The sequence below is a fragment of the Diospyros lotus genome, chromosome 2 (genome assembly GCF_014633365.1).
Source record: "Diospyros lotus cultivar Yz01 chromosome 2, ASM1463336v1, whole genome shotgun sequence".
Classification (NCBI taxonomy): domain Eukaryota; kingdom Viridiplantae; phylum Streptophyta; class Magnoliopsida; order Ericales; family Ebenaceae; genus Diospyros; species Diospyros lotus.
The window spans coordinates 18243633-18387811 of NC_068339.1; the positions used below are offsets into that span (position 1 = coordinate 18243633).

Sequence of the window (144179 nt, forward strand, 5' to 3'; positions counted from 1 at the left end):
AAACTCCTCATGCTATCGCCAAGCCTTGCCCAGCTCATGGCTTACTCCCCACCCCCTTTGCCCCAAGGAGGCTCCCAACATTTGTCACATGGCCTATTCATTTTGTGCAGCACCCTAGTGCACTTGGCTCGCCCTTGATCCTCCTTGACCTCTCCAAGGCTCGTTTGTCCTATCAAGTTTCTCCAGTTGATCTTCACCTTGCCTAACACAGAGGCTTCCTCCTTGGGCTTGATCCCTCCTTCACAATTTGGCCTAACACATAAAGAAACTCCTAGCTTGGCTCGATTATCCTCTCGCAGACTTGGCTTAGTACACAGGCTAATTCCCATGTCATCTTGGCTGGCTACCATCTTTGCCCAATCAAACATAGTCAAAGGCATAAAAAATGTCAACGATGACACCATAGTCTCATGTTTGAGTCGTGTGGACCTCGTATAATTCTCCTTAGGTCCTACATGGTATCTGCTATGTGTTTATCTGCATTTAAAGGATGAAAGGGCTAATTATAATGAAGTTATCTAGCCTAGCCAGGGTTCTAATTAATCTCTTAGATGGTCTCTACATAGTAGATTGAGCCAGCGGCATTACTAGTGTGTAAATTAAGACTTATTTTAATAAATGTTTAAATAGATTTTATTATCTATGACTTAAAATATGATTTTTTTTCATAATTATTTTAACTTTAAATAAGACAGACTCATTTTCATAATTATTTTAGACCCAATTAATCTGTAATTTTAGTTTGAACTTTCTATATTTTATTAATTTAACAACAAAAAGTTAAAAATGCATTTAGTAGCTTGCTTTCCCTTCCAAAAGGAATACAAATTAGTCACTTCCATATTTTCATTCCATTTCTTTCCTAATTAAGGATTTAATATTACCAAAAAGTAGCTAGTTTATTTATTAGTGATAATATGATCATTTATTTATTTACTTATTTGTGACTCCCATCAAAATCTCCTAAATCATCTTTTTTTAGTCCTCTCAACACCTTAGAAGGTGTTATGGTCATAAAAACTGCAATGAAGCTGACTCCCTACAACAAAACAAAGAATAAAATTAAAATGATTGAAATGATCAGTGGCAAATCTAAAATCTATTGTTAGTAGAGCTAAATTAAAATTTTGAACCAAACATTATATTATTTAGGTTGCACGAAAACGAAAATGGAAAATGTTTTTGATATAAAATAGAGATGAGGAAATGTCATTTTTTTTAAAAAGTAGGAAGCAGAAATGTGGTGTAAAGTGTAAATTAAAAAAAAATAATTTTTTTTAATAAATATAATTTTTAATATAAAAAATAGTTCAAACATAATGCAAATAAGAAGCGATCGGGGATGAGTACAAGAGAAAATGATGGTGAAAGGGAACGACCAAGAGAGGAATGACAACGACTAATTGAGAGAGAAAACGACCGAGTAGCAAGAAGCAATTGACAATAAGTGTGAGAAGGAATGATCAACTGAGAGAGGAAACGATCACAAGAAGGAACAACAATTGCGAGACCGAGGCTCGTTCGACAGCGACACATGCACTAAGCAAACAAGAAGCAACCGGTGAGGGGACGACGATGACGATCTTTGGGATTCAAAAATGGAAATTAGATTTAGGGTTAAATGACAAGCGGCCTGAAAAAGATTGAAGAAGAGAAATTAATATATATAGTTGGTGGTTAGAGATGGAACCAAAATCAATAGCTGGAAATGAGTTTTCAATTTTTTTTATAATTTGCAAAATGCCCATAAAATGTTTCACAAATTATAAAAATGGCCCAAAAAACATTTTGAGCTGTCTTTTATGTTTCCAAAATAGAAAATGTCTCGGAAACGTCGGAACAACGTTTTCAAGTCATTTCTATGCATCAAAGCATACTACTACATGTGTAATTCTGGAAAACTTGAGTAGGCAATTGAACCCACAGAGAGAATTAGAAAAGGAAAAGAACTTGGTTCCAAGACTCATTAAAATGACGAAAACGAATGTCATTGGGGGCTATTATATATTGAGTTGGTACTATTCGTTCAAGCGATTGGAAGCTTGCTCGGCGAGGATGAGAATGAAGTATTTTGTCGATCCAACTTTCATGACAGTAGATACTAAATTTTATTATAAATGATAATAGATACTAAATTGATTTGGTTTAATGGTAAACCAATTAGCACGTTAAAAAATGTGTTAACAATTAAAATGACTTGCAGCTAGAACAGAAAGATATAACATGATATGTTCATATAATGTTATTACAAGATGGGTGGTGTGAGAGAGGTGATAATTTGTACATTTGAGGCAGTTTTCTTTTTAAACTTGGGCAAGTATATGATCACTTTTTTTTTTTTTTAAGAAAGAAAGAATAAGCATATGGTCACATTAGGCCTCCATATAATTTGCAATTGTTACTAGAAATAGTACTATCATGAATGTGGCCACTCTTTTCCGGGGCCCCGGCACTGCTTTGTACTAAAAAGATATCACTATTAATTTTCATTTGAAAAGGGAAAAATTATTTGGGGGTAGGGATGGGAGTGGTTCGGGTGACAGCCCAGCCCTGCCCTGCAACAGGGTACTCTTTCCCCATGAATCTTGTGCAAAGAGAATAATTGGCCGGCTGCTTTATGTCCATGATTTATATGAGTTGCTACTTGCTACTGTTACAGCTATCATAAAGACTGGGGTGGGTGGGAGAGAGCCTACCCTTCACATGTTTGTTTGGATTGGAGAGAGAGGCTTCATTGTAAGTTGAAATTTTCATTAATGAGCACCATTTAAGCTTCACTCACCGCCCCATTCCAAGTCTCTAGCAATGCACCAATCAACTCATTTATGCATACAACTGTACACTTATTGCGTAACCTATACGGAAACACCCCCCTCCCTTCCTTTTTATGTCAAATCACTCATTTATGTCTTAATATACCGACTTTTTTAAGATTATCATTTTTGTACGATCTTTTATGACTCGTACCTTCAATTTTAATATAAAAATTAAATCACAAATTGAGACTTTATCTCATTATATATATGATAAACAATCGAACTCATAACTTATTAATACAAATTCTAATTAATTGTGATCCAATTAATTGATCCGTATGTTAAGAAGATAAAATGACTTTTTTTTATATTTGTGTGTGTGAGAGAGAGATGTAAATCAACAAAAGCCCTTAATGATGGTTGAAAGGGGGACCTTAATAGGGTCGATGAGAGGAAATTAACTTAAATGAATGTTTTTACTTTTTTATTTTTTTATGTTTTAACATCTGTGATTTGATTTTTTTTTATTAAAAATAAGTCTAGCTATGGTAAAGTGACCCCATAAGAAGAAAAATAATAAAAAATAAAATGTTTAAGAAAGTGATTAGCATTCCTCACTCACTTCACTTGGGAAACGAAACCCAGAAACCGTTTTGCAAGACAAGCTTTTGGGCCCTCTACTTTGGGTCAATAAGAGCCTGGTTGTAGTTTGGTTAAGCAGATTGGGCTTTTGATGATCTGAGGGAGCCCATTAACCTTCATTCGGCCAGCCTTAATTGATTTTGGATACGCCTCCTGTTTTATTTATTTATTTATTTTCATTCACGGACGTATCTTTCAATTAGTCTTAGGAAAACAAAAGTCATTCTCACTTGCGTATAGTCCAGACAATTTGGACACGAGCCGATTACACGACACGATATGATATGGAGTTAAGTGAGTTAGAGTTGGGATTAATTGGGTTCGGAATCTGTTTATGACACGATTATTTTCATGTCTTAGGCGGGTCAACCCGTCTAACCCGTTTAGACACGAAATGATACGTTTAATTAAACGTGTTAATGGGTTGACCCGAATACGTTAATACGATTATATACGAAATGACATGTTTAATCAAAAGGGTTAGTGGGTTGATTTGAACACATTAACACGATTATATACGAAATAACACGTTTAAAACTAAATAACACGTTTAACAGATGACACAGTACGATCCGTTTAAATCAAACGGGTTAAATAGGTTAACATGTGACACGACACGTTTAGTTAAACGGGTCGGGTCGTGTTACACGTTTAATAAATGTGTCGTGTTCGGGTTTAAGGAATTTGACACGATTATTAAACGGGTCGTGTTCGGCTTAGCCTGACACGTGTTATACGTGTGTCTCAACACGACACGATTACGATCCGCCAACACGAATTGTCACCCCTACTTATATATATTTAATTCTTTTACAAATAAAATATATGAGTAAAATATTCTTCCTCACCTTTGTGTATTTCATATTTTGCAAGTTGATTTTATCATATTAATTATATGGTATAATTCAGGCATGTTACAATGCCACCAACATTAATTTAGTTAGGATAAATTACAATTGAATCATCCTTGAAGAGGTGATCTATCTAAATAAAAAAGAATACCACTTGAATCATTTTTAAAAGACATTTTTTTTTTTGATCACTTAATGGGTGGTTCAGTTTTAAATACCCCATGATTAAACCTTGAAAATGTCTATTCAGATGGCCACTTGGATCATACCTTTCAATCTGATGTGTATTCAATGAGATTTCGTTTATTCACATTGCGAAGAAATTTCAAAGTGCGGGGAACTTATACTTGGTTGATTAGGGTCTAATACTGAGTACGGTATGGATAATGGAGATTACGTGGCTCTAATTTTTCTGTTTTTTTTTTTGCCTTTTTCAAATATTATATCAGAATCATTCAAACGTGGAAATGAACAGTTTCCGTCTTCGATTAAACTAAGGATGACGTGTTCCAATCACGGTCGGCCGCCATGAGTTCAATATCACCAAACGTTAAAAATAAAAAAATAAAAAAATGGGTAATGACGTTTTCCCACTTTTGATATGCATGAAATGGAGAGTTTCCTAGCACATGTTTTACCTGTTCAACAACTTACAATCATTAAAACGTGTTTCTTCTGACCCTATCAAAACGTGTCGAGCTAAATATATGTACAAATGATCCCAAGTGTACAAATCTACAAATAGCTCAAGAGTTGAATATGGTCTTCAACCCACTCCTGAGTTGAAGACCATGTCAAGACTACAAATCTAATCTTCCATTTGAATGCAAGTGTGGAATTTTCATAAGTACTATTGACAAAAACTAATTGTTCTCTGGATTGTACGAATGAAAGAAAAACTGTGTCCTAAATCTTTTTGTAAGCGATTCACAATCAGAAATAGGTATCTGCTTACCTAATATGTGCTATTTGTGAATTAACTATTAGAGTACTTAGTGAGTTTACCTAGAAATTTTGTGTATATACCTTGTTATGTATTTCAGAGAGGGTGGGTAAAAATAACTTTCGTCGCTTGCTTGAATCAGGCAACGCAGAAGGTGTTACGTACAAGATTTATCCATGTAAAACACAAGACAAATTCTCCGTGGGTTGAAGGGGTTCGATCTGGTCAGCAAATTAAACGTTTGGCTGAGAAGAAATTAAACAGCTTGCAAGTTGCCAAACAAGTGAAGTATATTGTATTGTATATCATACTTGGGAGCTTGAATTGATAACATGATACGGCAGTCATGGCGGCCAAAGATTATTAATTACTTTGAACGAATATTATATCAGCTCAACGCTATCCTCACCACCCGCTCAGTATAAAAACCATGCAACCCCCATGAAGGCAAATGCATTCAGATTTCAAACAAACACCAATCCATATATATCCATTTTCTCTGGAAGCAAACTAGACAGAAGCGATGGCGGACTATAGCAGCGTTGCCAAAAGATGGAGGCTTCTCAACGGGGAAGACAACTGGAGCGGCCTATTGGACGAGATGGACATCGAACTCCGGCAATACATAATTCACTACGGGCAGATGGCGCAAGCAACTTACGACAATTTCATCTCCATGAAAGAGTCGAGATTTGCAGGGCGCAACCGGTTTGCGAAGAAGAACCTCTTTGCTAGGGTTGGCCTAGAGCACGGCAATCCGTTCAGGTACACTGCTACCAAATATTTCTATACGACGGCGTCAACTGCCGTTGCGGGAGCATTCAAATTTTTGTCGCGAGAAGGGGAGAGTAAGGAGTCAAATTGGATGGGGTATGTGGCGGTGGCTACAGACGAAGGGAAGGCTGCTTTGGGGAGGAGGGATATTGTGATTGCTTGGAGAGGAACCATCCAGGCTCTGGAATGGGTTAATGATATTGAATTTATTCAAGTGTCGGGTGAGGACATACTTGGAGAGGAGCACGATCCTAAGGTGCATCGAGGATGGCACTCTATCTACACTTCAAGCGATCCAGATTCAATCATTAAGACTAGTGCCAGAGATCAAGTGAGTATTTTTAAACCACTTGGCTAGATATGAACTTTCATCTTCTTTCCCCAAATCCAATATTTGTTTGGTTGTCACTGTTGGGCTAATCATAGTTTTGGTGTCTTATCAAATATTTCAGGTTCTTAGTGAAGTTAGAAGACTAGTGGAAGAATACAAGGACGAAGAGATAAGCATAACCGTAGTCGGCCACAGCTTGGGAGCAGCAGTCGCAACTCTGAACGCTGTCGACATAGCTGCCAACGGATTGAACAAGGGCTGTCCAGTGACAGCCTTCGTGTTTGCAAGTCCTCGAGTTGGTGATTCAGGCTTCAAAGAGTTGGTCTCTGGGTTGAAGGATCTTCGAATTCTTCGTATCCATAATGCCCTAGATATCGTTCCCAAGTATCCATTGATAGCTTACTCAGAGGTGGGGGAAGAACTGATGATTGATACTTGCAGGTCCCAATACTTGAAGAGTCCTGGAAATCTACAGACTTGGCATAACTTGGAGGCTTACTTGCATGGCGTCGCAGGGACACAAGGATCAAAAGGAGGGTTCAAGTTGGAGATTGATCGCGATATTGCATTGGTTAACAAATCAATGGATGCTTTGAAAGAAGAGTATCTTGTGCCTGGTTCATGGTGGTGTGTGATGAACAACGGTATGGTTCAGCAGAGGGATGGCACTTGGAAGTTGTTGGACCATGAGCCGGAGGAGGACTTCTGAATGTTTTCGTATGGTTAAAAAAAGTTTAAAACTCTATCAATGATTTGCTGTACTTTAATTAAATTCGTGTTCCCCTGAAGATTTGTTTGATTCATCCAATAAGTTAGCAGTGAATTTGTGAAATCTGTATTTTTCGTTAATTCAATTGATTATTATTGTAAAGTGTCCCATTCAACGTGGCTCTTGGAATCATTAAGTACTCCGATATAATTGTTATTCTCGATGGGAGAAGCCATTTATTTATTCTTTTATAGAAAATGAAGGTTCATTATAGTAACAATAACAATATATTTGTTGGGAGTGCTTCCCGAGACCGTCCCCTCCCCGTAGCCAAACAGGAGCCATATGCCGGATAAGCCGTCGTTGTCGCCTTAACCTCGACGCCCGTGTCAAACATGTCGTCATCTACAGCAGGAACCTCCATAACAAAGTCTTTAGAGGCATTAAAATTGTTTTCCTCCAATGTACCTTTGTTACGCGCCTCTACAATATATCCATTAATTAGAGACACTTTACTTTTTGGCCTCTGTAAAAAATTAGTTGGAGGCATTAAAATCCCAGCAATCATGCTTTGAAGCAGCCTGATCACCATCATTGTAGGAGGTGAAACAAATCCAATTAAACAGTAGAGGGGTTTTAACTTAAGTGACAGAGCAGTTATTAAGAGTAATAGATGAAAATGCCACTTGATTGAAGGCATAATGGAAGGGAGGGTCTAAATCTTTAATCCAAGTGGCCGCCTTGACCTTGAAATTACATTACTAAATAGATCAAGCTCATTAAGATTCACATTATCAAAAATAATTTTGTTCCTTTCTCTCCATATTGCCCATAAGTTCTCCAATTCCTTTTCGTCAATTTTGTTAAAGACAATAAGTTCCATTGCTCAAAATATAGGTTGTTAATATTTTTGCCTCATCTAAATCATTTTTTTTCTTTTTATTCTCCAACTACACTTGAAATTAATATACTTACACTGATAATGTCTAAGAAAATAAGAAAATCCATCGAAGACAAGTGCCCACATCATTTGGGCTACATACGTTGAAAGTTATGGTAGCAAACAATATGTAAGTTGATCTCGAATGACTCAAAGAACTCAAGAATTTAGATCTCAATCGAATTATACTTTTATAGTTCTCATAGATAAATGAGTTAAATGAATTAGTCCAAATGCTAGAAAAATAACATTTATTGAGACATTCGAAGATAAGCATCTTGAAAAAAAACTTCAGATAAATAGAAGATGGCCTCAAAAAGTAATCTCCAAGTTGAGATAGGAATAATCTTAACAAAAGAACAATTCAAATAAAAAGTCTTAAAACACCTATTGAATAAGCCCCATTTATAGGCAATTATCATAGGATAAATCCTCGCCATGAGGCAAATCCCTACACTTTCAGAACTAGATAAATCCACGTCTAGCTAGGAGAATTGTAGGATAGAAATTGTAGGATAGACATTTGAAGTTTTTTTAGCAGAATTGTAGGATAGACATTCTAAGTTTTTTTTGGTGTACCGTGTCCTAACTTCCATGAACTTGGGACATGATATTCTACCTTTATCCATTGATCTCAATCTAAATCATTATCAGCAAAATCAAGAAGAATCAACTAATCCTTTGTGATATGGGTGAAGCCGACTAATTCTCCTTTTGAGATATTTAACATGACATTCAACCCAAAAGATATAAAGACTTTGAGAGATGAGTCAAATATACAACATTATATACTATTCTAAAACTTTTCTAAGTTATCTCTAGTATCCTTATTGACTTAAACATCGAAGCGACATCTTCTTAATTGGAACAATCATTATTGTTTCATGTGTGCAAAAAAACATGAACTTAAATTTGTCTAGGACAGGTTCTAAGTCTCGCAAAAGTGCTACAAATTGAATTGGTGACTGCTTCCAAAATCATCAAATATATTTACTTTTTATATATTCATAATTATATATTAGTTTAAATGCATAACATTTTATAGAAATATTAAAATGCTTACCTTTGAATATATTTAATGACAAAAGATATACATAAAAAATAATACTCATTACACGTGACTTTTAATTTTATGACGCTAATGAAGCCACATCCGTTGTGTTATTTCGGGCACGTCATCCCAATAAAGTCAAGTATCAGTGTATCATCTCTTTCAAAATTTTGATTGTACACTTGGTGGACCAACCTCAAGGAAAAAACTGTAAAATTGATATTTATCAAGTAAAAATATGCATTTCTGTATATAACAATTGCAAACAATCACTTTAAAATAATATATAAGATACTCACTGATTATAGTTCTTATTGTAGGATAACTCTACTCGATAATCAACTCGGCCGTTATCTGTTGGTTCAGATGGAGTCGGCTCAACATTTTTCTAGGAGAAGAGGACGAAGGATGTGCATGGGGTGTCGATATAAATAAGTATGGGTAGGATCCTCCTAGGTGATGAAAAGTTGACCTAGGAAAGGGGCAGATTGTTGTGCAGTCTTGAGTGGGTGAGATAAGGATAAAACTACAGTATAGGATATTGCATCACGCCAAAAGGTTGTTGGAATGAGTCATGAGAACAAAAGCTTGTAGGTGTGATGATTGAGGATATAAAGGAGTAGAAGTGATAACATGTGTGGAGATAGACAAAGAAGACTGCGAACCAACATTATTGGATCTGGAGAAGGTGTATCCTTATAGGATCGACTTTTACCTCTAATCCTACTACTTTATTCCCTTTGTCGTTCGGGAGATGTCTGTTTCGAGAATTATATAAAAAATAAAAAAATGATAAAACGTAAATAAAAGTTTTTATATAAAACTCTATACATACATAAAAAATAATACTCATTCCATGTGACTTTTAATTTTATGACGTTTTTATACTAATAATAATAATAATTATATTTATTTAAAAAGGATAAATATTATATTAAATTGACGGAGTGTATAAATAGTTCCATACAAAAGTTAGCCACATTACATAGCAGCCAATACCCACTCAACAACTTGCCAATTTCTATTTATTTTATTATTATATTTATAAAGACATGCTAAGAGAGGGGATTTGAGTTGTTATGTGATGTAGTTAATTCTTGACATTATAAGAATGACATTGCAGTCTCCTAGCAGCCACACCAAGCAATTATAAGAATGAGAATTTTGTAAAAAGACTGTTTATATAACCTATTTTTACTTTTATGAATTTTTTAATTTTTTGAAATTGTTGGCTATGAGGCACCAAACGGCGTCTTTGGTTTAAGCTGGTTGGAGGGTCACGTATAGCAACCGCAACCTATCATTTGGTAGTTGCTGGATGACAGCACGTGGCAACCATCAGCTGCTCCCTGATGGCGTCCGATTACCTTTCCTGCCTGATCTTATTCCTTGCCCGTTTGCCATTTCTGTTGGAATAATCATCGTGCTTGCACGTCTGGATCTGACATTCATTACAAAAAAATCAGCATTTAGCGGCGGTTTTCAGTCAGCCGTCGCGAAGCGTTTAGCGGCGATTTTTTCCAACCGCTGGAATAACCGCCGCTAATTTTAAATTTTGCGGCCGTTTTAAAAACCGTCACTAAATAAGTGATTTAACGGCGATTTCTATAATATTTAGCGGCGGTTTTGAAACCGCCACTAAAATTAAATTTTATTTTTTTAATTTTTTTAAAATTTTATTTTTAAAAATTAAAAAAAAATATTTAATTTTAGCGGCGGTTTCAAAACCGCCGAGAAAATTAATAAAAAAATTAAATTTTTTAATTTTAGCGGCGGTTTCAAAACTGCCGCTAAAATTAATAAAAAAATTAATTTTTTAATTTTAGCGGCGGTTTCAAAACCACTGCAAAAATTAATAAAAAAATTAATTTTTTAATTTTAGTGGCGGTTTCAAAACCGCCACTAAAATAAAAAATTTAATTTTTTAATTACCTGCGCGAGCCAGCCTAGCACGCGCCCGGCCGCTCAACCAATGCCCGCGAGCCCTGCACTCGCCCAACCCTTGCACGCCACGTGGCGATGCTGGAAATTAAATCCCAGTACGTACCTTCCCCCTCCCCAAGTTTCGAACCCAGAACCCTCACTGTGCACACGCGCGCGCGAACCACTTGATCTGCGAAACACTCCTTGACATGTGTGGACATATATATATTATATACATTAGCAAAATTATATTTTATATATTTTAAAAACAAATATATAAAAGAATAATAGAATAAATTAAAAATAGATTTTTAATAAATTAAAAATCTATATTAAAATTTCATAATTCTGAAAATAAGTTTCTAACAACTAATTTTATATTTATTAAAATAAGTTTATTTAAATTTTAGAATTATATTTATAAATAGATTTTTAACATTTAATAAGTTTATTTATAAATAAATTTCAGAATTATATTTATTAAAATTTCAGAATTATATTTTATATTTTTTAATATATATTAAAAACATTTATTAATTGATTATTTTTTAAAAGAATAACAGAATAAATTAAAAATAAATTAATTGAGTTAAATTAAATAAATTATCAAAAAATATTAAACTAGATTTCTTTAAATTAGATTTTTAATTAATTTTGCTATTAATTTAAATGATATTTTAAATTTATTTTTAAGATTTTATATTTAATTTTATTAATTTAATTTTTAATTATTTTCTTAAGCTAAATTTAATTTTTTTAATGAAAATAATGAATTTTAATATTTAAGATTTTTATTTAATTTTAATTATATGATCATTATAAATATAAATTAAAACTCTTAAATATGAGTAAGAATAATTTTTTTCAATAATAACAAAATTTAAAAAAAAAATAATTTTGATTTCTTCCATAGTCTTAAAAATGTGATATCTTAAATATTAATTAGCATTGAAAAATCGTAGCATTTGACAACCTTAAGTAATTTTTTATGAATTTATTAAGACATCACATTTTCAAAACTATAATATAATTATTAAAGTAATTAATAATTAATTAATCACTACCTTTGATTTAATGCAAGTTTTTGAGAAAAAAAATTCATCATTGATTGACACTTGGCAAAATACTTTATTTGACTATCATATTTTAATATTATATAAATATACATAGAATAAAGATATAAAAATAATATTTTAAATAAATGAATAATTTTCTATGATTTAATTAATAGTTTAAGTTGTCTATTAATATTTCTCATAAAACTCATGCAAATTTAATACAAAACAATTAGCATTGAAAAACTCGTATATTTAAAATTTATTATTAATTTTACAATAATTAGTACATATAATTTCAAAACAATTGAAAGATTTAAATTATTAATGCAAATTACAAAATATAAATTATTAAGGCGATAAGTAGTAAAAGCAAATCATTAATGCAAGTTTTGGGGGAAAATTTTATTACTACTTATTATTTCAAAATAATTGAAAATTTTAAATTATTAATGCAAATTACAAAATATAAATTATTAATACAATAAGTATTAATTGCAAATCATTGATTAATGCAAGTTTTGAGAGGAAATTTATTTTTTCAAGACTATCCTACTTTTATATATATAAAGATGCAAATTACAAAATATAAATTATTAATGCAATAAGTATTAAATGCAAATCATTAATGCAAGATTTGGGAGAAAATTTTATTACTACTTATTACTTCAAAGTAATTGAAAATTTTAAATTATTAATGCAAATTACAAAATATAAATTATTAATATAATAAGTATTAATTGCAAATCAATAATTAATGCAAGTTTTAGGAGGAAATTTATTTTTTCAAGACTATCCTACTTTTATATATATAAAGATGCAAATTACAAAATATAAATTATTAATGCAATAAGTACTAAATGCAAATCATTAATGCAAGTTTTGGGAGAAAATTTTATTACTACTTATTACTTCAAAACAATTGAAAATTTTAAATTATTAATGCAAATTACAAAATGTAAATTATTAATACAATAAGTATTAATTGCAAATCATTAATTAATGCAAGTTTTAGGAGGAAATTTCTTTTTTCAAGACTATCCTACTTTTATATATATAAAGATTTTGTAATTAATTTAAATTAAAATTTTAATTTCTTTTTAAGATTTTATATTTCTTTTTATTAATTTAATTCAATTTAATTTTAATTTTGAATTATTTAATTATTTTTAAATTTAGCGGCGGTTAAAAACCGCCGCTAAATTAAAATTTTTAATGAATTTTGCTGCGATTTTTAAAAATCACCGTTAAATTAAATTATTTAATGAATTTATAATTTAATTTTAATTTTAAATTATTTAATTATTTTTAAATTTAGCGGCAGTTTTGAAAAACCGCCGCTAAATTAAATTATTTAATGAATTTATAATTTAATTTTAATTTTAAATTATTTAATTATTTTTGAATTGAGCGGCGGTTTTTCAAAACCGCCACTAAATTAAAATTTTTAATGAATTTTGCGGCGGTTTTCAAAACCGCCGTAAATATTAATTTAATTTTAATTATAAATTATTTAATTATTTTTGAATTTAGCGGCGGTTTCTCAAAAACCACCGCTAAATTAAATTTTTTAATGAATTTTGTAGCGGTTTCGAAAACTGCCGCAAATATTAATTTAATTTTAAATTTTAAATTATTTAATTATTTTTAATTTAGCGACGGTTTCTCAAAAATTGCTGCTAAATTTAATTTAATTTTTTAATTATTTAATTATTTTCTAAATTTAGCTGCGGTTTTTTAAAAACCGCCGCAAAATTGAATGTTTTAATGAATTTTGCGACGATTTTTCAAAACCGTCGTGAAATGTTAAAAAAACCGCCGCAAAATTGAATGCTTTAAGAGGTTTGCTCCCAGTCATCCATCATCGCTTTTAATCCTGCCCATCGGGATGTGAATCGGTCAGACGAAAGAATCGATAAGAAACAAAGAAATGGAGAAAGAAAGATCGGGCAGAAGGGAGAACCTTCATCTTTGGGCTAGGGTTTCTGGTTTGCTTTCATTCTTTGTAAATGGTTTGTAAAGTTTTGCTAGTTATATGGTTCAATAGGTTTTCCTTTAATCTGTATTGTGTGATTATTGGGCATTTTTGAGTTCTCGAACCATTGTTGTACAGAGAGTTTGCGAGGGTTTTGTGAGGGTGTAATCTTTGATTCATTACTTAGTGCAGTGAACTCTTTTCACCAGAGCTCAACGTGGACGTAGCCTCTTTTGAGGCGAACCACGGTAAAATCCTCGTCTCCTTATACTGTCTTTCGTTTCTGTTTTTCGTTTCAGTTTGTGTATTTTTTGATTTCGAATCTTCTGTTGTTGCTATCTTTAATCTTCGATTGAATGGTATTAGGTAAATCCCCTTAGGTGTTTTCATCTAATCTCAACAGTGGTATCAGAGCCGTGTTAAGATTGGCTTTTAGGGTTTTGTAAGTTCAATCAGTTTTCTTTCAAATCTAGGGTTGTCGTTAGTTTGTGGGTGGTCTGCTTTTACTAAGAGTCCTTGTTGGTGAGGTGTTTGCTGTGCTAGTCTCAGTCAGTGTCTAGAGCCCCCTAGGTTACCTTCGTGTAAGGCAAAGATGACGTCTACCCGATTTGAAATCAATATATTTGATGGCAAAGGAGATTTCGGAAACTGAAAATAGAAAATGAGAGTTCTACTCTCTCATCACAAGATTTTGATAGCACTAGAAGCAAATGACCGAAAATGGTCACCTGATCAGCTTGCACGAACAGAGGAGGTAAGAGAAGAGGCATTCAACCTCATTTTTCTTCACCTTGGTGACACTGTCATACGCAAGGTAGATGGTATGTCTACTCCTATTGATTTATGGAATAAATTAGACTCATTATACTCTGTAATGACTACACCTAATTTAGTTTATTTAAAAGACATGCTGTTTAATTTTAAGATGAACTCTTCTAAGTCTATGGATGAAAACATAGATGAATTTACTAGGCTTGCTTTACTTTTAAGAGGAACTAATCAAGTATTAGGTGATGCTAGTGAAGCCATGATTCTTTTAAATTCATTACCTGATGACTATGATGTTGTTAATCATGCTTTTCGATACATTGGTATTCTACCTAGTCTAGACCTTGTAATATCACTACAAAAAAATGGGTTTTTTGTGATAGTTTTGAAAACTGCTGCAAAATCATGGTATTTTGCGGTGGTTGAAAAACTACCTCAAAATATGTTTTTTACGGTGATTTATTCAATATTTTGCGGTGACTTCCAAAAATTGTCGCAAAATTAATTAATTAAAATTATAAAATTAAATTTAGGGGCGGTTTTGTCAAAATTGTCGCAAAATTCAATAATAAAAAAATAAAAAATTAAATTAAATCAAAAATAAAAAAAATTAAATTAAGCTACCGTTTTTTAAAAACCTTCACAAAATTCAATAATAAAAAGAATAAAAAAAATTAAATTTAAAGGAGGTTTTATCGAAATCGCCGCAAAATTCAATAATAAATAAATTAAAAATTAAATTTAGCGGCATTTTGTCAAAATTGTCGCAAAATTCAATAATAAAAAAATAAAAATAAATAAATTTAGCGACGATTTTGTCAAAACAACCACAAAATTCAGTAATAAAAAAAATAAAAAAAAAATAAATTTAAAAAAAATTAACAATTTAAAAATAAAATAAAATAAAATTTTACTAAATAATCTAATTTTTTAATCAATTAATTTATTTATATCAATTAATTTATTTAATTTCATTCAATTAAATTAAATAATTTATTTATTTTAAATTTATCAATTAATTTCTTTATTTTAAATTAATTAATTTAATTTAATTAATTGGTTTAAAAGATTTTATGTTCAATTAATTAAGTTAATATGTTAACTCGTTTTTAGGTGTTTTGAGAGTTCAATTAATTAATTTAATTTAATTCAATTCAAATAAAAATAAAACTATTTTATTTAATTTGGGGCTAAATGAAATTTTGAAAACTTGAGTTTATGGGTGCAAAGTGAATTTTAAAAAATAGTAGTTCGATTACTTTGTAATTAATATGCGCGAGTATATTACAAGGTGGCTTTGCAGATCAGCTGGCTTCGTGCGCATACGCGCATATGGGTGGTCACGGGATCGAAACTTGGAGATTACATTTGCTAGAATTTATTCCAGCGGGCGCGCCCATGGCGTGGTAGGCGGGCGGGTGTGTGCAGGGGCGGGGCTTGACACTTGCTTGCTTTTAGCTTGCATGCGGTAAATAGCAACGATTTCAAAACTGCCGCAAAAAATTAAAAAAATAGCCGTTAAATTATTTTTGATAATTAAATTTAATATTAAATTACTAGCGGTTATACCAGCGGTTGATAAAAACCGCCGCTAAATGCTGCGGGACGGTTGTATCAGCGGTTAAAAATCGCCGCTAAATGCCAAAAAAATCGCCGCTAAAAATCAATTTTTTTATAGTGTATCTGATATAAAGGCTAGGGAATTAGAACTCAGTATATCTAAGAAATCTAGACATAACCTGTTTATAAAAGGAAAAAATGAGAAAAGGCACACTATAGGTAATACAGATCAATCTGGAGGATTATGGCACAAGGGTAAAAATAAAGATAAAAAGGGTAAACAAAAATGGAAGTGTTATCACTGTGGAAAAGAGGGTCATATTAAAAAGTATTGCTATGATTTTATTAGAAAACAAAAATAGGAGGGAAATACAAATGTAAATGCAGGTAACTCTAATTGTTTAGTTGAAGTTCTTACTATTTCTTATTATTCTGCTGAAAATGAATGGGTAATGGATTCTAGTTGTTCTTTTCATATGTGCCCTAATAGAGAATGGTTTCAAAATTTTAACTAACAGGAAACTGATATTGTTTACATGGGTAATAACCAATCATGTAGTGTCCAAGGAATTAACAACATATCTTTAAAACTGCATGACAACACAATCAGAATTCTAACTGATGTAAGGTATGTACCAGGCTTGATGTAACGGCCCGCCTCCCGGAGCCCCTACCGTGGATAGAGGATCTGTGAGAGGGTCATTATAAAAATGATATCGAACAATGACGCACCTACAACACACACATAACCCTTTTTGAAATCATAATTTTTCTTTATTATAACATCTCATCATAATCTTTACAAACCATTCATCACTTGGGCCCACCTGGGCTTACATAACTTGCGACAAACTCTGAAAACATAAACATTAACCTTATTAAGACACGATGACACCCAGGATCTAGTTTTGGGAGAGCTCTGCACTGGCTACCATGACTTGACGGTCTGGACCCAAACCCCGATGAACACACCTGCGATCTCAGGATATGCTGACCTGGAATGATGTAAAACAACATGAGTCGCGAGACTCAGCAAGCTCTAGAAAGAAAGGTTACGGGTTTAGGATATGACTCTTCCCATGACACCCCATGCAATTCATGTCAATGAAATCACGCCATGTCATGAGCTATACGTACCTTACTTCTACATGCATAACATAAAATAAACTGCACATAAGGAACCAGGGGCCCACATAAGTCAAACATTGGCACCCGGGTCCCACATACAAACCTGTTGTAGCCTAACATAGGCTACCATATCATCATTCTCTTAGACCAGCCTTTTCCTGACATGGTCGGCTTTTCCTGACATTCAACTTTTGTCTTTTCCTGATACCTGTTACATACTTTTCCTGATTCCCATCATATTCTCATGTGTTCATCATGTCATACATCGCATAATCATATACTTCCGCGATCTTGGTCTTCCCTCGGGCCAACCCCGAGCTAATATCTAAGCCGAGCCGAAGCTCACATAAGTCGGTACTCCCGACACCTGGCACGGTACTCCCGTCCAGAATAACAGTAACATTAGAACCATGCGATGCAACACATAAGAAATGCAAGGGCTTCTGTAGCATAAACGTGATGACAAGGCCCCCATAAACCAAACATCAGGCCCTGCTACACCCACACATAAGAATTCACACATGCGACATGCTCTAAATGCATATGCTCATCTAGGGTACCCAAATTGGCTCTTAGACCAACCGGGTCATGCAAATGTTCACACATCCCGTCACACACAAAGCATGCCCCCACGTGAATGCAACCCAGCCCTTTGTAGCACACACATCATGAAATGCACAAACCAAGGCGGGAATCTGGAGTACCAGCTCTTCTGGCCGTCTAGCGCTTATCGTAACAATCGATGACTGGCGCCCATACATCCAGCCATCAACTGCCACGACCCACGGTCAACAGTCAGTGGCTTTGTACCCATACCCTTAGACACACTTACTGACATTATTGACTTTATATCTTCCCAGCTTAACTTTACATAACATTTCTCCATAACTCATAACTCTTCATGTACATAACCACATAACATCGTAATACCATTCTTATTACTTTTCATTCACATAAAGTCATCTCAACATACATAATAAACTCTTTAACACATTTTCCTAATTCTAACCATAACCAATTTCTCTAAGAACCTAACCCCAACGGGTTCGGCATCATTCCCAAGGAAAGCAGAGCGATACGAAGCTCCGTGACGGTTGAAATAAAAGACGCCATGACATCCTTACTTAGCTTATCCCATTAACAATAAACTTATTAATAAAATAAAAGTCGTGAAATGGTTACTACGCAGATTATTATTATTTGTGCGTAGAACCGAGTCATGGTGAGGGAGGGTTTAGAGTATAAGAAACCTCGAAGACTTTTGCGGGAAATAAATAATGCGAGAAGAGGGTTAGGAACTTGCCTGGAAACGGTTGATTTCAGCCTCTCTTGTACTCCCGATGCGAAGTAAAACGTTTCCTATCAAATAATACAACCGTGACTTAAATCGGTTAATTCTAACGCGTAAATTGTATAATCTAACCGTACAAAATTCATGATTTAAACATATAACACTTATATAAATTTTACCCACTTACCTGATTACCTTTAACATCAAATAATCCCAAAATCTCCTAATTTTTCTTCAACTTCCCCCATTTTTCTCTCATCCTTCCTTCACTGCTCGCGGCCCTTGCTTCCTCCCATTTTTTCTTCATCTTCTGTTCCCAAATTTCACGTCCACAGAAGCTACCACCCTTTTATAGGTAAATTCTTTTTAATTTAATTGTTATAATTCATAATTAATCTCCTCCACAGATTGTTGATTTCATTCCCAAGGTTCATCATAACATATTGACTTAATTGCAAAGTAATTGAAATTTAAAGGAAATTAAATGAAAGTTGAAGTCCATCTTGCGTCCCACGCTGATGCTCCCAATTTTTAAAACATATTGATATAATATTAAATAAAATTATTTCTTTTCTATTATATAATATATGTTTTTACTACCATAACTTATATGTGTATATATATATATATATTAATTATATGCCTATATCCATGCATTCACGTGTGAGTAGTTTCTTTATCTCCATATTACTAATTTTCTATTATTATTATTTTTTTTAATATAATATTAAATCCAAATTTTCCAATTTCTTTTTATTCATAAATATGATTACTTTAATACCCTTAAATATATTCCTTAAACCTTGAATCCTTGATAAATCATTTCTCCAAAATTTTCAAATACCTCAAAATATCCTCAAATACTAAAATTAATTATTACTACCTATTTCCAAATTTTTGAGATATTACACTTGAAAAGAAATCTAATATCTCTTGGCAAACTTGATGAGTTAGGTTTTTCATATAAAACATAAAACGATTTTATGCATGTTCTTAAAGATGATAATCTTATCTTGTCTGGTACTAAGAAAAATGGAATGTATATTTTGAATGGTTGTTATTCTCTATCTGTTAACATGCATTCTGCCTGCATAGCTAATACTGATATGACAGAACTATAGCACCTAAGGCTTGGTCATATGAGCCTGAAAGGTCTTCAGGCATTGTCAAACCAAGGTTACCTTAGATCAGTGCTTGTTGGGTCCCTCGACTTTTGTGAACCATGTGTTCTGGGCAAGCAACATAGGCTGAGTTTCCATAAGGGAACTCACCTGGCGAAGGCATGCCTAGAATATCTTCATGCTGACCTGTGGGGGCCTTCTCAGGTCCCCACTTTTGGTGGTAACAGGTATTTTTTGTCTATTGTGGATGATTTCACTCAAAAGGTCTGGGTGTTTCTTTTAAAATCAAAAGATCAGACTCTAGAGAACTTTAAAATCTGGAAAATAATGGTAGAGAACCAAATATATAGGGAAATCAAAACTCTAAGAAATGACAATGGTCTTGAGTTCTGTAGTAGAGCCTTTGATGTCTTTTGTAATGATCAAAGTATACTTAGACACAAAACAGTTAGGAACACACCCCAACAAAATGGGGTAGCTGAATGAATGAACAAAAGCCTACTTGAAAAAGTTAGGTGCTTATTATTTACTTCTAACATGTCTAAGTCATTTTGGGGGGAGGCACTCTCAACTGCAGCACATTTAGTAAATAGAAGCCCTTCAACTGCCTTAAATTTTAAATGCCTTGAGGAAAATTGAACTGGTAGGAAGTTAAATTTAAAATACCTAAGAATATTTGGTTGTGAAGCTTATGCTCATCAGTCTGCAGGTAAGCTTGAACCTAGGTCCATCAAATGTGTGTTTGTTAGTTACCAAGATGGGACCAAGGGATATAGGTTATGGGACAAGGAATCTGGTGGAGTCAAAATCATAATCAGTAGAGATGTTATCTTTAATGAAAATGTTTTCCCTTGTAAGACCTTAAACCTAAAAGAAACAAACACTCAGCAAAATCTCGATGATTTTATTGTGTTAGGAGGACCTCAGATTGGGGTGGAGCAACTAGCAGGAAGTAATGACCTGCCAGCTGCTCCAACCTCATCTGAACCTAATCAACCGAATGTTACCTTGCCTATGTCTCATGAAGAAAACACCTCTGATCATGATGATGATCAAGAGGAACAAGAAGATGAACCTAAGATTGAGGTGGAGCATCATAGCTCACCCCAAGATCTCAATGACTATCAGCTAGCCCATGATATGAGCATGAGGGTTTCTAGATCCCCTGCAAGGTATGCCTATTCAGACCTAATGTATTGTGCCCTAGTAGCAGGGTTAAAGTTAAGGAGCAGTAAGCCTTCTACTTATGAGGAGGTTGTCAGCTCCAAGGAGTATGTAAAATGGCAGCAGGCCATGGATGAGGAAATGTCCTTTCTTAAAGTTAATGGTACTTGGGAATTGGTCCCTAGACCACAGAAACAGAAATTGATCCAGTGCAAATGACTGTTCAAATCAAAAGAAGATATGTCTCCCACTGACCCACTTAGATACAATGCTAGATTAGTTACTAAGGGTTTTACTCAAAGGGAGGGTATAGACTACAATGAAATTTTCTAATTAGTAGTCAAATTTAAGACCATTCGCATGATGCTTGCTGTTGTTGTTCAGTTTGATTTAGAATTAGAACAATTAGATGTTAAAACAATTTTCTTGTATGGTGACCTTGATGAATGTATTTATATGGTTTAGCCAACTAGATATATTGATAAAACTCATCTTGAACATGTATGTTTATTGAAAAAAATCTTTGTATGGCTTAAAATAGTCCCTAAGACAATGGTATAAGAAATTGATAGTTTTGTTCTAGGGATTAGTTTTGTAAGAAGTCAATATAATAACTGTTTTTACTTCATTCTCTCTGATATTCTTGTTTATCTACTATTGTATGTAGATGATATCCTGATAATTAGTAAGTCCAAAGGAAAAATTAGTAAATTAAAGTCAATATTAAATACTAATTTTGATATATATGAAGGCCCTAAGACCTGCTAGGAAAATTTTAGGAATGACAATAGAGAGAGAGAGAGAGAGAGAGAGAGAGAGAGAGAGAGAGAGAGAGAGAGAGAGAGAGAAAGAGAAGAGAATCAACCTTGAAAATTCATCAACATGACTATCTCATTAAAGCTGTTCAAAGATTTGGTATGCATAATTGCAAAACCGTAGGAGTTCCTTTAGCTGGTTACTTTGCTCTATCTAAATCTTAATGCCCCACATCTAATTCAGAATTAGTTAAAATGGAAAATATCCCCTACGCAAATGCAATCAGAACTGTTATGTATTCAATGATTAGTACTAGGCCTGATCTTGCATATTCAATATCTCTGCTCAGTAGATATATGTCAAATCCTGGGAAACCACATTGGGATGTATTAAAATACATGTTAAGATATATTAATGGATTTGTAGACATTGGCTTGTGTTATAAAAGGAGATTTGATACTCTTGATCTTGTGGGATATGTAGATTCTGACTTTGCAGGTGATAGGGACTGAAGGAAGTCAACAACTGCATACTTTTTTACCTCGGGTGGAAATTGTATCAATTGGAAATCCCAACTTTAGCCTCTGGTGGCTTTGTCTACCACCGAGGTTGAATACGTTGCTGTGACTGATGCCTTCAAAGAGGTCATATGGCTTCAAGGCCTAATCAAGGAGATCCACTTGCTCAAAAGCAAGTGGTGGTGTTCTCAGACAGTCAAAGTGCTACTCACTTATCCAAGAACCCAGTATATCATGAATGAACTAAGCATGTGGAGGTAAAGTATCACTATGTTAGAGATTTAATAGCTAATGGCACTGTGAGTATTTTGAAGATGCCAACAGAAGATAACCCAGTTGACATGGGGATAAAAGTTCTAACTGTAACCAAGTTCAACACTACTTGGACTTGCTACATGTGAGAATTGGTTAATCAAATCAGCCAGAGCTATGAAGGTGAGGATTGTAGCATGCTGCACTTTGTGATAATTTTGGGTTCACCTACTGTTTGTTGCTTCAAGGTGGAGATTGTTGGCTATGAAGCACCAAACGACGTCATTGGTTTAAGCTGGTTGGAGCGCCACGTGCAGCAACCGTAGCCTGCCATTTGGCAGTTGCTGGATGGCAACACGTGGCAACCATCAGTTGCTCCCTGATGGCCCCCAATTGCCTTTCTTGCCCGATCTTATTCCTTGCCCGTCTGCCATTTCTGTTGGAATAATCATCGTGCTTGCACGATTGGATCTCGGCTTTTCATCCATGCTTTATGAGGCTTGATCCTAGCCATCCATCATCGCTTTTTATCCCGCCCCTCGGGATGTGAACCGGTTAGACGAAAGAATCGATAAGAAACAAAGAAAGTGAGAAAGAAAGATCGGGCAGAGGGGAGAACCTTCGTCTTCGGGCTAGGATTTCTGGTTTGCTTCTGTTTCATTCTCTGTAAATGGTTTGTAAAGTTTTGCTAGTTATATGGTTCGATAGGTTTGCCTTTAATCTGTATTGTGTGATTATTGAGCATTTTTGAGTTCTCGAACCATTGTTGTACAGAGAGTTTGCGAGGGTTTTGTGAGGGTGTAATCTTTAATTCATTACTTAGTGCAGTGATCTCTTTTCATCAGAGCTCAATATGGACGTAACCTCTTTTGAGATGAACCACGGTAAAATTATTGTCTACTTATATTGTCTTTTGTTTCTATTCTTCGTTTTAGTTTGTATATGTTTTGATTTCAAATCTTCTGTTGTTGGTATCTTTAATCCTCAATTGAATCGTATTAGGTAAATACCCTTAGATATTTTCATCTAATCTCAACAAATTGTTTACAGTCCAAGTTGCGGAAGCTATAACAAAAAGGCTTAAAAATAAATAGACAAGAAGGTCAAATGTGATGTGTTGAAGACCACGTCAAGCCTATTTCATTTGAAGGACTCAAAATAAAAGTAATGGAAGACTGGAAGTTGACCTGAGGAAAATGTCAAACCTACCATTCTATCCATCCACTGGAAAGATTGAATGTAGAAGAAATTCAGTGGACAATGTCAACACTGCACAACACTGCACAAGAACCATGCAACCCACCCAACCCACCATGTACATTCAAGTTCGTTCAAATTTCTACTTTCATTTTCTCAGAAAGCAAACAATATAGTATAAAAAGAAAGATGAATGGCGTTAGCAGCAGCAGCGGTATTGCCAAAAGATGGAGGCTTCTTAGCGGTGAAGATAACTGGAACGGCCTCTTAGATGATCTAGACAATGATCTCCGACGATACATAATCCACTACGGAGAGATGGCACAAGCTACTTACGACAATTTCATCTCCTCGGACGACTCCAAATTCCAAGGAAGCTACCGATACGCAAGAAAGAACCTCTTTGCCAGAGTCGGCCTAGAGCAAGGGAATCCCTTCAAGTACATTGTGACCAAATATTTTTATGCAATGGCAAAAACTCCAGTTTTTGGTGCATTGAAAGATTCCAACTGGATGGGGTATGTTGCAGTGGCCACAGATGCAGGGAAAGCTGCTTTGGGGAGGAGAGATATTGTGATTGCTTGGAGAGGAACAATTGAGATTCTGGAATGGGTTAATGATTTTGAATTTCTTCCAGTCTCGGCTTCAGAAATTCTTGGAAAGGAACATGACCCTAAGGTGCATCAAGGATGGCACTCTATCTACACTTCAAGTGACCCAAATGGGGTTATAAAAGGGTAATGGGTGTTTTAGTTTTTTTCTTTATTAAAAATATTCCCAAATTCGTGGGAAACTTGGATTTTGAACCCCCCATGAAAATCTTTTTGTGGAAAAGTTGCTTAAAAATCATTCTCGGGAATCCTATTTTCTAGAATTTATTTTATAAAAAAGTTGTACCAAACATAGGAATATAGATTCTCAACCTAATATTCTTAGAAATCTTAAAATTTTTCCCGTACTAAATGCCCCCTAAATGACAAAGCACTTATTAAGAGTAATAGATGAAAATGCCACTTGATTGAAGGCATAATGGAAGGAAGGTTCTAAATCTTTAATCCAAGTGGCCACCTTGACCTTGTAAATTACATTACTAAATAGATCAAGCTCATTAAGATTCACATTATCAAAAATAATTTTGTTCCTTTTCGTCAATTTTGTTAAAGACAATAAGTTCTATTGCTCAAAATATAGGTTGTTAATATTTTTGCCTCATCTAAATCATTTTTTTTTTCTTTTTATTCTCCAACTACACATGAAATTAATATACTTACATTGATAATGTCTAAGAAAATAAGAAAATCCACCTAAGATAAGTGCCCACATCATTTGGGCTACATACGTTGAAAGTTATGGTAGCAAACAATATATAAGTTGATCTCGAATGACTAAGAGAACTCAAGAATTTAGATTCCAATCGAATTATACTTTTACAGTTCTCATAAATAAATGAGTTAAATGAATTAGTCTGAATGCTAGACAAATAACATTTATTGAGACATTCGAAGATAAGCAACTCGAAAAAAGCTTTAGATAAATAGAAGATGGCCTCAAAAAGTAATCTCCAAGTTGAGATAGGAATAATCTTAACAAAACAACAATTCAAATAAAAAGTCTTAAAACACCTATTGAATAAGCCCCATTTATAGGCAATTATCATAGGATAAATCCTCACCATGAGGCAAATCCCTACAATTTCAGAAGTAGATAAATTCACGTCTAGCTAGGAGAATTGTAGGATAGACATTCTAACTTTTTTTTTTTGGTGTCATGTGTCCTAACTTCCATGAACTTGGGACATGATATTCCGCCTTTATCCATTAATCTCAATCCAAATCAACAAATCTTTTGTGATATAGGTGGAGCCGACTAATTCTCCTTTTGAGATATTTAACATGAGATTCAACCCAAAAGGTATAAAAAGACTTTTAGAGATGAGTCAAATATACGATATTCTAATATATGATGTAGTTAATTCTTGACATTCTAGTTTATGAGCTCAACCTATATGCATGGTTTATCCAAGTTTTATATATATATATATATATATATATATTTTGTCACTAGGCTTACCCCAATTATAAGAATGAGAATTGCAGTTTCCTAGCAGCCACACCAAGCAATTATAAGAATGAGAATTTTGTAAAAAGACTGTTTATATAACCTATTTTTATTTTTATGAATTTTTTAATTTTTTGAAATTGTTTACAGTCCAAGTTGCGGAAGCTTTAACAAAAAAGGCTTAAAAATAAATAGACAAGAAGGTCAATTGTGATGTGTTGAAGACCACGTCAAGCCTATTTCATTTGAAGGACTCAAAATAAAAGTAGTGGAAGACTGGAAGTTGACCTGCGGAAAATGTCAAACCTACCATTCTATCCATCCACTGGAAAGATTGAATGTAGAAGAAATTCAGTGGACAATGTCAACACTGCACAACTCCAGTTCAGTATAAGAACCATGCAACCCACCCAACCCACCATGTACATTCAAGTTCGTTCAAATTTCTACATTCATTTTCACAGAAAGCAAACAATATATATAGTATAAAAAGAAAGATGAATGGCGTTAGCAGCAGCAGCGGTATTGCCAAAAGATGGAGGCTTCTTAGCGGCGAAGATAACTGGAACGGCCTCTTAGATGATCTAGACAATGATCTCCGACGATACATAATCCACTACGGAGAGATGGCACAAGCTACTTACGACAATTTCATCTCCTCAGACGACTCCAAATTCCAAGGAAGCTACCGATACGCAAGAAAGAACCTCTTTGCCAGAGTCGGCCTAGAGCAAGGGAATCCCTTCAAGTACACTGTGACCAAATATTTTTATGCAATGGCAAAAACTCCAGTTTTTGGTGCATGGAAAGATTCCAACTGTATGGGGTATGTTGCAGTGGCCACAGATGCAGGGAAGGCTGCTTTGGGGAGGAGAGATATTGTGATTGCTTGGAGAGGAACAATTGAGATTCTGGAATGGGTTAATGATTTTGAATTTCTTCCAGTCTCGGCTTCAGAAATTCTTGGAAAGGAACATGACCCTAAGGTGCATCAAGGATGGCACTCTATCTACACTTCAAGTGACCCAAATTCAAAGTTTAACAAGACTAGTGCCAGAGATCAGGTAATTGCTTTCGAGCCTATTTACATATGAATTTATAGTCATGCTTGTCCGGTGCACCGATTTTAAGTTGAGGGAATATCAGAAATTAACATATTTAAATATAATTTTTAAGGAATATGAACTTAAAGTTATTATACCCACATTCTTATATACGTACACATAAAAGCATAAATTAACGTAGCATAATAGAAGATAATTTGTCTAGCAGCCACAATTGGGCTAATAGTTTGGTTTCTCGTAAAATATTGTTTCAGGTCCTTGGTGAAGTTAGACGACTAGTGGAAGAATACAAGAATGAAGAGATAAGCATAACCGTAGTGGGCCACAGCTTGGGAGCAGCAGTTGCAACCCTAAATGCAGTTGACATAGTTGCTAACGGATTGAACAAGGATTTTCCCGTAACCGCCTTCGTGTTTGCAAGTCCTCGAGTTGGGGATTCAGGCTTCAAAGAGCTTTTCTCTGGGTTGAAGGATCTTCGAGTTCTGCGTATCAGTAATGCGTTAGATATTGTTCCAAAGTATCCGTCGATTGGTTACTCAAAGGTGGGGCAAGAACTAAAGATTGATACTACCAAGTCAAAATATTTGAAGAGGCCAGGAAATCTAGTGACTTGGCACAACTTGGAGGCTTATATGCATGGCGTTGCAGGTACAAAAGGATCAAAAGGAGGGTTCAACTCGGAGATTAATCGCGATTATGCCCTGGTTAACAAATCACTAGATGCTTTGAAGGACAAATATCATGTGCCTAGCTCATGGTGGCACGTGAAAAACGATGGCATGGTTCAGCAAATGGATGGCTCTTGGAAGTTTATAGACCATGAGCCAGATGATGATTTCTAAACACTGTCATACGGTTAAAAAGATTCTATAGCTTTGTTTCCATTTAATTCACTTTTAAGTATATATATGTTTTGTGAATTGTGATAGGTTTAATTCATCCATTAAGTTGGGGTAAATTAGTAAATTCTTTAATTTAATTAATTCATTTGTTTAATGACCTTTGATCTTTATTTCTTTTTGTGAAATTAATAAAACATCCCTTCTTATGAAACGTGGATATTTTAGGCAATGTTTAGTCTCCTTAAACTGGAATTAGCAAGCACATTCAACTAGCAATGTTTAGTACTAATTGTTGTCAATTTTGACTTCTTGAGCTTCTTGTGTTATTTTTTTTTTTTTATTGAATTTTGTAACTAGAAATGGACCTAACCAAAATAATTAAAATTTTGTCCTTTTTTTTTTTTTTTTTTTTCTCTTTTGGCCTAGCAAAATAACTAGAAATGGACCTAGCCAAAGGCATTACAAAATAATTAAGAATCTAAGGGGCTGCGAACCATAATACTTGAATACAAAAAGTCAATCACAATTAAAGGCAAATAAGAATATACTTTAGACAAAAGCCATTATAGAAACAACAAAGCAATTCAACTATTCCATTCACTAACCTTAGTGGCCAAATGGACTAACTAATCCAAATACACATGCGCGGATCAAAATTCATGAGAAGGGGCTATTCAAGCTAGCTTTAAAGACCCAAAGTGTGGCTATAAATGACCATGAGAGGTCATTGCACTCTTTGATATGAATAGGCTAATGCTTCGTAGGTAGCCATAAAAGTTCTTTGGGCCAAATGAAAGGGGTAGTAAAGCAACAAACATATGCTACATACTAGTGCAAAAAACCTTCTTAAAATGTCCAATTCTCCCATTAAAACTTTGAATCTCGTAGATACAAATTTTAGATAGTTGACAGTTGAATTTCAATTGGAGAAGCACAATGATTTCACTGTTAAATCCAAGGTACTAAGTCGATTAACTCAGCGGGAAAATGAAAACTGGCTTGTTGGAGGCCACCAGAATAGCTGAAGAACACAACCCTAAGGGGAAGAGGAGCCGTCAATTCTGCTAGCTTTGGTCACCCAAAGTTCACTATGGTATAGCCAATTCCGAGATACTCACCAGCAAAAAAAATTATTTGGGCCAAATGAAAAGGGTTGTAAAGACACAAACATATGCTACCTAGCTACTAGTGCAAAAAACTTTCTAGAAAAATCCAATTCTCCCATAAAGCTCTGAATCTGGTAGATACAAATTTTAGATAGTGGATAGTTGAACTTCAATGAGAGGAACACCATGATTTAAGACGAACCCTAGGATTCGAAGGCCTATTAAGATTAGAAAAAATGAGGTAGTTCATCTCTCTCTTCGAATCTTCATCATTCTTATGGTTGTATGTAGAGATCATATTCATGGTCACGAGAAAACATAATTAAGCAGAGTTGATATATAGTCATTCATGCAGTCAACAAAAATGAGGAGTAAAAACATGGCAAATAGAGATTTGGCCTTTTCAAATTAGACAATGTTGAAGGTTAAAGCTATGGTCTTGGATTGTTGTAGGAAAGGGATTAAGAAAGAGAATTGAGTGAAATGTCCAACTTTGATATGGGTTTCAAATCCATCACTACAAAAAAAATACATTTTAGTGACGGAATTTTTTTATCGCTAATTTTTTAATCTTTTTCTAAATTTAACGACATAATAATTTCATCTCTAAATAATTAAAAAAATTAATTAAATTAAAATTATTTAGCCACGAAATAATTTCGTCGCTATTAATAAAAATAGTAAAAATAAAAATAAAATTATTTAGCTCGCTAAATAATTAAAAAAATTAACTAAATTAAATATTTAGCTAAATAATTAAAAAAATTAAAATTATTTAGCAATGGAATAATTCCCTCTCTAAATAATGAAAAAAATATTTTTATTATAATTATTCATACTAAAAGGTATGATGCTAGAAGTAAAACTAAATAATTAAAAATTAAAGAATTAAAGAGTTAAATTAAAATTAAAATTAAAATAATTTAGTGCTAAATAATTAAAAAATAATTTTGAGTAATATATTGTTCTTTAGAGGATACTCTTCTTTTTAATTGAATAATATGCAGATAGAATTTTTAATATCCACGATGTTGAGGTGATACGTTTCACTTATTTTAATGTTACGCTATATAATTTAGGAGTTTACACAGAAACTTAGTAATGTTGCTGAAAATAACCTTTAACAAAACATTTATAAAAAAATAATGTGAGATTTGTAAAATATTTATATTAAATTTAAAATCTGATTTGATAATGAAATTTTTCATAGTTAAATGTAGAATTTATAAAAATTTTAATTAAATTCAAAATTAGTGACAAAATATTCCCTTGTTAAGTTGAAAATTAATAAAACATGAATCTACAAATTAAATTCAAAATGGGTGATGAAATATTTTGAAAATTTTGGGGGTGCAAGTGTAATCCTGAAAAGTTTAAACAAAAATACTATAAAAATATTTTATGCGCTTGATAAACCAATGAGTCTTTTAGATCAGCTGGTCACGCCTGCATGGGTAAGGTTTGGAGGTCCAAGGTTCAATCCCTGGGAAATGCATGAAAAAGCTCTCGTTGGAAAATAATTCCAGCGTCACCACGTGAAAAAACTTTCGTCACTAAATTGCTCCATTGCTAAAATTTAGCGTCACCAATTTTAGCAATGGATTTTTGTCCGTCACTAAATTATTTAGCGACTGAATTTGAAGCTTTAGCGACAAATATTTCTATCACTAAATGCTTGATTTTTTTTAGTGCATGATGTTAGGTCCAATTATATAATATATTTATATTATATAACCATGAACTCTCATTAATGTATAAAAATATATATGTATAGTATTTAAACTAGTGGCAGAGGGATGTCTTTTTAAAAACTGAGAGATCGCAACTGACAATCTCCCACACTTGAGAACATCTTGATCTCCAGCACCTGAGATTGTCGTGCTTGAGACTACCGACACAAGACTATCGCGCCTGAGATTGCTGACACAAGATTGTCACGCTAGAGGCCACCAAACCATTTCCCAACAAATGAGGGGCCCCATGTAATGCACAAACCATGATAACTTCGACATTCGAAAATTCCTCCAAGAGTATAAAAATCATCTATAAGAAATGAACATTATTTATAGGAGTCCTAATCTTGATGGAGTTAAGATTACTCCATACTCTACTATAAATAAGCAGACTTTCATTCTAGAAAAAACATATCTTGGATACTAGTATGGATACTGTTTTCAAGTTTTCAGTATTCTTAGTGTTTGACTTAAGCAAGGGAGTCATTGCACGGGGACTTCTCCATGCCCTCTGACTGTTTTCTTCCTTGCAAATTAAGAGAACACTATGATCATGAACAAAGGGCTACATACTAGTAGACCTCTTGGTCACGTACATAACCCCATATCAAAGTTGAGCTTATAATCACCAAACAAAGGTGGTTGCCAATGATTGAGAAAAAGGAACCCAAACATGCTGGTTACACATATATATATGATTGTGATGCAATTTGTCTTTTCAAAATCCCTTAGATAACTTTTAGCAAACTCAACAAGAGATGACACATTCGCGACCATACCATCAAGTAGATAACCGATTTTGCATGGACCATAAGTGCCAACAAGTAAAAAATAACACCAAACTAATTTACGTTCTATTCTCGTTAAACTTCCTAACCAATTCTAGAACCAAAGTTCATAAGGCTAAACCCAATTACATGCCAAACCTCTTAAATCAACGAGCACCATACAAAAACAAATGCTCAACCATTTCTACTATCTCACCACATAATGAGCAATTTGAATAGATATATAACTGAAATTTTGGTGATTTAAATTGGTCCTTGTGGGAAGAAAATTGGTTGTCATCCACTAAACAAAAATTCTAAGTTTTTGTGGAAGAAGGAAAGTCTTGATACGCTTCTAATTTTTGTTGACCAATCCAAGGAGCTAGTTGAATCAAAACCTTCATTGTCCACCAAATTTTATGTATTTATGAAAGATCTTTGATCACATAATTTTTAGTTTTAACTTTGGGCGAGGATTTTAACATAGATTTTTTTATGTTAACACACCAATTTATTTTAAGCAACAAAATTACCTTTTTAACAAACAACCAATTTCAAAGATGCTTGTTTAACTCCTTATTACCATAACTTATTGCTTCTCCTCATCGCCAAGTTGTCAATATCGTTACAAATTTGTAAAGTATCTTTGCCACAACAACTTGCTTATGTACTCTAAACCACATTTGGTCAAAATCATTAGATTTAGTTAAAAAAGACTCCATGTCTGGTAGTCTCCAGCTATAATGTCTTTGGCAAGCTCATCTAAAGTTGCCCGGCTCTACTGAAGCATTGTGGTACGAGGGTGGTATGTCATGGCGGGTTATGGGCGGATGGCAAGATCAAGTGTTGGATGGCATAGGGCTGTCGTGCTAAGGTGGCAACAAGTATGTGAGGAAATGCAGTAGTGTGCGAGGGAATGGGCCTCGATGGCTTAGGCGCTCACATGCAAGGAAACGGTTGGCATGACTGGGGGCACGGATTGGGCTAGACCTGATTGTTTGGGGCAGATGCCAAGGGGCAGCAACACAGGCCGAGAGATGCGGGCATGCTAGCGGGTTGAGCTGGCCGAGATGTGAGGGACACGGGGGCAATCCGCGTGCCTTGGTAGGAGGCAAGGCCAACAGGCGGGAGTGGTTGCAGCAACAAGTGAGTGTGGCTAGTGCATTCCCGTAGCCTGCAATATGTAGAGCACGTCCACTCAAGACGCGCCCACGAGGGCCATGCGTAGCCATGCATGCATAGGGGGCCGAGGCAGTTGCGATAGGTGTCATCCAGACAAGCCGTGCGACCCATAGACGGTTACTACACATGATGCATGGGGCCTTATGGTTTAATAGTGACGATTATGAGGCATAATCGCTTGTATTTGTGTGGCAGCATAAGGCGCAAGGACCAATAATCGGGTAGCTGATGCTTTGAGTAGGAAGCATGTGCAAGTGGTTGTGGTAGCAATCAGTAACTTTAATACTCTATTCTTAGACTGGGTTCAGGATCAGGCAAAGGCTGACAGTCAGTATCAAAAGTTGGTGCAGCAGGTGGTTGAGGGCACGGTGCGACATTATTAGCTTAGCAATGACCTGTTGCATGTGAAAGGGGGTCGATTGTATGTGCCTTGTGGCACAGGCTTGCAACAGTTGGTGATTAGTGAGACCCATGACATGACATGGCGGGCCACTCGAGAATAGCAAGGATGAAGGCTTTGCTTGCATGCAACTATTATTGCCCCCAGATGGATGATGACATAGAGGCCTATGTCAGGACCTAGTTGGTGCGCCAACAGGATAAAGTTGAGAGAAGAAGAGAAGCAGGCTTGTTGTAACCTCTTCCAGTCCCTGAACGACCGTGGGTGTTGGTTTCGATGGACTTCATAACAGGTTTTCCTAGGTGGATGGGAAGGATATGTTATGGTGGTGGTTTATTGATTTTCTAAGTATGCAGTGTTTGTGGCTACACAAAAAGCATGCAAGACCGAGATCATTGTTGGGCCTTTCTTCAAGCATGTGGTCAAGTATTTTGCGTTGCCAGAAGATGTGGTCAGTGACCGAGATGCAAGACTTACAGGCAGGTTTTGGACTTTGTTGTTCAACATGATGGGCTCGAAGTTGAAATTCTGGACAACAAACCATCCTCAAACTGATGGATAGACAGAGAGGGTGAACGCGTTGTTGGAAGAGTATTTCAGACATTATGTGACAACAAGTCAGAGAAATTGGGTGAGTCTTCTATGTTAGTGTAGGTGCTCTAGACCCAATCAGATTGGGCATATTGTACACTGACAATTGAAATCATGTTTATTATTTGAATAAAGAGTTGTTCAAATTCACAAGAAGTCATTCTATTAGTTTCTTGTTATTATTGTAATAACCAAATGAAACTAGATAGAAGTCTATATGATGTATACTGTGAATAATCTATGAAGATGTGAGATGATGCATCACAGTTTCTAGACATCATTAAACGTCCCAAGTCGTAGTAATGTCAAGAATGGACATTGACAATTGCGGTAAGACTTGTATGTGCTATGTTTTTGCTATATGATAGCAATGGGGTCTCACACCCATAGGCATGGGGATGCCTAGACAAGTACATAGGTGACCAATGTTGGAGAACGTGTCACTGGACATGACTTGCCATGAGAATCCATTTTGGTTATATGTTGATGGTATTCTCAAACGAGATGGGTGTAACTAATCCTTGGACCTGAGGTTGTCATGGTCATCTCATAAGAAGACCGGTATGTTTTGACATCGTTTCGATGGGCCTAGATAAAGGTTGCACGTGGGCGATCGTTGGGTATATCATGAGGCTTATGGAGATAAGTGTATAACCAAGATGAGACTCGTCTATCCCTTGATAGAGGATGATGTATCTAAGGCGCCTTTGGTGGATATTCACTTTAAATCCATGGCCATGGTAAAAGAGATCAATAAGGAGTTATTGATTTACTTTCTATTAAGTGAAGATATCCAGAAGACCGAAGAAAAATCATGTGATCATTATCAAGCAACACATCACCATACTTGAGATCACATAAGATACATTGACGAGAGGATCGAATTACACGATAACCATGCTCGTGAAAGGTTATTTGCGGATTATGAATCCTTCTGAATAATTGGGTAGGCATGATGCCTTGCTAGAGGCCAATCTTGTCTTATGTGTTCGTACCGACACATTGCCAACATATTCGAAAGCCTAATGAGTCATACGCAATAGGCACAGTCCCTGGCTTAAACCAGGAGAGTGGACGTATGGTTAAGTGGGACACTTCGGTAAGAAGTTATGTTGTCGTAGGTTCTCACGGAAAAAGAACAAATAGACGTAATAATGTTGATATGACGAGGAGTCATCATAATGGAAAGAGTTTCCTAAAATGACAATTGATTAAATTAGAAAAGAGTTTCTAATTTAATAATTTTCTATTTGTTGGAGTGGCAAATAGGAAATAAAATATTTTTGGACTTAAAGTTAATATTTGGACTAAATTAGATTTGGGCCAAATATTAAATTAAATATTATATTTGGACTAAACTGGATTTGGGCCAAATATTAAAATAAATATTATATTTGGACTAAATTAGATTTGGGTCAAATATTAAATATTATATTTGGATCAAATTAGATTTGGGCTAAATATTAACTATTATATTTGAGCTTGAATTAGATTTGGATCAAAATATTTTATTTAAACCTATAAAAGGATTTTGGCCATTTAATTATATTTCTAGTTGGACTAGAATAAGCCCACTTAATATTCTAATTAAATTAGAATTAATGGGCTACCCCAATCTATCAGGGTTTTAGAAACCCTAGGATATTTCACTATAAATATCCTTTTATAGGTTGCCCATAATTGAAGTGATTTTTGGTGTCGTTTTTCAAGAGTTGAAAAACGTATTGCCGTTCACTCTTCCTGTTTCTTTTTGGCATCGATTTGAAACGTGGGTGTTCTTTTATCGTCTATACACAAGCCGTCCGCTCTCCTTGCCAACGGACGCGTGCCGCGTATCACGAGTTAGAGGCCGAACGCTTGGACGGCTCGAATCCGCGAACGACTCGATAATCTAAAGGTTAGATTTATTTATTTGTTTGTGAATGATTTGATTTTGACGTTGATCCAATCGCCGGGATCGGGGTAAGTTCAAAAATTTTTGAACTACGTTGTTTACCCTGTAGCGATCATGCTTTACTTTCATTCTAGATGTTTCTCAATTCTGCTATAACTTGCATAAGTCTTTTGTTACGGGTCGGAGTCCGTTTGAGTTGGCAATGGGCCAACAACCCTTAACACCACATGAAGTGGCCAGAACAGATGCAGCGAGTCGATGTCCAACTGCATATCAGTTTGCCAATGAGAGGCAGGACATGCTTGAGAAAACACAAGACAGCTTGAACAAAGTTGCCCGTCGCATGAAGAATTATGCGGATCAAGGGAGATAGCCCTTGGAGTTTTCTTTGGGGGATAAGGTATGGCTGAAACTTGCTCCCTAGATTTGGAAGAAAATCACTAATAACAAGGTGCATCGTGGGTTGATTCCAAGGTATGATGGCCTCTTTGAGGTGGTGCAGCGAGTTGGTGTTGTGACGTATAAATTACTACTACTTGAGAGGCTAAAAATACATCCAACTTTCCATGTGAGTTTTCTGAAACCTTATTATGAGGACAACACTCCTAGTCGGGTGTAGGCCAAAAGGGCCCCTCCAACTATCCGGGTGCATCATGATCGAGAGATTGAGGCAATCCTAGACCATCGCACATTGGGGCCAAGCAAAAAGAACAAGCGTGTGCAGTACTTAATAAGATGGAAGGGAACTCTAGTGAGGGAAGAAAGTTGGGAGAGGGATACAATCTTGTTGCAGTTTGAAGACATCATACAGCAGTATTTGTCTTTACTTCCAATGAGGGCGTCAGAACCTTCTGGTGGGGATGGTTTGTAATGTCTCTGGTAAGCTAATCGAAAGTTGCTCGGCTTTGGTGAAGCATTGTGGCATGAGGGTGGCGTGTCATGGCGGGTTATGAGTGGATGGCAGGCTCAAGTGTTGGATGGCACAAGGTTGTCGTGCCAAGGTGGCAGCAAGCATGTAAGGAAATGCAACAGTGTGCCGGAGAATGGACCTCGATGGCTGAGGCGTCTGCACGCAAGGTAACGGTTGGCATGACATGGCTCATATATGGATGGGGCTGAACTTGATTGTGTGGGGCGGATGCCACGAGGTAGCCACACAGGATGAGAGATGCTGACACACTGGCGCGTTGATTAAGCTGGCCTGGATGTGAAGGACACGGGGGCAATCCGCGTGCCTTGGCGGGAGGTAAGGCTAACAGGCAAGAATGGTTACGTACAACAACAAGTGGGTGTGGCCCGCGCACTTCAGCAATATATGTGGAGCATGTTAGCGCAAGACACGCCCACGAGGGCCACGCGTGGCCATGCGTGCGTAGGGGGCCGAGGCAGTTGCTATAAATGTCAACCAGGCTAGCCATGTGACCCACAGACAGTTACTGCACGTGATGCATGCAGCCCTATGGTTTAGTAGCGTCGAGGCATAACCGCTTGTATTTTTTGTAGCCTATATATGTGGCTTTGTGGGTGATTTTGGTAGCTTTTAGAGAGAGCTTACCCCGAGCCATTTTCCTTTGTATTCTCGAATTGAATAAAATGTTAGGATTTTTCCTGTATTCTTTGTGTGTGCTTTCGTCTATTTTATGTATTAACCCCGAATGATTGTTGGCTGATCTAAGTAGGCAAATTTAGAGCCATCACAAGGTTGACAGTCGGAATCCAAGGCTAGTCTTGTGATACTAGCCATAGTGGTGGAGGCAACCAAGTAGTGATAAATGAGGTGGTGTCGCATAGGTATTAGTGGTGACACGAGAACCAAAGATGGTGATTTGCAAGGGATAATGGAAGTCTCTCTCACTAACAAAGACATGAAGTAATCACAACAAAGAGGGTGGAGCGATGCTAGTAAGGATGATAGACATGATGACAAGCATCTAGCCAGAGAAAAATAGTGCCACCACAAATGAAAAATCTGGTTACTACCAAGCCATAGTTGGAGATTCAAGATCATGCACCTTCTTTACTAGATCACCGTCACTCGCCACGCTTCAATTCAAACCAAAGCTTGGGTTTTCCCTAGATCTTGCTGCCTAAGAGACCTTTGTCTAAATTGATAATTTTGTAAATTTCAACATGTCCATGCGCATCGGTCTTTTTCTTGTAAAAGTCAAATGGTTGAGTTAATGTTCTTTGTTTTAGTTGTACATGTATCAATTAATATTAAGTGTGATTCATGTTTGGGTTAATACATTAATGGGGTTAGTTTGGAGACTAAAGAGACGCATGTAGTTACATGAATGGGATTAACTTGGAGTTTGGATTGATATTGAATGGAAAATTTTACCTCTTCCATATACTCTTTCTCTTCCAATAAAGTATAAAGTGGTATCAGAGCCTTGTTCTGTTGATTGTAGAGATGGAAAACAATGCTTTTTTCCTTACCAAAGAGAACTATGATAATTGGTGTCTCCACATGAAGGCATTGTTTGGCTTGCAACATACTTGGAAAATTGTAGATAAAGGATACAAGACACCATAAAATGAAACCATCTTGCCTCAAAATGAAAAAGATATGTTGGCAAAAACAAGGAAGAAGGATTAAAAAATGTAATTTAAAGAAGGTACCATCTTGTCTCAAAAGAAAATGCTCAGCTCAAAAAATGTAATTTAAAAAAGGTACTTGAAAGAGCAAGCTCTCAAATCTCAGAAGATCGGTGTCAGAGGCAACTTCATGTTCCCCAAAGATACTCCATCATCATTTTCATCGGTCGGCAGAGTGCCGCCAGTTCTCGAAGATCCCTTTGAGACAACTTCCAAGTTTCATTGTTCAAAAAATTGATTTAATCCTAATACGTGGTTTAGTTTGGGTTGATTTTAAGTTCCAAATGTCACCATTTTAGAGTTTTGAACGGGCTGTCTTGATGAGTTAGCATTAAGACACATTACATAGCGTGCCAATTCATCTCGTCACGTTAATAGAGACACATACTAAAGCAAATTGAGATACAATTGCAATCAATCTTAAAGTATTAAACATAAATTGAAGTAATTCTCAAAACATAACTAAATTGAAAATTGGGATACAATTGCAATCAATCTTAAACAATTAGGCTGCGTTCTCTTTGTTTTTTAATTTTTAATTTTGAGTTTTGAATTCATTTTCAGTTTTCTGTTTTGATAATCTGTTTTTAGAAAATTGAAAATGCGTTCTCTTTGTCATTTTGAAAAACTATTTTTCAAAACAGAAAATTAGAAAATGCGTTCTCTTTGAAATTTTGAAAATATTTTTTTAATGATATTTTATTCAATAAATTTGATTATTAAGTAAATTATAAATATTTAATGTTAATATATTATTAAAAAAATATATACATTTTAAAGTTAATGAATTTTGTAATATTTTTTTCCATTACAATAATAAAATATGAATAAATAAATAAATAGATATATTTTGAGTTTAGAGTTTGTTTTGGATGAAAACACTCAAAACAACTTTTTGTTATTTTGAGTTTTTTTTACGATTTTTTTTTATTTTCAAAAATGCATTTTTAAAAATAGCAAAGAGAATGCGTTTTCATTATTTTAGAAAACTAAAAACTAAAAATGACTTGAAAATAGCAAAGAGAACGCAAACTTAGTTTTTCATCTGCTAATTACTCCATGTTATACAATTGCAGTCAATCTTAAACATAACTTTTATGTATTCAGTGTTTGTTTGTGTCTTCATGCTGTGTAGTCTTTCCTCAACTTTTTGTTTTTTTTTTCCTTGTGTTTTTAGTCCAATTTTTGGGCTTTTTATGTTGTTTGTTTGTTGAAAGGAGTTTAGGGTTTAGTGCCTTAATCCCTAAGGCTTAAACTTTTTAGAAAAATAAAAAGAAAATGTTGTTTGTTTTTTGTCTATCTGTATTTCGCTATGACTCATGTACCCCTTGTTTAATTCAAGTAACGAAATTATATTTCTTGGCTGGTAAAAGAAAATTATATTTGCAAGCAAAAAATCTCTCCAAAAGCAAGGAGTAAAACCACATGATTTAATTTTAGGGATAGAAATAAACTTAATTTTGTTAATTAAAACTATATTTTCTAAATTACATAACCATGAGACAATATAGATAGAAGATGACCTCCAAAATAATCTCCAAGTTGAGATAGGTATAATCCTCGTAAAAGCACAATTCAAGTAAAAGTTCTTAAAGCACCTATTGAATAAGCCCTATTTAGAGGCAATTATCATAGGATAAACTCTCACCACGAGACAAATCCTACAATTTTAGAAGTTGATAAATCCAAATCTAGCTAGGAGAATTGTAGGATAGACATTCTAAGCCTTTTTGGTGTCGTGTCCTAACTTCCATGAACTTGGGACATGATATCCCACCTTTATCCATTAATCTCAATCCAAATCACTCTCAAACTCACAAAATCAAGAAGAATCAACCAATCTTTGCGATATGAGCGGGGCCTACTAATTATCCTTCTGATTTATCACGAAATTCAACCCAAAAAGTATAAAAAAACCTTGAGGGATGTGTCAAACGTACGATATTATATACTATTCTAAAACTTCTCTAAGCTATCTCTAGTATCCTTATTGACTTAAACATCGAAGGGGCATCATCTTAGTTGGCCCTTGGAATAGTCATTGTTGTTTCATGTGTGCAAGAAGCATGAACTTAAATCAGTTCGTAACAAGTTCTAAGTCTTGCAAAAGTCTTACAAATTGAATTGGGGACCGATTCCAAAATCATCATATATATTTACTTTTTATAATTATTCATAATTATATATATTAGTTTAAATGCATAACATTTTATAGAAATATTAAAATGCCTACCTTTTAATATATTTAAGTGCTAACAGCAGTAAAAAGTCGAACTTTATAGCATTTTTACAATTTAATCCAAATATTTTAATTTTGACAATTAACTCCTGATTTGGTTGATTGGTTGCAAAAGATTTGGACTTAAAATTTTATGAACTTTAGTTACTTCACCCACCAGATAATACTATTTTAGAGGCAAACTAATTTACTAAATGCCTCTAATTATCTTTAATGACAAATAACTTTTTCTTGTAAATAAATGTCTTTAGAGGCAAAATGCCTAAAAAATAAAGGATAATTTGTTGTCCAAGTGTTTGTTGTGCTATTAATATATTCCAATCTGGGAGGGCAAGGGTTAATCAACACATGTTCATTGCATGTGGCTTCTAGGCAACTAAGATTCATGCATTCAAATGGAATAATCTTTGTTTTCTTTTAAATAAAGATAAATTCTTAAACTAAATATTGTGGTCTATTTTTGTTCATAATATATAGCTATATGAATTGAGATTTTTTTTAAAGATAAAAAATCATCTAGAAGGTGTAATGGTGATTAATTTTATTTTATTTTTTTATTTTTTATCAAATATAAGAAACTTAGAAGTTTTTATATCAAAACTCTGTACACATACATAAAAAATAATATTCATTACACGTGACTTTTAATTTTATGACGTTTTTGTACTAATAGTAATTATTATATTTATTTAAAAAGGATAAATATTATATTAAATAGACGGAGTGTATAAATATTTCCATTCAAAAGTTGGCCACATTACGTAGCAACCAATACCCTCTCAACAACTAGCCAATTTCTATTTATTTTATTTTTATTTATCAAGACTTGCTAAGAGGGGATTTGAGTTGTTATGTGATGTAGTTAATTCTTGACATTCTAATATATGAGCTCAACCTATATGCATGGTTTATCTAAGTTATATATATATATATATATTTGGCTTACCCTAATTATAAGAATGAAAATTTTGTAAAAAGACTGTTTATATAACCTATTTTTATTTTTATGATTTTTTTAATTTTTTGAAATTGTTTACAGTCCAAGTTACGGAAGCTTTAACAAAAAGACTTAAAACATAAATAGACAAGAAGGTCACTTGTGATGTGTTGAAGACCACGTCAAGCCTATTTCATTTGAAGGACTCAAAATAAAAATAGTGGAAGTTGACCTGCGGACAACGTCAAACCTACCATTCTATCCATCCACTGGAAAGATTGAATGTAGAAGAAATACAGTGGACAATGTCAACACTACACAACCAAACTAAAATCAACACTCTGCCAATGATGCTGAGAATTCCCTTATCCACATTGTTTTCAACAAATAACAGCCAAAGAATTTCTGTTGGCATCCCCAACAAGGCAGAAAATTCTGCATTTGAAGTTTCCCCAAAGAAGAATATTCAAAGATTAATTAATAAAGCTCCAACACTGTGCAATTTCTACGAAACCATAGTAAATTGCCGTCCAGAAATTCAGTGGAAGGCGGGAGACGGTCAAATTAAGAGGTCAACACTGCACAACTCCAGTTCAGTATAAGAACCATGCTACCCACCCAACCCACCATGTATGTACATTCAAGTTCGTTCAAAATTCTACATTCATTTTCTCAGAAAGCAAACAATATACTATAAAAAGAAAGATGAATGGCGTTAGCAGCAGCAGCGGTATTGCCAAAAGATGGAGGCTTCTTAGCGGTGAAGATAACTGGAACGGCCTCTTGGATGATCTAGACAATGATCTCCGACGATACATAATCCACTACGGAGAGATGGCACAAGCTACTTACGACAATTTCATCTCCTCAGACGACTCCAAATTCCAAGGAAGCTACCGATACGCAAGAAAGAACCTCTTTGCCAGAGTCGGCCTAGAGCAAGGGAATCCCTTCAAGTACACTGTGACCAAATATTTTTATGCAATGGCAAAAACTCCAGTTTTTGGTGCATGGAAAGATTCCAACTGGATGGGGTATGTTGCAGTGGCCACAGATGCAGGGAAGGCTGCTTTGGGGAGGAGAGATATTGTGATTGCTTGGAGAGGAACAATCGAGATTCTGGAATGGGTTAATGATTTTGAATTTCTTCCAGTCTCGGCTTCAGAAATTCTTGGAAAGGAACATGACCCTAAGGTGCATCAAGGATGGCACTCTATCTACACTTCAAGTGACCCAAATTCAAAGTTTAACAAGACTAGTGCCAGAGAGCAGGTAATTGCTTTCAAGCCTATTTACATATGAATTTATAGTCATGTCCGGTGCACCGATTTTAAGTTGAGGGAATATGAGAAATTAACATATTTAAATATAATTTTTAAGGAATATGAACTTAAAGTTAATGTACCCACATTCTTATATACGTACACATAAAAGCATAAATTATCGTAGCATAATAGAAGATAATTTGTCTAGCAGCCACAATTGGGCTAATAGTTTGGTTTCTCGTAAAATATTGTTTCAGGTCCTTGGTGAAGTTAGAAGACTAGTAGAAGAATACAAGAATGAAGAGATAAGCATAACCGTAGTGGGCCACAGCTTGGGAGCAGCAGTTGCAACCCTAAATGCAGCTGACATAACTGCTAACGGATTGAACAAGGATTTTCCCATAACCGCCTTCGTGTTTGCAAGTCCTCGAGTTGGGGATTCAGGCTTCAAAGAGCTTTTCTCTGGGTTGAAGGATCTTCGAGTTCTGCGTATCAGTAATGCGTTAGATATTGTTCCAAAGTATCCGTCGATTGGTTACTCAAAGGTGGGGCAAGAACTAAAGATTGATACTACCAAGTCAAAATATTTGAAGAGGCCAGGAAATCTAGTGACTTGGCACAACTTGGAGGCTTATATGCATGGCGTTGCAGGTACAAAAGGATCAAAAGGAGGGTTCAACTCAGAGATTAAGCGCGATTATGCCCTGGTTAACAAATCACTAGATGCTTTGAAGGACAAATATCATGTGCCTAGCTCATGGTGGCACGTGAAGAACGATGGCATGGTTCAGCAAATGGATGGCTCTTGGAAGTTTATAGACCATGAGCCAGATGATGATTTCTAAATACTGTCATACGGTTAAAAAGATTCTAGAGCTTTGTTTCCATTTGATTCACTTTTAAGTATATATATGTTTTGTTTATGATAGGTTTAATTCATCCATTAAGTTGGGGTAAATTACTAAATTCTTTAATTTAATTGATTCATTTGTTTAATGACCTTTGATCTTTGTTTAGTACTAATTGTTGTCAATTTTGACTTCTTGAGCTTCTTGTGTTGTTTTTTTTATTGAATTTTGTATTATACATGGCAAAAATTAAAAATTTGTCTTTTTTTTTTGCTGTTTTGGCCTAGCAAAATAATTAGAAATGGACCTAGCCAAAGGCATTACAAAATAATTAAGGATCTAAGGCGCTGCAAACCATAATATTCGAATACAAAAGGTCAATCACAATTAAAGGAAAATAAGAATATACTTTAGACAACCGCTATTATTGAAGGCAATTGTCCAATAGCAAAATATGTGAAAATCAAGCATCTCAAAGATAGGTAGAATTGTCCCAACAAAGCAATTCAACAATTCCATTCACTAACCTTAGTGGCCAAATGGACGAACTAATCCAAACACATGGATCAAAATTCATGAGAAGGGGCTATTCAAGCTAGCTTTAAAGACCTAAAGTGTGGCTATAAATGACCATGAGAGGTCATTGCACTCTTTGATATGAATAGGCTAATTAATTCTTCGTAAGTAGTCGTAAAAGTTCTTTGGGTCAAATGAAAAGGGTGGTAAAGCAAGAAACATATGCTACATACTAGTGCTAAAAACCTTCTAAAAGTGTCCAATTCTCCCATTAAAACTCTAAATCTACACTACAAGAATTAAGATTTTTAGTAGAGGCCAGAGTCGTCACTAAAAGCCCAAAAAGTTGTCGCTAAAAGTATTAGTGATGGCTAGAAAAACCATCACAAGTCGATACTAATGCCCTCGTCATTAATGTAATTAGTGACAATAAAGCTAGTCGTCACTACAGTTAACCCATTAGCGACAGTCATATGTGGTCGTCACTAAAAAAGATTTTTTGTGGCAGTTTTCCGTTGTCACTAAAGTATCCATATTAGTGAAGATTAAAGGTGGTCGTCACTAAAAATGTCACTTTTAGTTACAAACACAATATGGTTGTCACTATTATTTTAGATTATCAGTGATAACAAGAGATGACTCTCACTAAATTGTTATCACTAAACTTTTATTTTAGTGACGACCAGTCTTGGCCATCACTGAAGCCTTTCTCTTAGTGACTGCAATGGCTATCACAAATGAAATTATTTGTGACAACATGATCCACCTGTCACTAAAAGCTAAAGCAACAATTTTGGCTTTCACAAATGCTATATTTTTGTGACAAAATGTTTTGCCATCATTAAAAGTGTAGATTTTAGTGGCAAGTCTGGCCTTAACAAATGCTATATTTTTGTGACAAAATGTTTGGCTGTCGCTAAAAGATTTTTTTTTTTTTTTTTTGGTGACAATTTATGTTGATCGTCACTAAAAGCGGTTTACAATTTCACATTATTTAGCCTACAACATGTACCATGTACACTTATTTTACAAATTTACAAACACCAACTTTACAAAATGCTACAAACTATCACAATATATGAAAAATATTGCTATACGATCATCAACAACTCAAAAGGGAAACATATATATATATATATATACACTCATTATCAACAATCAAAAGCTATAATTCAAAATATCACTTTACAAAATCAATAAACCAACAAAATATGGAATATGTTGAACATTATTTATCAACCAAAAGATGTCATATCAGCCAAGCATCATTATTCATTACTAACCCTTTCTAATACAACCTCTTTCATAAAGTTTTTTAGCAAGCTAAGAGTTTCTACTTGTGTTTCCTCTACTGTGCTTAGTTTTTCTTTCAACTCTTTATTTTTTTGTCTTAGTGTTTCAATTGTTAAAGCCATTTGTAATTTAGAAGGAAGCTTGCCAACAACTGAAGAAGGTGTGGGGTCGAAACCATATCTTTTCCCATCACTTCAAGGAAAATATGATTTTCATCAACGGGTTTAGAATGCTGCTCCTTAGCTCTTTGGGCTGCTATAGTTTGAATATTTTTCTGTAAGAAAATGTTGTACAAATAATTGTTATATATTGCATTTAAACAATATTAGAAAATAATCATTTTCCACAACTGAACAGTTATGTTTGAGAAGTTAGAGTGAGACAAAATTCATATCTAAATAGAATTAATAGAGTTATTAGTTCCCTCTATTTTTCTCTAATGCTCATGGATGAATGTAATATGAGAACATTTCTAGTTGGTTTTTACCTTCTTGGATTGGGCCTTGCAAGGAAAAACTTCAATTTTGATCCATAATATTGTTTTTACTCCTGCAACATGCATGGTTGTGTAATTGTGGAATTTAATTGTGTGAAACATTAGAACTATTCATATTGTTGCTTACTTTTAGAGTTATCATTGTTTTACCAGATAAAATGGGTAAGAAACAATGGCCAACTAATTCCGTCATTGGAGCCAAACCAAAGGCCAGTGTTGAAGCAAAAATTTTAATTAGTAAACTTAATATCTATATATGTTGGTCTTATTACAAAAGCCCAAAAACATCTTGATGCTGTCTCTTTATATGTGGAAGGGGTTAACGTAAGTTAAGGACAACCTTAATCTGTTGTTAGTGGGCTTGTCATATATATTTTTCTTGAAGACGTGTAGATTTTCTATTCTCTATATTTTAGATTTCTCTTGATTATGTTTTCTTGTTGCCTGTTGTTTTTAGGTTTCTATTCTCTACATTTCTAGTTTGGTTTTGTATCTCTATATTTTTTATAATAAACAACTTGTAGCCTTTTTATCAAAACAAAAATGCATGCTCTCCAAAACCATTGTAATTAAAGACAACCTCATTCACCACCACATGTATGTATATAGGCTTTATTGATATTAGTGATATTATTTTTGAAAAAAATTAAAAACCATTAGTGATAACAGTTTTGATTAATAAAAGTGTGTGAAATATTGTTAAAATGTGAACAATGACAATTGGTATAGATTCTTTGACTATAAATTCCACGTGACAATTTAGAAAAAAAAAACCCACCGCTCTATAAATTAATGTTGATAATGAGATCATAATTATTTTTATGATCAAGAACAAAAACATAAACTTTAAAATTAATTGAAATGCTTACCACAATTTCCGGTGACGTCGAATCAACCATTAATGATCCATCATTCTTTTTTATGTCAAGTAAAACATTCCTACTTTTGTTGGGTCATGTCTTAATTTTTGAGCCTGGATTTAAGTAATTATCAATAAAAATGTATTTCTAATTAATAGGTAAAAGAATACTACACAAAACAAAATGTATTGATATGGGACCCCCCACCCAGATCCTCCATCTAAGCTGAAGAACCCTAGCGGGTGGCCCCGAGGGGGAAAAGAAAAAACTAAAAGGAAGGCAGACTTGCCAAGCATGCACACTTGGATTCACATATACCTGATAATAAATTTGGCAACGGAAGCAAAAACCATAACCTCAACATGCATTTCAAAACAAAATTGGCCCACAGGCTATAGGGTTTACATATATACAAGCTAACTCACACACAATTCAAAAGACAAAATGACCATGTCATACAACACTGCCACATGGTAAGGTCAACATAGACTGCCCTGTACACCATTTACTCAGTTAGGTTCAGCACCACTAGACTCACCCTCAACTTTGGCCTTGCTCTTATTTAGAATGAAAAAAAGCAAGGGTGAGCCACAAGACTTAGCAAGCATATAAGAAAGAAAGGCTGGGAGGAATAAGGAGCTAAAGAATACCCGCACCCAAGTGCCAAAAACTCATGCAAAGCATGCCAACCAATCATATATAAAATAACAAGTACCAATCGTATAACAAAGATATGCACATCCCGGATCTTGGGCCCATATAAAAATGTACTAGCACCTAAGTCCATATCACAAACTTGCTGTTGCCTTGAAGGCAAACTGTACCTGTAACTTGAGCCGAAGCTCGCTTGAGTGGGAGCAACCAACACTCGTACTTGAGTCGAAGCTCACTTGACACACAAGAGCGTTCGTGAATATAAACTCAGTTTGGATTAACCGACACCGTACAACTGTAATACTTGAATCAGCGCCAAGAACCATACAAATTCATAACAAATAAGGGTGGTGGCGTAGTAGGCTACAACGTGATACAAATCCCCCATAAGGCATGCATCATGCCTAGGCTCACCCATATAGAAAATCACATGTCGAATGTAACGCTCATGTCTAGCAGCAAAAATACTTAGTTCACTGTCATGCTCGTGTCCAAGCACACACTCGCATGTAAACCCCTCAAATGTATAATTTCAAGCCCCTGCATGCATTTGGAATGACAGAATAATGGAAAATAAAATAAAATAGAATACATGGAAATACTCTTAACCACACATCGACGCCTTGGCTCTAGCTTATGAGATCCTACCTTCATTCCTTAATAAATTGGAGAGGGAATTAACTCTTCGTAGCCACTGAAACAAAACCCAATAAATTGGTTACCGAGTGAGATTACCATCATTCTTTAGATCTACAACATATTAGGAACTGCCCACTAGTCATAAAAAAGTCAAGTCTATGCCTTTTTCCTATAACCTCCAGTCAAGTCCGTTTGTTGTGTTGTAAACTAGACTCGATGAGCTTCGATTTGATATAGGGTTTGAATTTTTTGGCTTCGATTTGAGCCCCAGTGGCTTTGTTAAGTTTTGCTAAAAAAATTTGTAACTTACTACTCCATGTAATTCAACCTTGCTTGGGTTTTTACAATATAACTTTATGTGGTTATATTCGATTTACAAACCATTTATTTCTATGTAAACTAGACATCATAGGATTCGTTTTGGTATAGGATTTGAAAATTTTTGTCGTTATTTGAACCCATAAAAGTCTTGTTGAATTTTATCCAGAATGTTATAATTTTACTGTAGCAATTCTGCATTGCTTCGATTTTTGGGAAATAACTCATTGTGATTATTTATGATTTTGAATCCGATTATTATTTCAAAAACTAGAGATCTGAGGCTTCGATTTGATATATCTTTCATAAAATTTGATTGAGAAACGAGCCCAAAATAGGCCTTTGAAGTTACTATTCGAAATCTTGAAATTTCCTAAAAATTGTCTAATTAATCATTTTTGTGTGGGATTTTTCTTAATCATTGATGATTGACATGAAATTAGGATATTCTTATGTGATGCATGATTATATTGATTTGCACACCTATTATTTTGCTCGACAATTATGTTCAGGGATGAAAAAAGGATATCCTATGAGCGCCTGACGCGGGTGATGAGGTAGCCATGATCAACTCAGTAGGCGAGGCTCAAATTGTTATTGTTTGTTGATATATTTTGATGATGCATATATATTCATGTATGGGCATATTGGTCGTAGGAGCATTGGAAATTATGTGAAAAATTCTTTATTATTGGTGCATGTGCATGAGCATGGAAATGACATGATGGTATGTATAATAATCATGGCATGGGAAATTGACATAAATGAAAAATTTATGAGTTGTGTTATATTGATATTTTCTTATAGAGTTGTTTACTCTATCTTGATTTTCCATACATTTGATTTTATATCTCCATGTTTTATCAATATACTTGTTGAGTCTTGTGGCTCACATTGTTTACTTTCATGTCATTCCAGGTAAAGATAAATCAGTGATTGAGGGTAAGTTTAGTAGGACTAGAGCCCAAGGTTAGAGGTGTATAGAGACCTCCCAGATTAGATGGTCCATGTTAGTGTTTGTGAAGAGGTCATGTGTGAGTAAATTTTATGTTGTAAAATTTCTTAGTACCCTTGTATATATTTCATTTTGTATAGGCTATGGTGCCAAGATGTTGTAAACCTTTATGTTGGCTTCTGCTATAGTTATCTAAGGATTGTAATGTGGTGTTGTATGTTATTGTTCTATATCATTCTTGTGATGACCACCTTTCGAATATCCTATGGTAGTGAAACTATTCAGGAGTGGGCCACTACAATATTCTATCGTTAAGTTGCAAAATTAAGAAAAGATGAAATTATAAATTAAAATCAAAATAGGGACGAAATGTTTTGCAGCTAATATAATAATTTATAAAATTTCCATTTGAATTTGAAACGAAATAAAATTAATAAACATTAAAATTAAAATTAATATCCATTTGAATTTGTGACGAAATATTCCGTCTGCATACGAATAGAAGACAAATAAAAAAACCCATGTTCGAATATAAAGCAAAAAATATATATATATATATATATTCGGATATAAGACAAATATAAGTAAAAACATATTTAGTTACAAGACACAAAGAAGAAAACATATCTAGATACAAGACACAAACATATATTTCCATATTCAGATATCATGGAAGGCATTCAATCATTGTTTATATGTACAAAAATTATTAGTACAAATAAACTTAGAGTTACTTACAAAATTTGTTACATTTTGAAGATATTTTCTATCAAATATTTGAAATTATTTACTTAAAAAAATTATTTCTCTAACATATAAATCGCGAATCATTTTTTTTTCTCTAGTTAAACATTAAGTTGGAGTCCAAAAATATTATTTATATATAGATTGTTTTGTTTATTTAGTATAAATATATAATTTATATAGTATTTTTGGTTTATTATTTTTTGTTTAGTATATTATTTATATATGAATTAATTTTTCTATTTGAATAAGAACTCAATTTCAGCGATGATTTTATTAAATATCTTATAACTAGAATTCCTCTTTTTTCAATCCAATTCCTCTACCACCGCGAACCTGATTTAGATTCAAGCATGTTACACTTTTAATTTACTACAAGAAAAATAATTTTTAGCGACGAAATTTAGTGATAGAAAAATTACGTCGCTAATATTTTTTAATTTAGCAATGGAAATCCCGTTGCTAAAAAATTAAATAAAAAATTAAATTTTAGCAACGGGGCAAACCCATCGCTAAAATTTTAAAAAAAAATTAAATAAAAAATAAAAAATTTAGCTACGGGGTCACACCGATCGCTAAAAAATTAAAAAAACTTAGATAAAAAATTAAATTTTAGAGACGGTGTCACACCCGTCACTAAAATTTAAAAAAAGTTAAATAAAAAATATAAAATTTAGCGACAGGGTGACACCCGTCGCTAAAAAATTAAAAAAAATAAATTTTAGTGACGGGGTCACACCCATTACTAAAATTTTAAAAAACATTAAATAAAAAATATAAAATTTAGCGACGGGGTGACACCCATTGCCAAAAAATTAAAAAAAATTAAATAAGAAATTAAATTTTAGCGATGGAAAGAGACGAAAAAAATTCCGTCGCTGATTCTATCACTGAATTGCTCTGTTGCTAATTTTCGTCGCTAAAATTTAGTGACACCAATTTTATCGACAAATTTCTTTCCGTCACTAAATTATTTAGCGACGGAATTTGAAGGTTTAGCGACAGATTTTTTCATCACTAAATGCTTGATTTTTTGTAGTGATTATTGGGAAAACTCAAGTACTCTTTTTCGGTTTCCAGAAACAACTCTCAGAGATTTTGTTTTTTTTCTTTTGAAAGATACATGAGCAAAATAATCAATCTATTGATATTGGAAGATCTAAAAAATCTTCCAATATATCATTTTATTTTCCTTCACTAATGTATCTTTCAATTAGTCTTTAGGAAAACAAAAGTCATTCTCACTTGAGTATATATATTTAATTCTTTTACAAATAAAATATATGAGTAAAATATTCTTCCTGATCACCTTTGTGTATTTCATATTTTGCAAGTTGATTTAATCATATTAATTATATGGTAGAATTCAGACATGTTACAATGCCACCAACATTAATTTAGTTAGGATAAATTACAATTGAATCATCCTTGAAGAGGTGATCTATCTAAATAAAAAAAAAATACCACTTGAATCACTCTTGAAGACATTTTTTTTGGGTCACTTCATGGGTGGTTCAGTTTTTAATACCCATGATTAAACCTTGAAAATGTCTATTCAAATGGCCACTTGGATCATACCTTTTCAATCTGATCATGTGTATTCAATGAGATTTCGTTTACTCAAATTGCGAAGAAATTTCAAAGTGTGGGGAACTTATACTTGTTTGAATAGGGTCTAATACTGGGTACGGTATGGATAATGGAGATTACGTGGCTCTAATTTTTCTCTCTCTTTCTTTTTTTTTTGTCCTTTTGAAATATTATGTCGGAATCATTCAAACGTGGAAATGAACATTATCCGTCTTCGATTAATCTAAGGATGATGTGTTCCAATCGTGGCCGGCCGCCATGAGTTCAACATCACCAAACGTTAAAAAAAAAAAAAAATGGGTAATGACGTTTTCCCACCCACGCCACGCACGTGTTTTACCTGTTCAACAACGTACAGTCATTAATTTGCTTAAAAATAAATAATCATAAAAAGGTTTTACAACGATTTAGTTGTGAAAAACTCACTCTTTAGCTGTTGTGTTTCTTCTGAGACGACCCTATCAAAACGTGTGGAGCTAAATATATGCGCACATGTATTTGAATTTTGTGTAGTTCAAGTTGCATGCATGGATGGGATCGATGAACCCACTCCTGAGTTGAAGACCATGTCAAGACTACAAATCTAATCTTCCATTTGAATGTAAGTGTGGAATTTTCATAAGTACTGTTGACAAAAACTAATTGGTCTCTGGATTGTACGAATGAAGAAAAACTGTGTCCTAAATCTTTTTGTCAGCGATTCACAATCAGAAATAGGTATCTGTTTACCTAATATGTGCTATTTGAATCAGGCAACGCAGAAGGTGTTACGTACAAGATTTATCCATGTAAAACACAAGACAAATTCTCCGTGGGTTGAAGGGGTTCTGGTCAGCAAATTAAACGTTTGGGAGAGAAGAAATTAAACAGCTTGCAAGTTGCCAAACAAGTGAACTATATTGTATTGTATATTATACTTGGGAGCTTGAATTGATAACATGATACGGCAGTCATGGCGGCCAAAGATTATTAATTACTTTGAACGAATATTATATCAGCTCAACGCTATCCTCACCACCCGCTCAGTATAAAAACCATGCAACCCCCATGAAGGCAAATGCATTCAGATTTCAAACAAACACCAATCCATATATATCCATTTTCTCTGGAAGCAAACTAGACAGAAGCGATGGCGGACTATAGCAGCGTTGCCAAAAGATGGAGGCTTCTCAACGGGGAAGACAACTGGAGCGGCCTACTGGATGAGCTGGACATCGAACTCCGGCAATACATAATTCACTACGGGCAGATGGCTCAAGCAACTTACGACAATTTCATCTCCACGAAAGAGTCGAGATTTGCAGGGCGCAACCGGTTTGCGAAGAAGAACCTCTTTGCTAGGGTTGGCCTAGAGCACGGCAATCCGTTCAGGTACACTGCTACCAAATATTTCTATACGACGGCGTCAACTGCCGTTGCGGGAGCATTCAAATTTTTGTCGCGAGAAGGGGAGAGTAAGGAGTCAAATTGGATGGGGTATGTGGCGGTGGCTACAGACGAAGGGAAGGCTGCTTTGGGGAGGAGGGATATTGTGATTGCTTGGAGAGGAACCATCCAGGCTCTGGAATGGGTTAATGATCTTGAATTTATTCAAGTGTCGGGTGAGGACATACTTGGAGAGGAGCACGATCCTAAGTTGCATCGAGGATGGCACTCTATCTACACTTCAAGCGATCCAGATTCAATCATTAAGACTAGTGCCAGAGATCAAGTGAGTATTTTTAAACCAACTTGGCTAGATATGAACTTTCATCTTCTTTCCCCAAATCCAATATTTGTTTGGTTGTCACTGTTGGGCTAATCATAGTTTTGGTGTCTTATCAAATATTTCAGGTTCTTAGTGAAGTTAGAAGACTAGTGGAAGAATACAAGGACGAAGAGATAAGCATAACCGTAGTCGGCCACAGCTTGGGAGCAGCAGTCGCAACTCTGAACGCTGTCGACATAGCTGCCAACGGATTGAACAAGGGCTGTCCAGTGACAGCCTTCGTGTTTGCAAGTCCTCGAGTTGGTGATTCAGGGTTCAAAGAGTTGGTCTCTGGGTTGAAGGATCTTCGAATTCTGCGTATCCATAATGCCCTAGATATCGTTCCCAAGTATCCATTGATAGCTTACTCAGAGGTGGGGGAAGAACTGATGATTGATACTTGCAGGTCCCAATACTTGAAGAGTCCTGGAAATCTACAGACTTGGCATAACTTGGAGGCTTACTTGCATGGCGTCGCAGGGACACAAGGATCAAAAGGAGGGTTCAAGTTGGAGATTGATCGCGATATTGCATTGGTTAACAAATCAATGGATGCTTTGAAAGAAGAGTATCTTGTGCCTGGTTCATGGTGGTGTGTGATGAACAACGGTATGGTTCAGCAGAGGGATGGCACTTGGAAGTTGTTGGACCATGAGCCGGAGGAGGACTTCTGAATGTTTTCGTATGGTTAAAAAAAGTTTAAAACTCTATCAATGATTTGCTGTACTTTAATTAAATTCGTGTTCCCCTGAAGATAGATTTGTTTGATTCATCCAATAAGTTAGCAGTGAATTTGTGAAATCTGTATTTTTCGTTAATTCAATTGATTATTATTGTAAAGTGTCCCATTCAACGTGGCTCTTGGAATCATTAAGTATTCCGATATAATTGTTATTCTCGATGGGAGAAGCCATTTATTTATTCTTTTATAGAAAATGAAGATTCATTATAGTAACAATAACAATATATTTGTTGGGAGTGCTTCCCGAGACCGTCCCCTCCCCGTAGCCAAGCAGCAGCCATATGCCGGATAAGCCGTCGTTGTCGCCTTAACCTCAACGCCCGTGTCAAACATGTCGTCATCTACGGCAGGAACCTCCATAACAAAGTCTTTAGAGGCATTAAAATAGTTTTCCTCCAATGTACCTTTGTTATGTGCCTCTACAATATATCCATTAATTAGAGACACTTTACTTTTTGGCCTCCGTAAAAACTTATTTAGAGACATTAAAATCCCAGCAATCATGCTTCGAAGCAGCCTGATCACCATCATTGTAGGAGGTGAAACAATTCCAATTAAATAGTAGAGGGGTTTTAGATTAAGGGGTGTTTGGTACGAGAGAAGTTTTTAAATTTCTGGGATTAATGATTATTGGCAATGCTCTTGAAAACATTTTATTTTCAGGATTTATGCAATTTTATATTTGGTTAGTTTTAAACATTCTTAAGAATGTTAAGTATTTTTTTATGAGAATCTTACATTTCTATATTTGGTTTAAATGTAACATTTTTGAGAATTCATGTTCTTTTTTTTAAAATTACCCTTATTTAATTGTTTATTTAAAAATGATAAATTCATTCTACTATATAAAATATTGGGACCCACAACATCTTTAGAAAGTCAAAAAAATATTATTTTTTTACACATTATGTATGTAACGACCCGTTAGGGGGTCTAGGCATTTTTGGGTATTTTATTTTAGGCTCAAAATTTTTGCTTTAGTTAATTGAAAATTAGAAATTTTTTTTTTTTGAAATAAAGTGTAACAGAAAATAAAAATTTGGGAGCCCATTCAAATGGGATTTAAAGATGTGAGAAAAGTTCAAATGAATTAGACCATTGAGATGTGTTAGAATTTTAATTTTGAATGAAGGGGGATTGGGCTTTGGAATTGAGTTAGGTCCAAGTGTAAAGTTTACACAAATAAGTGAAGGTTGAAAGAAGAACTGTTGGGCCTAATTATTTGAGATGGATAAATGGGTTGGGCTTGAGCCCATTTGCAATTAATGATTGAAATTTAATATGAAATTGAAATGAAATGTAAAATATTTAAAATGGGTTAATGAATGGTTATGCATGGTAAAAAAGTAAGGGCAAGTGTGTAATTCCAATTGGGTTGAATAAAGAATATGAGAAAAGAAATAGAGAAAATGATAAATGTCAATAGTGCCCTTGGACCTTCGTTTGACTGTTGTTAGGTGAGGGGTAAATCTGTCAATTTCTAAGGCAGGCGCAGCCTGTAGCGTGTAGCCTCTTCCTCTCCATTTTGTTCTTCTTTTTCTGTGCACTGATACTCTTGTACCTTTGCAACAATTTGGTTCTGATTCTGTCTCCTATTCCATTGGCCATCACTTTCTTCTCTTTTTTTAGTTGCTACATAATCTTCTTCATCTCCTTTTACTTCTATTCATTGTTGCTGCTACGTTGCTATTGTTTTTCTTCTTCTTCATTATTGTGGTGAAGTAAGTTTAGTGGAAAAAGGCTGGTGGTGTTCTTCTTGGATTTCTTTTTCTCTCTAGGCAAGTTCTTCTTGCACTCCCTTCTTATTTTCAGTGCAAGTTTATTTCTTGTTCTCGTGCGAGTTTCCTTGTTAGCTTTCTCATTTTAGTCATTGTGAGGGATTATATATGCTTATATATATATATATCTGTATGTTGTTGTATGTGTTCCCCCTCTACTATTGTGTCTTTGAATTTCTCTACTTGTTTTCTCGTGGTCTTATCGATGTCTCTTTGGGGTTTGAATCATCCAAAGTCTCCTTTAGTGAATGGCATTTTATATAGATAGGGAAGGATGAGAACCTTTGCTCGTTCTACATTCGAATGAGTAGTGTTAAACATATATACCTGTATATCATATCCAAATAAGCCCACTGTTCCATTCGAATGCCTTTGAAAATATTGTAAATTCATTCAAATCACTCCAATTCATTCGAATGGCTCATAAACCCATTTGAATGCCTTAGCTTATTAAGCCACACATCTGAATATATATACCAAACGCATTCAAATGCTACACTAAATGATAACCATAATAGCTGCAGCTTCAAGCCCAATTTAGACCTCTATTCATTCCAAATATCTGAAAACTCAAAACACAAAAGTTGTAGATATTTTTCTTGGATTTCTATATCATCTTTAATCACCTAAATCGGAGCTCGAATGAGAGAGTTATGCCCAGAATACCAAACATTGTCGAAACTGTATAGTCACATTCAAATGTATCACAATATTAGCAACTTCAAACCTAATTTTGACATTGATGAAGATCGAATATGTAACAGCCCACTTCTTCAGGGCGTGTTATGTCTTAGGAAATTTGGTCTATTTTTTTTTTTTTTTTATCTTTACATTATCCCGAAATTCCCTAAGACCTTATCTAGTGCGAGTTATCTACACTAGAAAATAAATACAAAGCGGAAGCTGAATCGAACCTGCTCATATAATAACTAGACATGACATTCATTACAAAGTTAATTCATAAGCGTCTGACAATAAATACAATGAACATAATTCTTAAACTACTCATATAACATGCACTACAAGAAATTCGAGATTTAGCGACGGATTTTTAGCGACGGACATTTCCTTCGCTATTTTGCGACGGAACGACGACGAAATTGCGACGGAATAAGAATTTTTTTTTTTTGTAAAATTAGCAACGGATTTTAGCGACGGAAAATAATTTCGTCGCAAAAAAATAAAAAAATAATTTTTTAGCGACAGAAACAGTAATCCATCGCTAGAATTAGCGACGGAAAATTATTTCCGTAGCTAAATTTTAATAATAATAAAAAAAAGTAAAAATAAAAATTTTAATTTTAGCGACGGAAACAAATTCTGTCGCAAAAAAATAAAAAAATAATTTTTTAGCGACGGAAACAGAAATCCATCGCTATAATTAGCGACGGAGAATTATTTCCGTCGCTAAATTTTAATAATAATAATAATAATTAAAAAATAAAAATTTTAATTTTAGCGACAGAAAAAAATTCCCTCGCAAAAAAATAAGAAAAAATAAAAAAATATTTTTTAGCGACGGAAACAGTCATCCATCGTTATAATTAGCGACGGAAAATTATTTCCGTCGCTAAATTTTAATAATAACAAAAAAAATTAAAAAATAAAAATTTTAATTTTAACGACAGAAAAAAATTCCCTCGCAAAAAAATAAGAAAAAATAAAAAAATAATTTTTTAACGACGGAAACAGTCATCCATCGCTATAATTAGCGACGGAAAATTATTTCCGTCGCTAAATTTTAATAATAATAAAAAAAATAAAAATTAAATTTTTAATTTTAGTAACAGAATGAATATTAAATATTTAAATTTGGAATGAATATTTAAATATATAAATATTTAAATTTTATAAAAAAATTAAATATACATTTAACCATGAGATGAATATTAAAAAATTAATTTATAAAATTTAAATAAATATATTAATATTAAAAATCATAATATTGCTAAATTCTAACTATATCAATTAATATATTTTATGTCCATAAAATAAAAAAATATTAAATGTATAATAATTAATTATTTGTAATATTTATTAAATGTGTACAAAATGTAAAAAACACTATATTTGAAAAATAAATAAAAAGTTTAAAAATCATAATATTAATGAAATTTTCTTTATTTTAAATTTTATAAAACAAACATTATTTTAAATTAATTTTTTTATAAAAAAATAAATAATATATATTTTTATTAAAAAATATCATTTTATTAAATTAAAAAAATAAAGTTTAATCAACTACAAAATGTAGATAAGTTAAAATTCACCAATAATGAGCAATTTTCATTTGAACAACATATGTTGAACTATGTTCAACTGTATGTAAAATCAATTTTTTTTTTTTTTGGCGTTATGATATTTAATTTTTTTTTAAATTTACATTAGCTCTATGAAAAATGTATTATAAATTTATATTAAACCCCATCTCAAATTATCTATGCTGAATAAAAATGGTTTGAGATACATCATAAAAAAAAAAAAGGAAGACAACTACCTTAACTATTAATCAATAATCACAATTTCATAACACAACAACAATCAACAAATTAAAGCCAACAAAAATATCACAACAATACGAAAACCTAAAAAATAACATACTTTACGGACCCAAAAAAAAAATTAAAGTAAAAAGAAATTAAAACTACCGAATAGATGCAGTCTGTTGAAGCGACGAAGCCCGAAGAAGATTGAAGTTGAAGCAAGAAGTGAGAAGGAAGTGAAGAAGTGAAGAAGAAGAACATGCAATAAATGAGCAGACAACCAGTGATGCAAATTACTGTGAGAGAGAGAGAGAGAAAGAGAGAGAAAAAGGAGTTTAATTGAGAAGGAAAATGGGGTTTAGTGGGAGAGAAAAGGAAGTTTAGTGGGTTTAGAAATGTGGGAAGAGAATGGGAAAGATAAATTTTATATTTAATTGTTTAGTAAAATAATACGTCGCAAAATTATAATTTTTTAAGACTATGGGGCCTCTCAAATTTGGAGGCCTAAGGTAGCCGCCTAGTTGGCTTCACTGTGGAGCTGGCTTTGTCTCTTTCTCTTTATAAATATGAGAATTTTTCGCTAAGCTAAAAAGTTTAAAAATCATAATATATGGACGACATTGTGTCTTATACTTAATAATAATATCATATGTTACTATCTAATATAAGTGTTATGTATAAACATTAATGTTGACCAAGAAAAAAATAAATATATCTGTTTATTTGTGCTCTCTAATTTTGTCTCTGAGTTATAGATGAAATTTAACAATCTGAAATCTACTGTGTTGATCAGATAAGTTTTGCTATTAATATTGTTCTACTCTATAATTGAGAATCCTAAGTTCGGTGGATGTTTTGAATTTTTATTTTTTATATTTTTTTATAAAACTCAAAATTTACCCTAAAAATTTATAGATGTTATGTAGATTTTGTTTAATATAATTTTTATTTATAGAAAAATTAATTTTTTTAATATAACAAACTATTAATAAATAATACAATATATCAAATTAATTTTTAAATAAATATTAATTTTAAATACAATAATTTAAATTATTTTATTATCACATTTTAAATAATTACAATAAAATTTTATTTAAATTACATTATTTTTATCAATTAAATAATTATTAATATTATTTTTATAAGTTATATTATTTTGTATATAATTAAAATATTAAAAAATAAAATAAATTCAAGAGCGCGGGAATCTTCCCGCGCTCTTTCCTGCCAAATCCCCCCCCCAAAAAATCCCTAATCCCCTCCCTTCCCCCCCAAAAATCCCTAACTCCCCCCCCCCAAATCTCTAACCCTCTTTGGCTCTCTCACCCTCACCTCTCGCCCTCGCTCTCTCATCTCGCTTCTGCCTCGCCCTCCCCCACTTTCGTCTCTCGCTCTCGCTCTCTGCTTCGTTCTCGCTCGCTGTCTCGCTCTCTTTAGCTGCCTTGCCATCGTCCTCGCTTTCGACTCGCCATCGCCTCTCAGTTGCTCGCCCTCACTGTCTCGCTCTCGCTCGCTCCTCACCCTCGCTCTCGCTGTCTCGCCCTCGACTCTCGCTCGCTGCTCGCCCTCGCCTCTTAGTTGCTCGCCCTCGCTATCTTGCTCTCACTCGCTGTCTCGCCCTCGTCTCTCGCTCACGACTTGCTATCGCCTCTCAGTTGCTCGCTCTCGCTGTCTCGTTCTCGCTTGCTCCTCGCCCTCGTCTCTTGCTCGCTGCTCGCCCTCGCTGTCTCGCTCTCACTCGCTCCTCGCCCTCGCCTTTCAGTTGCTCGCCCTCGCCCTCGTCTCTCGCCCTCGCCCTCGTCTCTCACTCGCGACAGCTCGCCCTCTTCTCTCGCTTGCTAGCTCGGTTGCGGCTCGCCCTCTCTCGCGGGTTTAATTATTTTTTTTAATTTTTTAGATATTTATTTTACATTTTATGTTAATTTTGTAAATTTGTGATGTTTTCAGCATTAGTTTTTTTGGTTTAATTTTTTTATTTTTCTTTCTTTTTTTTTTTTGCTGCTTATGTTAAATTTTATAGATTTGTAATGTTTGCTGTTGTGTTTATTCAATGAATTATTAAAAATATTCTTTGATTTCTTTTATATATATTTTTTATGTTATTTTATTAAAAATTTATATATTGTGTTGTTTTCTGTTCATATATTTTTTATGTTTTTTTTGGTGTGTTATTTTATTTGTTAATATATTTTATTTATTTTTAGTGAATTATTAGAAATGTTTCTTAGGATTGTATTTTATTATATTTTTGGTTATATTTAAAATTTAAATATTTAAGTATTAATTTTTAATATTAATTAATTATCTTATTTTTTAATAATTTTATGTTTGTTAGGATTGTAGTTTTTTTTTCTAACGTGGTGAAAATATTTTTTTAATTTCTAATTATTATTATTTTTTAGTTATTTTATTTTTAATTTTTTTTATTTTTTAAGATATGTTAGCGACGGAATGAGACCGTCGCTAACTATTTTTTAATTTTATTTTTTTTATTTTATATTAAAAAATAAAAAAAAATTAAAAAATAGTGACGGAATATTCCGTCACTAAAATAAATTTTTATTTTTTTAATAATTTTTTTTTGAGAAAATAGCGACGAAAATTTCCGTCGCAAATTTAAAAAAAAAAATATATTTAGCAACGGAATTTTTTCGTCGCTGATCCGTCGCTAAATTGGCGACAGATCCGTCGCAAAACTTTTTTTGCGACGATGATTTCAGCGGCGGAAAAAATCTGTCGCTAATCCGTCGCTAAATTTATTTAGCGACGGATTTTTGGATTTAGCGACGGAATATTTCCGTCGCTAAATCTTAAATTTCTTATAGTGATGGTACATTTACTCGCCTCTCGATGTCTCGCGTCACTACATCTCACCAATCTCGAAATCATCTCTGCAAGTCCCGACTGGAACGTTGAATGTTCCAGGGGCGAACCCAAGTTAGATGATGAACCATCTAAGTAAGGGTACATAATGCTATGTCATGAGTGTATGCAATGTCTTTCATCGTAGGTGTCAACTGCACCCCTCATGCTACCTACCATTTTAGCGGCCACCTCTTTCGAAGCCGGGGTGTATGGGTGCACCCTTGGTAAGACAGCGGTGTCAGTTCGTACCCCCTACGGCCTTATATGCGTGTGATCGATAATATCAACGTGTATTTATGCATTCATAGTCATGTATGCAGTCTACGTGATGGATACATATCAGGGCATGTCAATATGATGAAATCATTATCGAGAAAGTACCACTTACCTTCTCAAGCTTATCGGGCCACCTCGATGTCCGTGTCTTGCCTCGATTTGCGTGCCAACCTCAAAATTTGCACGACTCTCTTCAACTTCAGCCTCAAAGTATCCTAATTACCATAATTATTTAAATAATTATTAAAACCTATTTTTCCATAATTTCTAGCATTTTCTATAATTTTCTCTCTATTTCTTCCTATTTTTCCTCAATAAATTCAGATTAAATATTTCTAAAATATTTTCTCAAATATTTCACTACGACAATTTATAAAATAATATTCTTGAATTTTAGAATTTTCTAGAAAATTTTACTCACCTTAACTCAGCATCCTCGATTTCCTCGGTATGCGTGTTGTATTCTCGAAAAAGTGTGCCCGAGCCGTTTTTTCTCACGAAAATCTCCGGGATATCACTGAAACATAATTTCCTATTTTTTCTAGAATTTTCCCATCATTTTTTCTATTTTCTTTTCTTTTTTTTTCTTTTTTTTTTCTTTTTCCTTTCTTCTTTCTCCCTCTCTTCTTCTTCCTCTTCCTCTGTTTCTTCCTCCTGCGCCCGCCTGCAACTGCCGCGACATCCGCCTCCCACCGCGCCTGCCTCCTTCGCCGGCCGCTTCGGTGGCTTGCTGCGCCATCACCGGCCGCCCCCGGTCGCCGCCGTCGCTCAGAGCTGCTCGCGGCCACTGCTGGCCGCGGCTAGTGCAGCCCTGTCGTAGCTGGAGCTCGCGGCCATGGCTTCCATGGCCGCGGCTTGCAGCTTCCTGCCTCCTCCCAGCCTCCCTCGCCGGCCTCCGCTGCTGCCATCACGCCTCGCCGCCCTCCGTCGCGGCTGCTGCCGCCCTCACTGCTACTTGCTGCGCGTCGGCCATGGCTGCCATGGCCGACTGAACCAGCTGTTGCTCTCCGACCAGCCTCTCTCCCTCTTGCGATCTCCCTCTTTCGGGCTCTCTCTCTCTCACAAACTCTCGGCCAAATGCTCGTTGCCGCGGCTGCTTCTCACTTCCTTCCATCTGATCTCTCTCCCTTGATGCTTCTCGCACGGCCAACTTATCCCAATTTATAGAATTCCCTGTCTTGGCCGCTACTCCACATTAATTGCTTCATTACTCACATTAATTGCTTCATTACTCATTCCATACCTCTGACAAATTCTTTCCACACTTCACGCTGCCACAATCTTTCATTTTGCAGCCCAAATTTCGGCCATTAAAGCTTCACAGAAGCTTCGCGAAGCCACGCACAGCATGTTTATATATATATATATATATATATAATTTTATATTATATTACAAAATTATATATTTAAATTCTAAAAATTCATTTTCATTTCACTTAAATAATTATCTAATTACAACTAAGCCCTTAAATATCGAATTTATTTGCATTACAATACTCTAAACATAAAATTAATAATCTAATTCTTAGTTGAAAACGACGATTTTGCCCCAGTGTCCTTATCGGGCTGTTGTTTCATCCCGAAACCACTGAAGGGTTGCTCGTTAAGCAAAACTGGAGCCCCCCTAAGGTTCCGTTGATTTTTCGGAAGTCCCCTACAACAATTCGGTTTTATAGCCTAATTAACAGTTGTATTTTAGCTGTACCGAAAACTATTCCCGATCCGATTTCTTTCGATACCATAAATCCCAACTCGATACGCTCGTCGAGACTATATAATTTTCTTTAGACAATTTCACTCCGAGGCATTCCCTGCAGTTGATTCGGTACCTGAAATTGCTATAAAATCCATTTTTCGATATTCTAAAATTACGTGGCAGCCTCATACGAACATGGGGTATTACAGAATATCTTAAAATTTAAAACACAAAAGTTGTAGATATTTGTCTTGGATTTCCATAGAATCTTGAATCACCTCGATCGGAGCTCGGACGCGAGAGTTATGATTGAATTACCAAATAATGTCAAAATTGTCAGAATGACCTCATTCGAATGAATGCCTCCTACACCCGAATGAATTTCATGAAAATTGATCAAATTACTCTGATTTTTTCCTAACATTCGAATGCAACAGTTCCCTCATTCGAATGAATTTTCCTATCATCCGAATCTGCTAGAAGTCATCCGAATGTGCCTCTCAAACTTGAGATTTACTGTAACAAATCTGACCATGCTTCATTCTTTTTGGTATATCTCCCTATGATGATATTAAATTTAAGATCCATTTGATGTGTTGAAAACTATACTTCATAGCCTTCGATTCGATATATTATTCGAATGATTTGGTTACTTTTTGAGCCCGTAACAAGGCGATTAATTTCTGCCATGAAATTCGTAGCTTACTATTTCGTGTAATCTGACCACATGGTGTTCTTTGGCCTATAACTTTCTGTTCCCATCTCCTAATTGAGATTCGTTTGTTGGGTTGTAAACTAGAGATCTCAGGCTTTGTTTTGATATATTATCTGAATAATTTGGCCTTATATTGAGTCCGTAATAACCCCCTTCAATCTTGGCCAAAAATCTAGAATCTTCATGTTTTGATTTCCTCATTGTTGTAGTTTTTGTGAAATAACTTTTGATGAATAATTTCGATTGTGAATCCGTTTGATGTTCCCGAAACTAGAGCTTTTGAACTTAAATTTCAAATTTTGGTTTGGGGAAATTGATCAAATATTGATTCCGAATCAATCCTTTGAAATCACCCCAAAACAAATCTAAAATTTAAGGAATATCGTTGATATGAAATTCTTTTTGGGTTTCTATTCTTTCTTATAATTGAGCTATGAGCATGAATGCAAGTAATTGTATACTGACACCAGTTAAATGAATTTAAGGAAATTATAAGATGGAAAAAATAGCATATTAAATCTATAATACTCCTCAAATCTTGAATCATACTTTAACCTTAAATAGCATCTCCCAAAATTATCTCTGTGTTATATATAATTTATATCTTGAACGAGGTAAATATTATAAAGTAAGATATGATGAATTATCTGATGATGGTAAAATACCCGGTATGGGTAAATGGTGTTGAAAGTATGAATATTGAGGAACAAGAATTTAAATGCATGTGGTTGGAAAATGCATACATGATGCATACATGTACATGTTACATATATATATTTTGCGCACCTATTATTTTGCACAGAGGGAAAGGGTACCTCTAACATCCCGCATCGAGCGATAAGAAGGACCGAAATATATAACTTACCCTGATGGGCCTACGCGAACTTCCCAGGGGAGTCACCCATCCTTGGATTTCCCTAGGGTTAGCGTAACCCTAGAGTTCTTTGCCTGCATTTAGCCCAAAAGGTATCCAGCAGGTGTTGTTTCCTTCCTTATTTATCCTCAATATATACTATTCTCCTCTGGGCTCCTAGGGTATTACATTCTCCCCCCCTTGAGCACATGACGTCCTCGTCATGCGACCTTACAAGTGGTCTCAAACCTTCTCATATTTGGAGGCTTCCATCCTAGAAACTTGCCAGGAGCTGCTCCTTGATCAGGCTTTGCGCCCCAACGCCATTCTCTGCTCTTATTGGACCGCCTTCTCCAAGGGTCGACTCTAATACCACCTGTAACATCTCGCATCGAGTGGTAAGAAGGCCTATAACAACTTACCTTGATGGGCCTACGTGAACTTCCTAGGGGAGTCACCCATCATTGGATTTCCCCAGGTCAAGCATGTTTAACCCTAGAGTTCTTTGCCTGCATTCAGCCCAAAAGGTATCCAGCTGGTGTTGTTTCCTTCCTTACTTATCATCGATATATACTATTCTCCTCTGGGCTCCCAGGGTATTACAGTACCCTAGAGCACATGGCGCGGGACGAGGTGGCCATAGCCCGGCATGTTGCCTCCATATTTATTTGTGAGATTTTATTGAAATGATACAGTTTTGCATGTATTGATTAATGGCTTGAGAGCCAGGGAAATTTGATATTGATATTGAAATGATGCACTTTTGCATACATTGATTGATGGCTTGAGAGCTGGGGAGATTTGATATTAACATTGAAATAAGGAGATTTGATATTAACATTGAAATGATGCACTTTTGCATGTGTTGATTGATGGTTTGCGAGCCTGCGAGATTTGATATCGACATTGAAATTTTATGCACAATTGCATAGTGATACATGGTGGCATGATATATTTAAATTTGAATTGATAAATTCATGAGCTATGAATCTTGTATATAATTGGTGAATCATTGATTAATCTTTTTGGTGTCACCATGTTCTTGGATTCCATTCATTATTTATTGTTCTGTAACTTGCAGAGCCTTGTGGCTCACTTGATCTTCTTTGCCATTCCAGGTAAAGGAAAGACTATTATTGGGGGGTGAGTACAGTAGGATTTCAGCCCAGGGTTAGTGGTGTACGGAGACACGTTCTAACTTGAAGATCCATAGTAGCATTTTGGAGATGCTTGTAATGAAATGAGTTTTATTTTATTATTTCACACTAGAGCCTCTTATTTATTTTGTATAGCCTTCGAGTCTAGACTCATGAGATATTGAAATTTTAATATAACCTTATTTTAGTTTCTGCTGTTAGTAATGAAATGAGTTATTTGCTTTAATATGATTTGTTCTATATCATCACTGTGATGACCTCCTTTTGAATATCTTATGCTAGCAGGAATATTAGGAAGCGAGCCTTACAATATTGTATATATATGCATTTATATATATGATTGTATGAATATCTACTTTAATATATATATAATATTTTATAATAAATAATATAAATATATTACATATATATAATATATTTGTATGGGGTTATAAAAGGGTAAGGGGTGTTTTAGTTTTTTTCTTTGTTAAAAACATTCCCAAATCCATGGAAAACTTGGATTTCCAATCCCCATGAAAATCTTTTTATGGGAAAGTTGCTTAAAAATCATTCCCGGAAATCCTATTTTTTAGAATTTTTTTTATAAAAAAGTTGTACCAAATATGAGAATACAGATTCCCAACCTAACATTCCTAAAACTTTTAAAATTTTTCTTGTACCAAATGTCCCCTAAATGACAGTTATTAAGAGTAATAGATGAAAATGCCACTTGATTGAAGGCATAATGGTAGGAAGGGTCTAAATCTTTAATCCAAGTGGCCACCTTGACCTTGTAAATTACATTACTAAATAGATCAAGCTCATTAAGATTCACATTATCAAAAATAATTTTGTTCCTTTTCGTCAATTTTTTTAAAGACAATAAGTTCTATTGCTCAAAATACAGGTTGTTAATATTTTTGCCTCATCTAAATCATTTTTTTTTTCTTTTTATTCTCCAACTACACATGAAATTAATATACTTACACCGATAATGTCTAAGAAAATAAGAAAATTCACCTAAGACAAGTGCTCACATCATTTGGGCTACGTACGTTGACAGTTATGGTAGCAAACAATATGTAAGTTGATCTCGAATGACTTAGAGAACTCAAGAATTTAGATCCCAATCAAATTATACTTTTATAGTTCTCATAAATAAATGAGTTAAATGAATTAGTTTGAATGCTAGACAAATAACATTTATTGATACATTTGAAGATAAGCAACTCGAAAAAAGCTTCAGATAAATAGAAGATGGCCTCAAAAAGTAATCTCCAAGTTGAGATAGGAATAATCTTAACAAAAGAACAATTCAAATAAAAAGTCTTAAAACACCTATTGAATAAGCCCCATTTATAGGCAATTATCATAGGATAAATCCTCACCATGAGGCAAATCCCTACAATTTCAGAAGTAGATAAATTCACGTCTAGCTAGGAGAATTGTAGGATAGACATTCTAAGGTTTTTTTGGTGTCATGTGTCCTAACTTCCATGAACTTGGGACATGATATTTTGTCTTTATTCATTAATCTCAATCCGAATCATTCTCAGCAAAATCAAAAAGAATCAACTAATCCTTTGTGATATGGGTGGAGCTGACTAATTCTCCTTTTGAGATATTTAACACGAGATTCAACCCAAAAGGTATAAAAAGACTTTCAGAGATGAGTCAAATATATGACATTCTAATATATGATGTAGTTAATTCTTGACATTCTAATATATGAGCTCAACCTATATGCATGGTTTATCTAAGTTTTTTATATATATTTTGTCACTAGGCTTACCCCAATTATAAGAATGAGAATTGCAGTTTCCTAGCAGCCACACCAAGCAATCATAAGAATGAGAATTTTGTAAAAAGACTGTTTATATAACCTATTTTTTTTTTTTATGAATTTTTTAATTTTTTGAAATTGTTTACAGTCCAAGTTGCGGAAGCTTTAACAAAAAAGGCTTAAAAATAAATAGACAAGAAGGTCAAATGTGATGTGTTGAAGACCACGTCAAGCCTATTTCATTTGAAGCACTCAAAATAAAAGTAGTGGAAGACTGGAAGTTGACCTGCGGAAAATGTCAAACCTCCCATTCTATCCATCCACTGGAAAGATTGAATGTAGAAGAAATTCAGTGGACAATGTCAACACTGCACAACTCCAGTTCAGTATAAGAACCCACCATGTACATTCAAGTTCGTTCAAATTTCTACATTCATTTTCTCAGAAAGCAAACAATATAGTATAAAAAGAAAGATGAATGGCGTTAGCAGCAGCAGCAGTATTGCCAAAAGATGGAGGCTTCTTAGCGGTGAAGATAACTGGAACGGCCTCTTAGATGATCTAGACAATGATCTCCGACGATACATAATCCACTACGGAGAGATGGCACAAGCTACTTACGACAATTTCATCTCCTCAGACGACTCCAAATTCCAAGGAAGCTACCGATACGCAAGAAAGAACCTCTTTGCCAGAGTCGGCCTAGAGCAAGGGAATCCCTTCAAGTACATTGTGACCAAATATTTTTATGCAATGGCAAAAACTCCAGTTTTTGGTGCATTGAAAGATTCCAACTGGATGGGGTATGTTGCAGTGGCCACAGATGCAGGGAAAGCTGCTTTGGGGAGGAGAGATATTGTGATTGCTTGGAGAGGAACAATTGAGATTCTGGAATGGGTTAATGATTTTGAATTTCTTCCGGTCTCGGCTTCAGAAATTCTTGGAAAGGAACATGACCCTAAGGTAGACATGGCCACGGTTCATGAACCGCCGGTTCCGGTTCAAGAAATCTTTGAATCTGAACCGAACCGCCCAAGAGCGGTTTGGGACGGTTCGGTTCCGATTCCGATTCGTGCCGGTTCGGTCAACGGTTTGGACCGGTTCGGTCAACGGTTTGAGCCGGTTCGGTCAACGGTTCCGGTTCAAACCGAATTTTTTTAATTTTTTTTAAATATTGTTGTATTCAATTTTGGTCCTTGTTCCGTTGTTCGGTTCGGTTTGGTTTCGATTTTTAATTGTTAAATGTAATTGTAAATATAAATATTCTCAACCATATTTTTAATAAAAAAACACTACTAAAAATTGAAGAAATATAAGTAATAATTTCATTAAAAATAATTAAAACAACTAAACAAGTATGTAATACAAGTAATTAATTTTTACAAATGTGAAAAATAAAAAATAAAAAATAGAATTAGACTTAATTTCATTAAAAAATAATTACAACAAAAATGTAATACAAGAAATTAATTTTTACAAATGTGAAAAAAAATAAAATATGGACTTGGATGAGTTGGATCCTACGCATCTTCATTGGAGTCGGAAGTCGCCGTTGTTGAACCATCATTAACCCATTCGTCAGATGATGATGAATGGATAAGTTCTTCTTGACGTCGCATGTTAGCTCTTTCCCAATCATCGAGGCAAACTTGAGCTTCCAATGATTCTGGAGCCAATCTTGATCTTCTTTCGTCCAAAATGTTGCCTCCACTACTGAATGTTTGTTCAACGGCTACAGTTGAAGCTGGAACTGCAAGAAGTTGACTTGCAATAATTGCAAGAGTTGGAAATGTCTCCTTGTGCCTTTTCCACCACTCCAAAATTTCAAAATTTAAACCTGTATCATCACCAAACTCAAAAACTGTGGTTAGATAAGTTTCGAGCTCCGAATGTGAGCTCGATCTAGGTTTTTTCCTCCTTTGATCTAAAAATTTATGACCCCATTTCATTGGTTGGGAGGAAGAGGAATGCGAAGCCATGGATGGAAATGATTCTTCACTACTAGGAGCAATAACATATGCTTCATATAATTGATTGCATAAAGTTCTAACCTTAGAAATTATAATATTCACATCAATTTCTTCATTATTTTCTAATCCTAACAACGAATAATAGTTAGACAAACACTCAATTAAACCATCAAATTTACACCTAGGATCAAATACCATAGTAACAAGAAAAATTTCAGGAATAAATTGATAATAACGTAACCATTTTTCTCTCATTTCTAAAACAGCATGACAAATTTATTCAACATTAATTCCTTCCATTAATACACCGGCCACATTCATTGCTTCTATTAAAAATTGATGTGAAGTTGGTTTATAAACACTACTAAGTGTATGAGTAGCATCATTAAAAATTCGTAAAATATTCAAAATTGAACTACAAACATTCCACATAGTTGGAAAAATAGGATATTGTGGAATATAATTTGCTGCAAAAGAACACAATAAATCTTTATATTCAAAAGATTGATTAAGTAATTTAAAAGTTGAGTTCCAACGAGTAGGGACATCTTTTGAAAAACGTTTTGGGGTTTGACCATTGGAGGTGCAAAAATGTGCCCATGCTTTTGCAGTTCGAGGGTGTACCCAAATATAAGAAATAACATTTCTAATTGGATCTAAATAAGAATTAAGTGACTTAATACCATCTTGAACACATAAATTTAAAACATGGCATGCACATCTAACATGAAAAAATCTTCCACCAAAATTTGGTTGGCAAATTCTTTTCAATTCATTAATAGAAGCAGTATTAGCCGATGCATTATCAAAAGAAATTGAAAAAATTCTATTAACTAATCTATATTCTTGTAAAATTTGTTGAATTAATCTACAAATATTTTCAGCATTATGACTTTCATCAAAACATTGATACGCAAGAATTCTTTTTTGTAAAACATAATTTTCATCAACCCAATGACAAGTAATACCCATATATGAATGAGTTTGCCAATGATCACTCCAAATATCACTACAAATAGAAACATTAATATTATTGTTTTGAAAATATGTTATCAATTCAATTTTTGAGTTTTTAAACAATTTTAACAAATTCCTTTTCAAAGTATTTCTAGGAATTGATTTAAAACTGGGATTAACAAAGTTTTGACAAAATCGAGCAAAACCTAATTTTTCACCAAAACTAAAAGATAAATGATCAATTGCTACCATTTCAGCTAAACCAGACCTACAATTAGCTTCATTATAATGAAATAATTGAGGAGAGTTTGAAGAGGTAGCAAACCCGGATATTTGTGTTTGATCGCGGCTCAATCCAACCTTGAGCGGGTGCTTTGTTTGCAAATGTCGGGCGAAAGTACCATATCCACCTCCTTGTTTGAATTTGTATACCTGATTACAATAATTACAAGATACATCAAATTTACCATCTCCTTTTGGTGTTTTCTTGAAATGAATATTAAAAATATCAGAAGTAGAAATTTTTCCACCTCCCTTTTGTTGAGTTTCACTCTCTTGTGTTTGAAAATTTTGAGCTTCAAACTCAACATTTTCAACATTTTCAAAATTTCTACCTTCACTTGCCATTTTTTTGAAAAAAGTATGATAATAAAAAAATATAATAATGATAAAATAATATAGTAACAAGTAATAAATAATTAACAATATAATTGAATAAATTGATAAATAACAAAATGAGAAGATTGAAGAAATTGAAATTGAAATATTAAATGAGAGAAAAAATTGAGAGAATAATAGCTTGAGACTTGAGAGAGAGAGAGAGAAAAAATGTGAAAAATGAGTGGGGGAGGGAGGGGTATATATAGATAGGAATTATAAAATTAAAAAAAAAATTAATAAAATTGGCTTGGGGGGGCACGGGGGGAGGGGGGGGTGTGGACCGTTGGGGGAGGGGGGGCCAACGGTCCAATTTTGGACCGTTGGGGGAGGGGGGGTTTTCCGGTTCGGCGGAATCGGAACCGCGGAATCGGAACCGGCGGTTCCGGTTCCCCGGAACCTTGAACCGGAACCGAACCGAATTTCGCCGGTTCAGTCCGGGTCCGGTTCCGGCCGGTCCAGTTCCGGTTCGAACCGCCGGTCCGATTCAATTTTGGCCATGTCTACCCTAAGGTGCATCAAGGATGGCACTCTATCTACACTTCAAGTGACCCAAATTCAAAGTTTAACAAGACTAGTGCCAGAGAGCAGGTAATTGCTTTCAAGCCTATTTACATATGAATTTATAGTCATGCTTGTCCGGTGCTCCGATTTTAAGTTGAGGGAATATGAGAAATTAACATATTTAAATATAATTTTTAAGGAATATGAACTTAAAGTTAATGTACCCACATTCTTATATACGTACACATAAAAGCATAAATTAACGTAGCATAATAGAAGATAATTTGTCTAGCAGCCACAATTGGGCTAATAGTTTGGTTTCTCGTAAAATATTGTTTCAGGTCCTTGGTGAAGTTAGAAGACTAGTAGAAGAATACAAGAATGAAGAGATAAGCATAACCATAGTGGGCCACAGCTTGGGGGCAGCAGTTGCAACCCTAAATGCAGTTGACATAGTTGCTAATGGATTGAACAAGGATTTTCCCGTAACCGCCTTCGTGTTTGCAAGTCCTCGAGTTGGGGATTCAGGCTTCAAAGAGCTTTTCTCTGGGTTGAAGGATCTTCGAGTTCTGCGTATCAGTAATGCCTTAGATATTGTTCCAAAGTATCCGTCGATTGGTTACTCAAAGGTGGGTCAAGAATTAAAGATTGATACTACCAAGTCAAAATATTTGAAGAGGCCAGGAAATCTAGTGAATTGGCACAACTTGGAGGCTTATATGCATGGCGTTGCAGGTACAAAAGGATCAAAAAAGGAGGGTTCAACTCGGAGATTAAGCGCGATTATGCCCTGGTTAACAAATCACTAGATGCTTTGAAGGACAAATATCACGTGCCTAGCTCATGGTGGCACGTGAAGAACGATGGCATGGTTCAGCAAATGGATGGCTGTTGGAAGTTTATAGACCATGAGCCAGATGATGATTTCTAAATACCGTCATACGGTTAAAAAGATTCTTGAGCTTCGTTTCCATTTCATTCACTTTTTAGTATATTTATGTTTTGTTTGTGATAGGTTTAATTCATCCATTAAGTTGGGGTAAATTAGTAAATTCATTAATTTAATTAATTCATTTGTTTAATGACCTTTGATCTTTATGTCTTTTTGTGAAATTAATAAAACATCCCTTCTTATGAAACGTGGATATTGTAGGCAATGTTTAGTATCTCCTTTTTCCTATCCCACACGATGAGTAAAAGAGTAGAAAAAACATAAACTGGAATTAGCAAACACATTCAACTTGAATTTTGTATTATACATGGCTAAAAATAAAAATGTATGTCTTTTTTTCTTTCTTCTCTTTTTGCCTAGCAAAATAACTAGAAATGGAACTAACCAAAGGCATTACAAAATAATTAATGATCTAAGGGGCTGCAAACCATAATATTCGAATACAAAAAAGCCAATCACAATTAAAGGCAAGTAAGAATATATTTTAGACAAAAGCCACTATAGAAACAACAAAGCAATTCAACTATTCCATTCACTAACCTTAGTGGCCAAATGGATTAACTAATCCAAATACACATGCATGGATCAAAATTCATGAGAAGGGTCTATTCAAGCTATCTTTAAAGACCCAAAGTGTGGCTATAAATGACCATGAGAGGTCATTGCACTCTTTGATATGAATAGGCTAATGCTTCGTAGGTAGCCATAAAAGTTCTTTGGGCCAAATGAAAGGGGTAGTAAAGCGACAAACATATGCTACATACTAGTGCAAAAAACATTCTTAAAATGTCCAATTCTCCCATTAAAACTCTGAATCTAGTAGATACAAATTTTAGATAGTTGATAGTTGAATTTCAATGGGAGAAGCACAATGATTTCATTGTTAACTCCAAGGTACTATGTAATATCCCGGTAATTCGAGAATAATTAGTGATTATTAATTTGTTTGGGAATTATTAATAATTGTTAAATTAATTGGGAATAGAAAATATTTAGCAATTTAAATAGGGAATGGTTAATAATTATTAATTATTGTAATTAAGGTAACTATTAATTGTCGTATTTATGGTAATTATCGAATATTTATGAGTTTAAGGGAAATATTAAATTATCTTATGTTAGAGTGATGGGTAATTAATTGTTGAAAAATATGGATATAAGAGTTATTTTTAAATGGGGTGTATGTGAGAACTTATGGAAGTGTGGGGGTCTAAATGTAATTTCTGGAAACTGCTGTGGGATCACATTAAAATTAATTTGGTGGGATTATATGTTGAAGGTGGCAGTCAGCCCAGCTGGTCGCGCGCGCGAAGGTCCAACCCCAGCCCATGGACGCCCAAAAAGGCGTCGTTTCGGGGCCTAGAGGTGATGGGTGCTGGCTGTCACGCGGCAGTTGCCTGGGCGCTCCTTCTTTTGCCTTTTTTGTAATACCCTGCCTCGCCAAGCGTGTTACTATACGAGTATTTTCCGGAATCTTTTTTTTTTTCCAAGACAAACACGCGCGGTGTTTTCAAAAACAATCTCCTCGTGTAGATAACGAATTCCAAGAACCCCAGTCTTACCCATTTAACTAAAAAGATCAATAATCTTAACATCTAAATGAGACATATCATAACGCAGCGGATACATTAACATCAATACCGTGGCCTACCACGTGTTCCATACAAGGTGTTTCTACACCGAAACACTTATTACAAAACTATCAAATGATAACAATATTATCATATTACCGTTCTTACACAACCAAATACATATTGAAGCTTCTAAATGATACAATGACTAGCAAGCTAAATGCCGTGGGTCTCAATTAGCCACATCCTCACCCTCGTAGCAGTCCCTGCCTAGAACGTTTGAATGTTTTAGGGGCATAACCCAGATTAGATGATAAAACATCTAAGTGATGGCATGGAACAGTTTACAGAATGCATGAAAAACATACGAGCATGGCATACACAGACAAAACGACAACATGCAAACATGTCTAACTTGAGAAATCTCCCTAACATACTCAACCTCCCATGGAAAATCCATTCCACACACCGTTGGGATTGACCTTGCCATGATATACTTAATCTCTCGAGTGCCCTACCGTGTCACTCGTTCACTTGGATTAACCTTGTCCCATTCTCAAGAAGACCCTATCCCGTTCCACACGGACCCAACAACAACACGAACATCAATACCCCGGTGATATGAAAATCACACGCCATGCACCGACTCTTTTGTAAGTAAAAGCAGTTGATGCAATATACCACATGATTAATATGCAAATGATGCCATATATATACATGAATAAAACGCATAAGCATAGCATCCCGAGTTCTGGTAAGACCGCTAACTGGAACTCACTACACCCACACCAAGACATATCCAAAACAAAGGTAAAACTAGAGTCAAACCACTCACCTCGAACATATTCGGATCGCCTCGATCCTCTTGCACTGTCTCGATTTGCGTGCCAAATCACAAACCTTTGAACTTATACTCATCCTTGAGCTACAATATTCCCTAAACACCATATTCAATTAAGGAAGTATTAAAATCTATTTTCCTCAATTTTTCCATAATTTCCTCTATTTTCTCCCAATTTCCACCTCGATAATTTCAAAATAATTATTTCCTCAAACATTTTCCCAAATGTTTCAACATGATAAATTCTAAAATAAATCAACAAAAATTCTGGAAAAGGAAATACCAAAAATACCCCAGTCACTCGCCCTCACGCGCCTGGCGCGTGGGTGCGTGTGGAAGCTGGCGCGTGCAGCCACACGCCACCATCTTCTTCCTTAGATCCGATCGCCGACGACTCCTCCGATGGCCAAAATAAGGGCACCCCCTTGAAACCCTTTACAAGTCGATTCGAATGGCATCAGTTTCAGACCGAAAGGCCACTGGAAAATGGCTCAAACGGCCAGTTGCAAGCGATTCACACCAAAACGCGGCCAATTTTTGTGTAAAGATTCGGCCGAAACCCTTGCTATTTATAAGCAATTTTCGGCCATTTTTCCACTAATCACCGGCCACAACTTGGCTTACAAGGAACCCCACGCTGTTTAGCACCTGCCCCAGGTCCTACCGCGGCCATCCCATCGCCGGAGACAGCTCCACGTGCGGTGGAAGGCGGCGACCGACTTCCTCCGTGCGCATTCACATTGCAATTTCTGATAAATTGCACTTTCACCCCTTAACTTCTTCAAATGACATTTATGCCCCCTCCATAACACCCCTGATAAATCCAACTATATCACTAAGTCCCATAAGTTTAGTACATCTCATTTGACCCTCAAAACTCCTGAAAAAATTATCATTTTGACATTTCTCGAGCAAAATTAGAAAATTGCACTTAAGCCCGGCTGGTCGATTTGACCTTAAATCCATTTGTTTTAACCCGAAATCACTTAAGGGTTGTTCTATTCACAAAATTTAAGTCCTCAAGACACTCCATTGACTTTTTGGATGTTCCCTACCTCGATTCGATTTTCTTAGCCCGGTCGACAATTATACCGAAAACTGTTCCCGATCCCACCTCTTTCATCACCAAAAATCATAACTCGAATCTCTCATTGACGCTATACCATATTCTTTGGCTATCTAAGGTCCGGGGTACTCCATTCGATCGATTCAATCGCTTAAGACTGCGATAGTGTACCCTAAAGTCTCATTCTTTCAAAAATTCCAGTTATACCTTTCATAAAATTCCATTTATGTCCTTAAGAAATTCCTGGGTATTACATTTTTAAAGGCAGTAAATCATGTGTAATCGGCCAGCATTAACCGCAACAGAAGAAGGAAGAAATTAAAGTAGAAGAAGTTACGCGCAACAATGGTAAATTGGGAGGAAATGTGGAGAAAAAATAGGTAAAATGGAGTTAAATTAAAGTTTAAATATATAGGTAGGTTAAGTAATTTATGTAAATAATTTTTGGACGGTTTGGAATTTAATTTTAGGTGTAATTTCGTTAATTTTAGAAGATTATATTTTATTTTGCAGTGTGTAATAATTTAGCGGTGTACAGGCATATAAACGCTAAAATCAACGAAATAAAGGCAAGTTCCTTACTCCCTTCATGATTGTCATTCGATTTATGAATTCTATGTCCTCCCTCAACCTAATTTGGTTATAGAAACTAATTGTGAGCGTTATAGTTAATTATTATCCGAACTTTATTAAATTAAATAAGAGACTTCTGGGGTTTAATTTTGTAAATGCTTATGGGGTATTGTATCACCCCTACTTCCTTGGGAATGATGCCGAGCCTAGTTTGGGCTAGATTCTTAGTGAGTCAATTGTAGTTGTGAGTACCCTCTAGGGTGAGTTGTTGTAATCGAGAGTCTTGGGGTTTTATTTGTGTGAGTCGTAGGGTATGGGATATACAGTTGCTGACCGTCAATCGTTGGGTCATGGCAGTTGATGGCTGGATGTATGGACATCAGTTATCAGCTGTTGCGATAAACTATAGACAAGTCGGGCAAGCTGGTACCGCCGGACACCCACCATTGGTGTGTGCCTGTCAAAATGTGGTTATGGTTTAATTTTGTGGCTGTGGGTGGTAATAACAAGCAGCGTGAGATGTTGTCCGGTGGGGTAACATGTTGACTATTTGTGACACTGGAGTGAACCGTCATCGAGTTGAGGGCAGCTGTTGATCAGTTGTTCCTAGTCACGGATTATCGACCAGTGTTTGGTCACTATCGACTGGCTCTGCCATTATGTGGCATATTGCATGACATTGCATTGCATGGGATCGAGCTTACATTCATTGGGGGTCATGCTTTATATGTACGGGAAAGTGTGCTCATTAGCATAACTCGGTTGGCCTGTTGAGTGCTAATTTGGGTACGATAGGCGAGCACGTGCATTTAGAGCATTTTCCTGTGTGGGTTCTTATATGGGCGTAGCATGGCCTGATGCTTGGCTTATTGGGGCTTTGTCATCATGTTAATGCTGCAAGAGCCATTGCATTTATTATCTGTTGCATTGCGAGGTTACAGTTTGATTTGGTTTATGATTGTGGTTTGTGGTATGGAGTTGACCCTCGATAACTATGAGTGTGAGTTGGGCTCCAGATAGCTATGACACGGGGACTCCGATATGTGATTGTGATGAGAGCTTCGGGCTCATGTCGTTCGTTTTGTGGGAGCCTCGGGCTCGTGGGTTTTATGCTAGCCAGTGCATGGCAGTGGTAGGTTTGTATGCTGGGACTTGGGTGCCAGGATGTGCATTTCTTATGTGGGCCCCAAGGACTGTTATGTGCATTGTTATATTTATGCGGAGTACTGGATTCTCTATTGCACGGTATGGTATGGCATTTTCATATGCTGCATTACACTTTGTATGGGTGTATTCTGGGTGAGGGGTGTACTCCCAACATTGTCATTGTTATGTTGCGAGGTGTACTTTGGTTGTAGTTATTTCTGATTTATCTTTGTCTAGCTAGGTATATGACGGGTATGGTTATTTCTGGTTTTGGTCTATCTTACCTGTTGATAATGGGATATGTTCCGGTGTGGGAGATCTATGCCTACCCTTACCTCTATTATTTTGTTATGCTTGCTGAGCCTTGTAGCTTATCTTGTTTTTACCATTATTCTAGGTGTAGGAGCTGACGCAGTGGCTAGACTAATTGGCGTGTCAGTTGCAGATAACTGTGTGTACAGGGCAATCCTAACTAAAAGATTCGTGAGGTGTGAGATGTGATCGGGGGCTCGGATATTGTGGTTTGTTTGATTTGATTGGTTGTGATGTTGTTATGTATAATTAAGCCCCTGAGTGGTTTATTTTGTATTTATCTAGCTTCCGCTGTTATGGTGTGTTATATTATTTTGGGCAGAACCCCAGTTCATGTGTTTGGGTTATTAGTGAGTTGTATTTAAAAATTGAGGAAAATTTCTGGATCGTCACATGCTAAGTCGATTAACTTAGCAAGAAAAGGAAAATTGGCTTGTTGGAGGTCACTTGAATAGCCGAAGAACACAACTCTAAGGGGAAAGAGGAACCGCCAATTTTGCTAGCTTTGGTCACCCAAAGTTCACTATGGTATAGCCAATTCCTAGATACTCACCAGCAAAAAAAATTATTTGGGCCAAATGAAAAGGGTTGTAAAGACACAAACATATGCTACCTAGCTACTAGTGCAAATAACTTTCTAGAAATATCCAATTCTCCCATTAAAGCTCTGAATCTGGTAGATACAAATTTTAGGTAGTGGATAGTTGAACTTCAATGAGAGGAGCACCATGATTTAAGACGAACCCTAAGATTCAAAGGCCTATTAAGATTAGAAAAAATGAGGTAGTTCATCTCTCTCTTCGGATCTTCATCATTCTTATGGTTGTATGTAGAGATCATATTCATGGTCATGAGAAAACATAATTAAGAAGAGTTGATATATAGTCATTCATGCAGTCAACAAAAATGAGGAGTAGAAACATGGCAAATAGAGATTTGGCCTTTTCAAATTAGACAATGTTGAAGGTTAAAGCTATGGTCTTGGATTGTTGTAGGAAAGCGATTAAGAAAGAGAAGTGAGTGAGATGTCCAACTTTGATATTGGTTTCAAATCCATCACTACAAAAAAACACATTTTAGTGACGGAATTTTTCTATCGCTAATTTTTTAATCTTCTTTAAATTTAGCGACAGAATATTCCATCACTAAATAATTTTTAATATTTTTTTTAAATTTCTAAATTTAGCGACAGAATAATTTCGTCTCTAAATAATTAAAAAAATAATTAAATTAAAATTATTTAGCGACGAAATAATTCCGTCGCTATTAATAAAAAAAGTAAAAATAAAAATAAAATTACTTAGCTCGCTAAATAATTAAAAAAATTTAACTAAATTAAATATTTAGCTAAATAATTAAAAAAATTAAAATTATTTAGTGATGGAATAAAAAAATTTAATTAAATTAAAAATATTTAGCGACGAAATAATTCCCTCTCTAAATAATGAAAAAAATATTTATATTATAATTATTCATACTAAAAGGTATGATGCTAGAAGTAAAACTAAATAATTAAAAATTAAAGAATTAATTTAAAATTAAAATAATTTAGTGCTAAATAATTAAAAAATAATTTTGAGTAATATATTGTTCTTTAGAGGATAGTCTTCTTTTTAATTGAATAATATGCAGATAGAAATTTTAATATCCACGATATTGAGATGATACATTTCACTTATTTTAATGTCACCCTATATAATTCAGGAGTTTACATAGAAATTTAGTAATGTTACTGAAAATAACCTTTAACAAAACATTTATAAAAAAATAATGTGAGATTCGTAAAATATTTAAATTAAATTTAAAATCTGATTTGATAATGAAATTTTTCATAGTTAAATGTAGAATTTATAAAAATTTTAATTAAATTCAAAATTAGTGACAGAATATTCAATTGTTAAGTTGAAAATTAATAAAACATGAATCTACAAATTAAATTCAAAATGAGTGATGAAATATTTTGAAAATAAGTTTGAAAATTTTTTGGGTGCAAGTGTAATTCTGAAAAGTTTAAACAAAAATACTATAAAAATATTTATGCGCTCGATAAACCAATTTTAGCAATGGATTTATGTACGTCACTAAATTATTTAGCGACGGAATTTGAAGCTTTAGCGATAGATTTTACCATCACTAAATGCTTGATATTTTTAGTGCATGATGTTAGGTCCAATTATATAATATATTTATATTATATAACCATGAACTCTCATTAATGTATAAATATATATATATATATATGTGTATGGTATTTAACCTAGTGCCAGATGGATGTCTTTTTAAAAGCCGGGAGATCGCGACTGACGATCTCCCACACCTGAGAACATCTCGATCTCCCATGCCTGAGATTGTCGTGCTTAAGACTGCCGACACAAGACTATCGCGCCTGAGACTGCTGACACAAGATTGTCGCACTAGAGGCCACCAAACCATTTCCCAGCAAATGAGAGGTCCTATGTAATGCACAAACCATGATAACTTCGACATCCGAAAATTCCTCCAAGAGGATAAAAATCATCTATAAGAAATCAACATTATTTATAAGAGTCCTAATCCCGATGGAGTTAAGATTACTCCATACTCTACTATAAATAACAAGACTTTTATTCTAGAAAAAACATGTCTTGGATACTGGTATGGATACTGTTTTCAAGTTTTCAGTATTCTTAGTGTCTGAATTAAGCAAGGGAGTCATTGCACGGGGACTTCTCCAAGCCCTCTGACTGTTTTCTTCCTTACAAATTCAGATGGCCTAGCAATGACGTTTTCACTTTACAAATTTATTATTATGTTCGAGCAATAAGGGCAATTAAGAGAACACTATAATCATGAACATAGGCCTACATACTAGTAGACCTCTTGGTCACATATATAAACCCATATCAAAGTTGAGCTTATAATCACCAAACAAATGTGGTTGCTAATGACTGAGAAAAAGGAACCCAAACATGCTGGTCACACATATATATATGATTGTGATGCAATTTGTCTTTTCAAAATCCCTTAGATAACTTTTGGCGAACTCAACAAGAGATGACACATTCAAGGCCATACCATCAAGTAGATAACCGATTTTGCATGGACCATAAATGCCAACAAGTAAAAAATAACACTAAACTAATTTACATTCTATTCCCGTTAAACTTCCAAACCAATTCTAGAACCAAAGTTCATAAGGCTAAACCCAATTACATGCCAAACCTCTTAAATCAACGAGCACCGTACAAAAACAAATGCTCAATCGTTTCTACTATCTCACCACATAATGAGAAATTTGAATACATATATAACTGAAATTTTGGTGATTTAAATTGGTCCTTATGGGAAGAAAATTGGTTGTCATCCACTAAACAAAAATTCTAAGTTTTTGTGGAAGAAGGAAAGTCTTATACCCTTTTAAATTTTTGTTGACTAATCCAAGGAGCTAGTCTAATCAAAACCTTCCTTGTCCATCAAATTTTATGTATTTATGAAAGATCTTTGATCACATAATTTTTAGTTTTAACTTTGGGCTAGGATTTTAACATACTTAGATTTTTTTATGTTAACACACTAATTTATTTTAAACAACAAAATTTCATTTTTAACAAACAACCAATTTCAAAGATGCTTGTTTAACTCCTTATTACCATGGCTTATTGCTTCTCCTCATCGCCAAGTTGTCAATAACACTACAAATTTGTAAAGTATCTTTGCCACAACAACTCGCTTATGTACTCTAAACCACATTTGGTCAAAATCACTAGATTTAGTTAAAAAAGACTCCATGTCTAGTAGTCTCTAGCTATAATGTATTTGGCAAGCTCATCAACAGTTTCCCGGCTCTAGTGAAGCATTGTGGCACGAGAGTGGCATGTCATGGCGGGTTATGGGCGGATGGCAGGCTCAAGTGTTGGATGGCATAGGGCTATCGTGCCAAGCTGGTGGAAACAAGCATGTAAGGAAATGCAGTAGTGTGCAAGAGAATGGGACTCGATGGCTTAGGCACTCGCATGCAAGGCAACGGTTGGCATGACTGGGGGCACGAATAGGGTTAGATCCGATTGTTTGGGGATGATGCCAAGGGGCAGCAACATAGGCTGAGAGATGCGAGCATGCTAGCGGGTTGAGCTGACCAAGATGTGAGGGACATGGGGGCAATCTGCATGCCTTGGCAGGAGGCAAGGCCAACAGGCGGGAGCAGTTGCAGCAACAAGTGAGTGCGGCCCACGCACTCCCGCAACCCGCAATATTTAGAGCACGTCCACGCAAGACACACCCACGAGGGCCATGCGTGGCTATGCATGTGTAGGGGGCCGAGGCAATTGCAATAAGTGTCAACCAAATGAGCCATGCAACCCACAGACGATTACTACACGTGATGCATACGGCCCTTAGTAGTGACAGTTATGAGTCATAATCGCTTGTATTTGTGTGATAGCATAAGGCACGGTGTCACAAGACTAGTCCTAGATTCCGAACAAGCACCTTGTGATGGCTCCAAGTGCGCCCACTTAGATCAGCCAACAACCCTTCGGGGTTAATTCACCAAACAAAGGAAAGAACACACAAAGAATACGGGAAAATTCCAACCTTTTATTCAATCCGAGAATACAAAGGAAAATGGCTCGGGCTATGCTCTGTCTAAGAAGCTACCAAAAACGTGCACAAAGCCACATATATATAGGCTATAGAAATTACAAGCGGTTATGCCTCATAACCATCCCCACTGGATCATGGGGCCACTTGCACCACGTCCAGCAACCGTTTGTGGGCCGCACAGCCTGTCTGGCTGACACCTGTCGCAACTGCCCAGCCACTCTATGCATGCATGGCCCTGCGTGGCCACACATGGCTGTCATGGGCGCGCCTGGCGCGGATGTGCTCTGCACATTGTGAGACTGCTTGGGCCATGTCCCCATGTTACTGCAACCGCTCCCGCCTGTTAGCCTTGCCACCTGCCAAGGCGCACGGATTGCCCCCATGTCCCGCACAACTCTCGACCCGCTCAGCTTGCCAGCGTGCCCACATTCTTCGGCCCGTGTGGCTGCCCTGTGGCATCTTCCCCACAGCATCAAGTCCAGCCCCAATTGTGCGCGCCAACCATGCCAACCATTTCCTTGTGTGCAAGCGCTTCAGCCACAAGGTCCATCCTGCCGCATACTGTTGCATCGATATGCACACATGCTGCCACCAAGGCACGATAGCCCTATGCCATCCAATACTTGAGTCTGTCACTCGCCCATCGCTCGCCTTGACACGCCACCCTCGTGCCACAATGCTTCACCAGAGCCAGGCAAGTTCCGATGAGCTTGTCAGAGATATTACAAACCACCCGCACTAGAAGGTTTCGACACCCTCGTCAGAAGTGAAGACAAGTACCGTTGTATAACGTCTTCAAACTACCACAAGGTTGTATCCCTCTCCCAACTCTCTTCCCCCACTGGAGTTCCCTTCCATCTTACCAAGTACTGTACACGCCTGTTCTTTTTGCTTGCCCCCAATGTGCGATGGTCTAGGATTGCCTCAATCTCTCGATCATACTGCACTCTGATTGTTGGAGGGGCCCTCGTGGCCTGCACCCGACCAGGAGTGTTGTCCTCATAATAAGGTTTCAGAAAACTCACATGGAAAGTTGGATGTATTTTGAGTTTTTCGGGTAGTAACAGTTTATATGCCACAGCACCAACTCGCTATACCACCTCGAAAGGACCATCATACCTTGGGATCAACCCACGATGCACCTTTTTATTAGTGATTTGCTTCCAAATCTGGGGAGTAAGTTTCAGCCACACCTTATCCCTAATAGCAAACTCCAAGGGTCGTCTCCCTTGATCCGCATACTTCTTCATGCGTATAGCATCTTTGTCTAAGCTGTCTTGTGCCTCTTCAAGCATGTCTTGCCTCTCCTTGGCAAACCGATATGCAACTGGACATCTACTGGCTGCATCAGTTCGAGCCACTTCATGTGGTGTCAAGGGCTGCTGGCCCATTGCCAACTCAAATGGACTCCGGCCCATAGAGGAAGACTTATGCAAATTATAGCAAAATTAAGCAACATCTAGAAGACTCACCCAATTTTTCTGACTTGCTGTTGCATAATGTTTGAGATACTCTTCCAACAACGCATTCACCCTTTCAGTCTGACCATCAGTTTGAGGATGGTTTGCTGTTGAGAACTTCAACTCCGACCCCATCATGTTAAACAGCGAAGTCTAGAACTTGCTTGTAAATCTTGCATCTCAGTCACTGACCACGTCTTCTGGAAACCCAAAATACTTGACCACATGTTTGAAGAAAAGCCCAGCAATGATGTCGGTCTTGCATGCTTTCTATGTAGCCACAAACACTACATAGTTCGAAAACCGATCAACCACAACCATAATCATATCCTTCCCATCCACCTTAGGAAAGCCTGTTATGAAGTCCATAGAAACCGACACCCACGGTCGTTTAAGGACTGGAAGAGGCTGCAGTAAGCCTGCTTCCCTTCTTCTCTCGTTCTTATCCTGCTGGCACACCATGCAGGTCTTGACATAGGCCTCTATGTTATCATCCATCTTGGGCCAGTAATAGCTGCGTGCAAGCAACGCTTTCATCCTTGTTGTTCTCGGATGACCCGCCCATGCCGTGTCATGGGTCTCACGCATCAGCAACTGCCACAAACCTGCGCCACAAGGCACGTACAGTCGGTCCCCCTTTGCATGTAGCAAGTCGTTGCTAAGCCAATAGCGACGCACAGTGCCCTCAGCCACTTGTTGCACCAACTTCTGATACTGAATGTCAGTCTTCGCCTGCTCTCGAACTCGATCCAAGAAGAGAGTATTGAAGCTACTGATTGCTGCCACAATCGCCTGCACATGCTTCCTACTCAAAGCATCAGCCACCCGATTGCTGGTCCCCGCCTTGTGCTACCACACAAAGTCATATTCCGACAAAAGCTGCTGCCAACGAGCTTGCTTGGCAGTTAACTTTTTCTGCATTGAGAAATACGTGTTGGCCACATTATCAATACACACTGTAAATGCTGTCCCCAGCAAATAAACACGCCACAGCTGCAAGTAGTGCACCACAGCCAGCTTCTCTTTCTCATGTGCTGAGTATCGCTGCTCAGCATCTGTAATATCCCATGTTCGTATGAAGTTGCCACGTAATTTCGATGAGTTTAGAATACTAAAAAATTGGTTTGATAGCAGTTATACGTACCGAATCGACTGCAGGGAATGCCTCGGAGTGAAATTATCTAAGGAAAATTATATGGTCTCGACGAACGTATCGAGATAGGATTTATGGTATCGAAAGAAATCGAATCGGGAACAGTTTTTGGTACAACTAAAATACAGCTGCTAATTAGGTTGTAAAGCCGAATCGTTGTAGGAGGCTCCCGAAAAGTCAATGGAACCCTAGGGGGGCTCCGATTTTGCGTAATGAGCAACCCTTCAGTGGTTTCAGGATGAAACGACAGCCCGATATGGACTTTGGGGCGAAATCGTCTTTATCGAGTAAATCTTGGATTATTAATTTTGCATTTTCAGTATTAAAATGCAATTTAATCCAGTGTTTGAGGGTGTAATTGAAATTACGGAGTTACCCAAGTGAGATAAGATGAAAATTGGAATTAATGGAATAATTTCTTATAAATATTAGTGTAATTATATATATATATAGCCATATGTGTGTGCGCGTGTGGGCGATAATGGCCAGTGGCTAGCTTCTGTGAAGCTTTAATGGCCGAGATTTTTGGCTGAAAATTGGGTGATTACGGCAGCGAGATTTGAGGAAGAAGATATGGTAGCCAAATTTGAGAGATTGTGCAATTAATTTGATCTAATATATATATATATACAAAAATGTATACGGATGGAGTGGCGGCCAAGGCGCTGGGTTTATAAATTGGCAAAGGCTTTGGCCAATTGAGAGGCAGTAAAACAAGTGAAGGTTGAGAGCAATGCGAGAATGAGAGAGAGGGGGGGCCGAATTCGGCCATAGCAATGAGCTGGGCAACCATGGAAGCCGCGACAGCAAGCTTGGCGGAGCAGGGTAGCGCGCGGGGCGGTCAGCAGCAGCTAAGACGATGTCTAGCAAGGTCGGCGGGGTAGCGAGAGGTTGGAGTGTTGGCCGGAGTGACTGAAAGGTGGCCAAAGCCGACTACACAGCAGCGGCGGCCATGGCCGCAAGCTGCTGCAACAAGGCAGCAGCAACCGCGGCCAACGGATGCCACGTGTGGATACCAGCAGCAGCGCGGCGAGCGCGGTGGTGGCCGGGGAGGTCAGTGGCAACCGACGGAGGGCGGAGGTGGCTGGCCGGCGACTGGAACAGGGAGCCATGAGTGGGAGTTGTAGGCAGCCGCAGGTGAAGAAGAAGAAGAGGAGGAAGAGAAGAAGAAGAAGAAGAAGAAGAAGAAGAAGAAGAAGAAGAGAGAGAAAGAAAGAAAGAAAAAAAAAGAAGAAAGAAGAAGAAGAAAAGAAAGAAAGAAAGAAAAAAAAGAAGAAAGAAGAAGAAAGGAGTTGCAGGATGCAGGGGAGGCAGGAGCAAGAAGAATGAGAAGGAAGAAGAAAAAGGAGAGAAAAGAAAAAAAGAAAAAAAAAAGGAAGAAAATAAAAGAAATGGAGAAAAATAGAAAAAAATAGAGAAAAATCCTAGAAAAATTCTAAAAAATAGGAAATTATGTTTCGATAATATTTTAGAGATTTTGGGGGAGAAAATAATTCGGGCACGGGTTTCGAGATCAGGGCACGCATATCGAGGAAGCTGGAGATGCTAAGTTAAGGTGAGTAAAATTTTCTAGAAAATTCCAGAAATTCAAGAATATTATTTTATGAATTGTTGTAGAAGAATATTTGAGAAAATATTTTAGAAATGTTTAGTTTGGATTTATTGAGGAAAAATAGGAAGAAATAGAGAGAAAATTATAGAAAATACCAGAAATTATGGAAAAATAGGTTTTAATGTTTATTTAAATAATTATGGTGATTAGGATGCTTTGAGGAATAATTTGAAGTGACTGGTGCAAATTTTGAGGTTGGCATGCAAATCGAGGCGATGCACGAGGCAAGGCACGGATATCGAGGTAACCCGATAAGGTTAAGAGGGTAAGTGGTACTTCCCAATTAAAGTTAGTTTATGGAAATGTTTGGTTTGTAAGTAATTTATGTTCCTCGAAAATGTTTTCATCATATTAACATGCCCTGATATGTATCCATCACGTAGACTACATACATGACTATGAAATGCATAAATACACGTTGATATGATCGATCATGCGCATTTGTGGCCGTAGGGAGTACGAACTGGCACCGCTGCTTTTCCAAGAATGCACCCATACACCTCGGCCTCAAAAGAGGTGGCCGCAAAAATGGTAGGTAGCATGAGGGGTGCAGTTGACACCTACGATGAAAGACATTCATACACACATGACATAACATTATGTACCCTTACTTAGATGATTCATCATCTAACTTGGGCTTTACCCCTGGAATATTCAAACATTCCAGGTGGAATTGTAGCAGATACAAGGATAAATGAGGCATGAAATGGCACTTAGCAGAGTGCAGGAAGAATGAAATATATGTTACGTAGCCCCTATATTTGAGTTATGCTACTTTAGATTCTGAACGTTTTGAGAAATGTTGAAGATGTAAGAATTTATGATTAATGTTAAGATATCAGGTTTCGATCTTTGCTTCCGCATTTGATGTGTATAGTGATTCTCTTTCGAGATAAATAAATGGGAATTCTGGGACGATTTCGAGGAATGATGTGGCTTAGCTTTAGTGTTTGGAAGAAAAAAAAAATTTATCGTCCCAGAATTGTCCCAAGTTATAACGCACCTGGAAAAGCGGGGCGTTATAGCATCATTCAACTTCCGACTCTCAAATGCAACTGGATGCCCATCCTGCATCAAGACGCCACCAATGGCCCTATTAGAAGCATCAGTATGTACCTCGAATGGTTGTTCAAAGTCAAGCAACTTCAACATTGGTTCTGAAGCTATAGCAGCCTTCAACTCGTCAAACTCCTCTTGACACTTGGCAGTCCACTGCCACGCCTTGTCATTCTTCAAGAGATCGGTCAAGGAAGCAACCTTCTTCAAGTACCCTTGGATGAATTTCCTGTAATAGTTGGCTAAACCCAGGAAAGATCTTAGTTTAAACACCTTTGTCGAAGCAGACCAATTGATTATCGCTTGCACTTTCTTGTCATCCATCTTGACACGCCCTTTGCTAACACGATGCCCTAAGAACATAATTTCTTTCCGAGCAAACTTGCATTTTTCCTTCTTCACATAGAGCTGGTGTTCCCTAAGCCGTGAGAACACCTTCCTTAAGTGCACCAAATGGTCATCCAATGTCTCACTATAGATCACAATATCATCCAGATACACCACAACAAACTGATCTATATATTCATTAAGAACGTCGTTCATCAGATTACAAAAGGTAGTGGGGGCGTTGGTTAAGCCAAAAGGCATCACCAAAAACTCATAAGCCCCATACCTGGTTACACACATAGTTTTCCCCTCATCCCCCTCTACTATCCGCACCTACCAGTACCCAGCACGCAAAACCAGCTTGGTGAAATAGGTGGCCCGTGCTAGCCTATCGAATAAGTCTACATTTAGTGGAATTGGATACTTGTTTTTGATAGTCACCTTGTTGAGAGCTCTATAGTCAACGCACATCCGAAGGGACCGTCCTGCTTCTTTTGAAATAGCACAGGAGCTCCATATGGTGCCTTGGATGGCTGGATCAAGCCTGCATCCAGCAAGTCTTTCGGCTGCTTCCTCAACTCTGCCAACTCATGTGGTACCATCCTATAAGGTGCTTTAGCTGGGGCTCATGCACCAGGCTACAACTCAATCTGATGATCAGTTGGCCTTCTAGGCGGCAAGGCCTTGGGCAACTCTGGTGGCATGACATTAGTAAACTCGCCCAGCAAGTCTACCACCACATCTGGGACTTCAACCCACTGATTTGGCTTCATCTCAATCATGGCTGCTAGATATGTAATTTCCCCCCTCTTCAGGCCCTGCTCAACCTGTATAGCAAAGAGCAACATGTTGCTCTTACCTGCTTTCACCAATGATCTGTTGAACATGGCTTGCTTCACAAAGCAAGGTTGCTGCTCATCGAAGAACATCACCCTGCCCAAGTGTATCATAGGTGCTGCCTTTGCCCGCATGAGAAAATCCACTCCCAAGATGACATCAAAGTCATCAAGCGGCACCACCATGAAGGGCAACATCCCCCTCTATGGACTAACCAACACAACCACCTCTGACGCTAAACCCAGCACACCCTAGGCTGCTGAATTTACAGCTTTGATGCGATTCTGGCATGGCTCCACTGTCAGCCCGAGTGCCATTGCCAACCTTCCTGCCTTGAAGTTATGCAAGGCCTCATTGTCCACTAATGCATAACGATCTTCCCCATTTAACACAATCTCCACACGAACTAAGCCACCAGCAGATGTGGCTTGGATTGCGCTAACCAACAGTTGAAGGGGGCTCACCCGAACTTCCTCCTGTTCAGCAATTTTCGAGTCTTGCTTTCCCTCAACAACCAAGGAATTAAGCCGTTCACACTTTGGGCAATCCCGGGCCATGTGTGGCCCATCACATATGAAGCATCCCCCAGCCTTGGGTTTCTTCATCTCACTCACAACAGCTTTACCTTTCCCCTTGAAGTTGCTCTTTTAATCTGGCCTACGATCATCCCTCTTCTTGCCTTTGTCCTTGGTCTTGCTAATAGCACCATCGTTGATCCTCAAGGCCCGCAAGTCAATAAGGGCATCTGCACCAGCCATTGCTAAGGTCAGATCCTTCACATCTTGCCTCCTAAGCTCTGTTTGGGCCCAGGCTTGGAGACCAGACATGAAGTTGAAGAGGCGATCCTCTTCTGACATCTTGTCAATGTTCAGCATCAGAGAGCTGAACTACTTGACATAATCCCACACAGTTCCTGTCTTCTTTAGTCGCTTGAGAGCTTCATGAGTTATCCATGACCCGTGTGAAGGCAAGAACTGAGCCTTCGACTCCCCCTTCAATGCATCCCACATCTAGATCCGTGGCTTGTCCTTGTCATCAGATGACACACAAGTTCGCCACCACAGCTTGGCATCACCCGCCAAGAACATGCTAGCCAAATCTACCTTCTCACCCTCAGGTATGCAAGCAGACTTGAAGTACTGCTCCATGTCCCATAGAAAGCTTTCCAGCGTCTTTGATTCCCGCACTCCAGTGAAGGCCTTAGGCTCTGGCACCTTCAGTTTCGGTGCTGCCTCACCCGCACCAGAGGGTCCACTCTGTTAGTGTAGGTGCTCTAGACCCAATCAGATTGGACATGTTGTACACTGACAATTGTAATCATATTTATTATTTGAATAAGGAGTTGTTCAAATTCATAAGAAGTTATTCTATTAGTTTATTGTTATTATTGTAATAACCGAATGAAACTAGATAGAAGTCCATATGATGTATACTGTGATTAATCTGTAAAGATGTGAGATGATGCATCACAGTTTCTAGACATCATTAAACGTCCCAAGTCGTAGCAATGTCAAGAATGGACATTGACAATTGCAGTAAGACTTATATGCGCTATGTTTTTGCTATGTGATAGCAATGGGGGTCTCACACCCATAGGCATGGGGATGCCTAGACAAGTACATAGGTGACCAATGTTGGAGAACGTGTCACTGGACATGACTCGCCATGAGAATCCATTTTGATTATATGTTGATGGAATTCTCATACGAGATGGGTGTAACTAATCCTTGGACCTGAGGTTGTCACGGTCATCTCATAAGAAGACCGATATGCTTTGACATCGTTTCGATGGGCCTAGATAAAGGCTGCACGTGGGCGATTGTTGGACATATCGTGAGGCTTATGGAGATGGGTGCATAACCAAGATGGGACTCGTCTATCCCTTGATAGAGAATGATGTATCTAAGGCGCCTTCGGTGGATATTCACTTTAAATCCATGGCCATGGTGAAAGAGATCAATGAGGAGTTATTGATTTACTTTCTAATTAAGTGAAGATATCCGGAAGACCGAAGAAAAACACATGTGATCGTTATCAAGCAACACATCGCCATACTTGAGATCACATAAGATACATTGACGAGAGGATTGAATTACACGGTAACCATACTCGTGAAAGGTTATTTGTGGATTATGAATCCTTCTGAATAATTGGGTAGGCATGATGCCTTGCTAGAGGCCAATCTTGTCTTATGTGTTTGTACCAACACATTGCCAACATATTCGGAAGCCTAATAAGTTATACGCAATAGGCACGGTCCCTAGCTTAAACCAGGAGAGTGGATGTATGGTTAAGTGGGACACTTCGGCAAGAAGTTTTGCCTTCGTAGGTTCTCACGAAAAAAGAACAAATAGACGTAATGACGTCGATATGACGAGGAGTCGTCATAATGGAAAGAATTTCCTAAAATGGCAATTGATTAAATTAGGAAGGAGTTTCTAATTTAATAATTTTCTATTTGTTGGAGTGGTAAATAGGAAATAAAATATATTTGGGCTTAAGTTAATATTTGGACTAAATTGGGTTTGGGCCAAATATTAAAATAAATATTATATTTGAACTAAATTAAATTTGGGCCAAATATTAAATATTAAATATTATATTTGGACCAAATATTAAATATTATGTTTGGGCTTAAATTAGATTTGGGCCAAAATATTTTATTTAAACATATAAAAGGATTGGGCCATTTAATTATATTCCTAGTTGGACTAGAATAAATCCATTTAATTAAGTTCCTAATTGGACTAAATTAAATGGCCGGCCCATGTCCATTAGGGTTTAAGAAACCCTAGAGCACCTTATAAATACCCATTTATGGGTTGCCCAAATTAAAGAGAGTTTTTGGTGTCATTTTTCAAGAGTTCAAAAACGTATTGCCGTTCACTCTTTCCGTTTCTCTTGGCATCAATACGAAACGAAGGCGTTCTTTTTCCATTCATACACAAGCCGCACAAAGGAGAAAGAGCTAGCACTCCTATTCCGCTCTCCTTGCTAACGGACGCGTGCCGCGTATCACGAGTTAGAGGCCGAACGCTTGGACGGGTCGGATCCGCGAACGACTCGATAATCTAAAGGTTAGATTTATTTTATCTGTATGTGAATGATTTGATTTCGACGTTGATCCAATCGCCAGGATCGGGGTAAGGTTCAAAATTTTTGAATTACACTGCTTGCCCCGTAGCGATCTTGCTTAACTTTCACACTCATCAGTGCACGTTTCAGCAAGGCCATATCCCCTTGTAGGGTAGCAATTTGATCCTTCAAGGCTGCCTCAGGAGCTTCTGCCTGAGCGGTAAGATCTGCCTCAAAAGAAGCCATCTTAGCAACTAGAGTTTCTTCCCACGCCACAGCATGGACTTTCCACGAAGTGCAACAATCATCCACCAAGGCCTGCAACTCCTCTATGGACGAGGCTGCACTTGCCACCTTCTGGGTCAGAGAGGTCTCATCAGTAGGGTCTCTCTCCCCTACCTGGGCTTCCAGATGGGCAACGCGATCACGAACAGCTTCATTCCCACCAGCCATTGTTTCAACCCGCTTCTTTGTATAGTTATCGAACTTTGGCTCTGATACCAACTTATCACAAGACTAGTCCTGGATTCTGACCAAGCACCTTGTGATGGCTCCAAGTGCGCCCACTTAGATCAGCCAACAACCCTTCGGGGTTAATTCACCAAACAAAGGAAAGCACACACAAAGAATACGGGAAAATCCCAACCTTTTATTCAATCCGAGAATACAAAGGAAAATGGCTCGGGCTATGCTTTGTCTAAGAAGCTACCAAAAACGCCCACAAAGCCACATATATATAGGCTACAGAAATTACAAGCGGTTATGCCTCATAACCGTCCCCACTAGATCATGAGGCCACTTGCACCACGTCCAGCAACCGTCTGTGGGCCGCACAGCCTGTCTAGCTGACACCTATCGCAACTACCCAGCCACTCTGCGCATGCATGGCCTCGTGTGGCCACACATGGCTGTCATGGGCGCGCCTAGCGTGGACGTGCTCCACACATTGCGGGACTGCTTGGGCCACGTCCCCACGTTGCTGCAACCGCTCCCGCTTGTTGGCCTTGCCACCTGCCAAGGCGTACGGATTGCCCCCATGTCCCGCACAACTCGGCCCGCTCCGCTTACCAGCGTGCCCATATTCTTCGGCCCACGTTGTTACCCTATGGCATCTGCCCCACAGCATCAAGTCCAGCCCCAACTGTGCGGGCCAACCATGCCAACCGCTGCCTTGTGTGTAGGCACCTCAGCCACAAGGCCCATCCTGTCTTATACTGCTACATCGACATGCACATATGCTGCCACCAAGGCACGACAACCCTATGTCATCCAACACTTGAGTCTATCACTCTCCCATCACCTGCCTTGACACGCCACCCTCGTGCCACAATGTTTCACCAAAGTCGGGCAAGTTCCGGTGAGCTTGTCAGAGATATTACACGCGGGGACCAACAATTGGGTAGCTGATGCTTTGAGTAGGAAGCATGTGTAAATGGTTATGGTAGCAATCAGTAACTTTAATACTCTGTTCTTAGACCAGGTTCGGGAATTGGCAAAGGCTGACAGTCAGTATCAAAAGTTGGTGCAGCAGGTGGCTGAGGGCACGGTGCGGTGTTATTGGCTTAGGGATGACCTGTTGCATGCGAAAGAGGGTCGATTGTACGTGCCTTATGGCATAGGCTTGTGGCATAGGTTTGCGACACTTGCTGATGAGTGATACCCATGACATGACATAGGCAGGCTACCCAAGAATAACAACGATGAAGGCTTTGCTTGCATCCAACTATTATTACCCCAAGATGGATGATGACATAGAGGCCTATGTCAGGACCTGGTTGCCTTGCCAGCAGGACAAAGTTGAGAGAATAAGAGAAGTAGGATTGTTGTAGCCTTTTCCAGTCCCTGAAAGACTGTGGGTGTTGGTTTCGATGGACTTCATAACAAGTTTTCCCATGGTGGATGGGAAGGATATGTTATGGTGGTGGTTTATCGGTTTTCTAAGTATGCAGTGTTTGTGGCTACACAGAAAGCATGCAAGACCGAGATCATTGTTGGGCTTTTCTTCAAGCATGTGGTCAAGTATTTTGGGTTGCCAAAAGATATGGTCAGTGACCGAGATGCAAGATTTACAAGCAGGTTTTGGACTTTGTTGTTCAACATGATGGGCTTGAAGTTGAAATTCTCGACAGCAAACCATCCTCAAACTGATGGACAGACAGAGAGGGTGAACGCATTATTGGAAGAGTATTTCAGACATTGGGTGAGTCTTCTACATGTTTCTCAATTCTGTTATAACTTGCATAAGTCTTCTGTTATGGGTCGAAGTTCGTTTGAGTTAGCAATGGGCCAGCAACCCTTAACACCACATGAAGTGGCCAGAACAGATGCAGTAAGTCGGTGTCCAATTGCATATCAGTTTTCCAAGGAGAGGTAGGACATGCTTGAGGAAACACAAGACAACTTAGACAAAGTTGCCCATCGCATGAAGAAGTATGCGGATCAAGGGACACAGCCCTTGGAGTTTGCTGTGGGGGATAAGGTATGGCTGAAACTTACTCCCTAGATTTGGAAGCAAATCACTAATAAGAAGGTGCATCGTGGGTTGATTCCAATGTATGATGGCCTTTTTAAGGTGGTGCAGCGAGTTGGTACTGTGGCGTATAAATTACTACTACCTGAGAGGCTAAAAATACATCCAACTTTTCATGTGAGTTTTCTGAAACCTTATTATGAGGACAACACTCCTGGTCGGGTACAGGCCAAAAGGGCCCCTCCAACTATCCGAGTGCACCATGATCGAGAGATTGAGGCAATCCTAGACCATCGCATATTGGGGGCAAGCAAAAGGAATAGGCATGTGCATTACTTAGTAAGATGGAAGAGAACTCTAGTGGGGGAAGAAAGTTGGGAGAGGGATACAATCTTGTTGCAGCTTGAAGACATCATACAACAGTACTTGTCTTTACTTCCGACGAGGGCGTCAGAACCTTCTGATGGGGGTGGTTTGTAATGTCTCTGGCAAGCTCACCGAAAGTTGCTCGGCTTTGGTGAAGCATTATGGCATGAGGGTGGCGTGTCATGGCGGGTTATGGGCGGATGGAAGGCTCAAGTGTTGGATGGCACAGGGTTTTCGTGCCAAGGTGGCAGCAAGCATGTGAGGGAATGCAAAAGTATGCAGGAGAATGGGCCTCGATGGCTGAGACGTCTACACGCAAGGTAACGGTTGGCATGACATGGCGCATGGATGGGGATGAAACTAATTGTGTGGGGCGGATGCCATGGGGTAGCCGCACAGGATGAGAGATGCTGGCACACTGGCGGGCTGATCGAGCTAGCCTAGATGTGCGGGACATGGGGGCAATCCGTATGCCTTGGTCGAAGACAAAGCTAATAGGCGGGAGCGGTTATGTACAACAATAAGAAGGTACGATCCACGCACTCCTTCAATATGCGGAGTACGTTCGCGCAAGATGCGTCCACAAGGGCCACGTGTGGCCATGCGTGCGCAGGAGGCCGAGGCAGTTGTAATAGGTGTTAGCCAGGCGAGCCATGCAACCCACAGACAATTACTCCACGTGATGCATGCAGCCCTATGGTTTAGTAGCAACGAGGCATAACCGCTTGTATTTTTTGTAGCCTATATATGTGGCTTTGTGGGTGATTTTGGTAGCTTTTAGAGAGAGCTTACCCCAACCCATTTTCCTTTGTATTCTCGAATTGAATAAAAGGTTGGGATTTTTCCTATATTCTTTGTGTGTGCTTCTGTTTGTTTTATGTATTAATCTCGGAGGGTTGTTGGCTGATCTAAGTAGGCAAATTTAGAGCCATCACAAGGTTGGCGGTCGGAATCCAAGGCTAGTCTTGTGACACTAGCCATAGTGGTGGAGGCAACCAAGTAGTGATAAATGAGGTGGCATCGCACAGGTATTAGTGGTGACACGAGAACCAATGATGGTGATTTGCAAGGGACAATGGAAGTATTTCTCACTAACAAAGACATGAAGTAATCACAACAAAGAGGGTGGAGTGATGCTAGTAAGGATGCTAGACATGATGACAAGCATCTAGCCAGATTAAAATAGTGCCACCACAAATGAAAAATCTGGTTACTACCAAGCCATAGTTGGAGATTCAAGATCATGCACCTTCTTCACTAGATCACCGTCACTTGCCACACGTCAATTCAAACCAAAGCTTGTGTTTTCCTTAGATCTTGCTGCCTAAGAGACCTTTGTCTAAATTAATAATTTTGTAAATTTCAACATGTCCATGCGATCAGTCTTTTGCTTGTAAAAGTCAAATGGTTGAGTTAATGTTCTTTGTTTTAGTTGTACATGTATCAATATTAAGTGTGATTCATGTTTGGGTTAATACATGAATGGGGTTAGTTTGGAGACTAAAGAGATGCATGTAGTTACATGAATGGGATTAACTTGGAGTTTGGATTGGTATTGAATGGAAAATTTTATCTCTTCCATATACTCTTTCTCTTCCAATAAAGTATGAGATGGAAAACAATGCTTCTTTTTTTTTTTTTAATTCCCTCTCCTTACCAAAGACAACTATGATAATTGGTGTCTCCACATGAAGGCATTGTTTGGCTTGCAACATGCTTGGGAAATTGTAGATAGAGTATACAAGACACCATAAAATGAAACCATCTTGCCTCAAAATGAAAAAGATATGTTGGCAAAAACAAGGAAGAAGGATTAAAAAATGTAATTTAAAGAAGGTACCATTCTTGTCTCAAAAGGAAATGCTCAGCTCAAAAAATGTAATTTAAAAAAGGTACTTGAAAGAGCAAGATCTCAAATCTCAGAAGATTAGTGTTGGAGGAAAATTCATGTTCCCCAAAGATACTCCATTATCATTTTCATCGGTCGGCAGAGTGCCGCCAATTCTCGAAGATCCCTTTGAGACAACTTCTAGGTTTCATTGTTCAAAAAAATTGATTTAATCCTAAAACGTGGTTTAGTTTGGGTTGATTTTAAGTTCCAAATGTCACCATTTTAGAGCTTTTAAATGGCCTGTCTTGATGAGTTAGCATTAAGACACATTACATAGCATGCCAATTCATCTCGTCATCTCAATAGAGACACATACTAAAGCAAATTAAGATACAATTGCAATCAATCTTAAAGTATTAGATATAAATTGAAGTAATTCTCAAAACATAACTAAATTGAAAATTGGGATACAATTGCAATCAATCTTAAAGTATTAGTTTTTCATCTGCCAATTACTTCAAGTTATACAATTGCAATCAATCTTAAACATAACTTTTATGTATTCAGTGTTTGTTTGTCTTCATGCTGTGTAATCTTTCCTCAACTTTTTGTTTTTTTTTTTCCCTGTGTTTTTAGTCCAATTTTTGGGCTTTTTATGTTGTTTGTTTGTTGAAAGGAGTTTAGCATTTAGTGCCTTAATCCCTAAGGCTTAAACTTTTTAGAAAAGTAAAAAAGAAAATGTCATTTGTTTGTTGTCTATCTGTTTTAAAATTTCGCTATGACTCATGTACCCCTTGTTTAATTCAAGTAACGAAATTATATTTCTTGGCTGGTAAAAGAAAATTATATTTGCAAGCAAAAAATCTCTCCAAAAGAAAGGAGTAAAACCACATGATTTAATTTTAGGGATAGAAATAAGCTTAATTTTGTTAGTTAAAACTATATTTTCTAACTTACATAACCACGAGACAATATAGATTGAAGATGACCTCCAAAATAATCTCCAAGTTGAGATAGGTATAATCCTCATAAAAGCACAATTCAAGTGAAAGCTCTTAAAGCACCTATTGAATAAGCCCTATTTAGAGGCAATTATCATAGGATAAACTCTCACCACGAGGCAAATCCTACAATTTTAGAAGTTGATAAATCCAAATCTAGCTAGGAGAATTGTAGGATAGACATTCTAAGCCTTCCTGGTGTCGTGTCCTAACTTCCATGAACTTGGGACATGATATTCCACCTTTATCCATTAATCTCAATCCAAATCACTCTCAAACTCACAAAATCAAGAAGAATCAACTAATCGTTTGTGATATGAGCAGGGCCTACTAATTATCCTTCTAATTTATCACGGAATTCAACCCAAAAAGTATAAAAAAACCTTGAGGGATGTGTCAAACGTACGATATTATATACTATTCTAAAACTTCTCTAAGCTATCTCTAGTATCCTTGTTGACTTAAACATCAAAGGGGCATCATCTTAGTTGGCCCTTGGAATAGTCATTATTGTTTCATGTGTGCAAGAAGCATAAACTTAAATCAGTTGGGAACAAGTTCTAAGTCTTGCGAAAGTCTTACAAACTAAATTGGGGACCGATTCCAAAATCATCATATATATTTACTTTTTATAATTATATATATATTAGTTTAAACGCATAACATTTTATAGAAATATTAAAATGCCTAACTTTTAATATTTTTAAGCGCTAATAGCAGTAAAAAGTCGAACCTTATAGCATTTTTACAATTTAATCCAAATATTTTAATTTTGACAATTAACTCCCGATTTGGTTGATTGGTTGCAAAAGATTTGGACTTAAAATTTTATGAACTTTAGTTACTTCACCCACCAGATAATACTATTTTAGAGGCAAATTAATTTACTAAATGCCTCTAATTATCTTTAAAGACAAATAACTTTTGCTTGTAAATTAAATGTCTTTAGAGGCAAAATGCCTAAAAAATAATTTGTTGTCTAAGTGTTTGTTAAGCTATTAATATATTCCAATCTGGGCGGGCAAGGGTTAATCAACATATGTTCATTGCATGTGGCTTCTAGGCAACTAAGATTCATGCATTCAAATGGCATAATCTTATTTTTTTCTTAAATAAAGATAAATTCTTAAACTAAATATTATGAAAAAAACGGACCTAGAGATGTAAAAAGGGCTAGCCCGACCCGGGTTGGCCCACAGGCTTTTTAAATAGGACAGGCTGTGCCCGGCCCCTTTTGTCGTGGATAGGGCCCGCACTACAAGAAGGAGGGGTATTGCCGGTGAACTTTTCCTGGCGGTTTGAACAACTGTCTAGAAAACACGACAATCCTTGGCGGTTATATAAACCGCCGAGGATTTAACACAATCCCAAGCGATTTTTGAAAACCATTGGTGATGTTAACCCATCCTCGATGGTTTTTATAAACCGCTGGTGATGTTGATTCATCACCGATGATTTTTATAAACCGCCGGTAATGTTCACCCATCCTTAGCGATTTTTAAAATCGCCAGGGATATGATTTATATACCCCCTTGCTCAACCCTGCCCCCACCCCTGCCCTCGCCTAAATTAATCTTGCCCTCTCCCCCTTCTCTCCCAAAATCCCCCCTGCAAACCCTCCCTAACCCTCTCTCGCTTACGCCTCGCTATGATCTCTCTCGCTCGCTCTCGCCCCTGTGTCACTGCCTCCCTCGCCATTACTCACCCTTAGTAGCTCTCGCCCTCACTTGCTCACTCTTAGTCGCTCTTGCCCTCGCTCGCTCACTCTCAGTCGCTCTCGCTCTCGTTGCTCGCTCAGTAGCGCTCAACGTCGCTGCCTACAGACTGCCTCTCTTAGTCTGTGTCACTCTCGCCCTCGCTCGCTCAGTCGCCCTCACTCTTGCCCTCGCCCTCACTACTTCTCTTAGTCTCTGTCTCTCTAGCCCAGTCGCTGCCTCTCTTAGAATCATCAGGTAATCAATCATCTCTCCTGTATAATATATATTTTGTCATTGTGGTTCTTTGCTAACTTAACAGTGGTTTTCTCATCTGCATTAGCGTCAATTTGTTGGGTATATATGGGATTGTTTATTATGAAAAGAGCCTAATTACAATTCTCATCTTCTTGGTTTTTGCTAATGATGTCCATTTTTTTAAAAAAAAAAAAAATTGTTTAGATTAAAACTTGATAGAAGATGATTGACAATATGCGTAACATAGTTTTCATATTTAGACTACTTTGGCTCAAATGTAGGCATCTTATCTGTAACATATTTCAAGGTGTCTGTGTGCTTATCTGTTGGTAATAGTTGTTATATACTTGTTAGTAATGTTACTTTTAATTCTAAATGAGTAGAAGGTTGTAGATAACTGGTCAGACATTTGCGTTACACTTGAACCTTAGTAGGAGGTCATAGCCCAACTATTCTAATGTCCAATGTTTTGTCTTTGAAGTCTTTGGTGGCACGAATTGTTTATGTCCTTGATCATCTTTTTTGGGAGCTAGATTTTTTTAAATGATTGCTTTGTCTCTGAGAGGGTGAGCCCGAATAACAGCTCTAAGGTTGTTCATTTGTGATTGGAGGTCAAAAGTTTGAGTTGTAGAAATAGTCTTTTTGCAAATTTAGAGTGAGGTTGTATACATATATGACCCTCTCTTGTCCCTCACAAGACGGGGAGCTTTTAGGGGCTCTCCAGATGATTGCTTCAACTTTGAGCATGCTATTGATTTACTAATTGGATTTCAGCTAATGGCATGTGTGCTCCACACAGATGCAATACTTGTGTTCAACATGGTGCTTTACACATTCCAAAGGCACAAATCACATCACAAATTTTGCTGCAATTTATTTCTTATTGCATGGAATAGCTTTCAGTTTGGGTAAATATCATGGTATATACTAGCATTAATATAGTGAATTTTAACAGGGTCCTCTTCATTATTATCAAACTCTAGACCAGGACCAAAATAGTTTGACTAATTTGAGCAGGCTGTGATAGATGCACTCCCTTAAGTATCGTTTTTGTGTCCTAAAATTTCTAGTTAATAGTAGCTGTCGAAATTCAGTTATTATCAATTGAAAAATGTTTTTTAATGAGAAATTGTTTGTGGTGAGGTAACCAATTGAATGAAATCCTGCCACTCACCTACTTTGTGTCTCTTTCTCATCTTCATCTTTTTTATGGATATTGGTCATTGCACATCTCATATATGTTCTCCTACTCAGAGGCTACTTTTAATGATTTATTCATAGTTTTAGATAAGATCAAATGTATATATGTATTTAATTCTCAATCCTACATCACACACTTACGATCTATCAAAGACTTTTGTATATATGGCCTTATGAACTTCCTATAACCCTTCTTTATTTTTATTGAGTCGTTTCCTTGTGGCTCAATAATTTTTTCATTCATATAGTTACCATTATAGCCATAGAACACATTGAATTTCATTAATCTTTTCATTCTTTTTTTCAGGACTTTAAATTATTTATAATGCTCCACTCTTAAAGAGTAGAATTGAATATGATCTATTATGTTCATTAGATTGTGTTTTCCTTAGCGAATGAATTTATCTATTAGAGTAAAAAGTTCTCCTTTATCGGGTCCTTACTAGTCCCGTTTCAATTCTTGACTATTTTAACAAAACTTTTTTTTTTCTAATAATGAAAGGTTAAATTAAAATGAAAAATTCTAACATGTAAATGAATTATAATTGGATGGATTGGTTTGCAGTTTTCCTTGATTTGATTTTTTGTTTAAACTTGGTAGGGAGGTAGTTGGAAGTAAAAATAGGTAAGAGGCCTTCTATGGATTGGTTAGACTTCAATGTGTTAAGACTTTAATATATTCTAATCTCATTCTTAGAGCACCCTTTGAATTCTTATTCTTATCAGGTTTGATATATAGATTATTCTAATGGAGTTGGATAAGAGTTGAATTATCATATCGAACAGGCTAGATCCTCGATACGAACAAAGAATTCAGGAGTTCTTTCAGTTTGCCTATAAACATAAGGCTCCTGAGGAAAACATATATTGTCCATATATTAAATGTATTAACAGATATTTTCATAAATGAGATGTTGTGGAGGAACACCTCATTCTGAATGGGTTTGACACTAATTACATAATATGGACTGATAAGCTCATAATTTTATAATTTTATTCTCCTAACATTTAGTTTATTTAGCATGTTTTAGGTCTTATAGTGTTTGTTTATAATAATATTTTATATATAAGACATTAGTGGCAAAGTTTAATAAATTATGTTTAAAAAAATAAAAATAAAAAATAAAAATAAATCTCACACATTTATTATTATTTTCTTACATGTGTTTATATAAATTTTATTTATTAATTTTGTAGGAAAGATAATGCGAAATTGGAGCAAAAGTGAAGCAGTGAGGCATGCATGGAATTAGAGTTAGAATCGGAGTTGAATTAAAGACTAAATATAATACTTTAATCAAGGGCCCACATGTGCAATTGAAGTTAAAATTGAAGTCCATGAAGCTGTGACGTTGAAGGTGCAATTGAAAGCAAGAATATTATAATAAATTGAAAGTCCAAGTCTAACTGAATTGAAGGCCCAGTAAATCACGTGTAATTGGAAGGAAGAAATTGAAGTGGGCTATGAAAATTGAGGGCTTGCATGCGCTGCACTTGATATATATATGTATATAATATATTAAGGAGGCAGCAAGGGAGGGGATTGAGAGGAATAGGCACAATGCGGAATTGGAGAAGAAAATCACACGCAAAGAAGAATAGACGGAACATGGCGCTTGTTTTCTTGTCCCTCATATGTTTTCCTTTCTTAGGTGTTTTCTTTTACTTTTGATGGGTTGCTAAACTCTTATTCCAATTCAAGGAAAATCGAAGTTTTGATTCTGCAAAAATTGTGAGATCGAATTGATTTTCATTATTCTCTTATTCTTTCTCTATTTATATATATTCTATGTTTGTTGAAATTATTGTTTCGATTAATTAATACAAAGGGCTTGTTATATAATTGTTAGAACAATATATCCAATTAGAAATCTGAATCCGTAATTGTTTAGATGTTCTAATATTGGTGGCAATTAATATAATTGATTACAGATAGGTCTTCAATTTATGTTAAGAAGATATATAATCTAGTTTAAATGAATCGAGCTTGTGTATTCATTGGTTAGAATTGGTCGTCTTTCTAGTAATTAAAGCTGTTGATAAATGAAACCTTAAGAGCTTGTTTAGGGTTGTTTATTAACAAGGGAAATAATCAATGAGCTTGTCTTGATTATCATCAAAGTAAGGAGGGATAAGTTATTAGAGCTTGTTAATAACCATAACCAATTTAGTGAAAGAATGGATGATTTTATTTTTGCATCAATGATCAATTTCTCAAATCAATTCTAAGATTATACCTTGGAGTGGATACTTGCTTAAACTGATTTTCTGTTAATTCATATCCTTGCATTTGTTTTATTTTAAATTTTTCAAATTCCAAATTTCAAAACCCCCAATCGTTTTTTTTCTATTTATTTTAATTTTTCAAAGGAATAAATCTAACCAATCCTTGTTGATACAACCTTGCTTATCATTATCACAATTTACATTTTTAAGAGCAAGAATTTATTATTTGTTGGATTCAACACCCATCAAATTTTTGGCGCTGTTGCCGGGGATTGGTGTCAAATAGATTTATTATTTTTATTTTTTTATTTTTTTTTATTTTATGCCTCGTTCTTCTCATACAGGTGAACTCCAATACGATTTTGAGATTGAGAAAGCAGCTCGAAGGTTGAGGAAGGAAACTAAATTGCACAAACAAGTATCTTCATCTTCATCCCCCAAATTGGATTTACCAGTGGACTCAATTGATTCATCTAGCAATACTGAACCAGAACAAGAGATGGCCAATGAAAAAAAAACCTTAATGGAATTCGCTGCACCAAATGAGAACCAATAGCCGCTCTACATTCAGTATCCAACCTTAGAGGTAAATTTTGAATTAAAATCTAGCTTGATCCATTTGCTTCCTAAATTCCATGATCGTGAGAATGAAAATCCCCACAAGCATCTAAAGGAATTTCACGTGGTGTGTTCAAGCCTGAAACCACAAGGAGTGACTAAAGAATAGATCAAATTGCATGCTTTTCTATTCTCATTGGCTGATACTGCAAATGATTGGTTGTTTTAGTTACCTCTAGGTTCTGTAACTACATGGACATGAATGGTCAGATTGTTTCTTGATAAATTTTTCCCTACTTCACGAGCTGCTAGCATCAGAAGAGAGATATGTGGAGTAAGGCAGAAAGAAACAGAAAGCCTTCACGAGTATTGGGAGAGATTTAAACAATTGTGTGCCAGCTGTCCTTAACATTGAATTTCTGAATAGCTCCTCATTCAGTATTTCTATGAAGGGCTACTACCTATGGAGAGGAAAATGATGGACGCAGCTAGGGGAGGTGCTATAGTGAATAAAACCCCTAGTGCCGCTAGAGATTTGATTTCCATTATGGCTGCTAACTCACAACAGTTTGGATTCAGACAAGACACCCCTTTGAGAAGGGTGAATGAGGTAAGTATATCTTCCCTTGAAAATCAAATATCCAATCTAACTTCTCTTGTCCAACAATTGGCTGTAGGAAATTTGCAACAAGTTAAAGCTTGTGGAATTTGTGCTGCTACTGGTCATCCAACGGAGATGTGTCCTACACTTCAAGAAGATTCTTTAGAGCATGCCAATGCAGTTGGAGGATTCCCAAGCCCACCACAAAGGAAGTACGATCCTTATTCAAATAGCTACAATCCAGGGTGGAAGGATCATCCCAACTTTAGTTATGGAGCAAGACCACAATTCCAACATTACCATCCTAGACCACATATTCCACCACAACAACCTTCCTCAAGTTCAAGTATGTCTCTAGAAGAAATTGTTAAATCACTAGCAACTAACACACAACAATTTCAACAGGAAACAAGAACAAGCATCAACCAATTAGAGAATCAAGTAAGTCAATTGGCATCTTCAATGAGCAGGTTGGAGTCTCAAGGTAAATTACCTTCACAAACTATTGTTAACCTAAAACAAAATGCTAGTGCAATCACCTTGAGGAGTGGTAAGGAGTTGGAAGAACCCAGCAAGACGAAGCAAAGAATTTTAGGAGAAGAAGCTGAAAAAGAAGTTGTTCCCCAACCTCAAACTGACAAGCCTAAAGGACTTAATATTGAATAACCTAAGACATTAGTGACAAATCCTCCTTTTCCTACCAGATTGAATAAATCTAAGAAAGATGAGGAGGATAAGGAAATCCTAGAAACCTTCCTCAAAATTGAGGTAAATATTCCATTACTTGATGCAATTAAACAGGTGCCTCAATATGCTAAATTTCTCAAGGAATTGTGCACCAACAAGAGGAAGTTTAAAGGTAATAAGAAGGTAAGTATGGGAGAGAATGTTTCAGCTGTCCTTCAAAAGAAATTACCTCCCAAATGCAAGGACCCCGGTATGTTCACTATCCCTTGCAAAGTAGGTAATGTTAGGATTGAGAAAGTAATGTTAGATCTAGGAGCTTCAATAAAATGTTATGCCTCTTTCTGTTTATTCATCTTTGAATATTGGTCCCTTGAAAGAAACAGGTGTGATTATTCAACTTGCTGATAGATCTAATGTGTATCCTGAGGGAGTTCTTGAGGATGTTTTAGTTCAAGTTAATGAATTGGTTTTTCCTGTTAATTTTAATGTGCTTAACATGGAAGAAGATGACTCATCTAATCTAGCACCAATCTTATTAGGGAGACCATTTCTAAAAACATCTAGAACAAAAATTGATGTGCATGATGGAATTCTTACTATGGAATTTGATGGTGAAATTATTAAATTTAATATTTATGAAGCCATGAGATATCCTAGTGATGTGTCCCATGTTTATGTTATGGATGTTATTGACCCTTTAGCACAAGAAATTTTTAATTTTCTTGATGATGATAAGTTGAAAATTGCACTTTGCAAGAACTTCACTCTTGAAGGATTAGAAAAGTTATGAAGTAGTTTGTATTGGATTCTGACTTGCAAGATGCAATCCATGAACTGGAGTCACTTAAACCTGTGAAATATAATGTGTCTCAAATTGATTTACCTCTTTCTCACCCAAAACTTTTTTCTTCTGTGGTGCAGGCACCAAAATTGGAATTGAAACTCTTGCCAGATCATTTGAAGTATGTATTCTTAGGGGAAGGAGAAACTCTTCCAGTGATAATATCCACAAAGCTCTCTACTTTGGAAGAAGAAAAATTAATTCGGGTGCTTAGAGAGTATAAAAAAGCTATTGGATGGACCATGGCCGATATTAAAGGATTAAACCCTTCTACATGCATGCATAGAATACTACTGGAAAAGGATTGCAAGCCTTCTAGAGAAGCCCAACGTAGATTGAATCCACCCATGATGGAAGTGGTAAAGAAAGAAATCTTAAAACTTCTAGATGTAGGTATGATCTATCCAATTTCTAATAGCAAATGGGTGAATCCGGTTTAGGTTATCCCAAAGAAAACAGGTATAACAGTGGTTAAAAATTCTGAAGGTGAAATGGTGCCTACTCATGTTCAAAACGGGTGGCGGGTGTGTATCAATTATGGGAAGTTAAATGCATTAACTAGGAAAGATCACTTCCCCCTCCCATTTATTGACCAAATGCTTGAACGTTTGGCAGGCCGTACTCATTATTGTTGTCTTGATGGTTATTCAGGTTTTCATCAGATTCCAATTGCACTAGAGGACCAAGAGAAAACTACATTCACGTGCTCGTTTGGAACTTTTTCATATCGACGAATGCCATTTGGACTTTGCAATGCTCCTGTTACATTTCAGAAGTGCATGGTTAGTATATTTTCAGATTATGTGGAGAGCATCATAGAGGTGCATGGTAATTCTTTTGATGCATGTTTAACTAATCTCACAAAAGTGCTTAGAAGATGCAAAGAAATAAACTTTGTTTTGAACTATGAGAAGTGTCACTTTATGGTTGATCAGGGCATTATTCTAGGCTATATTGTATCCTATAGGGGAATTGAAGTTGATAAAGCTAAGATAGAAGTTATTAAATCTTTGCCTTACCCCACAAATGTGCGGGAAATTCACTCTTTTCTTGGATATACAGGATTCTATCAATGCTTTATCAAAGACTTTTCCAAGATCACTCAACCCCTATGTAGGTTATTGCAAAAAGATGTGGTTTTTGAATTTGGTGAGGCATGCAAAGGAGCATTTGACAAATTAAAAGATATGCTGACTTCAGCACCAGTTATCCAGCCACCTAATTGGAGTCTTCCATTCGAAATCATGTGTGATGCAAGTAATCATGCAGTTGGTGTTGTACTTGGACAAAAAGTTGGAAAAGCCCATTATGCCATTTACTATGCCTCCAGGACACTTGACAATGCACAAAGCAACTATTCCACAATTGAAAAAGAACTTTTAACTGTTGTTTTTGCTTTGGAAAAATTCTGTTCTTATTTGAATGGCACTAAAGTGATTATTTATTCTGATCATGCAGCTCTCAAGTACTTGTTTTCAAAGGAGGCAAAACCTAGACTCATTCGATGGATTCTCTTGCTACAAGAATTTGACCTAGAGATACGTGATAAAAAAGGTACAGAAAATTTGGTTGTTGATCATCTCAGTAGATTAACCACAAGTGAAGAGCCATCCCCATTACAGGATAACTTCCCATATGAGTATCTCTTTTCTCTTCAAGAGACAGTCCCTTGGTATCCTAATATAGTTAATTATTTAGTTACTATAACACTACCAGATGACTTGTCTAGAGCTCAAAAAGATAAAATAAAAAGTGATGTTAAATATTATGTTTGGGATGACCCTTACTTGTGGAAACACTGTTCTTACCAAATTATTCGCAGGTGTGTATCTCAGCAAGAAATTCCATCCATTCTTACATTTTGTCATTCATATGCATATCGAGGACATTTTGGTCCTAAGAGAATAGCCCATAAGATATTAGAGTGTGGATTGTTTTGGCCTACTTTGTTCCGTGATTCATATATGTTTTGCAAGTCTTGTGAACAATGTCAGAAAACAAGAAACATGGGGCACAGAGATCAAATGCCACTTACCCTATTCTTGTTTGTGAAATATTTGATGTGTGGGGTATTGATTTCATGAGCCCTTTCCCTTCTTCTTATATAATGTTTACATCATTCTTGTTGTGGATTATGTTTCAAAGTGGGTAGAAGCTAAGGCTACCCAGACTGATGATGCTAAAGTGGTTGTAGATTTTGTCAAATCTCATATTTTTGTTAGGTTCGGGACACCGAAGGCTATGATCAGTGATCGCGGGACTCATTTTTGCAATAGAGTGGTGGCCACTTTATTAAAGAAATGCAATGTTACCCACCACATCTCTATTGCTTATCACCTACAAACAAGTGGACAAGCTGAGGTATCCAACAGAGAAATTAAATCCATACTCGAGAAGACCGTCAACCCAAATAGGAAGGATTGGAGTTTAAGGCTTGATGATGCACTTTGGGCTTACAGAACAGCATACAAAAATCCTATAGGTATGTCTCTTTACCGTTTGGTATTTGGCAAACCATGTCACCTTCCGATGGAGTTAGAGCACAAAGCATATTGGGCTGTCAAATATTGCAATATGAAAATGGATGAATTAGGTGCACAAAGGAAATTACAATTACAAGAGTTAGAGGAAATCTGTAATGATGCCTATGAGAGCTCGAGGATCTACAAAGAAAAGATAAAGGCCTTCCATGATCAAATGATCTCCAAGAAACATTTTTCTATTGGTCAGAAAGTTCTACTTTATCACTCTAGATTAAAATTATTTCCTGGTAAATTGAGTTCTAGATGGATAGGACCTTTTCTTGTTACTAATGTGTTTTCTCATGGTGCAGTTGAAATACAAAGCTTGGACACTGGTAAAACTTTTAAGGTCAATGGTCATCGCTTGAAACCTTTTTATGAAGGTTTTCAGGTGTACAATATTAATCAAATTAATTTGGATTGTCCAACTTATACAGATTGAGAAGTGACAAAGTCTAGCTAAAGACGTTAAACAAAGGCGCTACTTGGGAGGCAACCCAAGATGATCAGATTTGCTTTCTCTATCCCTTTTTCTTTTTCTTTTCATATGCATTATTTTTTTTCTGTGCCATTTTCTTGCATTTAGCCTTACATTAGGGATAATGTAAGTTTTAAGTGTGGGGGAGTGATTGCATTTAGAAAGTTAAGAGAGTGCATTTTTAACATGTAGGATGTTTTCCCAATGATATTCAAGGATTCATCCATTGGCAATTAGGAGGGTGTTCAAGAGGAAGTATGTCAATAAAACTTTGATTGAACTATGCAATTACTTTAAATAGTTGTGTTCTAAAAATATTATAATAGACTAGTGTAACCAATTGAGGTCACGCATTATATTGGTGCTCTGTCACCTTGAGAGAATATTTCTACCGAGCTTCTTCAATATAATGGAGCATTTAGTTGTTCACCTGCCTGACGAAGTCCAAATTGCGGGACCAGTAATGTTCCGATGGATGTATCTAGTCAAGAGGTATATTAAGCCATGATTTTTTTTTATTTGTGAATTTGTTTGTTCGTTTTTAAGTAAATATTGTGGATTTACTTGACAATGTAACTTATCATGTAGGTTCTTATTGACGTTGCAAAAGTATGTAAGGACTACAAGTCATCCAGAATGATCTATTGCTGAAGGTTACTTGGCAGAAGAGTGTTTGACCTTTTGTGCAAAGTACTTGGATGGCGTGGAAACAAAGTTTAATAGGCTAGTTCAAAATTATGAGGGTGCACATGGTCAACCTATCCCAAAAAAAGGGAAATTAGTCACATTTGATGAGATTTCATTATAGCAAGTGTAACGCCCCGCTTTCCAGGGCGCGTAATAACTTAGGACAATTCTGGGATAATAAATTTTTTTCTTTCAAACTAATTCTAAACCACATCATTCCTCGAATTCGTCCCAAAATTTCCATTCATTTTTCTCGAAAGAGAATCATTATACACATCAAATGCGGAAGCAAGGATCGAACCTGATACCTTAACATTAATTGAAATTTAGTTCATACATCATCATTCCTCAACATAACTTAATACAAAGCATAAGTTCTCAACTAACATTAACCCTAAATAAGGTTATACATCATCATTCCTCAAAACATTCAGAATTCAAAGTAGTAGAACTTAAATACATGGGCTACATAACATACGTTTAATTCCTCATGCACTCTACTAAGTGTCATTTTATGCCTCATTCATCCTCGTATCTGCTACAATCTCCATCTGGAATGTTTGAATATTCCAGGGGCAAATCCCAAGCTAGACGATGAATCATCTAAGTAAGGGCACAAAATGTTTTATCATGTATGTATGCAATGTCTTACTTAATCGTAGGGGTTAACTGCGCCATTTCTGCTACTCCCATTTTTACGGTCACCTCTTTCAAAGTCAGGGTGTATGGGTGCACCCTTGGTAAAGTAGTGGTGCTAGTTCATACTCCCAATGGACAACATGCATGTGATCAATAATTTCAACGTGTACATGTGCATTTCATAGTCATGTCATGTATGCAGTCTACGTGATGGACACATATCAACGCATGTCAATATGATGAAAACATTCCCGAGGATCGGATTTTTAAACATAAATCACTTACAAACCAAGCATTTTCTATAAAACTAAATTCAATTGGGAAGTACCACTTACATTCTCAAGCTTATTGGGTTGCCTTGATATTCGTGCATTGCCTCAAAATATGTGTATCGCCTTGATTTGCGTGCCAACCTCAAAATTTGCACAAGTCACTTCAACTTTAAGCCTCAAATCATCCTAATCACCTTATTTAATTAAATAAGCATTAAAACTTATTTTTCCATAATTTTTTGCATTTTCTTTATTTTTCTCTCTATTTCTTCCTATTTTCTCCTCAATAAATTCAAACTAAATATTTCTTAAATATTTTCTCAAATATTGCACTATGAAAATTCATAAAATAATATTCTTAAATTTATGAAATTTTCTAAGAAATTTTACTTACCTTAACTTAGCCTCTCAGGCTTTCTCGGTATGAGAGCCACATCCTCGAAACGCGTGTCCGAACCATTTTCTCTCCCAAAATCTCCAGAATATTAATAAATATTCAAATCCTATTTTTTGAGATTTTTCTGGGATTTTTTGATATTTTTTCCATTTTATTTTCTTTTTTTTCTTTTCTTTTCTTTCTTCATCTTTAACCTCCAGCTCCCCTACTCCCGTGCGAACGCCTGCAACTCCCTATTTTTCTTTTCTTCTTCTTTCTTTTCTTTCTTCTTTTTCTTCTTCTTTTTCTTCCTCATTCTCTTCTCTTCTTCTTCTTCTTCTTCTTCCTCTTCCTACTTGCAACGCACTAGCTTCAGCCCACCGCCGTCTGTCGCGTTTCCGGCCTTGCCGCCGCCCACGGCAGCCTCCCCTGCTGCACGCACAGCGCTGCTGCGAGCCGCCATCACCGCGACAGCCTCCTTGCACACTACAAATTTGCAGCAGCTTCCATGCCCAACCTGGCCGCCTTCGGCTATCCAGCAGCTACACCGGCCTCCGACACCGCCTCTCTAGTTTGTTCGCTTGCTTCGCGTTGGCCTGCTGCTAGTCTGTCTCGCGCTCGAGCTGCCATGGTTGGAGCTTCACGCAACCAGCTGGAATGCATGGCTACCGACGGCCACTTCCGCCATAGCTGCTTGCCGCGAACTCACCGCCTTCAACTGCCACCCAGCTCCCTCTCAATCTCCCTACTTCTCATCCTTTCTCAGCCAAGCTCGAGCTCCCTACCTCTTCACTCTTCATTTTCCCCTTTTATAGCCATTTTCACCGCCTTTTACCCATCCTTCTTTGCGTGAAACCCACTCCAAATACAACCATAATGATTTCCAGGGCATGGCTAGAAAGCGCAAAGCATGGGTTTGAAGTTACAGAGGCATGGGTTGAAATGCAGAGGCGTGGCTTCTCCCATGTGTACATATATATATATATACTATATATTACATAAGAAAATTTATACTTTTAAACCTCAAATTTTATACTAAATTCATTGGAATAATTTTTTAGTTACAATTATACCCTCAAACACTGAATTAATTTGCATTACAATACCGAAAACGCAAAATTAATAATTTTAAAGTTACTCGATAATGACGATTTCGCCCCAGTGTCTTCACCGAGCTATTGTTTCATCTCGAAACCACTTAAAGGTTGCTCATTACGAAAAATCGAAGCTCTCTCAAGCTTCCGTTGACTTCTCGGGAGTTCTCTACGACAATTTGGTTTTACAGCCTAAATAGTAGGTGTATTTTAGCAGTACCGAAAATAATTCCTAATTCGATTTCTTTTGACATCATAAATCCTATCTCGGGATGCTTATCAACTCCGTATCATTTTCTTTGGAAATCTAAGCTTCAAAACACTCCCTACAGTCGATTCGGTACTTATAACTACTATCAAGCCAATTTTTCGGTATTCTAAACTTATCGAAATTACGTGGCAACCTCATACAAACATGGGGTATTACAGCAAGCCCATCGTTATGTGCTAGCAAATTATAGTACGATTTCGTCTTAACGAGAGTAAGATTATTATAATCTAATCTGGTTGATCAATTTTGTTTCATAATAAAAAAATCAAAATTGTACTTTAATTTCATAATTCCTATTATTTACATACAATGTAGGACACACTTACAATCTATTAGATTGGAAAGAAGAGGTGCTAGCAATCGTGAAATTACACAAAAGCACCGTGAAAAGTTCCTATCATGGTTTAAAAAACATGTAAGTGACGTCTTAACATACTGCCACCACACCCTAAACAACCATGTCTAACCATCTAATATAGAATTTGCATTTATTTATTTGCGTAACTAATTATAAGCATGTTACAAAACAAGTTTATGAATTGCAAGTAAGTGGTCACAATGTACCCAATGAAGTAAAAACATTAGCTGTTGGGCCTCACTCATGGGTATGGAAGTATTGTGGGTACATCATAAATGGATTCAAATTCCACACAAGGCGTTAAGAAAGGAGAATGACTCAAAACAGTGGAGTATTACTAACTGCAAATACTGAATGTAACGCCCCGCTTTTATGGGCGCGTTATAAACTTGGGACAATTCCGGGACAATAATTTTTTTTTCTTTTCTACTTAATTCTAAATCACATCATACCTCGAAACTCGTCCCAGAATTTCCATACATTTTATCCCGAGAGGTAATCACTATACATCAAATGCGGAAGCAAAGATCGAAACTTGATATCTTAACATTAATCATAAATAAATTCTTACATTTTCAACATTCCTCAAAACGTTCAAGATCTAAAGTAGCAGAACTTAAATACAGGGGCTACGTTACATACATTTCATTTCTCATACACTTAGCTAAGTGCCATTTCATGCCTCATTTATCTTCGTATCTGCTACAATCTCCACCTGGAACGTTTGAATATTCTAGGGGCAAAGCCCAAGTTAGATGATGAATCATCTAAGTAAGGGTACAGAAAACATATTTCGTGTATGAATGCAATGTCTTTCATCGTAGGTGTCAACTGCACCCCTCATGCTACCTACCATTTTAGCGGCCCCCTTCTTTCGAAGCCGAGGTGTATGGGTGCACCCTTGGTAAGGCAGCGGTGCCAGTTCGTACTCCCTACGGCCTCATATGCGAGTGATCAATGATATCAACGTGTATTTATGCATTTCATAGTCATGTCATGTATGCAGTCTACGTGATGGATTCATATCAGGGCATGTCAATATGATGAAAACATTTTCGAGGAAACATAAACCACTTACTAACCAAGAATTTTCCATAAAACTAACTTTAATTGGGGAGTACCACTTACCTTCTCAAGCTTATCGGGTTACCTCGATATCCGTGCCTTGCCTCGATTTGCGTGCCAACCTCAAAATTCAACAAGTCACTTCAACTTATTCCTCAAAGCACCCTAATCACCATAGTTATTTAAATAAACATTAAAACCTATTTTTTCATAATTTCTGACATTTTCTATAATTTTCTCTCTATTTCTTCCTATTTTTTCTCAATAAATCCAGATTAAATATTTCTAAAATATTTTCTCAAATATTTCACTACGATAATTCATAAAATAATATTCTTGAATTTCTGGAATTTTCTAAGAAATTTTACTCACCTTAACTTAGCATATCGGATTTCCTCGGTATGCGTGCCCTATCCTTGAAACGCTTGCCCGGGCTGTTTTTCACCAAAATCTCCGGAATATCATTACATCTTCATTTCCTATTTTTTAGGATTTTTTTAGGACTTTTCGGTATTTTTCCCAATTTTCTTTTCTTTTTCTTCCTTTTCTTTCTTTTCCTTTTCTTTCTTTTTCTTTTCTATTTTTCTTTTTCTCTTTTCTTCTTACTGTTCATCTTCCTCCTTCCCTTCACGCACCTTCAACTTCTCTTCTTCATTTCCTCTTCTTTCTTTTCTTCTTTCTTTCTTCTCTTCTTTTCTTTTTCTTCTTCTTCCTCTTCTTTTTCTTCTTCTTCCTCTTCTTCTTCTTCTTCTTCTTCTTCTTCTTCTTCTTCTTCTTCTTCTTCTTCTTCACCGCGCCTGCACTTGCGAACCAGCCGTGCGCCGCCGCCGCCGCCACCGCTACCGTCGCCACCGCCTACCGCGGCCGCCCTCGCCGCACATCGCGGCTGCCACCACCAGCGGTCTTCCTCGCGGCCACCTGCGACCCCGTGCCCAGCCGCTGCTCGCGGCCATGGCTGCCGCAACGAGCTTGCGGCCACTTTGGCCGCCTTCGGCCTCCATCGCCATCGCCGGTCGCTTCTCGAGCCTCAAATGACCCCACCGACCTTGCTGGATGCCGTCGTGCCCCCCCTGCTTGCCTTTAACCGAGCTGCCATGGCCGCAGCTTGCTGTTCGCGGCCATGGCCGCTTGTTGTTGCTTCCTTCAGCCACCATTTGGCTTCAGCTCTCACTCTCTCCCTCTCTCTCGATCTCCCTTTCGCATTGCTCTCGACTTTGTTGCCTTTCTTCGATCAAGCTCATTGCCCATTTATAGGCAACCGAACGCTCCCCCATCTCACTACCGAATCATCTCGCCATTACCTATTGCGTGCGAAGCTTTCCAAATTTTGCAGAGCGGCGTGGCAAAGATTTGGAGATTTAGATTTTTGCGTGAATTACTCCATAAATCGTGGCCAATTGCAGCAAGGTATGGGCTGCATTTTACAAAGGCATGGCCTCTGCCATGCGTGTACATATATACATATATATATATATTTATATATCCTATATTATATTAATATATATAAAATTATGCTTTAAATCTTAATTTTCTCATAATATCACTTGAACAATTTCTTAATAGCAAAATACGCCCCTCAAATGCTGAATTAAATTGCATTTAAATACTGAAAACCACTCAAATGCTGAATTAATTTTCTTATAATATCACTCGATTTAAACGATTTTGTCCCAATGTCTTCATCGGGCTGTCGTTTCATCCTAAAACCACTGAAGGGTTACTCATTACACAAAATCGGAGCCCCCTTAGGGTTCCGTTGATTTTTCGGGAGTCTCCTACAATGATTCGGTTTTACAGCCTAATTAGTAACTGTATTTTAGCTGTACCGAAAACTGTTCCCGATCCGATTTCTTTCGATATCATAAATCCTATCTCGATACGCTCGTCGAGACCATATAATTTTCCTTAGACAATTTCACTCCGAGGCATTCCCTGCAGTTGATTCAGTACTTGAAATTGCTATAAAATCAATTTTTCGGTATCTTAAACTCATCGAAATTACGTGGCAGCTTACACGAACATGGGGTATTACACTGAAAGTTATGCTAGTTCAAAAGATAAACATCCTATCAGTGGTGATGTTACATTCTATGGAGTCCTAACAGATGTTGTTGAGATACGGTACTCTAATGAATTCAAATTTGTTTTATTTAAGTGGAACTGGGTTGACAATAACAGAGGGATAAAGGTTGACAGTTTGAATTTCATAACTGTAAATTTTAATTGTTTAATGTATCAAGAGAATAAACCAACAGACGAACCTTTTATACTTGCAACTCAAGCATCACAAGTGTGGTATATGGCTTATCCTCTTGATGAAGAATGGCACGTTGTTATGAAGATGACACCTAGAGATTTGTATAACATGGGTCAAAGAAATGTGGAAGGGAGCTGTGACGAGGAAGATGCTTTAATTAATAATCATGTTGAAATCAACATTGATCAGCCCTTACATGTAGAGTTAGGAGAATCTGATGAAGACTACTCTTCTGAAGAATCTAATGAGGACGGTATGCTAGTTGATATACAAGTATCAGATGACGATAACAATTCCATTCCTTATATTACACATAGTGATGATAATGATTTCTAATATTGAAGTGGCATGTATATGTCTTCCTTGCATAACATTTAAGGATGTGGTATGTATATATGTTTATGTTTTTAGCTTTCTATGTTTTGATATATTATTTTTGTTTAACCTAAGTTGATATGCTAACAATTTTTTTTTTTTACTTACAAATCAATAATAGGCAATTACACTAATTGCACCTAAGAGGCAGACTCATTGGCCAATTGGATCCATGTTATGTAGTACAGATTCACACCACAATGATTCACAGTCAGTTCCATCCTATCAACCAACCCCAAACCCAGTCCCATCACATCCCCAACATCTTGAAGAGGACTTGATCCACTCACAATCCAACCCCCAAGACTCACATAGTCAGTAAGGTAAATACCAAAAATTTATATGAACAATAATAAATTACTATTCTTTCCTAATTCAATGTGAATTTATTGTGTTGTTATGTGTTAGGAGGTACAAGCTCCATGTCATCTACGACCAAGAAAGGAAGAGGAATATCAAGAAAATTTTCAAAGTGGGGAAAGGAAAAGATTCATATTGAATTTAATGCTGAAGGACAACCAGTTGGGGAGATGGAAACTAAGTTGGAAACCCAACTAGGTGTGATGGTAAGGAGTATTGCTCCCCTTACATTTACTGATTGGAGGTCACCAAGGATGGAACCATATAAGGAGTGCATCTGGCAAAAGGTCTTGGTGAGTAAATAACGTCTCTAATTCTTAGCTATCTAACCCTAAGCTTTTATACTCTAATAAGGGTATCATTGCAGGATAATACTGATATACCCACAACATGGAGATCAATTGCTTGCAACATGCTTCCAAGAAGTGGAGAGAGTACAAAGCCACCTTGAAGAGGCATTATGATTGCCGTGAGACAGATGTGGCTCGTCCGTAAAAAATACTGCCTGGGGTGGACCCAAAACAATGGAAGGTTCTTGTGGAGTATTGGGGATGTGAGCAAGCACAGGTATGTATGATTTATGTATGATAGACATATCAGATGGATTCTCTATACCTAGTTCTAATATCATATTACAAGTAGAAACATAGTGCGACAAATCGTGCTAATCAAGATAAGCAAATGATGGGTCACACTAGCGGTAGGCAATCACATCCTTAGGTTAGGCACCAAGTAAGAATAGAATGGATATTAGTTATATATATTTATTGATAATTTAATTAGTAATGCCTAAACTTTAAACATTTAATATATTTCATCCCTTATATATGTTTTTAGATGACTATTGAAAGTGGTGATGAGCTAGATAGAATCAAGCTTTTTAAAAAGACACACACACCAAAAAGAGCGGAGAGATAGTAGACTCTACATCTTCATATATAATTGTATGTCTTTCTAAAATTTGAAAGTTGTAGATATATTTTGTTTCTTTCACTTGTCAACTTATGTAACTAACTTGTGAAATGTTTATTGAGGAACAAATGGATGAAAGGTTGTCACAAATACTTGGTGATGAACAAACCCCAGATTCGTTAGAGGATGTCTTTACTCAAATACTAGGCAAAGATGGGGATGGTAGGGTATGGATAGGAGGACTTGGAACATGCCCAACTAAGGTTAGACAAAGACAACAGTATCAGGTGCCCCAAGAACAATATGACAAAATGCGTGCGCAAATTACTACCGAGCTAGAAGAAAAATTTCAAGCTCAAATCCAAAGTCAAGTTCAAATGCAAGTTCGTGCAATACTTGAGGCAATGGGACATACACCACTGGCTCCAGAAAATACACCACAACTGAGATAGGTATGTCGTTCCATTAGTGCATTCGTGATTTAAAATTGCATGTTTACTATATATATTAACTAAACTATTTTGAAATGTAGCCATCCTCACATGCCAGTGCTTCTGTTGCACATGCAAGCACACCATCACCCAAAGCTGAATGCGTTGGATTATCGACACCAGAATGTGGTCATAATTTAGAGGTAATTCGCTACCAAATAGTTAATATATTGAAATGTAAAATATACTTCAAAATCATTTATGCTTGTTTAAACATAGATTGGTGAATTTGTTCACTTGATGAATGGATGAATACCTTGCCACATTGTTGTTAAGGCAATCAATGTGTCCATTGATCCGACCAAGCCTGTAGGGGGAGTAGAGTTAGGTAATGAATTTGTTGAAATTAGTATTCAGAAAGTGCTGAAGCCTTTATATACATTGCCTCGACAATTTTCTAGGATGCGTGTCTTGAGTAGAGTTGTCAAAAGGGCCGGCCCGGCCCTGCCCGGACCGGCCCGGATCGGCCCGTGGGCTTTTTAAACGGGCCGGGCCAGCCCTTTTATTAAAAGGGCCGGGCCCAGCCCGGCCCACTTTGCTATGAACAGGGCCCGGCCCGGCCCACGGCCCCCTTATAGGGGGGCCGGGCCGGGCCAGCCCGTGGGCTATAGGGCCGGGCCGGGCCCTTAGCCCACAGGGCCCAGTGGGCCGGGCCCGGTGGGCCGGGCCCCATTTTTTTTTCTTTTTTAAGTAATACATATAATATATACATATATAAATATTAAAATAATGCATATATAAAAACTAATTTTTTTTCTTTTTAAACAATTTTCTATCTTAAGTGTTAAATATTATTTTATTATTTTATATTTCAAAATTCTATATGGCTTATAAATTTTCTTATGAATTGATATGAAAAATAATACACATAAAAAGAAGAATATTTTTTATAATTTAAATATATAAAAAATTTAGCTTGAAAATTTTAAATATATTGATGGTTATTATTTATATATATTGCGAAATGTAAATTTTTTAGCATCCAATATTAATAATAAATAAAAAATGACATAATTAAAAAAATAAATAAGCAAGGGGCACTGCAATTTATAGAGGTTCGAACCATTTGGTAAACAAATGGCCTACTCCTCTCTCTTCAAGCCATCACTTGAAGAAGTTCAATTAAATAATTTTTTTACCTTTTTTACATGAGCTAGCAACCATCTCTAATGATCCTAGTCTCTTTTTAGAGGTAGGAAATTTTTAAATTCATTGCTGCAGCAAGATCATTATCTTGCGGCTAGCAAAAACTCCCATCACTCAAATGGCAATTGCCAATATTGATTGGTGAGGGAGTACAATAATTAAATTAAATTTTTACATCTTTTCGATTAAATAAAAGAAAATAGTACAAAGTTGCAAAGGTAAAGTGGTTTCAGCTAGTTATCAACATCATCTTCACTTGATTCATCTACTAACTCGATCCCTTGTTGTTCGAACTCCACATCGAGCCAATCTTTAAAGCAGACACACATTTCCAATATTTTTGGTGATAATCTTGATCTTTTTGGATCTAACACCCTGTTACCTGCAGAGAAAGCAGACTCCGACGGTACTGTGGACACCGGAGGAGTTAGTACATCACGAGCCATGGCAGCCAAAACAGGATATGTGTGTTGGTTTAGACGCCACCAGGCCAAAACATCAAAATTATTTATTTCATCATCAGAAAATTGCATATCTCTATTTAAATAAAAATCTAATTCATTAAATGCACTACTTGACGTTGTAGTTGTTTTTTTTGATTGTTTACTTCTCAAAAATTTTGAAAATTCAAATTTTAAATTTCCTTTGGATTTTGTTTGTTTTGATGAGTCTTCAACTTGTTGTCTAGGTTTAAAATGAAATTCGTACAAATTATACATTTCATATACTAATTGTTTAACTTCATATTTTGTATCATCTATATCAATATTCATAGCATTGCCATAAAAATCTAAAAAACCATCTACAGCATTCCACTTTTGTATGGGATCTAACGTACTAGCTATTAGGTAAAGTGGTGGAATTTGTGTCCAATATTTCCTAAATTTTGCTTCCATTGGGTCAAGAAATGGCATGTAACTTTGATGTTCTCTATATTCATTGAAACAATTTACTATACTATATATTTCTCTTAAAAAAAGGTGAGTTGTTGGGTATTTACAACCAGAAAATGTAATTGTAGCATGATAAAATTGTTCTAATATAAAAATAAGTATATCTAACAAATTCCAATCAAGTTCAGTTATGTGATGAGATGGGGGCATTTCTTTATTCCAAAACATTGTTAAAAGTTCTCTATACGGTGTTATCATTTGTAATAACAAAAATGTTGAGTTCCATCTAGTTTCAATATCTTTTGGAAATTTTTTATAGGGAAGTTGATAAGCATGAACTAATTGTTTCCATTCTCTAAGTCTAGACGTATTAGTGCGTATGAATTTTAAACAACTTTTTACTTTTTCTAATGACTCTGAACCTACACGAAGACCATCTTGAACACATAAATTTAAAATGTGACATGTACATCTATTGTGAAATAATTTTCCCCCTAAAATTAAGGGCACAGAAAGTTTTAATCGTTCCACTGCGACATTATTATTACTAGCATTATCAAAAGAAATAGCAAATAATTTTTCCAAAATATTGTAATCTAAAACGGACTGTGAAATTGCTTGAGCTATGTAATTTCCACTGTGTGCTTCTACAAGTTCTTTAAAAGTAATTATTCTTTTTTGAATAGCCCACATGTCATCTATCCAATGGGCCGTCACACATAAATAATGATTATTTGTTAGTCCGTCATACCATATATCAGATGTAAGCGAGATTTTACTAGTAAGTTGATTAAATACATTTTTTAGATTATCTTTATATATTAAAAATAATCTCATTGCTTCATTTCTAATAGTGTTCCTAGAAAAACCTCTAGACTGTGAATTGTGTACAGTTTTACAATACCACTTAAAAGCGGGATCTTGTGCAAATAAAAAAGTGCATTCTGATTTAATTATCATTTTAGCTAAACACTCCTTGTCTAATTCTGGATTATAGCGATGAATATTACCTGAAAGATTTAATTGAGTTTGTGTACTACCTTTTTCACTACAGTCCATTGCCTCCTCATGCTTTGCCGCGTGCCTTTTTAGATGACCTGTTCCATCTCCACACACAAGACGTTTTTTACATACCTTACATTGGGCTTTTTCACCCTCGCCTTCAACCTGAACTATTTCATAATAGTTCCAAACAGCACTTGTTCGCTGTCTTTTCCTAACAGCTCCCACATTTGACGGACCTGCATCATCTTCTTCATTCTCTCTGGGTGTTGGTGGGGGTGGAAAATCAGCAGGCCCAACAAAATTGATGTTGTCATCTTCTTCGAGTGAGTCAGGTGGAAGTGTTTCATTCTGATCTGCATAATTTGTGTTATACAAATCATGAATGAAATCCATTGGGGGTTGGGGCTGAGGATGACGAGGTGGACGAATTATAGGGTTAGATGTGCTAGACCGTGGTGGATCTATAGAACCAGAAGGAGTCCCACGAGAAAAACGGGTGGATTTTGAGCGACGAAGGAAAGACATTATTATTGATAAGAATACTATCTAATTTGAGAATGGATAAAACTTATAAAATAGAGAGGCAAAAATAAGTAAGAATTAAGAAGTGAAAACTCAAGAACAATTGAACAACAGAATTGCATGGAATTCGAGAGCAAATGAAAATAACTCATATTTGTTCTCCTATTTATAGACAATCAAGAGACTAACAAATTTGAATTTCAAATTCAAATGTTATGAAAAATTTGAACTTCCGTAAATTTCAAATTTTCAAATGTTGTAATAGAAAAGTTAGAGAATATTTGTCAGGCAGCCTGACAAACGTGGGTGACAACTAACAACCTGACTCAGCAACCAAATGCACCATTGGTGGTCATCATGAAGGATAATTTTTCTGAAATTTTTGATGGCGTTTGATGCCTTCAACCTTCCCATCATTTACTTTCCTATCAAATTATCAATGATACTGCAGGGAATCTCATTGTCACTTTTTGTATTTTATGCACTTTTCTAGGAAAATACTTGAAAATTCCAAAAATAACTCCTATGACTTAAAATTGATATATAATATTATATTATAAATCACATATATTTATAATATATATTATATAACAAAAGAAAGTAGCATATTTAAATTTTAAACCTTTTATAATGGTAATAGTCTCAGCCTTGCTAGCCTTGTCATTGTCAAATTATATATGCTAGCCTTCAAATTTTCAAACGTTGTCAAGCAGCCTTCAAATGACTTGTGAATATTTGTCACAAGTCATACTTTATCTTTATGTCAATTGTCAAGTTGTGGACTCACAAGCACAATAGTGAAACACATGCAAATTGCTTTTCCTTTATGTCAAGTTGTCAACTCACAAGAAAAGTAACATGTAAATTGTAAAATCATTAATTAATTCATTTAGTGTGGGTGATGCGCCCATGATTAAATTGGTAACTACAAAGGATGGGTGATGTGCCAATGATTAAAGCTAATCATCAAGTCCTTTGCTTGTTTTATTCTATTATTCTTTCTCACAATCATTAATTAATTCGCTTAGTATTTGTTAGGGCCTAATGATGATACTAATTAACTTGTACTGGGTCGGACTTTGATGAAAATTTAGTTAGTTAGATAAAATTATTTTGGAAAAATTAACTCAATATAATGATTGAAGGCCATTAATTTTATAAGCCCATAAGGGCCTCACGGGCCAGGCCCATAAGGGCCTCACGGGCCGGCCCATAGGGTCCCAACGGGGCCGGGCCCAGTGGGCCACGGGCCGGGCTGGGCCGGGCCCTTAGACGGGCCGGGCCGGGCCGTGGGCCCAAATTTTGTGGCCCGGTCCAGCCCCCCCATGGGGGCCTGGCCAAGCCCGGCCCACTTGAACAGTAACGGGCCGGGCCAAAGCCCGGCCCGTCCCGAGCCGGGCCGGGCGGCCCGCGGCCCGCGGGCCGCCCGGCCCTTTTGACAACTCTAGTCTTGAGGGATGCTAATAATAGTAAAACTACGATACCGTGAAGGGTCTCTAATGTAAGTGTTTTTGTCTTATATGCATTTATTATTATATGCAATTTCATAGTTAACGTACATACAAATTTGAAATGTGTTGTATTTAAATAGATCTATTGTATACCGTTGTTATGTAATTTTGGACATGTTTTATGCAATTTCATAGTTAACATACATACTTAAATAGATCTATTGTTTTCCAATGCAGATCGACAAAATATGATATGCAATTTTGGTTGGAGAATGGCATGGTGGCGTAATCAAGGGTTATTTGAGGCCACTAGGACATGTTTTAGTTTAAAGTTGCTTTGTATGTGCTTTTGTATGGTATTGTGTAATGAGATGAAACAGGATTGATCTTTCTAAATGATGTTGTACTTAAATAGATCTATTATATACAGTTGTTATACTTATTGTGTGCGGGTGAATCCTTTAAAATTGTTGGTGGTTTTTTGTTGCCGTGGTTATTGATATACATGTTATTCGTTGCCGTGGCTATTGATTGTATATATAGTTTTTAATTTTTTTTTTAAATTCTCGGCGGTTTTTGGGTTTTGTCGGCGATTATAAAACCATCGGAAAATATATTTTCCCGACGGTTTTAAAACCGCCGGCAAAGGCAGAATTTTGCCAGTGATTTTTACAAACCGCTGGAAATTTCCGGCGGATTTTCTAAACTGCTAGGAATGATTACTTTTACAAAAACCACCGGTAAATAGTTTTTTCGGCAGTTATAATTACTGCCGGTAAAACTTTTACCGGCGGTTTTTCAACTTTAAATAACTTTTTTTAAAAATAATGCATATAATATATACGTATATAAATATCAAAATAATGCATATATAAAAATTATTTTTTTTTCTTTTTTTCCTTTTAAATAATTTTCTATTTTAAGTTTGAAATATTATTTCATCATTTTATATTTCAAAATTCTATATGTCTTATAAATTTTTTTGTGAATTGATATGAAAAATAATGTATATATAAAAAGAAGAATGTTTATTTATAATTTAAATATATAAAAAATTTAGCTTAAAAAATTTAAATATATTGATGGATATTATTTATATATATTGCGAAATGTAAATTTTTTAGCATCCAATATCAATAATTAATAAATAATAACATAATTAAAAAATAAATGAGTAAGGGCCCAATGGGTCGGCCCATAAAGGCCTAACTGACTGGGCCCATAAGGACCTCATGGGCCGGGCCCTTAGATGGGCCGGGCTGTGGGCCCAAATTCTTTGGCCCGACCCGGCCCAGCCCGTTTGAATAGTGACGGGCTGGGCCGTCGCGGGCTGCCTGACCCTTTTGACACCTCTAAACGGACCACAATACAATGATTTTGATTGCTATGAACATACGGGACCACAATACAACGATTTTGATTGATATAAACTATTGTGGTCTATTTTTGTTCATAATATATAGTTATATGAACTGAGATTTTTTTTAAAGATAAAAAATCATCTAGAAGGCGTAATGGTGATTCATTTTATTTCATTGTTTTGATATTTTATCAAATATAAGAAACTTAGAAGTTTTTATATCAAAACTCTATACACATACATAAAAAATAATACTCATTACACGTGACTTTTAATTTTATGACGTTTTTGTACTAATAGTAATTATTATATTTATTTAAAAAGGATAAATATTATATTAAATAGACGGAGTGTATAAATATTTCCATTCAAAAGTTGGCCACATTACGTAGCAACCAATACCCTCTCAACAACTTGCCAATTTCTATTTATTTTATTTTTATTTATCAAGACTTGCTAAGAGGGGATTTGAGTTGTTATGTGATGTAGTTAATTCTTGACATTCTAATATATGAGCTCAACCTATATGCATGGTTTATCTAAGTTATATATATATATATTTGGCTTACCCTAATTATAAGAATGAAAATTTTGTAAAAAGACTGTTTATATAACCTATTTTTATTTTTATGAATTTTTTAATTTTTTGAAATTGTTTACAGTCCAAGTTACGGAAGCTTTAACAAAAAGACTTAAAACATAAATAGACAAGAAGGTCACTTGTGATGTGTTGAAGACCACGTCAAGCCTATTTCACTTGAAGGACTCAAAATAAAAAAAGTGGAAGTTGACCTGCGGACAACGTCAAACCTACCATTCTATCCATCCACTGGAAAGATTGAATGTAGAAGAAATACAGTGGACAATGTCAACACTGTATTTCTGCATTTGAAGTTTCCCCAAAGAAGAATATTCAAAGATTAATTAATATAGCTCCAACAGTGTAGTTCAAGTTGCATGCAAGTGTGGAATTTTCAGAAGTGTTGACAAAAATTAATTGGTCTCTGGATTGTCACGGCTGAGCCAGAAATGTTAGGTAAGGTGGGTAAAAATTAAATAATTTAAAATAATATAATATTAAAAAATATATCAATAAATTATATAATTATTCTCGACATATTTTTATATTTTAATAATGTCGCATAATAATATTATTATCAATTTCATTAAATATTTATTTTTTAATATGCACAACTAATCACCCGATAGCCTTATTCTCATCGACCAACATACCCAACAACCAGCAAAATCTAATGGTCAAATTTTATAGATATAATTAAGTTTAAACTTCCGGTCAAACCCAACAAGCGTAAATGCACTGGCAGTCGCCACTGGCCATCGTGGCTGGTGGTTTCCCACGATCAGAGGCAATCATCTGACACCCTTATCCCTATCGACCAACATAACCAAAATCTAGCAAAATCTAACAGTTGAATATTCGTAGATATAAGTTTAAATTTTTTGCCAAACCCAACACGTGTAAACGCACTATCAGTCGCCATCGGCCACCGTGATCAGTGGTTTCCGATGATGATAGAGGCAATCACTCGACACCCTTATACTCATCGACCAACATACCCAAAAATAAACAAAATCCAACGATAAAATCTTTATAGATTTATGGTTAAACTTTCAACCAAACCCAACCCGAGCGTAAACGCATTGGGGGCATCCGACTGTTCGAGTAGGGGAGAGAGAGAGAAAATGAAGATTGGCTGAGCGAGCTGAGTTAGTAAATATTTAGAAAAAAATATTTAAAAAAATTAAACTATTATATACAGTAATTTTATTTAAAAAATCCAGGTAGGCAACTGCCTACCTTTGGCTGTACGCCCCTGTGGATTGTACATACGAATGAAGAAAAACTGTGTCCTAAATCTTTTTGTAAGCGATTCACAATCAGAAATAGGTATCTGTTTACCTAATATGTGCTATTTGTGAATTAATTATTACGAGTACTTAGTGAGTTTATCTAGTAATTTTGTGTGTATATATTTGGGAATTCACTGATTAGCAAACAAAAGATTATTTGTGGGTAAAAATATATAACTTTCGTCGCAGAATTGAATCAGGTAAAAACAAAAGGTGTTACGTACAAGATTTATCCATGTAAAACACAAGACAAATTCTCTGTGGGTTGAAGGGGTTCTGGTCAGCAAATTAAACGTTCGGCAGAAAATAAATGAAACAGCTTGCGAGTTGCCAAACAAGTGAAGTATATTGTATTATATATTATTACTTGGGAGCTTGAATTGATAACATGATACGGCAGTCATGGCAGCCAAAGATTATTAATTAATTTGAACGAATATTATAACAGGTCAACACGCTATCCTCACCACCCGCTCAGTATAAAAGCCATGCAACCCCCATGCTGGCAAATGCATTCGGATTTCAAACAAACACCAATCCACATATATCCATTTTCTCAAGAAGCAAACAAGACAGAAGCGATGGCGGACTGTAGCAGCGTTGCCAAAAGATGGAGGCTTCTCAACGGGGAAGACAACTGGAGCGGCCTACTGGACGAGCTGGACATCGAACTCCGGCAATACATAATTCACTACGGGCAGATGGCTCAAGCAACTTACGACAATTTCATCTCCACGAAAGAGTCGAGATTTGCAGGGCGCAACCGGTTTGCGAAGAAGAACCTCTTTGCTAGGGTTGGCCTAGAGCACGGCAATCCGTTCAGGTACACTGCTACCAAATATTTCTATACGACGGCGTCAACTGCCGTTGCGGGAGCATTCAAATTTTTGTCGCGAGAAGGGGAGAGCAAGGAGTCAAATTGGATGGGGTATGTGGCGGTGGCTACAGACGAAGGGAAGGCTGCTTTGGGGAGGAGGGATATTGTGATTGCTTGGAGAGGAACCATCCAGGCTCTGGAATGGGTTAATGATCTTGAATTTATTCAAGTGTCGGGTGAGGACATACTTGGAGAGGAGCACGATCCTAAGGTGCATCGAGGATGGCACTCTATCTACACTTCAAGCGATCCAAATTCAATCATTAAGACTAGTGCCAGAGATCAAGTGAGTATTTTTAAACCAACTTAGCTGGATATGAACTTTCATCTTCTTTCCCCAAATCCAATATTTGTTTGGTTGTCACTGTTGGGCTAATCATAGTTTTGGTGTCTTATCAAATATTTCAGGTTCTTAGTGAAGTTAGAAGACTAGTGGAAGAATACAAGGACGAAGAGATAAGCATAACCGTAGTCGGCCACAGCTTGGGAGCAGCAGTCGCAACTCTGAACGCTGTCGACATAGCTGCCAACGGATTGAACAAGGGCTGTCCAGTGACAGCCTTCGTGTTTGCAAGTCCTCGAGTTGGTGATTCAGGCTTCAAAGAGTTGGTCTCTGGGTTGAAGGATCTTCGAATTCTGCGTATCCATAATGCCCTAGATATCGTTCCCAAGTATCCATTGATAGCTTACTCAGAGGTGGGGGAAGAACTGATGATTGATACTTGCAGGTCCCAATACTTGAAGAGTCCTGGAAATCTACAGACTTGGCATAACTTGGAGGCTTACTTGCATGGCGTCGCAGGGACACAAGGATCAAAAGGAGGGTTCAAGTTGGAGATTGATCGCGATATTGCATTGGTTAACAAATCAATGGATGCTTTGAAAGAAGAGTATCTTGTGCCTGGTTCATGGTGGTGTGTGATGAACAACGGTATGGTTCAGCAGAGGGATGGCACTTGGAAGTTGTTGGACCATGAGCCGGAGGAGGACTTCTGAATGTTTTCGTATGGTTAAAAAAAGTTTAACACTCTATCAATGATTTGCTGTACTTTAATTAAATTCGTGTTCCCCTGAATATTTGTATGATTCATCCAATAAGTTAGCAGTGAATTTGTGAAATCTGTATTTTTCGTTAATTCAATTGATTATTATTGTAAAGTGTCCCATTCAACGTGGCTCTTGGAATCATTAAGTATTCCGATATAATTGTTATTCTCGATGGGAGAAGCCATTTATTTATTCTTATTCTTTTATAGAAAACTAGAAGACCAAACTGGGTAAAAAAATACGATTAAAATTTACTAAATAAAAGTAAAGAAGAAGAGAAAATTTGAGAAGAATAATCGAGAAAGGAGAAGAGAAGAAATGAAAGGGTTGAACGGGAATGGAGAGGAAGAAGAGAGAGAGATATTTATTTTCTTTTATTAATTTCTCTTTTTTCAAATTCTCTTATTTCTCTCAATTTATCAAATCACATGCCACTATTAAGTTTCTCTTTTTTCCCACGCTTTGCCACACAATTTGAATCTTACTCACTTAACATAATTTTCAAAACACAAATTTAATTTGTATTTAATTTTTCCAAGTCCAACATATAACACATATTCAGTGTAGACTAATGGGAAAAAGGAGAATTAAATAAATGACAATAATCAATTAAGTTGAAAAATAAAATTATGACATTTAAAATTATAAAAAATAAATTTAAATTAATTAAATTGTATGTAAAATAAAGATAATTTAAATAATTAATTAATTATATAAAATAATAATAATCAAATTTTCAAAATTGATTATCCATACATGACTTTACATATTTCTCCTAACAATAAATTATCACATTTAAGATAGGTCAAATTTTTAAGGAAGTAAAAAAAAATTAAAAATAAAATTATAACATTTAAGTTATATATGAAATTATAATATTTAAAATTATAAGAAAAATAATTTAAATTATTTATAAAATAAAGATAATTTAAATTATTGTTTTCCTCGACGCCCGTATCAAACATGTCGTCATCTAGGGCAGGAACCTCCATAACAAAGTCTTTAGAGGCATTAAAATTGTTTTCCTCCAATATTGTACCTTTGTTACGTGCCTCTACAATATCTCCATTAATTAGAGACACTTTACTTTTTGGCCTCTGTAAAAAACTAGTTCTTGACCCGCGGGATATAATATTTAATAAAAATATGTATAAAATAATAGTTTAAAATATGAAATGTATATTACAACAAATTTAATATATTATATAAATTAGTGAAGAAACAATAATTTAATTTCAATGTGATTAAAGTAATTTGGAAGACTTCTTTGTATACAATATTTGTGGTTGAAGTTGTTTGTTCACCCTCTTTTATCACATATTAGCATGTCAATCCACTGCATCTTGTGACTCTTGATATTGCAACATATAATTGCCCATTTATTTGTTTGAATAATTAACGTTTAAACCATCATTAATTATATTTATCTGTTGTTTAACGTGTCTAAGTTATAATTTTTTATTTTTTTATTTCTAAATATTTATCTGTTGTATTTAATAAGTTGAATAATTTATTTTTTGATGCATTAGAACTGTATAATTTAATAAATTGAATAATTCATTTTTTGATGCATTAGAACCTGTTGTATTCAATAAATTGAATAAATCAATATTGAATAATTCATTTTTTGGTGCATTGAAACTTGTTGTATTCAATAAATTGAATGTAGGCACATTCGGTAATATTTACTTGCTTGAAGAATTAACGTTGAAACCATCATTAACCATATTTATCTATTGTTTAATGTGTCTAAGATATATTTTTTAATTTTTAATTCCTAAATATTTATCTGTTGTATTCAAAGAATTGAATAATTTATTTTTTGATGCATTGGAACTGTTGTATTCAATAAATTGAATAAATCATTATTGAATAATTTATTTTTTGGTGCATTAGAACCTGTTGTATTCAATAAATTGAATGTAAACACATTTGGTAATATTTATCTACTTAAAGAATTAATGTTTAAACCAATATTAACTATATTTATCTGTTGTATTCAAAAAATTGAATAATTTATATTTTATTGCATTGGAACTGCTGTATTCAATAAATTGAATAATTTATTTTTTGATACATTAGAACCTGCTGTATTTAATAAATTGAATAAATAATTATTGAATAATTTATTTTTTGCTGCATTGGAACTTGTTATATTCAAAAAATTGAATGTAGGCACATTCGGTAATATTTATCTACTTGAAGAATTAACGTTGAAACCATCATTAACCATATTTATCTCCTGTTTAACGTGTCTAAGATATATTTTTTGTTATTTTTTAATTCCTAAATATTTATTTATTGTATTCAATAAATTGAATAATTCATTTTTTGGTGCATTAGAACCTACTATATTCAATAAATTAAATAAATCATTATTGAATAATTCATTTTTTGGTGCATTGGATCTTGCTGTATTCAATAAATTGAATAAGTCATTATTGAATAAGTCATTTTTTAGTGCATTGAAACTTGATGTATTCAATAAATTGAATGTAGACACATTCGGTAATATTTACCTGTTTGAAGAATTAACATTGAAACCATCATTAACCATATTTATCTATTGTTTAATGTGTCCAAGATATATTTTTTTAATTTTTAATTCCTAAATATTTATCTATTGTATTCAAAGAATTGAATAATTTATTTTTTGATGCATTGGAACTATTGTATTCAATAAATTGAATAATTTATTTTTTGATGCATTGAAACCTGTTGTATTCAATAAATTGAATAAATCATTATTGAATAATTCATTTTTTTATGCAATGGAACCTGTTGCATTCAATAAATTGAATGTAGACATATTTGGTAATATTTATCTACTTAAAGAATTAATGTTTAAACCAATATTAACCATATTTATCTGTTGTATTCAAAAAATTGAATAATTTATTTTTTATTGCATTGGAACTGCAGTATTCAATAAATTGAATAATTCATTTTTTGATGCACTGAAACCTACTGTATTCAATAAATTGAATAAATCATTATTGAATAATTCATTTTTTGCTGCATTGGAACCTGTTATATTCAATAAATTGAATGTAGGCACATTCGGTAATATTTATTGATGAAGCGGAGCCGATCACCTTCTTCTGTCTCGGACCAAGTACCTGCAACAAGGGGTGGGGACTTGCTCCCCGTGATCCCTCCGACGCTCAAGTCAGTTCATAGGGTTTTTGAGGAGCATAATAACAGTAATGAAAGATAATCAATGAGTCCCTTAGGAATCAGATCCCCATACCTGTAGAGGTTGCCCTCTATTTATAGATGTCCCGTGGCCTTTCCCTTAGGAGATAAGATATATTTCAAAAAGAGAGGTTGATCCCCTTTCCATGGGGAGAAAAGATAATCTTCCCTAATAGAGATAATTCTCGGGATATTTAAAGATATCATTGGTTGACTTAATCTTCTTCTTTATCTCTTTCCAGTTCAAAATCATAATAAAGATTATAAAGATAAGCGGAGCTCCTAAGTCTTGACACGTGGCGATCGCATATTGGTCTTTACTGGCACACATGGCTCCGAGTTAATGGTAACCTCCCAGGGGTAGTACAGTAAAATTGCCCCCTGTAAATATTCCCTCATCACTTGCCCCCCACTCCTTGAGCTGATCGAGTAAGGAGGTTGGGCAGCTGAAGGAGTCGTTGTCACTGTTTTTCTGAGCCTCTGTAAAAAAGTTCTGCTAAAAATTTGGGTTAGCAGTCTCGGATGCTGAATTCGCTTCTTAAGTCTCCTGGTGCCTTTTCAGTCTTCCCATGCAAAGGGTCATTAGGTCGCTCGAGGTGATAGTGACGTTTGAGAATTTTCCTATAGTAGAAAAGGGGTCAGCTCTTAAATTAGTACATATATATATTTTTATTGTTATTTTTTGCCTAGGGCCGAGGCTATGCTAGTCGAGGCCGTATTCTTTATCTTTGAGGGCCGCTGGCCGAGGTTGTGGTGGCCGAGGCCGCTTGCCTTACTTTCGAGGCCACTGGCCGAGGCTGTGTGCCTTGTCTTCGGGGGCCACTGGCCGAGGCTGTGGTGGCCGAGGCCGCGTGCTTGATCTTTGGGGGCCGCTGGCCGAGGCTGCGGTGGCCGAGGCCGCGTGCCTGATCTTCGGGGTTGCTGGCCGAGGCTGCATGCCTCGTCTTCGGGGGCCGCTGGCTGAGGCTGTGGGGGCCGAGGCCGCTTACCTTATCTTCGAGGCCGTTTGGCCGAAGCTGTGTGCCTTGTCTTCGGGGGCCACTGGCCGAGGCTGTGGTGGCCGAGGCCGCGTGCCTGATCTTTGGGGGCCGCTGGCCGAGGCTGCGGTGGCCGAGGCCGCGTGCTTGGTCTTCGGGGTTGCTGGCCGAGGCTGCGTGCCTCGTCTTCGGGGGCCGCTGGCTGAGGCTGTGGGGGCCGAGGCCGCTTACCTTATCTTCGAGGCCGTTTGGCCGAAGCTGTGTTGGTCGAGGCTGCGCGCCTTGCCTTCGGGGCCGTTGGCTGAGGCTATGGTCCCCTTTGGTCTTCGTTTGGCGAAGGTTTGTAGCCTCCGAACTGATGCCTTTTGGTCTTCATTTGGCGGAGGTTCGTAGCCTCCGAACTGGTGCCTTAATTAGTAGGGGTGGTCCCCTTTGATCTTCATTTGGCGGAGGTTCGTAGCCTCTGAACTGATGCCTTTTGGTCTTCATTTGGTGGAGGTTCGTAGCCTCCGAACTGGTGCCTTAATTAGTAGGGGTGGTCCCCTTTGGTCTTCATTTGGCGGAGGTTTGTAGCCTCCGAACTGATGCCTTTTGGTCTTCATTTGGTGGAGGTTCGTAGCCTCCGAACTGGTGCCTTAATTAGTAGGGGTGGTCCCCTTTGGTCTTCATGTGGCGGAGGTTCGTAGCCTCCGAACTGGTGCCTTAATTAGTAGGGGTGGTCCCCTTTGGTCTTCATTTGGCGGAGGTTCATAGCCTCCGAACTGATACCTTTTGGTCTTCATTTGGCAGAGGTTAGTAGCCTCCGAACTGGTGCCTTAATTAGTAGGGGTGGTCCCCTTTGACTTTGAGTTGTCAGGAGTTCGAGGATCATATGTGACCCTTTTGTCTTGAGTTGTCCGGGGTTCGGGGCCCCCGAGGATCACTTGTGATCCTTTGTTTTTTAGTGTTCGGGGGTTCGGGGCCCCCCGAGGATCACATCTGATCCTTTGCTTTTGAGTGTTCGGGGGTTCGAAGCCCCCCGAGGATCATATCTGATCCTTTACTCTTACGTTGTCGAGGCATTTCAGACCCTCGGTCTTCATGTGCACATGTTGGCTCGGATTGTAGTTGATGACAGGATTTTAAAGAATATCCATATTTTATTTTCGCGGTTCGGTGAAATGCCTACGTCCGCAATTAAAGAATAATAACATTTTGTCTTCGCGGTTCGGCGCAGCACCTACATCCGCAATCAAAGAATAACAAATATTTTGTTTCTGTGGTTCGACGTAATGCCTACGTCCGCAATTAAAGAATAACAATGTTTTGTTTTCGCGGTTCGGCGTAACGCCTACATCCGCAATCAAAGAATAACAAATATTTTATTTTCGCGGTTCGGCGTAACGCCTACATCCGCAATTAAAGAGAGTATTTTATTTTTTCGGTTCGACGTAACGCCTACGTCCGCAATTAGAGTGAGTTTTTTTGACAAAATTGAAATCCAAATCAACAATAATAACATAAGAAAATTAAACCAGGAAGAAGATGAGGTTTTCTGCTCCACCTCTGCTTTAGTTTCGTGCGTGGGTCACGCCTTAGTGCCTTGCTTGGCCAAATCTCTCCGCCTGGCTCTTATAATATAGAATATAATATATGTGATTTAGCCCTTTTCCTGCCTCCCAAAAGCTTCCTCCAATCTCCAGAAGCTCTCATAATAGTACTATAATATGTATATATATATATATAGGTACATATTCATGTAATATAACAAGCAGTGGCATTTTTTTCCCAGCTTCCATGAAAAGCTTTATAATGCCTATTTATTTTTTCTCTCTTTGTGCCAAGCTTCAACACGAAGCTTCTTCATACAACACGCATATATATACAGAGAGAGAGAGATTTCTCTGTCCTTTTTCTTTCGATTATTTTTTTTTAAATAAAACAATAATTGAAAAACAAAACAGGGAGATATATAAATATTAACGAAAGAACATACCATTAATGCGATTATTGTAAATATGTAATGCTTTCTTTCTCAATTGATTTGATTTGGCTTCATGCGGCTTGAGATTGTGCTTGGTAAACAGAAAGAAAAGACGAGGGCCCCACGGTGGGCGCCAATTGATGAAGCGGAGCCGATCACCTTCTTCTGTCTCGGACCAAGTACCTGCAAAAAGGGGTGGGGACTTGCTCCCCGTGATCCCTCCGACGCTCAAGTCAGTTCATAGGGTTTTTGAGGAGCATAATAACAGTAATGAAAGATAATCAATGAGTCCCTTAGGAATCAGATCCCCATACCTGTAGAGGTTGCCCTCTATTTATAGATGTCCCGTGGCCTTTCCCTTAGGAGATAAGATATATTTCAAAAAGAGAGGTTGATCCCCTTTCCATGGGGAGAAAAGATAATCTTCCCTAATAGAGATAATTCTCGGGATATTTAAAGATATCATTGGTTGACTTAATCTTCTTCTTTATCTCTTTCCAGTTCAAAATCATAATAAAGATTATAAAGATAAGCGGAGCTCCTAAGTCTTGACACGTGGCGATCGCATATTGGTCTTTACTGGCACACATGGCTCCGAGTTAATGGTAACCTCTCAGGGGTAGTACAGTAAAATTGCCCCCTGTAAATATTCCCTCATCATTTATCTACTTGAAGAATTAATGTTGAAACCATCATTAACCATATTTATCTCCTGTTTAACACTATAATCCCCAGCGGTTTTGTAAACTGTTGGGGATTTAACACAATAATCGGCGGTTTTTAAAATCGCTGGCTATGGTATAGGTATCTCCGACGGATTCTATAAACCGTCGGTGATTTAGACACATCGCTGGCGGTTTTGAAACTGCCGGGCATATAGACCCATCCCCGGCGGTTTTGAAACCGCCGGGGATATGACTTATATATAAACCCCCCCCCCCCCAAATCTTCCCCTCACCATTTCTCTTCCAAAATTTCCCTCTGCAAACCCTAACCCCCAAAATTCCTCTCACTCGCGCCTCGCTGTGTCTCTCTCGCTCGCTCTTGCCGTTGAATTTCGCTCGCCCTCGCTAGCTCGCTCGCTCGCTCTCAGTCGTTCTCACCCTCGCTTGCTTACTCTCAGTCGCGCTCGCCCTCGCTACCTGACTGCCTCTCAATCACTCTTGCTCACTCGCTTCCCTCGCTCTCATCTCGCTCGATCGCTGCTACACTACAAAAAAAAATGATTTTTTACGGCGGTTTTTTTGCGGCGGTTTTTAAACCGCTGCAAAATATGATTTTTGCGGTGGTTTCTTTAAAATTTTGCGGTGGTTTCAAAAAATCGCCACAAAATTCAGTAAAACATGTTTTTTTGCGGCGGTTTTTAAAAAATCGTCGCTAAATTTAAAAAATAATTAAATAATAAAAAAATTAAATTCTTTTTCACGGCAATTTTTGAAAAATCGCCGCTAAATTAAAAAAATAATTAAATAATAAAAAAATTAAATTCTTTTTCGTGACGGTTTTTGAAAAACCGCTGCAAAATTCAAAAAAATTAAATTTAGCGGCGTTTTTTTGAGAAACTACCGCTAAATTTAAAAAAAAATTAAATAATTAAAAATTAAAAATAAAATAAAATAATTCATTAAAAAATTAAATTTAGCGGCGATTTTTGAAAATCGCCGCTAAATTGAAAAAAAAATAAAAATAAAATTAAATAAAAATCTGAAATATTAAAATTCATTATTTTCATTAAAAAAAATTAAATTTTGCTTAAGAAAATAATTAAAAATTAAATAAATATAAAATCTTAAAAATAAATATAAAATTGCATTTAAATTAATAGCAAAATTCATTAAAAATAAAATTTAAAAAAATAAAAATTAATTTAAAAACATTTTAATATATAAAATTTTAATAATTTTAAAAATATATAAAATCTTCTTTTTTATTTTTAATCAATTAATTTATTTTTAATTTATTCTATTATTCTTTTAAAAATAATCAATTAATAAATATTTTTAATATATATTAAAAAATATAAAATATAATTCTAAAAATTAGTTGTTAGATTAGTATATAATATATATATATATATATGCATATATGTTAAGGATGTCTTCGCAGATCAGGCAGTTCGCGCGCGCGCGCATAAGCGGTCTCGGGTTCGAAACTTGGGGAGAGCATGGCTGGATTTAATTTCCAGTATCGCCACGTGGTGCGCAGGGGCGGGGCGAGTGGGTCGGGTGCGAGGCGGGCTGGCTTGTGCGGGCCGTAAAAAAATAATATTTTAATTTTAGCGGCGGTTTCAAAATCGCCGCTAAAATTAATAATTTAATTTTTTTATTAATTTAAAATATTATTACTTTTTTAAATTTTAAAAAAATTAAAAAAAATTAATTTTAGCAACGAATTCAGTTTTGAAACCGCCGCTAAATATTACAAAAACTACCGCTAAATGACTTATTTAGTGGCGATTTTTAAAACCACCGCAAAATTTAAAATTAGCGGTGGTTATTCCAGCGGTTGCTGAAAACTGCTGCTAAACACTCCGCGACGGCTGACTTAGCGGCTGTTTTTAATTGCCGCTAAATGCAAAAAAAACCGCCGCTAAATGCTGATTTTTTTGTAGTGCTACCTGCTGCTCCATTTGGTATGGTAACAACTACTACTTTTTTTTTGGTGTCATTACTGGTGGGTAAACCAGATTAATTAGTCTATTGATTGATTAATAATGGTAGCAAATTCGTGGTCTTGGACGACTGGTTCATTTCTTCCCCAACGAGAGCGCTTCTCTCAGAATTCTTGAGAACTGGGCGATCTCATTCTGCTCCTTGCAATTCGAAGCGTTGTGCTGTGATTCGGAACCGGAATGAGAAGAATCCACAGTTGCTCCCTTTCTCTCCTCCCGCAAACATGGATCCAACCACTTCTTGGGATTCCCTTCGGAAACAGGTAGATTCTCCTCCAAATCCTCGAAATTCTATGTGTATTCACGCGTATACGTGCCTTTATGTTATGAATTTGAGTTATTTGGGTGAATATTACGTGTTGATTTTTGTTCAGGCATTGGCGTTATCCAAATTGGGGTTAGGGTTTTTTTTTTTATTAATCGATTGTAAAAATTGAAAATGTTGTCATAATGCTATGCCTTCTGGCACCTGTTGCCAAAGACAGCTTTACTATTGTTAACATTTTTAAGAGCAGAAGGGCAGGGTTTTTGGCTGAGATACTTCTCGACAGAGCTAGAATTGCTTCTGACGTTAAGTCTTTCACCATAATGTGTCTTTCACCAATGTTTGTATAGCGCCTCGTAGGCTTTGTGAATGCCTATATGGATTATTCTTCGTTTTATGCAATCAGATGGCTTTGACTTGTCAATAGTTTTGTCAATAGTTACATGATGAAACAGTAACTATTAAGGGTAAATGAATTGATGATGTATTAGAATCGATTATCACTAAATTCATTCAAAGGTTGTGCTCTTTTGTAGTTTTCCTCGACCTTGAGATGTTCATGATTGTGCGTGAGTGCAAACTTATCTAAGATATGTTTGTTCTGTAATTTTGTTTACTCATGTTCAAATTTATAATATCTTACCTTGGTTTATCTGCGCTGAGGCGTGGTAGGTACCCAGCCTTTATCACACACCCATCCCATGGCTCTCCTTTATGTGTTGGGGTATTCAGACCAATTAGATGTGAGTCTTAGCCATAATAATAACTAAAAAAGAAGAAGGAATAGATAGAATTGCTCGATGCTTCTTAGTCCCAATGATGTCCATTGCTGACTCACTCTCCTAAAGTGTTCCCTGGAGCCGGCAAACTGTTTTTATTTTGATCTTGTTTAAAGAAAATTGTAAGCTTATGGTTGATTTGAGATGTTTCTCTCTCCTCAAACATGTGCTAATTTTTTATGCACATGTTCTCTTGATTCTGTGGACATTCATTGCCATTGATCATTTTCTATGTATTGGCATTATCACCTGTTTACCATTCAGTATGAAGAGTGCCCTGAAACACTTGAAACACTAGTATGTATTAATGAATCATTAGATTGAAGGGAATGTAACTAGTTCAATGCCATGCTCAGCCTACTCAAAAGGACATTAAAGAGTAGTCATTTATTTTTGGACTTGTCATTAATAAGTATGAAATCAAATAGGTCTAGATTCCAAAATTTTGGTGCTGAGTTTTATAAAGTTTTTTTTTTCCTGTAATAATCTATAAAGTTAAGACTATCTTATGGGATCATTTGAACATTGTTAAACTTATTAGAAGTCTATGATTGTGACTTCATGCATCTTATTCAAATTAGGGATTACTATTATCTTCATTAAGCATTGTGGGTATTGTGTCTATGTAGCAGATTGGTTATTTTGCTTTCTGTTTAGATGAAGTTTTTGGGTTGCTTCAGCTCCACTACTAGTTTTTGGGTATTGTGTTTTGGGAACATTGTTTTTTCAGCATTGTTTTTGATTGTCTTCCCCCTTGCTCTTTCACATCCGGTTGGGCTTGGCCCTGAATTTCTCAGTCTTTTATTATGAGATTATGAATTCACCTGAGAGGTTAGTAGTGCATTCTATTTAATTGAAATCTGTACAAATTGGTCAATGTCTTATTTGATGTAGGAGCTGCTTCTGTCAGGGCTTGTCATCTTGCAAAGCAAGCTTTTGATGAGGCCATTTCAGAGCTGGATACTCTGAATGAGGAGTCATACAAGGACAACACTTTAATTATGCAGCTTCTTAGGGATAACCTGATCTTGTGGACTTCAAACATCCCAGAGGATGGAGGTCATTATTATCATCACTATTGAACTTCACTGTGGTTTCTAATTCTTTTGGCTTTGATTTTATTGCATCGGCAGCCTGTTTCTAGTTTTAGTACTATCTGCTTGCTATGTATGCTTTGCATTTCATTTTACTGAGTTCAAATTGCTATGTGTTATGCCGTGGTTTTTTGTTACAATACAAGTTTATATTTTTTTTATACTGAATATATACAGGTTTTTAAATTTTTTTTCCAGCGGTTTACTTTTACCGGCAGTTTAAAAACCGCCGATAAAACCTTTGCCGGCGGTTTTGAAACCGCCGCTAAAGTTCAGCACTTTACCAGCGGTTTTTAAATCGCCGGTAAAGTATTTCATTTGCTGGCGGTTCCACAACCGCCGGAAATTTCTGACGGTTTGAAAAAACTGCCGGTATTATTATTTTTACCGGTAAAAGATATTTTCCAACGGTTAAAAACCGCCGGCAAGAATTTCCGATGGAGGTATTTTCGGCGGTTATTAAAACCACCGGTAAAACTTTTACCGGCGGTTTTTCAACTTTTTCTGGCGGTTTTCTCACCGCCGGAAAAAGTCAAAACTCTTGTAGTGTAATGTGTCTAAGATATATTTTTTGTTATTTTTTAATTCCTAAATATTTATTTGCTGTATTCAATAAATTGAATAATTCATTTTTTGGTGCATTAAAACCTACTATATTCAATAAATTGAACAAATCATTATTGAATAATTCATTTTTTGGTGCATTGGATCTTGCTATATTCAATAAATTGAATAAATCATTATTGAATAAGTCATTTTTTAGTGCATTGAAACTTGATGTATTCAATAAATTGAATGTAGACACATTCAGTAATATCTATCTAATTGAAGAATTAATATTTAAACCATCATTAACCATATTTATATGTTGTTTAATGTGTCTAAGATATATTTTTTTATTTTTTAATTCCTAAATATTTGTCTGTTGTATTCAATAAATTGAATAATTTATTTTTTGATGCATTGAAACTGCTGTGCTCAATAGATTGAATAATTTATTTTTTGGTGCATTGAAACATGCTTATTCAATACATTGAATAAATCATTATTAAATAATTCATTTTTTGGTACATTGAAATCTACTGTATTCAATAAATTTAATATAGGCAGAGTAATAGTTTGGGCAAAAAAAATAAATTAGCATAGTCAACTTATTAAGTCTCCGCCTTTCTAGTTTTAATTGATAGTTATACATTCAATAATATTTATCTATTTAAAGAATTAACATTAAAACCATCATTAACTATAAATAGTATTTATTTTTTATTGATTGATGGATTAATTAAATATTTAATATTCACATAATAATGTATTGAAAAACCCATTATTAGCATTGAAAAACTCATGTATTCAAAATTCATTATTAATTTTATAGTAATTAATACGTATTATTTCAAAGCAATTAAAAATTTTAAATTATTAATGCAAATTACTAAATGTAAATTATTAATGCAATAAGTATTAAATGCAAATTATTAATGCAATAAGCATTAAATACAAATTATTAATGCAAGTTTTGGGGGGAAACACACCAAGTTTTGGTCCAATGGTGTTGCGATTGATTTGCATGCTGCCTACGAGTTCCTTCGGGTGAAGGGTCAAGTCAAAGTTTGTGCGAAATTCGTGTGGAACCTGTGCCTTATTCCGAAGCATAGCTTTTTGCTGTGGTTATGCGTTAGGGGTTGTTTACTCACTCGTGACAGGTTATTGTTCCTGGATATTGATAGGGCCTGCCCTTTTTGCTGCGTGGCTGAGGAGTCTTCAGACCATTTATTTTTCCTATGTTCTTTTAGTAGAGCTGTTTGGTTGCAGATTAAAGTGTGGCTTGGGATGTCCAGAGCCATGTCATCTATTTCAAGCGCCATTAAATGGATTAGCGAGGACGCCAGGGGCTCCTCATGGATTTGCAAAGTTAAGAGAATGGCTTTAGCTTGCTTAGTCTACCAAATTTGGGCAGCTAGGAATCGTCTAATTTTTTATGGCATTCGTCATACCGTCGAAGGCCTTGTTTGTAGGATTAAAACCTTTGTATACAAAGTAATGTTCACTATGTATCCCCAGCTTTTAATTCATTTTGAGGCTTTAGCCAATGATCGTTAGTTGTTTGTTGGCTTCGGCCTTGCGCCCGAGTATACCCGGTGTACATTGTATATTTTTTGATCTATATATTTACCTTTCGATCAAAAAAAAGAAGAAGATGTTATATATTATTATATTATATAAAGATAATATTTTATTTAATGAACAATTTTTTGTGACTCAATTAATACTTTAAGTGTCTATTCATATTCCACATAAATAGTATTTATTTTTGATTCATTGACGGATTAATTAAATATTTAATATTCATATAATAATGTATTGGAGAAACTCATGATTAGAATTGGAAAACTCATGTATTTAAATTCTATTATGAATTTTATAGTAATTAGTACTTATTATTTTAAAATAATTGAAAATTTTAAATTATTAATGCAAATTACTAAATGCAAATTATTAATGCAAGTTTTGGAAAAAAAAAATTCAAACTATCCTACTTTATATATATAAAGATATTATATATTATTATATTATATAAATATAAGATTTTATTTAATGAATAATTTTATGTGACTCAATTAATATTTTAAGTGTCTATTCATATTCCTTATAAATAGTATTTATTTTTGATTGATTGACGGATTAATTAAATATTTAATATTCATATAATAATGTATTGGAAAACCCATTATTAGTATTGACAAACTCATGTATTTAAAATTCATTATTAATTTTATAGTAATTAGTACTTATTATTTCAAAATAATTGAAAATTTTAAATTATTAATGTAAATTAGTAAATGCAAATTATTAATGCAACAAGTACTAAATGCAAATTATTAATGAAAGTTTTGGTGGGGAATTTTTTTTTCCAAACTATCATAGTTTTATATATATAAAGTTTATATTATATATTGTTATATTATATAAAGATAAGATTTTATTTAATGGACAATTTTCTTTGACTTAATTAATACTTTAAGTGTCTATTCACATTCCTCATAATAGTATTTTATTTTTGATTGATTGCTGGATTAATTAAATATTTAATATTCACATAATAATATATTGGAAAACTCATTATTAGCATTAAAAAACTCATGTATTTAAAATTCATTATTAATTTTATAGTAATTAATGCGTATTCTTTCAAAGCAATTGAAAATTTTAAATTATTAATGCAATAAGTATTAAATGTAAATTATTAATGCAATAATCATTAAATACAAATTATTAATCCAAGTTTTGGGGAGGAATTTTTTTTTTCCAGACTATCATACTTTTTTATATATAAAGATTATATATTATTATATTATATAAGGATAAGATTTTATTTAATGGATAATTTTCTATGTCTTAATTAATACTTTAAGTGTCTATTCATATTCCTCATAAATAGTATTTATTTTTGATTGATTGACGGATTAATTAAATATATAATATTCACATAATAATGTATTGAAAAATCCATTATTAGCATTAAAAAACTCATGTATTTAAAATTTATTATTAATTTTACAGTAATTAGTACTTATTATTTCAAAACAATTAAAAAATTTAAATTATTAATACAATAAGTACTAAATGCAAATTATTAATGCAAGTTTTGGGGGGAAAAGTTTTTTTTTTTTTCAGACTATCCTACTTATATATATATAAATATTATATTATATATTATTATATTATATAAAGATAAGATTTTATTTAATGGACAATTTTCTGTGACTTAATTAATACTTTAAGTGTCTATTCATATTCCTCATAAATAGTATTTATTTTTGATTGATTGATAGATTAATTAAATATTTAATATTCACATAATAATGTATTGAAAAACCCATTATTAGCATTGAAAAATTCATGAATTTAAAATTCATTATTAATTTTATAGTAATTAATACGTATTATTTCAAAGCAATTGAAAATTTTAAATTATTAATGCAAATTACTAAATGTAAATTATTGCAATAAGTATTAAATGCAAATTATTAATGCAATAAGCATTAAATACAAATTATTAATGCAAGTTTTGGGGGCAAACACACCAAGTTTTGGTCCAATGGTGTTGCGATTGATTTGCATGCTGCCTACGAGTTCCTTCGGGTGAAGGGTCAAGTCAAAGTTTGGGCGAAATTCGTGTGGAACCTGTGCCTTATTCCGAAGCATAGCTTTTTGCTGTGGTTATGCGTTAGGGGTTGTTTACTCACTCGTGACAGGTTGTTGTTCCTGGATATTGATAGGGCCTGCCCTTTTTGCTGCGTGGCTGAGGAGTCTTCAGACCATTTATTTTTCCTATGTTCTTTTAGTAGAGCTGTTTGGTTGCAGATTAAAGTGTGGCTTGGGATGTCCAGAGCCATGTCATCTATTTCAAGCGCCATTAAATGGATTAGCGAGGACGCCAGGGGCTCCTCATGGATTTGCAAAGTTAAGAGAATGGCTTTAGCTTGCTTAGTCTACCAAATTTGGGCAGCTAGGAATCGTCTAATTTTTTATGGCATTCGTCCTATCGTCGAAGGCCTTGTTTGTAGGATTAAAACCTTTGTATACAAAGTAATGTTCACTATGTATCCCCAGCTTTTAATTCATTTTGAGGCTTTAGCCAGTGATCGTTAGTTGTTTGTTGGCTTCGGCTTTGCGCCCGAGTATACCCGGTGTACATTGTATATTTTTTGATCTATATATTTACCTTTCGATCAAAAAAAAAAGAAGAAGATGTTATATATTATTATATTATATAAAGATAATATTTTATTTAATGAACAATTTTTTGTGACTCAATTAATACTTTAAGTGTCTATTCATATTCCACATAAATAGTATTTATTTTTGATTCATTGACGGATTAATTAAATATTTAATATTCATATAATAATGTATTGGAAAAACTCATGATTAGAATTGGAAAACTCATGTATTTAAATTCTATTATGAATTTTATAGTAATTAGTACTTATTATTTTAAAATAATTGAAAATTTTAAATTATTAATGCAAATTACTAAATGCAAATTATTAATGCAAGTTTTGGAAAAAAAAAATTCAAACTATCCTACTTTTATATATATAAAGATATTATATATTATTATATTATATAAATATAAGATTTTATTTA

At 35.9% G+C, this 144179-nt stretch overlaps 7 protein-coding genes across 8 annotated transcripts; all 7 read left to right on the forward strand.

Annotated features, from left to right (window-relative positions):
• The first annotated feature begins 5627 nt into the window (after positions 1–5627).
• On the forward strand, positions 5628–7227 carry LOC127795738 (phospholipase A1-IIgamma-like). Its single transcript, XM_052327610.1, has 2 exons — positions 5628–6297; positions 6419–7227. The coding sequence occupies exons 1-2, from the start codon at positions 5716–5718 to the stop codon at positions 7004–7006; spliced, it is 1170 nt and encodes a 389-aa protein (XP_052183570.1). The 5' UTR covers positions 5628–5715; the 3' UTR covers positions 7007–7227.
• A 16631-nt stretch (positions 7228–23858) lies between these two features.
• On the forward strand, positions 23859–43382 carry LOC127795742 (phospholipase A1-IIgamma-like). The gene is made up of 3 exons (XM_052327614.1): positions 23859–24383; positions 42311–42388; positions 42639–43382. Exons 1-3 carry the CDS (start codon positions 23895–23897, stop codon positions 43224–43226), a joined length of 1155 nt encoding a protein of 384 aa, XP_052183574.1. The 5' UTR covers positions 23859–23894; the 3' UTR covers positions 43227–43382.
• On the forward strand, positions 26209–72592 carry LOC127795741 (phospholipase A1-IIgamma-like). Of its 2 annotated transcripts, XR_008021853.1 has the most exons (3): positions 26209–26827; positions 27082–27756; positions 72475–72592. XR_008021853.1 is itself a non-coding variant. In XM_052327613.1 (2 exons), exons 1-2 carry the CDS (start codon positions 26261–26263, stop codon positions 27667–27669), a joined length of 1155 nt encoding a protein of 384 aa, XP_052183573.1. In that variant the 5' UTR covers positions 26209–26260; the 3' UTR covers positions 27670–27863. The 2 variants fall into 2 exon arrangements, 1 of the variants encoding a protein (XP_052183573.1); XM_052327613.1 differs by lacking the exon at positions 72475–72592 and having other exon boundaries at positions 27082–27863.
• Positions 52358–53816, forward strand: LOC127795739 (phospholipase A1-IIgamma-like). Its single transcript, XM_052327611.1, has 2 exons — positions 52358–53005; positions 53128–53816. Exons 1-2 carry the CDS (start codon positions 52424–52426, stop codon positions 53713–53715), a joined length of 1170 nt encoding a protein of 389 aa, XP_052183571.1. The 5' UTR covers positions 52358–52423; the 3' UTR covers positions 53716–53816.
• Positions 67798–72448, forward strand: LOC127795740 (phospholipase A1-IIgamma-like). The gene is given in 4 exon segments (XM_052327612.1): positions 67798–68334; positions 71469–71546; positions 71801–72215; positions 72218–72448. Coding segments are annotated over 4 exon segments (1155 nt in total). The 5' UTR covers positions 67798–67845; the 3' UTR covers positions 72391–72448.
• Positions 72593–104088: 31496 nt separating the features above from the next.
• On the forward strand, positions 104089–111581 carry LOC127794684 (uncharacterized). Its single transcript, XM_052325931.1, has 9 exons — positions 104089–104572; positions 104632–104710; positions 104931–105096; positions 105835–106113; positions 106195–107426; positions 107977–108236; positions 108348–108479; positions 108588–108667; positions 111099–111581. Exons 1-9 carry the CDS (start codon positions 104089–104091, stop codon positions 111579–111581), a joined length of 3195 nt encoding a protein of 1064 aa, XP_052181891.1.
• Positions 111582–126678: 15097 nt separating this feature from the next.
• Positions 126679–128208, forward strand: LOC127794198 (phospholipase A1-IIgamma-like). Its single transcript, XM_052325136.1, has 2 exons — positions 126679–127323; positions 127446–128208. The coding sequence occupies exons 1-2, from the start codon at positions 126742–126744 to the stop codon at positions 128031–128033; spliced, it is 1170 nt and encodes a 389-aa protein (XP_052181096.1). The 5' UTR covers positions 126679–126741; the 3' UTR covers positions 128034–128208.
• The last annotated feature ends 15971 nt before the right edge of the window (positions 128209–144179 follow it).

Bases quoted from the DNA above. Each gene is read 5' to 3' on its own strand.
- LOC127795741 (XM_052327613.1), top strand. From the start codon at position 26,261: ATGAATGGCGTTAGCAGCAGCAGCGGTATTGCCAAAAGATGGAGGCTT. The intron at 26,828-27,081 runs GTAATTGCTTTC...ATATTGTTTCAG, and splicing joins AGACTAGTGCCAGAGATCAG to GTCCTTGGTGAAGTTAGACG.
- LOC127795742 (XM_052327614.1), top strand. From the start codon at position 23,895: ATGAATGGCGTTAGCAGCAGCAGCGGTATTGCCAAAAGATGGAGGCTT. The intron at 24,384-42,310 runs GTGCATCAAGGA...CATGACCCTAAG, and splicing joins GAAAGGAACATGACCCTAAG to GTGCATCAAGGATGGCACTC. The intron at 42,389-42,638 runs GTAATTGCTTTC...ATATTGTTTCAG, and splicing joins AGACTAGTGCCAGAGAGCAG to GTCCTTGGTGAAGTTAGAAG.
- LOC127794684 (XM_052325931.1), top strand. From the start codon at position 104,089: ATGGAGAGGAAAATGATGGACGCAGCTAGGGGAGGTGCTATAGTGAAT. The intron at 108,480-108,587 runs GTCAGAAAGTTC...CTCATGGTGCAG, and splicing joins CAAGAAACATTTTTCTATTG to TTGAAATACAAAGCTTGGAC. The intron at 108,668-111,098 runs GTGTACAATATT...GCAACGCACTAG, and splicing joins CTTTTTATGAAGGTTTTCAG to CTTCAGCCCACCGCCGTCTG.
- LOC127795739 (XM_052327611.1), top strand. From the start codon at position 52,424: ATGGCGGACTATAGCAGCGTTGCCAAAAGATGGAGGCTTCTCAACGGG. The intron at 53,006-53,127 runs GTGAGTATTTTT...CAAATATTTCAG, and splicing joins AGACTAGTGCCAGAGATCAA to GTTCTTAGTGAAGTTAGAAG.
- LOC127794198 (XM_052325136.1), top strand. From the start codon at position 126,742: ATGGCGGACTGTAGCAGCGTTGCCAAAAGATGGAGGCTTCTCAACGGG. The intron at 127,324-127,445 runs GTGAGTATTTTT...CAAATATTTCAG, and splicing joins AGACTAGTGCCAGAGATCAA to GTTCTTAGTGAAGTTAGAAG.
- LOC127795738 (XM_052327610.1), top strand. From the start codon at position 5,716: ATGGCGGACTATAGCAGCGTTGCCAAAAGATGGAGGCTTCTCAACGGG. The intron at 6,298-6,418 runs GTGAGTATTTTT...CAAATATTTCAG, and splicing joins AGACTAGTGCCAGAGATCAA to GTTCTTAGTGAAGTTAGAAG.